Here is a 144,179-nt window from a genome sequence, read left to right as displayed (position 1 = left end):
GCTTACATGTTTTTTATTTAGGAAACTTTGCTACATAATACACGTTCTGTATCAATGCATTTAGGCCTATTTATTTGTTTGTTTTGCACATGTTTAGTAATGATAAAAGCCACCGTAGATCTATTTTCTGTTGAATTTTTATTTGTCTTTCGTGTACAAACTGCATTTTGTTTCATCTGGTGGTATTTTGGCACGCTTGAATATTTACTTATATCGATCAGTAGGCCTATCCGATAATTAAATATTATAATGTTAGCATGGTTATAGGGACACTCCATTTGATTTCCAGGGGGCTGGAAGTTGAGGTCGAGGCTTTTTTCCGTATCGAAGGCGGCGAAGTTTTGTTGTGGTTTCTTTTTTGTTTGTTTGTTTTTTCCTGCTGAAATTCAGGGACAGTATGTATTATTAATAGGACCAACCAAATAAAACGAATTCTTCCTCTGTTTACACATTTAAAATGGACATATGCCTACCTTTGTTCGGCTAAATGTAGAATCATGTTTTAGGTCCTTTTCCCTTTTCGAAAGACATCTTCAAAACAAATCCCATGAATCAGCAATATATCATTTGAATGATTCCATCGAAAAATTGCAATTATCCAAATTACTATGAATACGGGATGCATTTCAACGAAGATAACAAATAATTTCCATAATTGCATGGTTGTTCCTAAACCGAACACTCGATTTACGGAAGAAGAGTTTCATTGCTTTGTATCCTTTCTTCTGAGTATTTTCGATAATTTCCATGGCAAATAACTGCAAATCATCATGAAGATAGGACATCCTTCATCTTCAATAAAATCGTGTGTAGTAATATACAGAACACAGCACAGGTCTAGCTATCTTCAGGTGTAACACTGCAATGATTTTGTTATTGGCCATTTGATATGAACCCGTGACTATTATGGCAATTTTCCTTGTTATGCAAAATAGAGACCTATAAACGCATCTACAGTACTATACATCAGAAGTGCATGGTATAAACAACTATTGATTGTCTAATTATGTACGAATCTACAGATATAGAAATTACAGGTGTGAGATACTTTGTAAATGTAATACATCAATAATACAAATCAGCAGATAAAGAAATTACAATGGAACAATGTAATGTTTGCTTTTTCCATTTATTATTACTAGTAACTTACGAATCCACAGTTTTAGAAAATATTAAGTTGTTAGTATAAAGCAATGGTTTAAGTCAGAGAATACACTCAAAACTATTCTTGAAAATAATCCACTCGGCTAACGCCTCGTGGATTATTATTCAAGAATCAACAGTTCTTCGTGTATTCTCCTTAACATAAACAACGATGTTCATTTGATGCACACCAGGCATCACCCCTTACCCTAAAGGGATTTTCCATACTTTCAGTATGGTGTAAATATGCGGTGGTTGAGTAGCCAGGTTTTCGGAACTTGTGAATGTACCGACGTAAGTGTTTTTGCCGACTGAAATTGTGAATTGTTTACCCAATTATTTAGCAGAGCGCTTGAAAGAGTGGGATGTGTTGAGGTGGTGGTGGTTGGTTGAATTCCTATTTTTTTAAACATATTTCATTAGTAACTACTTAAGACCGGATTACTCCTGCGTTTATACAACATCACATGCCACTAGCAACACACATTTCATATTTATATCACAATATTAAATTTGGTTAATTTTGACCGGAAACAATTTAAAGGGAAGAAACACATTGTAGATTTTGGTAACATAAATATGGTAGAGCGAGTTGGCGCAGCGGTAGTTCTCTCGCCTTGCACCACTGAGGTCCCGGGTTCAAGCCCCGGTCGTGCCCAAAGTCTGTATGTGCATTTGGTTTATTCCGATTCCATACTCGCTCTCGCAGGTTTTCTCCGGGATCTCCGGTTTCCTCCTGCTTTCAAAAAATCGGTGATTAGTTGTTTGGTTATCATAAAACTTCCTTCACTCAATGGAATTTGGGGAGCTGCACAAAAAATTGGTGGATGTTACAATCTAAGTGCGGATAGGTCTGCGCCAGGTTCGGCTGCAACTGGCCTAGTTGATGCGATCTGATTGTGATGATTCACCATGGCAGCGAAATTACAGCGCTTTGAATCTTTCAAGATCTGGAAAAAGGCGCTATATAAATCCGAAATTTATTTTGTTTTTATTTATTATGGTAACCACCCTGAACTGCCGGTACACATGAATTTGGGAATTGTAGACCTTATTTTCTTCATCAGGAATCGTCGTATACTGATGATCTGGGACATACCGACGATCTATATGATTTCGGGGGTCCCGGCCCCACTGGCTACGCCATATATTGTTGGACCGTCATAAAAAGCATTGTAGTAATAAATTTGGTTCCAAGTAAAATCTTGGATTGCTTTGACTATTTTAGAAATTTGCGGGCCTTCATATCATATGGGTCAACAAATAGTCTTGAGCTCGAAAAGTTGAGCTTTTTCTGGTGACCCTTAAAAAGAAACATGCGAGCGAATATCAGAACAATATAAAGCGCCCCTATATAGCCTTTAAAGTGTTGTCGCTGAGGGCGGGTAGTGACCGGAAAATAATTATTCTAGCATCATATTAGGTATATAGTTAAAGTATGCACAATAAAATAAGGTATCCGATTTTGAATATGACATTACAGCCAAAGTGAGTGAAGATTTCAAAAACCATAATGTGCGCAAGGGTGTCTTATTTAATCTGAGCACTCGTCCGGTGAAAATGGTGATACACGGACAGAAGCAAAACGTGCAATTATTGAATCGAAGTTTACATATATTTTAATTTCATAACTTCGTGGTTTAAGTATCAATCACCATTACTGATATCTCAAATTAAACATCCTTGAGTATTATCGTCACCTAGATTTAAAAAATCTACCCTCACTTTGGAAATTCATATTAAGAAGTGGCATCTCATTTATTTTGCATGCGGGATGCGGTTCGTCAATATGCGAAATCACAATTACCTCATCTGTCTTTCCTTTTCAGATCTGACCGTGTTCATTCAAGCGTATAAGTGTGAACTCGGGCGGGAACAGGACGAGAAAAACGATTGGCGCTGGGTTTTAGCGTATGAAGATCCATGTCAGTGCACCAGTGTCGCAATAGGAGGAGCGAACATAAACAGACCTACGCGATCTTTTAAACCAGTTTATGGCAATAAACCTATGGTTACCAAAAATGTCAGCAGGATCATTAAACATTATGATTTGGACTGCATGAGTAAGCGTTTTTACTTTTTATCGTAACTGTATATTGTGAATATTAACTTTCAAGTTTCATAGTTGTAGTTAGCGTTTATCGGGTATAATCACAGAGGTCGGTATACACAAGAGTCGCATTAGTGTACATGTTCACGTAACCTCCTTCAACTAATTTGCATAGAATTGGATACCAGGATCGTATTCTGATTCGTCGTGCCTTCTAACCTGTTCTAATTAGCATACTTTTGGATACCTCCATATTTGGTATTACCTATTAATTAGTAATACCTCTATGTTGTTTACATCCGATCAAACATCAGACGAACGAAAGTTTGCAGTTTTCTTTTTATTACTGTTATATCGTGAAATACCATATAGCTGACGTGTTAGTCCAATATGATAGGAAAATATCATAACCGATGACCCCATGTTCACATTGGCTAAATAAGCTGCATTTTTGCTGGAAAGGGGCCCGGACTTGTCGGCCATTTTGTTTGCAAAAGGCATGTTCTTCTCCCGCGTTACCCGGTAGTGGCAACACCAGAACAAATGACGTCATTTCTGGATTTCAGCCGGGACGGTTACGTTCGAAACCACGCAGCGGTATACAGATAAGCTCATCTAGGTTTTACTAAAGTAAAACATCTTTGGATATAATCGATATCTTGATCCGTCTCCAACAAATAGATGTTCCACTCAGCCTACTATACTGCTCCAAAAAGTATCCTTACACTTGGAAGACAAATCCTAATGCTAAAACTTAACCATAATTTTTTTATTTGGATAATCCGGCACATTATGACACCCCAACAATACGAATAATATACCGTAGGATTCCGTCTAGAAGCATATATGCCTCTAAACGAGGCGGTTTTTTTAACGAAAGATATGAAAGGCCAATACCCTTCTCAAAAACATTGCAATAGATTGGTCTTACAAATATACATGTTTGTACAGCCGCCTTTATCAGTAATATAGTTGTTCAAACTCCAAATAACGTTTTTGTTGAGAGTGTCTGCCTCTTGTCTCTTGTGTCAAAAAAACCTCGTTTAGAGGCATATATATGGTCGAATCCAACCAAAAGTGTCCACGGGCCAAAAATAAAAGTCCGAAATAAAAATGTCTCCACAATTTTTTCCTTTTGCCCATTGATTGATGACATATTGGCCTTATAGGAACCAAAATTGCCATTACTAATCTTGAAAAATAAATCCAGGACGTGTGATAGTAAATGTGATATCAAAACCCAATGTTACCTACGAATACCACTAGGATGCTTTCACTATCGCAATACTAATCAACCTAAAACAAATGGAATATTCCCATTAACGTTTTTTTCGTGTAATGTAGACCACAGGGTGTCAGGAAAATATTTGTTTTTATTTTTATAACGCGATCAATATGATCTTAGTCAATTTATGCTAGTTTATTTTTGAAAATGAAGTTTAGGTCAGTTTCTGTATTTTATTTATCAAATGAGTATGAATCAATTTACACATTGTATTAGAACGAGTAGGATATGTTTTCAAGAATAGTAGGAATTATACGCATACACCTAACGCTTTATACAATGAAAAGGTGAAGAAACCCGGGTATTCGTAGGTAATATGAGCGATTTAACAATATCTATATTGAGTTTAGAGGTTTAAATTTTGCTATTATGGTAATGAATTAATAAAATGGTAGTTTTAGATCTCTTTCAGATGGTACGTCCAAATGAATAAATGCTATTAAATAAAAACAAAAAATTTTGATGCTTTTAGCAAGATTTTGACCACTTCATTTTGATATACAAGTAGTTAATCAGCAATTTTACATAATAAATAATTGTTGAATGAATCCGTATATGGGTAATAATAGTGTCCTGGGGTACCGCTTAAAGTGTTTGACAATTAATTTCCATTGGTAGAGACACTTCATTACACATGTCATGTATTATGCTGTATTCGTAAGTAACATTTCAGTATTTGTAGGTAAGAATTAGACTTTTGGTGGATATCGCAATCAAAACTTCATTTTGTAAAGCACTTTGAATGTATTATTTTCCTTATGTGCGTTTATTGATATATTAGACCCTATCATGTATTAATAATGTCGGTTCACAGCGGTTGAAAGAGGATTGAAGTAAGAAACAAAGGCACTAAAGTGACTTTAATTTGCTTAATTGCATACAAATCGCTTAAAACCGTTATTGCAACCTTGTGAAGTCCATCTCGGAGTCAGTTACGTCTTGTGGCCTTTCGTTTGAGGGCAACTACAATTAGCTTTATACCAGGGTCCATCAATGTGTTGTCTAGATCATGAGACAATGAGAACAGTCGTTTTTTCCATGGTAACCTTAGCGAAAACGTCAAAAGTTACCTTCGAATAAATCAATTTGGACACAAATTACTCAGAAACCAGAAGGTCGGTAAACATTTAAAATGAAGCACATGACAGTTAACAAATCCAAGTATTTATCGCCTTCTAATCTTCTTTGAATCTGATTTTTCTTTCAAATGACCAGACCGTCGTCTATTTCAGTACATATTTTTCACCAATTAAGCCGTATGCAGTTTTGCATGGTGGGCATGTATGTGAATTCGCAACTTTCATTGACATATGATTTGATAGCAAACATACAGGCCTTTGTTATGTACCAATATGGGCATTGGCATGAATGGCAGTGTTTCACAATACTGTCATGATGTCAAATTGTATTCGTAGGTAACATTCGGTTACCGAAATTTACCTACGAATACTTGCTTTTATTGTTGATATCTCAGAAATATTTAAACGCATGCTATTGAAACTTGGTAGAAATAAAGAATGTATTACCCTGCACCTATTGCTTAACTATTGTTTACTATTCTCTCACTTTGTGGAAATGGCACAGCTTTTAACATGTATTCGGAGGTAATGCATATTTTTTACCAAACCTACCTTTGTGCCATTTAGAATTTCTGGCAGCTAAACACAATAATAAAGATGTCCGAATGCAATGCATTTCAGTATTGGACATATCAAAGCTTGTATCAATTGCGCATTTATTAGTGATTTCCATTTTCAAAGATATATCTAGTGCTATGAAAAATTGTATTCGTAGGTAATGTAAAAAATACCACTCAAAAAATTATCACAAAAAATTCATAATTATGTACAAATATGTGAAAAATTTAACAGGCAATCTTTGAATACACACCTTTCAGGAAATCAATTTAGATTCAATCCAATGACTTCTTTTCATAACTGATTTATATGTTTTAAAAATACTTTAAGAAATATTTTGAAAAAATGGGTAAAAATAGCATGTTTTGGGGTCTCTGTGTCTAAGTTTTTCACAGAAGGGGTCTTATTATATATGGCACGAAGCGTATGATCAAGGCGACTAAACACAATACAAAAACGAATGCCAATTGATTAATACTTTTAAGTTATGGCCCTGAACATGCCGTGTACACTTTTCGTTGGATTCGACCATATGCTTGTAGACGGAATTTTACGGTATACTGCGCCAAAAAAAGTATCCTTACACTTAGAAAAATAATCACAATTTCAAAACTGAACAATATTGGGGTAATTTTTTTAATAGATGCACTTATCTAATCCTGCACATTATGACACCACATTGAATCCAATGTGACCTCAAGAAGTAAAAGTTACAAGCAATTGAATAGTTTTAAAAGTGACAAACTGGCCTATACAAGGCGTAAAAAGATTCTAACAACAAGTACAACAAAGAGACAACACAGTTTCTTCGATGAATCTTTATTTAAAGCAGTTTTTATTTCAGTTTTTACTTCTCTGTACTTTTCATAACTTTCATTTATTTGTCAGTTCTTTTGTTTCAGTTTTCTTTTGTTCCTTTCATTTTAAATTAAAGGCACGCATAAATTAGCCATTCACCACTCTCAAATAAGATACCTAGTCCGTGGAGTTTTGAATAGACCAGTTTGTCACTTTTAAAACGTCTAATCAAATGCTTGTAACTTTGCTTCTTAAAGTCACATTGGATTCAATGTGCTGTCATAATGTGCAGGATTAGATAGTGCATGTATTTAAAAATTACCCCAATATTGTTCAGTTTTGAAATTGTGATTATTTTTCTTTAAGATATATATTATTCGTATTGTTATTATGGTAAAATTGCTGTATTATAGTCAACCAATGATTGTGAATACAGCATTCGGCCCTCTTGCAGGTGAATGTTTAAAATCAAAATCGGGTATACTCTAGAGGGCGTTAACATGTTTTTAACGGTGCCACATGTAATAACGAAAGGTTGGCTTCACTTGATTTTAGAACGGGCTTAAGGTTACGCTAAATTTGGATGGTTCCAGGCTCAAATGGGCTGTTACGTAGCCACCTAAACTATTTTTTTTTGCAGAAAGTAAACATCGTAGGCCTAAAAATCATAGGTCATCTCGAAGCTAACATTCTAAGCATTATTATTAATTATTATTTATCAATCTAGCTCATGCACAAATGTACTTTGAAAGTGTTTCAATTTTGTTCACGTATAATGAGCATGAAGATTTTTGTGACAGAGGCCATAATTTATTTATACAAGTCCCGATTTCTCTCTCGATTTGGCTGCAGACTATAAACAGGTCAACATAATAATGTTGCTATCAATTGAAAACACAGCTTGTGTGGATTTTATTTTATAAGCTTATGCATTGACAAAATTTGAGTGAAATCTGGTACCACTTTATTGTCATTTTGCATCAATAATATTGTTTTTGTGTATGACATAATCGCCAGAATTCTCAGCCACATTATTTCTATGATACCTTCTTAAACAACACGTGGTATGCTAATTTTACTAGGATTCGCCAAAAATGAAATATCTGTGCGTTTTGTCACATTGATGCTGTCATTTTCACGGATTTCAATATCTCGAGTTATGGGCCATGACAGAAATACGATGAACAAAATGAATTGTTTTAGCTTTATCTTTCAATCTGTTCACAGCACAACGGACATGGTTATTAATGATTAGCATGACATTCTAATCAAAATTAAATACTTACTTTTTCATCAAAACTGTTCAAATACGGACCATTTTATATTATTTCCTCGAGAATTCAAGCCAGCACAACACACACGTTGTATCGGATGATACAGACAACTCGCATGCCAATGACGTAGCGCGCTCACTCACCAGGCGGCATAGGTCACGCGACACGTGACGTTCGAGGCTGGCGAAAATACAAGGCTGACAGCCCCATTCAAAATACACGGTTAGCATTTATTGAAAAATAACATACGTACAGTGTGGTACATTGTCGTACCCCAACGATTTTAGAGTAAGATAATTTTGCTTTGACACCACATAACAAATTTAGAATTGTATGTGAAGATTTCATGATTATGTGTTCCAATGGCGACGTCAAAATTGTGATATCGCTTCCACCACCGCCTGCTCATGTCCGCATGGCCAAGAACCAGTTCGGCCCAATTTCAATTTGCCCTGCTATATGACAAACAACTGTGTCCAATTTCTGTGCCGTTTTCTGCCTCCACTTCTTTCTCCTGCCTCTCTCTCTCTCTCTCTCTCTTTCTCTCTCTCTCTCTCTCTCCTAAATATAGGCCTAGGATATATGAAATAAATAAAACAAAATAATAAAAATGAATAAATGAAAATTATAGAATTACAAAAAGTCCTCAAATAATAGGCCTACCGTTCACAAACACTTGTTAGTGGGGGCCTGATGCAAAAAAAATTTATCACGAAAATTGTTTGCCCCCCCTTTTCAGGTCTCAAAAATTTCAGGGCCCACCCCCTTTTCGTTTTTGACATGAAAATTATGGGTCAACCCCATCATCAGAAAAGCCTATAAACTCAATTTTCCCGGCAAAATGTGTGGTCAATTTTTTCAGGGCCCCCCTTAGTAGGAGGGTCAAAACTTTTAAGGCCTCCCATTTTGCATCAGGCTCCCTATGTAAAAATTTGAAAATGGCCTGACAAAATACTGCTTCCCCGGCATGTCCATAACCCGGGCCCATAAAAATCCCTTCCCCAGTCCCCGCCCTCTCTGCTTGCCAACAAATCCTGCCCTGCACATGACAAATATTTGGTAACCCAATTCACAAACCTAACATGGTCGGGGTGTGCAATATAAATTATGAGCCCTGGGTGAGGGTAAAATTGGGGAGGAAAGACATTTTTGGCGAGCCAAAAGGGGGGGGGCAATTTTTGGCAAGCCGAGATGGGGGGCAAGCGATGTTTGGCAGACATTCACGGGGCGCCTTTTAAATAAAACGCTCAAAGGCGGCTTAGGAAAGGAGGAAAACAGTATGTAAATACAATAGATGCAAGTTTTCCTGTTCGCTGCGCTCGCAACACACCTCGACAGACTATTATAATACTGAGATAATCAAATTTTCAGTCACCCTGAAAGTAATACGGTAGATCACTACTGCTATGGTTTGTTGAAATACTTCTTATCTGAAGGGTCAAGAGTGTCAAGGAAAACAAGTTCAAAGGTCACTTGATTCAGAACATTTGCAACATTTTAATTATTTAAGAAAATAGCTGTGATTGGGCAAACACTTGCTGGAAATAAATGTGAAATTGTGCAAACCAGAGGTCCTCTCTCAAAGGTCATCTGGGGTCAAATGGGAAGTTACTCGAATTTAAATGAAACCCTGTGGCAAATGTGCTTGACACTCGCACATTGGCCTAGTTGATTTTGGGCATTATTTAACTCTGACTAAAATAAAAGATTAAAAATCAAAATTTAGCTTTTCAGGCCACCTACGGGAAAGTACAAACAAGTGTTTAGGCATAAATATTAAACATGTTAAACCATAGACAACTAGACATCTCTCTCAAGTAATATAAAATTCAAAAGTAAAAAGAAAAACACACGGAAAGTATTATGATATGTAAGTACAGAAAAATAACCAAAAATAAATAAATAAATAAATAAATATATATATATAAAAAAATAAATAAATAAATAAATAAACAAAATAATAATAATAAATAAATAAATAAATAAATAAATAAATAAATAAATAAATAAATAAATAAATATTACTATGCTGATCAGTGTACATCGTATAAACAACTCCTCGATGATGCTAAAACATCTTATCATCGCAAAGAACTTGCTGATGCTGATCAACGTGATTTGTTTCGGGTTGTTGACAAGCTCGTGAAGCCGAAGGTTGATACCGTGTTGCCAACTCATGATTCCTCGAATGATCTTTGATCAGTTCGCTGATTACTTCCACACTAAGATCAGCACTCTTCGCCATCGTCTGAATTGCTCGCATACGACTTCGTCTGCTCCTAAACCAGATGCCAGCGAATGATTGACAACTTTAGTCACCATCAAGGAAAGCATCCCTGAACTTCTTCCGATGGTGACTAAAGTCAATCATTCGCTGCATCTGGTTAAGCTACCCTTAAGCACGCTGTTGTGTCTGCTCTTCTTAAGAAGGCTAAATTGGATCGTGATGATCTTAGCAACTATCGTCGATCTCTCCATTTCATCGGCCTATGGCACGGAAACTGCATTGGTGCGGGTACAAATGACATGCACTGAAGGAAGCATTCTTGGTGTTAAGATATGGCATCAAACAGTCTTATCTTGAGTGTAGAACCCAATCTGTTGCAGTGAATGGCTGCATCTCAAAGAAAGTTACCTTAGATTTTTAAATAAATAAATATATAAATGTAAAATAAATATAAATTTAATAATAAATAAAACAAATCACCACCGTCAACATGCCTTCATAGGTTTCTCCGTCACAAACCTCGACTCCAATCAAAAGGTCTGCTATGGCGGCCATACGGAAAATAGGGCAAAAAACGGGTGCCAAATGACACCTTTTGTGCACCTCTAAGGCTGGACTCCTGCAAAGTCTTGGTCTTTGATTCCTCATCACAAAAAGCTGATCCAGAACAAGCTGCCCGGTTAAATGGCTCTCAATCAACTCGCCCCTCAATACAGATATCGTGGAGTTCGCAATCTTCGTTCATCAAACAAGTTATCTCTGTCCTTTAATGTGAGCGTGCATTTTTATAACTCTGGAACAATCTACCGCTTCAAGTTCGCTCTTCTATTACATTGTTTCGTGAAGCACATCATTATTTGTTTTCAACCCTGCCTGTGATATCGCTGAAGTGATTCTGGTAACCTCTCCTCTCAGGGTTATATTTCTGCGTGTTAATGTGCAATTGCTTTATAATGTTTTTCACCAGGTCCCATGCCGGTCGGGTTTTTATTTTCGCGATTTTGATTCTTCTTTTAAATCAAATGTTTCAATATATATAATCATTTGTAATGATATTTAATTTGTATATTGTGAAATTGCTCAATTGATGGATCACTGCAGGTCTGAGTCTATGGCGTGTTTTGTCGGGGGACAAATTTTTTGGCTCATGGACGACTGTATTAGTACGCTTTTGTCTACCTCTCGGCTGGTCTGTCAGGGGTGATTTCTGTGGTCTTCAAATTTCCTGCATAGTGATTTGGATTTTAGCTGTTGTCCATAATGCATGCTTTTGTTCATTATATGATATGCTATTCTGTTTCTCTTATCAAATTGCTTTACCCCATGTGTACAATCGCTATTTATTTATTTAAATCTTTTATTTATTTATTTATTTATTTAAGTTAAATAAATAATGTAATAAGTTTAGTTCTCTCAGCGCAAACAATGCGCGCCCTCAATACATCTCCGATAAACTTAAATAAAAAACCCGAATCAAACAAATAAACAAAAATCAAGATAAGCAAATAAATAAATCAAGATGAGTGTATAGGTAGGGCCAGTTTGGTTTGGGACGAGTATTGGCATGATTGAATCGAGCTCAACATGGCACGCCGTGCTGCTTTGTTTATGCGCATGGATAAATAGAGCTTGTAGTACGAGTGCAGCGGCGTAGAATTTTGCAATCGGCTTGACTGCTAACAAAATACGTGATCTTTTAGACGTCTGTGTTTTAGACAATCGAAATAATTGTCCACGTGACAGAATTGCCTGTCAATCAATTTTACTTAGCGACTGTTGTGGAGGACGAGTAAACAAAGTCACATACGGGCCATTGACAGCATTACAAAATAGACCAAAAAACACATTTTCTCACATTTTTTTCTTGATTTCTTTATTCAGCATGTTAGGTACAGATGTTTTCTTACGTGTAAAGTCACAATATATTTTTCCAGTAGGGAAAGCAATATTTGATCTAGGGCCAGCATGGATAAATTTGAGTGCATGGCGTAGTGCTAACAAAATACGTGATCTTTTTAGACGTCTGTGTTTTAGACAATCGAAATAATTGTCCACGATGCCTGTATAAACAAGGAAGTCACTTGGGCCATTACAAAATAGACCAAGTCACAATACATTTTCCACGGATCTCATTTTTAACCTTAAGGGAACTGGAATGAGCGTTTTGAGCGTTTCGACAGTATTTTTTTGTGGGACATGAGAGCACATCAGACATATCGAATTGCATTCTAAATACGAAGAATGTCTTTCTGATATCAAATAATTTTCATTTTATGACAAATTATTAAAATTTGATATTTTTCACAATTTTGATATATAACAGTCCTCGAAGTAAATTTTATAAATCTAATGATATATTCTTAAAGTGTATGTAGCTGGGAGGAAAAGCCGACGATCAATTGAAAATTTTGACCTTTCATATTGAAGATATGGATTTTTTCCGAAAAAGACCTAATTTTTTTGGTGTTTTGGGAAAAAATCCATATCTTCAATACGAAAGGTCAAAATTTTCAATTGATCGTCGGCTTTTCATCCCACCTACATACACTTTAAGTATAAATCATCAGATTTATAAAGTTTACTTCGAGTACTGTTAAATATCAAAATATCAATTTTCAATCATTTGCCATAAAATGTGTATTACATTGCGAATTTCAAAAATCAAAATTATTTGATATCAGAAGGACATTCTTCGTATTCAGAATGCAATTCGATATGTCTGATGTGCTCTAATGTCCCACAATAAATACTGTCCAAACGTTCATACATTATCCCTTAACTTAATTGCCCCTGAAACATTTTAAATTTGTTGTTTTTCAAAGTTTCCCGAATATCATTATTACAAAAAAAACCTAATATTTCTGTAGATTAGGGACCACTACATGCATTTATCATGACTTTACTTTCAAAATGAGATTTTTTCGTGGTGAAAATTAGGCGCGTTGCATGAACCTCAATATGGTGTAAAAATTGGAATATTTCAACGCCATCCGTGCGACGTTGGTGTAATGTGCAATTGCAATGTCCTTTTTAGACGGAAACTATCAACCACATTTCAATGGACAATCTCTGCATATGAATATCGCGTGTAAATGAATTTTAACACATCGCTGTAGCATTATTATAATGATTTTGTTACAAACAAAAGGACCATGATAATAATTAGACTTTCCTTCGTATGTTCATTATCCTTCACTGTCATTAACATAATGTGAAATGGCCTTCTGTTTTTCATGAGAGATATTAACAAATTTGATTCAGAGCCTTATCAGAATAACGGGATATGTGTAGATGGTATTTTTAAGTAAATCTGTAAATGTAGTGCGGGTTATGAAGGTGTATATATTTAAAGTGATTACTTGATATTCAGCATAGGATTTGGGTGAAATGTCAATAAGGGGCCTGAGAATATATACCCTCAAAATGCTCTTCTGCCACAAATAACGCCAGTTACACACATGGGTTGACATTAGCCAGTTTATATGAGGTTTCATTTAGGGGTCACTTCCGGCCTGAGACGAAATATCTTCAAAGTGCCTCTTCTGGCATAAATAACATAGCACATTGACACATATTAATGGACAATAGCCAGTGTCTATGGGGTGTTCAAAGATTTGGGACCAATCATTTCCGTTTCAATAAGCCCAATCAGCACTGGAAGTTTGCAATGCATTGTAGGACAGTTTTTACAGTTTTGGGACACTTTGTCCTTTGACCTTTCAGAAAATTCAGAAATATTGGGCTTTTGTACGTACAAAATATAATCTAAAATGTTTTACAATATTTAAAACAAATTTAAAAAATATTAGTATTTTATAAATTAGTTATTTGGTATTTTTAATGATCAAAATTGTGACAATAATAAGAAAATTAATAATAATTACGTCAATTTTCCCGATATGTCAGAGGTCAAAGTGTCCCAAAATTGCTCTCAAAAACCGGAAGTTAGAATGGCGATTGGGCTTATTCCTCTGTTGTCATAATAACATAACAGAATGTGTCATTAGAAGGGAAATCATATGTCGTCTAGATTTTTCCACATTTCAACTTTCTCGACCGGAGTTCCATTGGGTGCAGAGGGTACCGATTTAACATTTGAATGAAATGACCCAATAGAGGCTGCCTTGCCTACATAATTCAACTTCGATGTATTATCTCTATATGTACAAGTTCACAGTTGTTTGATGGCATACAAAAAGTTGTACAAAAGTATTGCTCACTTACTATTTACGTTGTAGGTATTTGTTCTAATGAATGGAGCGGGAATTGTTACTATTATGTTGCCATTTCTAAATCATGGTATGATGCTGAAATGTACTGCATCAGTCAATATGGAGCTAATCTTGTGAGCATTTATTCCGATGATGAAAACGACAGAGTGAAAATGCTAAGTGCATCGACTGAGGTAAGTGAAGTTCTTCAAATTGAAGGGACAAAGACGGGGTGTACGTAGAATTTTATTAAAACCTGACATCATAATATATTATGCAATAACAACTTCGGATTTTGATGACATATCAATTAACAATTTAATTGGTATTTTATACCATAGAATAAGACGGAGTGTAGTACTAGTTATCAATCACAAAAGCAGAAAATCGCGAAAGCAGGCCAGGTTTTGACATTAAGGAAGGGGGTACGGTTAGGGTTAGTGTCCTAGGAGCACTGTGTGCTGACAATAATTAAACGAGGAATGTCCTTCATAAAATTAAAATTAGTTGATATCAGAAGGACATTCTTCGTATTCAGAATGCAATTCGATTATGTCTGATCTACTCTCATGTCCCACAAATATACTGTCCAAACGTTCATACCCCAGCGCTTAATGGGTTGTTAATGTTTGAAATTACCCCGAAGTCCACCCGATGCTGTATCTGTTGAATGGGTAGACGGATTGACTTCAGATAGGTAGGATAAGTCTGTAGGCCACTACAGTTAAAAACTCTATTTCGGGGTCGTCGTCGTCGTCCTCTGCGAAATACCGGGTGAAATGAAACGAGAATGTTTATTCAACATTTGTGTCACTTTATTTATATATGAGTATTGAAAGTATATGTTTTAGATTATTTTATGCGTAGCAAAAATTATATCATGGAGCGAAAAGAAGTACATAAATAATTTAATGTTAGTTGTAAACCTGGTCTGGCAGAGCTGTGTCTTTTGTCCCGGGCTTTTATTAATCTTCTTCTTTATCAGGCGTATTTTCGTTTTGTGTTGTGTTGTGTTGTGACAATTAACTTCATGAAGTGTTTATTGGTAATTAGATCTATTCTTGGACTTTATTGTTTACAGATATGGATCGGATTGAGTGACCATGCCATTGAAGGTACGTTCATGTGGATAGATGGCACTCAAATGAGCTACAATAACTGGCAATTTCTCGAACCAAACAATTATTTTGATGAAGATTGCGTTCATTTAAACGTGGATGGCAGGTGGAATGACGCAGGATGTTCTTCAACATATGAATTTGTTTGCAAAGCTTAACTTTAGTTTGCAATGTAAAACATTACTAAATTTACCATACCACGTTATAACTAGAATGTTTTACTTTAAGGCTACATGCTCTTTTTGGTTGAAATTTTTGGCGGGAAATAATCCCGCCAAAACATTAAAGTAATCTTTTCCCACAACTAAATATCATGGTCAGGAAATTAATGATGCATCTGGTAGCTTAGATCATAACTTTCATTATAGTTAGTTGCAATTATCCCAGAAAATTCTTGATTTGTTTGTACAGAGTCTTGAATTGTCGATGTTTTTGATCAAAAAACATCACTCGGTGTATTTTGAAACTCGAGGCATTAACTCTTCTCAAATTAGCCCCAAATCATAATTTATTATATGCACGTGTAGCAAACACGAATGGGAATAATTGGACGTTGTTTGCGGAGCCTAAATTTGGTTTGATTTTATTTCACAATAATTCTAAGGTGAGAATTTTGACCTGACATTTCCTTTTTGGATTTCAAATTCATTGATATGTGATATTTTGAATAAATAAAGAGTACGCTTACCTTTCTGCAACACTTCCCGGTATCATTAAGCATCTGCTGATAACCAACATTTTAGCTGAAAACAGTCCTTCCTATCATTTTTGAACAAAATATGGTTCAAAAGTGCGTACACTACGCGTATAAACTAGCACAGCGAGGTAATGAACAGAGCTATTTACGGTGGGGTATCTATTGTAAGCTATTAGGGTAGGCCTATAGTATCTTCCCGCAAGTGACAAGATGTGTCAAGCAGGGCGGTATATTCAAACGCTATTGTCTGGATCATTGAGTATCGATTGCGCACGTATACACGCAGCACGGATGTGTGTGGTCCTCCCAGGTTTTGACATAAATTACAAATGACGTCGTGAATGACCCAGCGTTTTCATTTTATTATTACTAAATTAATCGTCGTTTATCACGAATGCTAAGAGTCGTACCAGTTCAATTCATCAAAATTAATTTGTATTAAATGAAAAACAAACAGACAAGTAGAGTCATATGTCTTTCTATGACCGTATTCCAACCAAAATCTGATTTAAATACACTAGAAACGTGTTGATATGTATATCTTTGAAAATCGCCGAATGTTAACCACAGTCACCGTGGCACAGTATAGGCATCTTTAGCATTCATAGTGCAATTGGCAGTGGTTCGAACCCCGGTGAAAATTTTAGTATTTTTTATTCTTTTTACTAATGCGCTGTGCCGTTTTTCAAACACGCCCCTGAATGAAACTCATGGGCAAGTACCCTTAAGTTTATCTGGATCAGCTAGCATTTAAGTTGGCGACAAGACTTATCACGCACATTTCAATAAAGAGGTAAAGGCATAAAGAGTAGATCTCGGTGGTTTTGGCTTTTGAATACGCCTTTTTGCAGGTATAATAACAGGGTCGTTCGTGTATGGATGTTCAATAAAACAAAAATGCACACATTTTCTCATAACCACTTATATGTATAGGATATTTTTTTGTTTTGTTTTAGCTATCGCCTTTGTCCAGAAGTATTTAATTAAATAATTTAATTAATTTATTACCTGGGGTAGACAGTGTGCCTCGTAGATACGCGTTGCTATGAGCATAAACTAGATTATGCGTTTTTCAAAAATTCTTACTTTTTAATTTTTTGTTTATTTTGTATGGTTTTGTTGACTTGTTTCATTAATTTAGTTCAGTTCCTTTGTAGTTTGTTTAATTTAGGATTAACAAAAACCAGAAGTGTCTCATCAGTACCAAAATGAAATGTTTCCCGCTAATTCAAGAACTACACACGGAAACTTGGAGTTTTAGAAAGGTTTTCTACTTCAACTCAGATCGACTCGAGAAAATCGAGATTTTCGTACAGTGCGCCACCAATCGACTGGAATAACTTCCTAGTCCAATGTTTCTAACCCGGGGGAAGTAGAGTCTAAATTGATTTAAAACAGACGCTTAATTTTTGTAGTAGAAAACAAAATAAGCAATTAAAGGTCACCGAGGCAAACTAACGGTCAATTCAAATATGAAAAACAGTTAAAATTATGTATTTTGTTTAAAATAGTAGCTACTGATGTAATAAGTAGTAGAAATAATACGCAACGCGTGTTGGTACGTGGAGAGTGAGCTTCTTTCGATCTCGAGTCGGACTTTTTTGTACTGTCAGTATCAAAAGTCCAGAATCATGCAAATGCTTTATTTTGTCTAAAATACACGGCTTTCGACCGAACCACTAGCAGGCTATGTTAGCACATCTATGCCAATTACAAAGGTACCAACATCTGAATTTTGATGATTTTTACGATCGTCCGGATGAGCAAATCACTGAATGGGCCTTTAAGGAAGAAAAATTTGATCTTTGTGGGGGAGGGTATAACAATGTTTATTATGTTTGTAGGGGTTTCCTTGAGTTAACACCAATACATGCACGTCGGAACTGTTATGCACTTGGAAATGAATCAGATTTGAAAATGGGAGGAGCTTTAAGATATGGCTGTTTAAAGTGACGTATACTCAGAAAGTTTGAATGCCCCCCTGGGGTTAAGTGTTACATGAATTTACAAGTACACAAAGAGTGAATTTTTTGGACAACCCGAAATTCACACAATTGTTTTAGTAATGTAAGTTTATAACAATTGACATGTACTCCTCTCAAACAAAGGAAATAATTTCTTCTCTTTCCTATTGTTTTGGAAACCCGTCAACTGCTCATATCTTTGGAACAATTATTTGTCCAATTTCAATGGCATTTTCTACAAAATCTATCTTTGTAAATGCTTTATACATCAAAAATAAAAATTGAATATACCCGGATTCAGATACCACATAATGTATTTTAATGTTGGTCATGTGGTGGTACCTGCATGGGAGAACAGTTTCAGCGCAAGGTTCACCCAGGTTAAATTATGAAATAAAATAAAATTAAAACGTCTTTGAATTTGAATAGTTGCCTCCGTATTATGTGGTTCACAACAGCCTACTTTTGAAAGAAGAAAGAAAATAGAGCTCATTAATCATGCTGCTCCATTTAAATAAAACTATACGACAGTACCATTTGTTTTTTAAAGAAATTCAAGATATCACACCATTATCTTTGACGAAATTCCGTCATGCATCCATTATGATGTTCATTATGATTGTTTGATTATTTCGTATTATTTCGTGTTATACATCCATCATAACGATTAAGGTGACGCTGGGCTCTTCAAATGATTACTTCCATGTAATATTATATGTGGCCGTACCCTACGAATGAACCGTTAAGTCGGCAAATTGTATTCTGAGTTAGAGTTTAAATTGTGCGTGAAGGTCGTATTCATAGGTATCTCAATTAGGTGCGACATGTATCTCATTTGATAACGCCAGACAAACACCGATTAAACCAATCAGTAATCCTATTACTGAAGAGGATAATACATTTCTATAGAATCCTTAAATAGCTCTAGTCTTTGTTTGCTTTGGCTAAATCCTGTTCAAGTGGTGGGTTACAAATCATTGTATTTTGTCTAGATATGTATAACCAACAATTAACAATGAAAGGACATTCCTGAACCTCGTTGACTTGAGGATGATTTGAAATGACCGCCAATTATGACTGTTTGATATTTATTACCAGCAATGTGGAAAAAGAGACACATGTAGAACCGAGAAAGGTACCATTCTATTGAAGAAGTAGAGTTCAACAAACCATAACCCCGCTTCTGGATATCGTTTGGAGTCAAATGATATTCCATTGTAAACCTCATGATATATATTTTCTAAACACGAACTAAAACAAAATTGACCGGGCCGACTGTACGGCTAATTCGTGGTGTACGGTCACATATTATGAAAATGTTTGCAACTCCTGATTGTTTGTGACCGTCCCTTCTAGTTTCTTCTGCATCCAAGAGTGTAGGGTCGGACACAAAACCGCAAACCTACAAGGCACTGGGCGTTAATTTTTTCGGAAAGGAGTCATTTGTATGACCCCCATGGTTTGAAATTATTTTATGACCCCCTATCTCGGGTTAAAAATATTTATGATCCCTTCACCATTTCCGCCCAGAAAGACTCGAAGAAAATTATTCCCATAATGCTATATATTGGTTTCTCTAGTGTGTTAGGTAAGAATGGCTATTGTTAAGAATTTTGGCTAATATTTAAATGACAATAATCTGAAGCTCGTAATAATTATTGGTGTAAAACAATTATGCCGGCCCCCTATATTTGGTGAAAATTATCTCTGACGTCCCTAATATATTACTGGTAATGACGGAGCTAAAATAGATGATGTTATGGAATATACTTTTGAATTTGAAATTTAAAATATCAGCAGGACATTTTGTCATTTCTCATGAATATATATGTGCTATGTGTGGCTGTTGAAACACAAAACGATTTTGTATAATTATCGTATGTACGTAGTTGACACACGTGCACAATGTTCTTATTAACTAATGCATTGCAAGATATAATTCACTGATGATTTTACAAAATACACTGATTTATACATACAATAAAAAGATATACATTACGGTCAAAGTCAAGTGGTTACCATGGATATGTCTGATATTTTTGATTAATGACCTTCAAATTAAAAATAACTTGAAAATACAATTCACATGTATGTATATTGAGATTGGAAAAATATCAAAATAAAGAATAGTTTAAAGTCTAGACTATATGTGACGTGTCATGTCAAAAGGAGACACTTTTGGGCAGGTTATCAATTTTGAGGTTTTTACATATCTTAAATAAAGAGATATTTTGCTCCACAACGCCATTTTTTCCAATGAAATTGGACATTCCTAAGCGAAGATATTGAGTTCGTAAGTTATGGTGTTATAAAATTGGAAATTGAGATATCGGCCTTTAAAAATAATATTGACAATGTTGAGAGTAGGAATTACCTTGAAAAATGTCTCAAAAAATACAAAATGCCAGTTATATTCCGGTCTGAAACTATCAGACAATATTTTAAACAATAATAACATCACCAATTCGCAACAAACCCAAATTGTGAAAAAAATCACCCGGGCAGATTTTTGGCTATATCTCCATTTATGATCCTGCCCAAAAGTGTCTCCTTTTGACATGACACGTCACATATGTAGTTACTTGAAATATGGGCTTCGTCTTATTTTTTATTTTTCTTCTTCTTTTTGTTTGGTTGATTTTGTAAGATTTTTGTTTTATCTTTGCTTTTTTTTTTAATTTTGGAATTCCCTTGTACACTACAATATTCCTATTATGGCCGCCTGCATGTGTACAAAGTCGCCTCAAGGTACCTGACTGGTACACACAGAGTACCTACACAGTACCAATGCTGCTACTGCGCAACACCCACCAGCAGTGGTACTGCACTGGTACTACACTGGTATTCCCTGATACTGCACGGGACATGCTACGTACATGTGCAGGCGGCCCCAAAGACGGCCCAATATAAATCTTGTAATGCAGTTTATTTATTTTATGATTTACAAAAACTGAAAGATGCCTCACCAGCACCAAAATGTTCAAACGCAAAGACTTTCTGAAAATCCGGGGGAAATTCATTGCCTTATCAAATTTATTTTCTATTGGGAATTGCAATTGTATATATATATATATATATATATATATATACATATAAATAAATTATATATATATAATTTATTGTTGATCTCAGATGGTTTGATCGCCAAAACATTCACATGTTTAACTTTTAATGAGACGTTGAAATGTGTTTGCATTAAAGTTGAAGCTGTAAATCCCCATCTGCAACAGTTTGGTACAGAGAGGAAAAACTATATAGGTATACTTACAATAAAGATAATCTATATATTTCTGAGGAAAGGATCGGTGTTCCAATTCCATACAAAGGAACTAATGTATTTATGTGATTCCTTATCCGCGGATGACGTCACAACATACTCACTTTCATGATGGTCTCATTGGCAATGCCACGGTTCATTACACTCCATTTTACTACATAGATCAAACTATGACTTTAAACTTGTGGAGTACGACTTTTTTTTTTTTTAACATTTCAAGGTCATTATAGTATTGTACTTACACTTGTGGTTAAAGATTGGGTAAAGAACTGTGCCGTGTATATGAGTTTGTTTGAGATCCAAGTGTCTATGAATCACGAATAACTGATTTCCAAATCCGATGAGATCTTAAGTGCTTTTAATTAAATAAAAAAATACACAAGAGTACGTCTATATACAAAATCCAATAAATCGCTATCTACGTAAAAGCACCTTATTCTAGAATACCGTAAATACGGTCTTCGGTAAGCTTATACTAAGACGAATAAGAAACTGAATATGAAAGAAAAATAAGCCATAAGTACTCCTTCCTATTCATGCTAGTACAAGTTTAAAGCAGTATAAAGCTTGCTTTTCTGACACGGAGATTCTATACGTAAACAAAACGGCAACTATATATCATTGTCACGTGATCAGGTGCATGTGCCATATGCTACTGCTTTTAAACGCAATGTCAACGCAAGATACAGACGATTTGCAATCAACTGGACGGGTCGCAAAGTAGATACATAAAGACACTTTTTGCAGTAAGTAGAGATATACTCCAATTTACGTAAGAGACGGAATAACACCTTGATGCAATATATTTTAGAGCGTGCCGACTTCGGATGAATATTATAGCAGCATACTGAGCAACATCTGCATTGCAAAATACAATGTGTAAAATCTTGAAGTGAATTGAATTCGATTTTTCAATACAAACGTATCTTTAGTTTAACGACAGTTATAACTCAAGAGGGAAAGTAGTAAATTGGACTCGTCCGTGTATTATTTGCAATTAGTGCAGCTTGGCGTCGTATACATCAAACATTGCATCCTTGTGATTACGGGATACCCTTGATGAGTTGAGAGACCGGATGACAGACTTGCAGTGTCTTTAAAGAGCTCATCATTTCGACGACGACACTCGGTTAAAATGCAACCATTGTAGAAATATCTTCTTTCTCTCGCTATCCATTATAGAAAAGCGTCTCTTTGACATATTACCTTTCTTGGATAGCATATATATCTGGCAGCCTATTGTCGTGTGCTGTTATCAGCAAAGGACAAGGTGTTGTGAGACAATCAGAAAGGTGAGACATTTTATGTTACTTCTAAACCATTATTTTTAAGCTTTCCTACTTTTCTATGTACGAAATATTATTACTCTAAACATTTTGCATTGTTCAAAACATCCAGTCAAAGCAAATAATTTTCAAAACATAACCTTGTTTAATATATTTAAACTGTTAGCATATAATATTCTTGATTCCATATTCTTGATTTTTATATTCTTGATTTTCCTTTTAAAGATTTGTCAGAATCGACCACGTTCTAGTTGTTTCAGGTCGATATGCAATTTGTATCTATTGTGTGCGTGAGTTGACATTTTACGGATTTGAAATTGTGCATGTATTTCATAAAAAAATATTTGCTTTATAGAGAGAAATGATGATCTGCATGTCAAGGCAAACTGGATATCTAGCGTGCTCAAAATATGGTTGCTGCTTATAAAATATTATCCAGCAAGATACGCATCAAAATGCTTTTAGAATTTACAAGTCCGGTTAAACAAAGGTCATGAAAACTTTTTATTTGTAAAAAAACACCACAATAACATTTTTTAAATGTTGTCAAAATGTTATTGTAAAATAATTTTGGCAAACGTTAGAATGATAGAATGTTTTGCGTCAGGTATAAATTGTTTCAAATTCAATGTGAAGACCTGAGCGCAAGAAGACCGTAAGTCCACTTGGCCCCTCAACATGTATACACTAAAGTTACGTATAGTTTCTTAGGGTTTTATAATGTTTAATACATGTTCCAGGGTAAAAACATCATGAAAGGTTGTGAAAGATTTCTTTTGGCCCCTGAACATGTATAAAACATTACCAAACTATACGAAACTATACGCAACTTTAGTGTATACATGTTGAGGGGCAAAGTGGACTTACGGTCTTCTTGCGCTCAGGTCTTCATGTATAATAGAATTTCCCGAAATTAATATCATTCGTATACGCAATACGCATAATCCCAGCAAAACACATATAACTATTTATACCTGCCTGATGTACCTGTGTCAAAAGATGTAATAATATTGATACAATGGTCATTGGATACAAGCCGGTTTGAAAAAGGGGTAACAAGCGGTATTTTAATCCTGCTTTAAAATTAAAATCAGGTTGAATTTAACGTGTTACTTGTATACAGCTTAGAAAACTGTATAGACGCCCTCCTTCGACCAAATTTATAATTTTGGGCATCCGGAGTCACAATAAAGCCGAACGCCGTATGCAAAATCGTTGGTTGAGTTAGTACACTCTCATGCGATACACGCGTACGTTATAAACGCACGTATGAACGCACGTACCGCGTATGGAACATCGCAATCTTTCTAAAGTCTCGGTTATCTGTACGAAACCTAAGGGATTTGATCCTGAGTGACTGCGATGGTTTATTGTGGTTCATATGAAAATGTTTGACTACAAATACGAATCTCTTATAAATGCATCTACGCACAGTATCCACCTCGACACACCCGAGTACACACAAATATCCAGCACAGCGAGAATGAGCGAGTCTAATCTCCACGCAGTGTGTGTTACACTACATAGCATAGCATTTTAAGAGCTGTGTGAGATAGTGGAAATAGACATCTGAAGTTGGTTTTGCCAAAACCCCAATTGTGCCCTTCATCCAATCAGAATTTGTTTATATCGAACAAAGGCTAACACTTCCACTTAAAACACTCTTTTTCATTAGTCAACAGATGACGCAATTTTTATAGCAACGCGAATGTGAAAAATATGTTGAAAAGCCTCAAGTGTTCCTTACAATATTTTTTCAAATTTTGTGACATTAAATGAAAGAGCACACTTATATTATCCATATACTAGCGTCATTAGAATGAGCAATGGCCAGTTGTCTTTAAATTGCAAATCTTGTGCAAAAAGTTACTGATTTCGCCTGTTTTGTCATACGGTTGTAAATTCAATGAACTATGACTTTGCTAAAGAGCGCTTACAAATTGATACGTGTATGGAGTGTGCGCTTCTGAACTGTAAGTCCTTGTTTTTTGCTATAGTGGGTTATATAATAATTATGATGTGTCTTCGATCACAGTGCTCAGCGAAGATTAGTGGAAAGTGATTTGAGGCTTATGGGTTTTATGCGTAGCGCACTATTAATCACTGCGATTTCTTTTGAAATGTTGAATGGCAACCAATTCCAATATGTCAGCTTTCAAATTGGTACAGTCCCTGCCAATAGACGAATGGTTTGGTTTATTTGACTCCACTGGTCAGTGCCATCTTAAAAACAAACAATTATGCAACAACCATTAACTCACTGCGACCCTCTTTATCGGAAATACAAGTCATTAACCCTGGTCATTATCGTCATTTATTTCTCATTAGCATTTTTTTATCAACGGCCATCATATGTGATGCGATCAAGCAAAATCAGTCGGAACTCGCAAATATTAAATTTTCAATTTCTTATAGGATAGTAAATAACATTTACAAAGCTGCATTTTGCAGAAAACCCCATTGAAATTGAACAACTAGTTCCAAAAATATGAGCAATTTAAGAGTTTCCAAAACAAAAGGAAACAAAGGGAAATATTTTCTTTGTTTGGCTATATCTCAAAATCAATATTTCCGAGTTCCGACTGATTGGCTTGATCGCATCACATATTATCTCATACAATAACGTTATAGTCGGGGAGTTTATTAACTTTTCGTAAATTTACGGAAAGTAATGCACTTTGTATTAAACGAGATGTCATCCTATTTCTTAACTCTAACGCGTGACTGAACCGCATATGATAATTACGTCATTGTGGCCCAAAAACTCTGTCACCACAGTTGCCACAAAGAATGAAACCAAGGATCCCTCTATCTTCTATGAGGAAAATTAATGTTATACAACAAGAATAATCCATGGATATAAATCAATTTACTTTTGTCGTTTCTACAACAACAAGACAACTATGTTCTTCGTTCGATGAAATTGTCAAGTTTTAAGGTCAGCAACTATTTTAAACTGTTGCGATTTGGTAGCTCACAGCATCTTGCAAATGGTAGTGAGCTTTGGCAAAAATTGCATTGGTCATTTGTGTGTAGAAGAATTCGAATCACAGACCTACATTTGTAGGTCCTGTGGTTCTCGAGTTATGTTATAAAGAGGGCTGAAACAACAACACTTTTGTAAAACGTACATAACTCGAACCAAATCAAGCAAGTTTTCAAAGTATATGATTTGAAGAATGAACTTTTGCAAAACATCAGTCTTATTTTTCAATAATATATTGATTTAGATAATGAAAATCGATTTTTTTTTGTGGCTGCTTCGACCAACAATACTTCGTCTACCCTTAAGGGGATATGCATACCCTAATTTGTCTAATTTAGTTCAGATTCATGTGTTGTGTAATCAGTGATATTGAGTAGGATTTAATGGTTCCCGAGAGAAATCATTTTCAGGTCCTTTTCCTCCTGGGTAAATATTACATCCTACTCATGTTTACCGACCTAGAGTACCAAGTAACTACGAATAAAATCAATGATATTATAGGTCTTTTCATTCTAGCAGAATTGGCATTTAAGACAGGCACACATAACACATGTGATTTTCGATTGTTTTCATTGATTTGACTATAAGAATTGACTATAATAAATCTAAGGGCGAAAATCATTCGACACAGATCTTGATTATATCGTCGTTTTGTCTTTTCCTGGAACGAGTAAAGTCGCGTTATTCAGTGATGCACCACGCACCTTACCGCGGAATCATGTCATGTTGCCTATGGGGATCGACGATAAGTCAGGTACCACGTGAGCAAACTCAAAAATAGCACAAATAGCGCGAGCGTACACAAAAGAAACTTCACGCGTAAGATAAGCGATGTCGCCAGGTCTGAACGCTGTACCAGCGTCAGTTGAATTCGAGTACGCTTAGAGGGCACAGGCTTGGAATTCCAATCTGTTTGTTTATTAATCTAAGCCATGCACATACACCCCGTACACCCCATACTCGCACTGGGGACCGTAATGTGCAATTTAAGCCAACCGGGCACGTCCTAGCAATCGGAGAATGTACCCGGTTGTGGATCTAGCGGTGTTTGCATTCCAAATATTGAGACAAATAAAGCAGACTGCAGTTTTGGAAGATCCCAAGGTGTTATTTCCACCAATGTCCATGATTTTTCCGGGAAGTGGAAACGCTCAAAACTTTAGTTTGCACTTCAGACATTAATCGCATTTATATATTTATGGAAGGAATCATAATTTCCAGGTTTAGCCACTTCACCCAAAACTTGCTGTGCACTTAATATTAAGACTTTGAAGAGGTAATGAGTCAAGAAAGCAATCATTAATCGCATTTATATATTTATAGGTCTTGTGGCTCTTGAGTTAAGGGATCGGATAGCAACGTTTGCACAGTATTTTTTGTGGAACATGAGAGCACATCAGATACATAAAATTGCATTCTGAATACAAGAAATGTCATTCTGATGTCAAATAATTTTGATCGTTTGAAGTTCGCGAAAAAGTGCAAATTTTATGGCAAATAATTAAAAATTAATTTTGATATTTAACAGTCCTCGAAGTAAACTTTATATAATCTAATGATATGTACTTAAAGTGTACATAGCTGGGAGGAAACACCGTCCATCATTTGAAAATTTTAACCATCTGTATTAAAGATATGTCTATTATTTTTCCCAAAAAGATGTTTTGACCTTTTTGTAAAAATATCTTCAATCAGAAAATCAAATTTAAATGAAATGAGAATGACATTTCCTGTATCTATGTTCATGTCCCACAAAAAGTTCTGTGCAAACGTTGCTATCCGATCCCTTAACTCAAGAGCCACAAGACCTATAGAAATATAAATGCAATAATGATTGCTTTCTTGACTCATTTCCTCGTCAAAGTCTTAATATTTAGAAGTGCACCGCAAGTTTTGGGTGAAGTGGCTAAACCTGGAAATTATGATTCCTTCCATTCCACTCACCTTGGTGGAATATTGAGTGGGCGAGCATGTTACGAAGTTGGCAGAAAGCAGCTGATCTGCGTTATTTAAGCTGAATACTGAAGTCCGCATACATATTGACCAATTGCTTTGAGACTGTGCAATAATAATCTTTCCCAGGGGTTGGCGCATTTAAAAACACAGGCCTGTCAAATTTTGCTTGCCTCCAATACCCTCTCGGCATGCCGAATAAAGTCTTGCGCCTCCCCTCCTTGGCACTCATATATAAAAGTCCGCGTGAATTGACTTTCAAAAATGACCCTAAGCTAGGATGTCGAAAATTTGTCAAACTAACCCTAAACAAGGATTTTACTCAAATAAAAACAACCTAAGCGAGGAATTGGTTTGAAATTTGCCCCTATCCATTGCGTGTGTCGGTAGAGTGCCATTCAGTGACAGTGATGTCGGTAAGCTTAAAATTGGTGCTGTTGAAGTCGGCTCCGATTATTTTTAAATCTGGTTCGTAAAATTGCTCAGAAACCACTCTTTTGTGCCAATTAACTTGATAAATATGTCACCACTAATGTCAGTTAATTGGGTAATTAAAAAACACTACCCTAAGCGAGGATTGTCCTTTAAAAACACCCCTTCTTTTAGTAAAATGAGTGTTTTGAGACTCTAATCACGGATCCGCGCGGATCCTCGTTTTGCTTTTCAAAACCACCCTAAATCCGCGTTTTCTTTCACGCGGATGCTTACAACATTCATATATGAGTGATCCCCCGGGCCTTGGCCTGCCAAAAGTTGCTTCTACCCTTGCATGAGCGCGTATAATGATTAAACTAATGTTGATGTTTTATACATAATAAACGATATAAATTAGGTCAAAGTTAAGTGGTTGCCATGGATATATCTAATTTCTTTGCTTAATGACCTGCAAATGAGGTATAATTTAACAATAAGGTCCACATGTTTGAGACATTCTTATTTACCCTATCGGATGCTGAATATAGCATTAGAATTATGAATGTTAACAAAATTATTTAACATACTTAAACTTTTGAAGATCGTTGCTATGAGCATAAACATGTCTAGACTAGTTTCTTAAAGTATACTTCTTTCTTTAGTTTTTCTTTCCAGTTCTGTTTTATTCCTTTTTGGTTGATATTGTTTGATGTTTTTAAAGAAAACTGTCTAACCAGTCCTGCTAATATGTGTCCAAACTCAAACGTGAAATAATGCTATCTTATAGATGTACAGTACGCGTTGTATCGAATCATGATTTACTAATACAAGTAAGAAACAGAATATGAAAGAAAAATAAGCCACACGTACTATTTCCTATTCATGCTAGCAGTAGAAAGCTTGCTATTCTGTCATGGAAATTCTATATGTAAACAAAACGGCAACTATATAGCAATGTCACGTGATCAGGTGCATGTGCCATATGCTACTGCTTTAAATTCAGTGTAAACACAAGATACAGACGATTTACAATCACGGACGGGACGCAAAGTAGACAGATAAAGACAAGTGGTATTCTTCAATTTACGCAACAAACGTAATAACAACTGAATGTAAATTTGACATTATATATTTTTAGAGTGTGCAGACTTTGGATGAATATAATAGCAGCATACAGAGCTGCATTAGCAGTGCAAAATTCAGTGTTTGAAATTTTGAATTTGATTATTATATTAAGTTTAACGACAGGTATATATATAATCCAAGAGGGAAAGTAGTAAATTGGACTCATCCCTGTATTATTTGCGATTAGTGCAGCGTGGCGTCGATATACATCAATTATTACATCCTTGTGATTACGGGATATTAACTTGATGAGTTGAGAGACCGGATGAGAGACTTGCAGTGTCATTGAAGAGCCCATCATTTCACCGATGACTCTCGGATAAAATGCACCGATTTTAAACATCTCTCCTTTCTCCGAGGCTGTTACCCTGGGATGCATTATAGAAAGGCATTTACGTGATATATTACCCTTCTTGGATAGCATAATTGCAGTGTGTTGTTGTCAATAAAGGGAAGCGTTCTTTGATACAAAATCTCGGCGTACAGAAAGGTGAGACATGCTTTTTTAAATACGAGCCTAATTATTTCTTAGCTTTTCTATATGTATGGGCTGTATATTAGAGTTATATACTGTGTGTTCATTGTGCGCGAGATTCTTCTAAATGAAGTGTTACGTTTTGAACAAATTATTTGCAGAAAGGTGAGACATTGTATGCTATTTTTAAATACGAGCCTAATTATTTCTAAGCTTTTCTATATGTATGGGCTTTATATTAGAGTTATACTGTGTGTTCATTTTGCGCGAGATTCTTCTAAACAATGTGTTACATTTTGAACAAATTATTTGCATTGATTTGAATGCTTTGAGTAACGTTTGCCAAATTTCCCATTTTCTCTTTAAAATTTAACTGAATCGACCATTTTCTAGTAGATTCAGGTCGATATGCAATTTGTATATATCTAATGCTTGCGCGATTTGACATTTTACGAATATGAGAGATTGTGCAAGTGCATTACAAAAAAGCACATTTGCTTTATAAAGTATATACTGTACATAAAGTATAGAGAAAATGGTGATTTGCATGTCAAACAAAAATGGATATCTAGCTTGTTTATCAAAATATATACGGTACTATACCTGCTCATAAAATGTATGCATTATTATTAAAGCTAAGCTGCATGTTTGCATTTGAGTTGGAATAAGTTAGTACATAATATCTTAAAAGATACAATAATGGTAGCATTATGAATAATGTGCCAGAATTGACTTTTAAAAGAAAACGACAAGGCATGAAATTCATATCTAAAGCGGCTTTTGAATGTCATATTTTACATGTATTAACATAGACGAAGAAAATACCTTTACTTCATAACAGAATATGAGAGGAATACTTTTGTAGCCTTTATATATATACAATATATACAATACAGTCCTGCATCAAGTATCAATGATAATACCATATACATTACAATTGTTTGATTATTTTGTGTTATACATCAATCATAAGAATTAAGGTGACGCTGCTCTTTTCAAATGATTACTTACCCGATAATCTTATGAAGGGTACAACTCCTAACTGCTTGTGAACGACACAAATCTTTCATTCTTTCTTGGAGGGTCGGACACACAACAGAAAAACGTCAATGCACGTTTTGGTACTTCAATTAAATAAACTGAATTGGCAACAAATTCAAACATATCAGCTTTCAAATTTCCACAGACCTAAACAATACGATTATACAACAACCATTAACTCACTGAAGACCCACGTATCGGAAAACGACTTGTCTAAACAAGTCATTAACCCGGTTATTCCTCATTAGCGTTTTCATCCATCTACGGCTATCATATTATCTCATTATATAATTCCTACGTTGGGGAGTTTTGTTCTTTTGGTGTTTGTTTTGGTTTTTGTTGTTGTTGTTGTTGTTGTTGTTGTTGTTGTAACTTGATGTCATCCTGCTTCTTAACTCTAACTCTTGATTGAATAGCAAAGGATTATGACGTCACTGTGGACCAAAACATAGTTGCCAGAATAACCAAATCAAAATCAAATTTTTTAATGTTATACTCGTAAATAAAGCTTTACGTGGATAGTGCCTTTAAGGTTATTAATTATTTTAAACTGTTGTGATTTGGTAGTTCACAGCATCTTACGAATGGTAGTGAGCTTTGGCAAAAACTGCATTGCTCAATTCATAGCGAGCGTGTAGAAGAAATAAAATATCACAGACATACTTTTATAGGTGCTGCGGTTCTTGAGTTACGTTGTAAAGAGGTCTGAAACAACAACACTTTTGTAAAACGTACATACCTCATTAACAACAATAAATTAAGCAAGTTTGCAAAGTATACGATTTGTAGAATGAACCTTTGCAAAGCATCAAGGTGTTAATTTTCAATAATATATTGATCTAGATAATGAAAATCGATTTTTAGGTTGCTTCGACCAACAATACCTCGTCTACCCTTAAATCTTAGTGGAAAGACCCGTAAAAAACTAAAATCACAGGTCATATATATCCGTCATCCTTAATAGCTATGTTTAGGCCAGTCAATATCACAATAGCCTTTTAAGGCTATTAAGCCCTATTGTGCTATTAACTGATTAAATTAGGTTAAAGATTTGGATGACAATATGACCTGTAATTTTTTTCACGCGTCTTTCTGCTTCTATATAAACATCTCAAAAAAGTAACTACCCCCCTTAAATAATGGCCATTATTCAAAAACGGGCGATTGTATTACAAATCTGTAAAATGCGTTGGAAGCAGATTTATTTCTGCACATTTTGACACCTCATTTGTAGCAATTGACTAAATATTGCCGTCACGGCGTACATTTAAATCAATGTAATCCAAGATTTGAAAGTTGCCGTAAATTCTATTGATTTGTATTCAGTATAATGGAAGGAAATCTGTGTAATGATATCTGAGTGTTTTAAAGCAACATGGTAAGTGCAACTTTAAAATCTGTACTATTATATTTAGTTTTAATATTGTTCAGCGCTTTGTGATCTCTTTTGCTGTAAATGCGCTATATAAAAATAAAGTATTATTATTATTATTACATTAAATTGACCGGTGTTTTATTGGGCTTTTTTTCTAGGCTATCGTATCAAATGAGGTGTCAAAATGCGCAGGACTAAATTCTGCTTCCAACGCATTTTACAGATTTGTTATACAATAGCCCGTTTTTGATAAATGGCCAATATTTAAGGGGTTAGTTACTTTTTTTGAGATGTTTATTTGATAGGCACAATCCACGTAATGATTTACCTTTACCATTTGTACAACAACAGGAATCTATGTTGTTCGATTTATAACGAACATTGAAGTGTGTTATCTCATTGTTAAACATTTTCACGATTTTAATCAATGTTAATGAAGTTTTAACAGAACATGCATACCCAGATTTGTCTATTTAGTTCAGACTCACATGTTGTTTAATCAATAATTTTATATGTTGTTTCTTTTTAATGCAATCTGTGGTTGATATAGACAGGCACCAAATTCTTAAAGGGCCAAAATCATTCCACACAAATCTTGAAATATTGTAGATTTATCTTTTGTTAGTTTTCTCTTTCGTTGTATTATCATTACCATTATCATATATCCTGGAACATGTAAATTTACGTTACGTGCGTGCATTGGGTAATTCCAGTCCATACACCCCCTTAATCTCCCATACATGGAGTGTAGATTAGAGTGTAGAGTCATCCATTCAGATAACCCCAATTTGAATTCACACTCGCTGTGTGGAAGATTAAGGTCATGTCTTCCATTGGGGTGTGTGAATTTTAACTGGAATAACTTATTTCAATATGCTTCAAATAGCTTACCCAACCCCAACCCCACCCAACCCTCCCACACACACCCCCCAACCCCCCAACCCCACCCCACCCCACCCCACCCCACCATCACCCTCGACGTTTATTTAATGTGTGTAACAAACATTTTAAATGGATCCTAGTAACATTCGCAGATTGCATATTAGAATCCATAGTTTTAGCAAGAATACACTCGAAACTTTAAATTCTTGAAATTAATCAACTCGGCTAGCACCTCGTGGATTAATGTTCAAAATTCAATAGTTTCTTGTGTATTTTCCATAACAGAAACAGTGATTGAGTTCCAGAAGCGTCTAGAATATGATATTTGTAGAACGTTTTACCCAAATATTCTGAATTGATGCATGAGGTTACAAAATATGCAGCCAAGCCATATTATTCAATATTTTAGATTCTTACAGAATTCTCCCTGGTCAAGTATAAGCTTGAATTAACATTGTGCGTGGGCGAGCATGTTATGAAGTGCCGGCTGAAGGCAGATGATTCTGTTTTTTTAACTGAATAAGTATTCAGTACCGAAAGCCACATACATAATATTTACCAATTACTTAGATTCATCATAGGTTTACTCGGGGGCTTTTTGTCATTTCTTAAAGGGAATTAAACAATATAAGGATAACGTGCTACTAATTACCTTAATTGAGTAGTTCCATATTGGGGAAGGGGGTGTATATAGTGTAATATAGGTTAACCCATTGTTAGTTACAATTTAGCTTGCAAAATGAAAAGAGATTATTTCTTCCCTCCTCTGTCGACATTATGGTATGCCCTTCATGAACAATGTCCAACCAGGAATAGTAGAGCTACAAGCGAAAAATATCCGGCTGCAGAACGTACGGTTAGCAAGTATTTTAAACTGTTGCGATTTGGTAGTTCACAGCATCTTGCAAATGGTAGTAAGCTTTGGCAAAATCTGCGTTGATCATTTCATAGCGGGCGTGTAGAAGAATTCAAATATCACAGATATACTTTTGTAGGTCCTGCGGTTCTTGAATTATGCTGTAAAGAAGGCTGAAACAACGACACTTTTGTAAAAAGTACATAACTCATTAACAACAATAAATCAATCAAGTTTTCAAAGCATATGATTTGTAGAATGAAATTTTGCAAAACATCAAAGTCTTATTTTTCAATAATATATTGATTTAGATAATGAAAATCGAGTTTGTTAGCTACTTCGACCAACGTTACTTCCGAGAGAAATGAGCGCGAAAATATGCAATTTGAATGCTAATAGATCAACTTTGACCCGCTATTTCGAGCCAGTGGAAACTTTTAACCGCAATAATAGATAACTGTGTTAGTTCCTTGATTAGTCTTGCAATAAAAACAAACAAATCAATTTTACCCGTAATATTTCACTGAATCAATAACACGTTATTATGTGAGGATGAGGTTGTTAATCGTACGGTCTTCCTCTAACAGTTCTCACTCATATTTATTTGTGTACATTCTCCACGCTACTGCATGCGAAATATTATATACCCAGCAAACACAAAACGTTTTCGACATCATTCGCAAAAGGTTATAAAAGGTTGTCAGAAAACGTTTAAATGTCGGGTTATATAAAGGAAAACGTTTTCATAATATTAAAATATAAAATCATTTTTTGATAATCTACTACTCAGCAAACAAACAAAAGTTTTAGGGAAAACGTTTAAATGTCGGGTTATATAATGGGTATAAAACGTTTTAATAACATTCCAAAAACATTTTTGAAAACTTGATACAAAACATTCTAAACAGAATGTTATTTTGGGGTTAAAAAATATTTTGCGAAAAATGTTTGCCCAAAATATTTGCAATAACGTTTTAAAAACGTTTTATGACCTTTATATAACCCGACATTAAAATGTTATTAAAACGTTTTGAAAAAACATTTTAAGAACATTTCTGTGTAATTTCAAATATTTTAACACAATGTTATTTAAGTGTTGACAAAATATTTTGCAAAAAATGTTTGCAAAAATAGTTTACAATAACATTTTTGAAAACATTTAAAAAATATTGTTAGTGTGTTTTCATACAAAACGTTTTAAAACGTTTTCATGACCTTTATATAACCCGACATTTTCATGTTATTAAAATGTTTTTATGTAAACCAAAAGCCAAAATATAACTTATTAAAAACGTTTTTAAAACGTTTTTGTGTTTGCTAGGTAGACCCTATAGATATATGAGAAACCATAACTTGATGTTATCAATATATTTAGGATGTAATCAAAAGAATGACATTCATAATAACTGTATACAATGAAAACAATATTGTTGTTTGCAAAGTAAGAAACCGATAACCAAGGCTATTACCAACGGTTATTAAGTCCAAACGGTAATTTCATAGACTAATATAATCGAATTGCCCACGACGCACCTGAGGTTATTGGAAAGCTGAATTGATAATTAAATCGCAAGCAACTTGCGATTGATATTTAACCAATAAAATGCATTGTATCTCTTATAGCGTAATAACAAGCTAGTTCATTGGTTAGTGTTTTATTTTAAAAAAGATAGTATTTAGCATTTAGTGTTTCATTGCGACATTACAAGGGTTTTTTCCGCATGTCCGTTTTTATTCTTATTCATGTCCATACATGTTTTACAATACAGAATGTGTAATATTAGAAATTTAAGAGAAATAATGGTTTTGGACCAAACACTGCATAAAAAGAAAGGCCCATACTTGTTTGAAGGCTCATACTTCTTAAAACATAATTGATTAAGAATTGATATAAACGTATTAGCTTGAGATTAACACCTGGTGTTAAAAGAATTCTAATTCGTCCAGATTTAAACGATTTTGTGAAAATTGGTGCAATTTGAAAATCAGATCGTACGGTGTAAAATTACTTGGCCTGAGATGTTTCAAGCGCTCATGCCTAACGAAATCCAAAAAATTAGTTTTCATTCTAAATCAATATAATATTGAAAAAAAGAACATATTCATATTTTGCAAAAGTTCATTCTACAAAGCATATACTTTGAAAACTTGCTTGATTTGTTGTTGTTATAATGAGTTAGGTATACGTTTTACAAACTTGTTGTTACAACGTAACTCAAGAACCACATAACCTACACAAGTATATGGTCGAATCCATCCAAAAGTGTCCACGGGCCAAAAATAAAAGTCCGAAATAAAAATGTCTCCACAATTTTTTCCTTTTGCCTATTGATTGATGACATATTGGCCTTATAGGAACCAAAGGTGCCATTACTAATCTTGAAAATAAATCCAGGACGTGTGATAGTAAATGTGATATCAAACCCAATGTTACCTACGAATACCACTAGGATGCTTTCACTATCGCAATACTAATCAACCTAAAACAAATGGAATATTCCCATTAACGCTTTTTTCGTGTAATGTAGACCACAGGGTGTCAGGAAAATGCTAACTCAACCAGAAAATATTTGTTTTTATTTTTATAACGCGATCAATATGATCTTAGTCAATTTATGCTAGTTTATTTTGAAAATGAAGTTTAGGTCAGTTTCTGTATTTTATTTATCAAATGAGTATGAATCAATTTACACATTGTATAAGAACGAGTATGATATATGTTTTCAAGAATATTAGGAATTATACGCATACACCTAACGCTTTATACAATGAAAAGGTGAAGAAACCCGGGTATTCGTAGGTAACATGAGCGATTTAACAATATCCATATTGAGTTTATAGGTTTAAATTTTGCTATTATGGTAATGAATTAATAAAATGGTAGTTTTTTTTTTTTTTTCAGATGGTACGTCCAAATGAATAAATGCTATTAACTTAGATCAAAAATTTTTTTGATGCTTTTATCAAGATTTTGACCACTTCATTTTGATATACAAGTAGTTAATCAGCAATTTTACATAATAAATAATTGTTGAATGAATCCGTATATGGGTAATAATAGTGTCCTGGGGTACCGCTTAAAGTTTTTGACAATTAATTTCCATTGGTAGGGACACTTCATTACACATGTCTTGTATTATGCTGTATTCGTAAGTAACATTTCAGTATTTGTAGGTAAATTTTTTCTTTTTTTTGGTGGATATCGCAATCAAAACTTCATTTTATAAAGCACTTTGAATGTATTATTTTCTTTATGTGCGTTTATTGATACTTTAGACCCTATCATGTTAATAATGTAAGTTCACAGCGGTTGAAAGAGGATTGAAGTAAGAAACAAAGGCACTAAAGTGACTTTAATTTGGTTAAACACAAATCGCTTAAAACCGTTATTGCAGACTTGTGAAGTCCATCTTGGAGTCAGTTACGTCTTGTGGCCTTTCGTTTGAGGGCAACTACAATTAGCTTTATACCAGGGTCCATCAATGTGTTGTCTAGATCATGAGACAATGAGAACAGTCGTTTTTTCCATGATGGTATTCGTAGGTAACCTTAGCGAAAACGTCAAAAGTTACCTTCGAATAAATCAATTTGGACACAAATTACTCAGAAACCAGAAGGTCGGTAAACACTTAAAATGAAGCACACCTGACAGTTGACAAATCTAAGTATTTATCCCCTTCTAATCTTCTTTGAATCTGATTTTTCTTTCAAATGAGCAGACCGTCGTCTATTTCAGTACATATTTTTCACCAATTAAGCCGTATTCAGTTTTGCATGGTGAGCATGTATGTGAATTCGCAACTTTCATTGACATATGATTTGATAGCAAACATACAGGCCTTCGTTATGTACCAATATGGGCATTGGCATGAATGGCGGTGTTTCACAATACTGTCATAATGTCAAAGTGTATTCGTAGGTAACATTCGGTTACCGAAATTTACCTACGAATACTTGCTTTTATTGTTGACATCTTAGAAATATTTAAACGCAGGTTATTGAAACTTGGTAGAAATAAAGAGTGTATTACCCTGCACCTATTGCTTAACTATTGTTTACTATTCTCTCACTTTGTGGAAATGGCACAGCTTTTAACATGTATTCGGAGGTAAACATATTTTTTACCAAACCTACCTTTGTGCCATTTAGAATTTCTGGCAGCTAAACACAATAATAAAGATGTCCGAATGCAATGCATTTCAGTATTGGACATATCAAAGCTTGTATCAATTGCGAATTTATTAGTGATTTGAAAGATATATCTAGTGCTATGAAAAATTGTATTCGTAGGTAATGTAAAAAAAAATACCAAAAAATTATCAGGAAAAATTCATAATTATGTACAAATATGTGAAAAATTGAACAGGCAATCTTTGAATCAACACACCTTCAGGAAATCAATTTAGATTCAATCAATGACTTCTTTTCATAACTGATTTAGATGTTTTTAAAATACTTTAAGAAATATTTTGAAAAAATGGGAAAAAATAGCATGTTTTGGGGTCTCTGTGTCTACGATTTTTTTTCACACAGAAGGGGTCTTATTATATATGGCCCGAAAGCGTATGATCAAGGGAATAAACACAATACAAAAACGAATCCCAATTGATTAATACTTTTAAGTTATGGCCCTGAACATGCCGTGTACACTTTTCGTTGGATTCGACCATATATGTGATATTTGAGTTCTTCTATAGGCTCACTATGAACTGATCAATGCAATTTTTGCCCAAGCTCATTACCACCTTAACAACGGATGACAACAAAAGGTATACGAAGATTTGCTGAGTGCTAGATATTGAACAGAAGGATCATATCTCAAACAATCGTTATATCACATGACCAACACTAAACCTCTTATCAACACTATAGACGAATCCAATTTCACGCATTCCTACACCTCAATGGCAGACATAGCCGCGACGGGGACCCAGCTATCTCACCTAAAATTTGAAATGATGCGGCCTTGAAGGGTATTTTAAGCTGCATTCTATCACCGGTGTTACACGTAGACAAAAGAATGATGACAGTTTACAACACAAAAGAATCTAACATCGAATTTTAAGCTGGTTTAATCCACCTAATTGGGCACTCACAACACCTGTTTGGTGCATGCGGGGACCCAATAATGGCCGACCAAATCCAGACCATGACTTGGCTCGTTGGATTCGTCTATACTGTATAAGCAATCCCCAGGCTATAGCTAAGATTCCTAGGGCACATCCTTCGTTTGCCAGCGGAATTTAGAGAAACGCGACATTTTCCTGATCAAGAAATGTCCAAAGATGTGGAACTTTAATGGTATATAATATTTTTCTCTCTTTCTTTTTTTATAGTCGAAAGAAATTATTTAAAAAGTATTTTATTTTTTTTAGATACACGTTATAGTAAGATGCTACTAAGTGATTACCCACCCACTATTTTTATCTCTGGATTAAAACGGTCATGCTTAAAATGCCAAAAAGGCAAAATCCTTAAGGACGGACTGAATACACAAGATAGATTTCTATCTTAAATGCGTTGCCTGTCATAATAAAGGCCAAAAGGCCACACTTGCCGTTGCTCACTTATATATGCAGATTAAGAGATGATGTAGTGTGACAAAATAGGTTGCCTTGGATACTGTAAATTTACACATATCTGTTTGTTTGTCAATCAAAAGGAATATGTATGATCGTTTATAGAGCAAACCAACAAGAAAGGAGACAGGGGCAGAAAGGAAAGTGATCGGTTGTCTGAGGCAAATCCCTTGTACATGAAAAGTACCCCCAAGTTATTATTCACAGTCATGAACTAAACAATGTCATGACAAAAATGAGGATAGACCTTTGGCACCCTGGCATTAACTTTGCAGAGGTCATTAATGTTTTTACAGGGTTAAGTTAGGAGAGCAAAACAGTAATGAATGTGGAGGATAAACAAATAATGATGAGAAGAAAAATTAAGAGAAACGAGAGAGTGAGAGAGTGGTGGGAGAGAGAGGATAGGGGGAAGGGGAAATGGAGATGGAGGAAAAGGTAGGGTAAGAGAGAGGAAGATCTAAAGGGAGAGAAGTCAACCAACTAAGTAAAAATCATGAGCGTGTTTTAAAAAAATGTCAAATTTGGAAAATAATGAAAATAATTAACTAGTAATTCGCTCTCGATTTGTTCTCACCCACGCATTGATTTGATATTTGAAAGGGGCTTAGGGAAAACCGTGGGAAAACCGTTTGTCATTCAGCAAGTAATAATTAACGTTCTTACCGTAATTAATTGATTTGGATGTTAAGTTCAGTGGGGTTTATTGTCGGTTTTAGATTGTAATAATATGAATACCTTATTTGTGATTTGTGAGCGTTTTAAAGTTTCAAAATCATTCCATTCGATTACACGGCCGACAAAGGAAAATCCTAAATCATTTAGTCAATTCGAGCTGTTTCAACTATACCTGTTATCTTGAAGTAAAATAGACAACGATTGCAAAAGAAAGCTGATAGTACTTATCATGGTTTTCCTAGATTCGTGTATTTCGAGTCGATACTCATTGATACAGTTCATTAAAGTAGTCAAAATATCCATGAACGAGGTTGCACTGGCCGTAAAATTATGCAGCATGTGCGTACTAGTATGAAATCTGATTCATTCAATACTTATATGTTGTAAAAAAAGTATGCCACCTTTGACTTGTAGCAGTGGTCATTCATTCCCTTAGTTTTGAAATAGTAACAACTTTTAAGGTAATTATTTACGGGATGAAGGCTATCCTCGTATTCTACGAAAATCTTAATATTTCAATACACAATGAATACTAGCTAGTGTACTGTATACAGTGCTGTAAACATTATTATTATTAAATATCTTAGGGCAGATTTACACACACCACTCATGCCACACGTGGTCGCAAGCGTGATAAGACTTGACTAAAATGTCACCGTTCTGATATTTCTCCATATTTGTGAGTGGACACTACGAATGAGCCGTAAACTCGGCAAATTGTATTCTGAGTTACAGTGTAAAATGTGCGTGAAGGTCGTATTCATAGCTATCTCAACTCGGTGCGACAAGTATCTCATCAAACACTGTTTAAACCAATCAATAATCATATTCATTGCTGAAGAGGATAATAAGCTTCTACCTATTTCTATTGAATAGTTCTTGTCTTTGTTTGCTTTGGCTAAATCCTTTTTTCAAGTGGTGGATAACAAAGCATTGTATTTTGTCTAGGTATGTATAATCAACAATTAACAATGATAGGACATTCCTGAACCTCGTTAACTTGGAGATGATTTAAAATTACCGCCAATTATGAATGTTTGATATTTATTACCAAAAATGTGGAAAAAGAGACACATGTAAAACCGATAAAAGGTACAATTTTGTTGAAGGAACATAGTTCAATAAACCATAACCCCGCTTCTGGATATCGTTTGAAGTCAAATGATATACCGTTTTAATGCTTATGATATATGATATATATTTTCTAAACACGAAATAAAACAAAATTGACCGGGGCCGACTTTACGGCTGATTCGTGGTGTCCAGTCACATTTGTTAACATTGTATTGAGAGAATGTTAGTTATTATGTCTTGGCTAGTTAAAATGTTTAATGATGAAATCTATAGATTTTCTTGAACCAAATTAAGATGCTATATTGCAAGTAGTGTTTTCGTTAATAAAGCTATGTTGTAACGTTTGCTGAGGGGAATGCCCTCGAACTTTTTACACATTTGTAGTGTACTCGAATAAACTAACATACCCTACAAAAATTCGGGACTTTATGTGTTGTATTTTTGATATAATCTAAGATTTTTAAAACGACACGTCAGGTCGTTTATTTACACAATCGAAATACTAGTCGAACGCATACGCAATGTTCATAACACTGTATGCACGTAGCGTATGGGATGGTCATAACACATCAACAGGACCGACCACCGTCACGATAGACAGAGTGCACGTATTGGCGACAAACGCGCTGGAATTAGATACCGATTTGCACTGTTTTGTCTCATTTGTTTGGCTCAAAATTAAAAGTGGACGGTTCTGTCCAGTTTCCTTACGAAAAAAGGAATAAAACTAGAACTACAAATCCCCCAATTATCCTGTTGATCCCCTATTAATAGACATGTCAACATTTTTCTATCAGTTAATTTATCCACTGTGGTGTCATTGGGGTGGGCTTGGCCAGCTGGAATGATATTGGCCAAAGAGGATAGCAGTAATCGTGCTTGGTTTTATATTCATTTTCATTGAAACATTCAACTATACCATTTTGTGGAAAAGAAATACATAATCTATTTTAATGGAAATGTTACAATATGGCTTTAGCGAGACATGCGGTTATTATTATATTCAAGAAGAAAGGCAATTTAATTTGAATAAACGAGCTATCCACTTTGTCTCGGATGTCTTCTGCTTTAGTTTTCTTATAATTATGTAGATTGATTTGGAAAAGGATGTCTGTCGATCGGAGGCGTTTTATGCTAACGTTAGGTCTCAAGTTCTATTGAAAACTGTACAAACTCTTGAAGATGTAATTGACGAGTTGAAGCAATAAAAGCTATCTTACAGAAACATGAGTCGTTGTTGGGAAAAAGTAAGATCAAGTGTTTCAAACACAGCGAGCGGTTTGCGTACGGATTTGTGTCACTGAGATGTTGATATTGTCTAACTATGCAAAGTAAAATCTTTGGGCTGAAAAAAATAAGAATAGGTAACCATGGTAACGATCATTAATTGCATGCTCCTTATTCATTATGATAGATATGGTGTGCAAATCAAAACCTTGGTACAGTAATAAAGAAGAAAAACGTAAATTTAAGGGCTCTAGTATGAGCGTTTGGACAGTATTTTTTGTGGTACATGAGAGCACATCAGACATACCGAATTGCATTCTGAATACGACAAATGTCCTTCTGATATCAAATATTGTTGATTTTTTTTAATTCGCGATGTAATACACATTTTATGGCAAATTATTTAAAAATTGATATTTTTGATATTTAACAGTCATCGAAGTAAACTTTATCAATCTAATGATAGGCCTATGTACTTAACATTTTGACATTTTTATTAAAGATATGGATGTGCTCTTATGTCCCACAAAAAATACTGTCCAAACGCTCATAGAGCCCTTAAAGCAAGATTTGATTTAGTTTTTACCTGTCGAGCCTATAATCGCACTTAAGGGGCTACGAAAATAGGCTGTATTGGCTGCTTCTTTTGATTCATCATTGAATATTTTATGCGACATTAAAGTTCACATGCACAATGTATGTAACTAGGGTATTCATTTTTATTCTGTGTCTTCTTTTCCTTTTTTTTTCCTCTGCTTTCCATTTTTCTCAAATTACATGTAATATCAACGTTACATTTTCTTCGTAATATGTAAATACGGAACTAGAGCATTTATGTAAATTCGTAACTAGAGCATTCAGCATTCAGTGAAGCATTGCTGCTTCATTTTTTTCTCTCTTTCTCTCTTATTGATTATAATAGATTTTCTTCTTTAGATTTTCTCCTTAATTCCTTTTGTTTTTACAATAAATTACCATAATTAGGCATGGCTTTACCTTTACTTATTACATAGTACACGGTGTGCAGATTTAGTTTATTAAAAATTGACTATAAGAACATTTAAAATGTGTTTTTGTCGACATTTCAATCTATAAGCTTTTATCGCACAAGAAGGGTTACGGAAATATACTGAAGTCAGTGGATAATTGTACGTGGATATTGTATGTGACAACGCTAATATTGAATATATCTTCTTGTCTTACTTGTCATTTTGTTTCTTCTTCTTCTTTTACTTCAACTTCTCCTCCTCCTCCTCCTCCTCCTCCTCCTCCTCCTCCTCCTCCTCCTCCTCCTCCTCCTCCTCCTCCTCCTCCTCCTCCTCCTCCTCCTCCTCCCCTCTTTATCGAAATTGAAATTTTCTCTTTCATGCAATTAAGAGATCAAAGTTAATGCAGTATACTTTGCACCCGAATAATATGTCTCAGGCAGCGCCTTACCCATTATTTAAACGTTTTTACTGGCGAGGACACATTTCTAAGTAAATGCTGAAAATTTTATTCTATTCTATTACCAAAAAATTGTGCGATTCAAAAAGATATATCTCTTTTTAGCCTAAATATTTTATGTTGTTTGCTTCAATGTGGAACGCATAGGCCTACGCACGCGGCGTATCTACAGCGGAAGTGACAGCGGATATCGCGGAATTATTGTACGTGTAACCAAGCGTAATGCTATGCGTAGGTTGTATTACCCCAGCCGTTACTCTTGACACATTATTGCAGAATAATGTGCATTCACGTGACGTGTGTTGACAAATCAAAGTGCGTGAATTTCAATAATAGGTTGTGGTGGTAGTAGAATATTGCTTAAATCCCCAAAATATGCATAATATATATCTTCAAATAGTCACCGATGTGATGCTGTATAGCCTAAGGGATACTCGTGAACAACAAACATATCGGGTTTAAGCGTTGTCAAAAGCGTGACTTAATTTATCGCTTAAATATAATACAACCCAGTGTGATTGACACATAAGAGATGATCATAAGTGACACTTCTGGGAATATAGCGTACATGATGATAATATGGAATATTGGCGCTCTTTGTAGATAAGTTGAAAGAAATCGCTTTATCATTTGAGTATTACTTCAAGTGGGGATGGGGTAAAATCTACTATTAAGCCCTACTGTGCTATTAACCTGTGTTAACCTATGACCTGTGTGGATTTTTTTTCACGCATCTTTCTGCTTCGATTTCATAGGCACTATCCACGTAATGATTAACCTTTAAAATTTGTACAACTACAAGAATCTTTGTTGTTCGATTTATAACGAACATTGAAGTGTGTTATCTTATTGTTAAACATTTTCACGATTTTAATCAATGTTAATGAAGTTTTAACAGAACATGCAAACCCAGATCTGTCTATTTAGTTCAGACTCGAATGTGGTGTAATGAATAATTTTATAGGTCGTTTCTTTTTAATGCAATCTGTGTTTGATATAGACAGGCACAAGGTATCCCGTGTAATTTTAAGGATACGATACATGATTTACCGACAAGTGACTCATTTCGGAATGCGATCATGAATTTTGAAGAAAAAAAAGTTTCCACAGGCTTCGTTGGGACTCGAACCAGCGATTCTAAACTTCCTTCGATTACGCGTCTAGCACTTTACCACTCGGCCACCGTGGCAGTTGAGCGGATGAGTGTAATGATAAAAGATAAATCTCATAATGCCATCTTTAGCCAAAAGAAAAAAAAAAAAGACGCGTTTTGTAAAGATAGATTAGCCGTTTTATGCATAAATAGCACGAACGTTTGGGAAAGGTTTCAAACAAGCAAACTTAACCCTGTAAAAACATTAATGACCTCTGCAAAGCTCGGGGGGTCACTCCCATTGTGGCCTGTACACCATCCGCGATAATGAAAACGCGTAAAATGGGTAGTTTTTCGTGGGTAAGCACGGTACGCGCGTAACGCGTTTAGGGTGTCAAAAACATGAATTATTGGAAAAAGGGTAGCAAAATTGAAATTGCTAATACGCGGGAATGAAATTTAGGGTATGAAATTTAATGCAAGGAATAAAATCCCTGTTTAGGGTGTGAAAACACCTGTTTAGGGTATTGTTTTAGCCAAGGGTTAAATCCTTGTTTAGGTGCTTTTCAAAAGTTGATTATCGCGGATGGTGTACAGGCCACAATGGGAGTGACCCCCCACCCCGGGCTTTGCAGAGGTCATTAATGTTTTTACAGGGTTAAGTTTGGAGAGCAATACAGTAATGGATGTGGAGGATAAACAAATAATGATGAGAAGAGAAAAGGTAAGAGAAGCGAGAGAGTGAGAGAGTGGTGGGAGAGAGAGAGGAGAGAGAGGATAGTGGGAAATGGAGATGGATGAAGAGTAAGGGTGAGAGAGAGGAAGAGCTAAAGGGAGAGAAGTCAACCAACTAAGTAAAAATCATGAGCATGTTTTAAAAAAAGACAAATTTAGAACAGAAGGAAAATAATTAACTATTAATTCGCTCTCAATTTGTTCTCACCCACGCATTGATTTGATATTTGAAAGGGCTGCTTAGTGAAAACCGTGGGAAAACCGTTATGCGTCATTCAGCAAGTAATAATTAACGTTCTTACCGTAATTAATTGATTTGGATGTTAAGTTCAGTGGGGTTTATTGTCGGTTTTAGATTATAATAATACTTGTTTATTTGTGATTTTGTGAGCGTTTTAAAGTTTCAAAATCATTCCATTCGATTACACGGCCGACAAAGGAAAATCCCTAAATCATTTAGTCAATTCGATATGCACACTGTATACCTGACACACGAAGTAAAACTGATGTCCTAGATTCGTGGATTTCGAGTCGATACTCAATGATACAGTTCATTAAAGTAGTCAAAATATCCATGAACGAGGTTGCACTGGCCGTAAAATTATGCAGCATGTGCGTACTACTAGTATGATATCTGATTCATTCAATGCTTATATGTTGTGAAAAAAGTATGCCACCTTTGACTTTTAGCAGTGGTCATTCATTCCCTTGGTTTTGATATAGTAACAACTTTTAAGGTAATTATTTACGGGATGAAGGCTATCCTCGTATTCTAGGAAAATCTTAATATTTCAATACACAATGAATACTAGCTAGTGTACTGTATACAGTGCTGTAAAAATTATTATTATTAAATATCTTAGGGCAGATTTACACACACCACTCATGCCACACGTGGTCGCAAGCGAGATAAGACTTGACTAAAATGTCACCGTTCTGACGGATTTTCTAAATTTACAACATGATTTATTCCATATTTGTGAGTGGACACTACGAATGAGCCGTAAACTCGGCAAATTGTATTCTGAGTTACAGTGTAAAATGTGCGTGAAGGTCGTATCTCAATTCGGTGCGACAAGTATCTCATTAAACACTGTTTAAACCAATCAATAATCATATTCATTGCTCAAGAGGATAATAAGCTTCTACATATTTCTATAGAATAGTTCTTGTCTTTGTTTGCTTTAACTAAATCCTGTTCAAGTGGTGGATAACAAAACATTGTATTTTAGGTATGTATAATCAACAATTAACAATGAGAGGACATTCCTGAACCTCGTTGACTTAGAGATGATTTGAAATGACCGCCAATTATGAATGTTTGATACTTATTACCAAAAATGTGGAAAAAGAGACACATGTAAAACCGATAAAGGTACAATTTTGTTGAAGGAACAGAGTTCAATAAACCATAACCCCGCTTCTGGATATCGTTTGAAGTCAAATGATATACCATTTTAATGCTTATGATATATATTTTCTAAACACGAAATAAAACAAAATTGACCGGGCCGACTTTACGGCTGATTGGTGGTGTCCAGTCACATTTGTCAACGTTGTATTGAGAGAATGTTAGTTATTATGTCTTGGCTAGTTAAAATGTTTAATGATGAAATCTATAGATTTTCTTGAACCAAAATAAGATGCTATATGCAAGTAGTGTTTACTTTAATAAAGCTATGTTGTAACGTTTGCTGAGGGGGATGCCATCGAACTTTTTACACATTTGTACATGTAGTGTACTCAAATAAACTTACATACCCTACAAAAATTCAGGACTTTATGTGTTGTATTTTGATATAATCTAAACACATTATTATATATTTTTGCAATTTACTTTTTAACAAAAACACGTTTGGGTTGACAATTGGCATTCCCTTTGAAAGTAATCTTTTGTTTTATTTTATTTTATTTTCAAAAGGGATGCCAATTGTCAGCCCAAATGTATTAATAGACATGTCAACATTTTTCTATCAGTTAATTTATTCACTGTGGTATCATTGGGGTGGGCTTGGCCAGCTGGGAGTGATATTGACCAAAGAGGATAGAAGTAATCGTGCTTGGTTTTATATTCATTTTCATTGAAACATTCAACTATACCATTTTGTGGAAAAGAAATACAAATCTATTTCTGATGGAAACGTTAAAATATGACTTTATACCGAGACATGCGGTTATTATTATATTCAAGAAGAAAGGCAATTTCATTTGAATAAACGAGCTATCCACTTTGTCTCGGATGTCTCCTGCTTTTAGTATTCTTATAATTATGCAGATTGATTAGGAAAAGGATGTCTGCCGATCGGAGGTCTCAAGTTCTATTGAAAATTGTACAAACTCTTGAAGATGTAATTGACGAGTTGAAGCAATAAGCTATTCCATTTAAAATTTACACTCCCCCTGTGGAAGATTTTGGAAATATCTACCACAGGGGGAGAGTGTGAATTTCAAATGGAATGAGCATATTAGGCAACTCCGTTTGTATTTCATACACCCTCTCGGCCCTGATTTGGTAAAACGATCTAACTTGAAATTGGGACATTTTGAGATAAATCCATATCATGGGTAATGTGAGGGCGCTCTTTCTATTGGTGACATCCTAAAATCACCACCATGCCACCAAATAATGAGATTTATATATTTTCTAAGACATTAGATCTGTTTAATAATTTATTTTATTCAAAAAGAAAAATGTCAAGTGTTCAAACTTTAAAGCTCTTTTTCTGGAATGAGCGATTTTAATTTCAAGTTAGATCATTTTACCAAATCAGGGCCGCTCTGAGAAATATTCAACCTGAATCTTCCACTGAGGGAGGTGAGTTACAAATGGAGCTGCTAATGTGTTCATTCCATTTGAGATTCATACTCCCTCTGTGGCAGATATTTCCAAAATCTTCAACAGGGAGAGTGTGGATTTTAAATGGAATAGCCCAATAAAAGCTATGTTACAGAAACATGAGTCGTTGTCGGGAAAAAGTAAGATCAAGTGTTTTGAACACAGCGAGCGGTTTGCGTATGGATTTGTGTCACAGAGATGTTGATATTGTCTTACTATACAAAGTAAAAGCTTTGGGCTGAAAAAAATAAGAATATGTAACCATGGTAACGATCATTAATTGCATGCTCCTTATTCATTATGATGGATATGGTGTGCATATTAAAACCTTGGTACAGTAATAATTGAGAAAAACGTAAATTTAAGGGCTCTGGTAAGAGCGTTTGGACAGGGTTTTTTGTTGGACATAAGAGCACATCAGACATATCAAATTGCATTCTGAATACGACGATTTTTTTTTTAAATTCGCGATGTAATACGCATTTTATGGCATATTTTGATATTTAACAGTCCTCGAAGTAAATTTTATCAATCTAATGATATGTACTTAAAGTGTATGTAGCTGACTAGCTGGGATGAAAAGCCGACGATCAATTGAAAATTTTGACATTTTTTGTTAAAGATATGGATGTGCTCTTATGTCCCACAAAAATACTGTCCAAACGCTCATAGAGCCCTTAAAGCAAGATTTGATTTTGTTTTATTTCTAATATCGCACTTAAGGGGCTACGAAAATAGGCTGTATTGGCTGCTTCTTTTGATTCATCATTGAATATTTTATGCGACATTAAAGTTCACATGCACAATGTATGTAACTAGGGTATTCATTTTTATTCTCTGCCTTCTTTTCCTTTTTTTTTCTTTTACTTTCCATTTTTCTCAAATTACATGTAATATCAGCGTTACATTTTCTTCGTAATATGTAAATACGTAACTAGAGCATTTATGTAAATTCGTAACTAGAGCATTCAGCATTCAGTGAAGCATTGTTGCTTCATTTTTTTTTATCTCTTTCTCTCTTATTGATTATGATAGATTTTCTTCTTTAGATTTTCTCCTTAATTCCTATTGTTTTTACAATAAATTACCATATTTAGGCATGGCTTTACTCATTACAGAGTACACGGGGTTCCGATTTAGTTTATTAAAAATTGACTATAAGAATATTTAAAATGTGTTTTTGTCGACATTTCAATCTATAAGCTTTTATCGCACAAGAAGGATTACGGAAATATACTGAAGTCAGTGGATAATTGTCCGGGATAATAGATCAGTGGATATTGTATGTGACAACGCTAATTATGAATGTCTCTTCTTGTCTTACTTGTCATTTTGTTTCTTCTTTTTTTTTTACTTCATCTTCTCCTCCTCCTCCTCCTCCTCCTCCTCCTCCTCCTCCTCCTCCTCCTCCTCCTCCTCCTCCTCCTCCTCCTCCTCCTCCTCCTCCTTCTTCTTCTTCTTCTTCTTCTTCTTCTCCTCCTCCTCCTCCTCCTCTTCCTCCTCCTCCTCCTCCTCCTCCTCGTCCTCCTCCTCCTGCTCCCCTCTTGATCGAAATTGAAATTTTCTCTTTCATGCGATTAAGAGATCAAAGTTAATGCAGTATACTTTGCACCCGAATAATATGTCTCAGGCAGCGCCTTAACCATTATTTAAACGTTTTTACTGGCGATGACACATTCCTAAGTAAATGCTGAAAATTTTATTCTATTCTATTACCACAAAATGGTGCGATTTAAAAAAGATATATCCCTTTTTAGCCTAAATATTTTATGTTGTTTGCTTCAATGTGGAACGCATAGGGCTACGCACGCGGCTTATCCACAGCGGAAGTGACAGCGGATATCGCGGAAATATTGTAACCAAGCCATTTCTCTTTGTACATTATTGCAGAATAATGTGCATTCACGTGACGTGTTTTGACAAATCACAGTGCGTGAATTTCAATAATAGGTCATGAGGGTAGAAGAATATTGCTTAAATTCCCAAAATATACATAATATATCGTCAGTGATATGATGCCAAATAGCCTAAGGGATACTCTTGAACAACAAACATATCGGGTTTAAGCGTTGTCAAAAGCGTGACTTAATTTATCGCTTAGATGTACAGTAAGCCAAAGAATTAAGGTACCAGTTATGTTCGGCCCTGTATCCTAAACAAAGACAAATATGTCAGTGGCTGCTTGTACTCTTTAGCTATGATTTAAGACCTTATTTGTTGAAATTGGTTGAGAATTAATTAGGAAGAAACGAAATCAAAAGTTGCAATTTTGTGTTCTAATCAATGAAAGCACAACGCTAGTTTTAATGTGCTAATCAATGACAGCACGGTGTTAGTTCTCTTATTCGAGAACGCTTTGTGTACAAATCAATAGGGCTGGCAATGAGCTGCAATGGAGCAAACTGCAACTTTTAAATTGGCCTCTTCCTTGGGTTTTTGGATGTCGTGTCTATATTTCTTGATAGATTTCAACGAACGAGGTCTTAAATTCGAGCTAAAAGACGCAGCTATTAACTGAGGGTTCCAATTATGACATATCTGTCTTTGTTTAGGATACACAGGGGTGAACATAACTGGTACCTTAATTTTTTGGCTTACTGTATACAACCCAGTGTGATTGACACATAAGAGATGATCATAAGTGACACTTCTGGGAATATAGCGTACGTGATGATAATATGGAACATTGACGCTTACCGTTGAAAGAAATCGCTTTATCATTTGAGTATTACTTCAAGTGGGGGATGGGGTAAAATCAAAGTGTATATCTTTTGTATGCTTTCGTGTAAGTTGGACTAATTTTGGGCGTGTGGGGGTGTACACGTGTGTGTTTTAGTTAGTTAAGCAGGATGTAGGCTAGCTCTTAATACCCCCGTTAAAAATTATGACATAAAAATACACGAGATAACAGTGAATAATTAACAACGTATGCGAATAACTGTTGCATTAGAAGTGTTCCAGTTTGAGTGACATAGTACGAGAGGCTTATAAGTGACACTTTTGGGAATATAACCATTTTAATCATTTTTGTAAGCAGCATAAGCAGTACTTTCAAGTGTCAAAAATCAACGTGGCGGAAGGATTTATTGGCTATTTCAGACTTCTTTAGCCCAAAATGAAGATGAACTTTGCCATTTCATGAAACAATGCGCCGGAAGCAGAATTTGACAATTGTATCTATTTTGGCCCCAAACACGCTGTTTTTCGAACTAAAAGGGAAGATGCACAAGGTATTTATAGATTTTCTTCTGTTAAGAATTTTACGGGGGCCAAATGTAAAAACAAGCATGCTAAAATAATGATGTTCCTCATTATTAAGATATTATTAGTTTAGGACGTTTATCGTGCTATATGTTTACTCACAATGGTTATATAGCCTCGTCGCTAATAGAAAACACATTTTCTTTATTATCTTCAGTTTTCTTTATTCACAACACGTAGTTGTTGTTTTGGGGGGATGTTATGTGTTGGCGGGGCTACGTTTGTGCGAGGGGGTGCGTTCGGGTAGGTGTGCAGGGATGAGGGCCTCTGGATGTTGTGGCAGTTGTAGTAAATACTTTGTAGAACTTGGCGTGGACGTCCAGGGTGTTAGTAAATATACCCGTCTCGTCTCGACATCCTCTTCAAGATCTTGCTGACCTCCCATTGTGTGGTGTTGTACTGCAGGGTAATGTCAGGCTGTTTCAAATTTCGAAAGTCACATTAGTTCGCAATGGCTGTAAGAAGACTGCTTTGAACAACCCTAATATAAAGAATGATATGCGCGGCAAAATGTTACAAACAAGCGTCTAGTGAATAATCACTGGTTATCCTGCTAGAAGATCAATATGGAAACACCTGGAGAGCCAAAACCATCCTCAGGGCGTGGACATCCAAGGTGTGGTCATGGAGTAGGTATACCCGTCTCGTCATGATCTTGCTGACCTCTCCCTATATGTGGTGTTGTACTGCAGGGCAATGGCAGGCTGTTTCATGACAGCGTTCCACAGTGCAACGACTCCATGACAAACATTTACATCCAATTGGTGAACCATCACCTCAGGAACCTTGGGTCATTATTTGTCAAACCGTTTTTGAGATATGAATGCCGATACACCATACATTCATTGACGTAGTAAACAGGAGCTTATCCTGTAAGGATCATGCCTATAGATAATTGGATTATAGAACTCCTCAAAGCAGAAAACACCATGGATAAAATATCCATATTTGCATGACTTACCACAGGTTATAAGACATTGTCTGAGGGCTCATGGAATTAGCGTCAAAAAAGACTTCTCCGGATGAAAACAAAATATGGAAAACATATTCTATATTAAATGTCAAGTCTGTATTTTGTGGCGAAAAGTGATTGTAAATGTGTGATTTCCAGTCCAATCAGTTCTAGAGCCATGGTTTCAACGTGCTGTGGATTAACGCAGCATAAATTAATAAAATCATTTGCGCTGTAGCCCTGGAGTATCAATTATTGGAACTGGGTGTTGGAGTGTATGCTTTGCTATTACTTCCGCGGACTTGGGGATGACAAAACACCGTTAGCTAGCGGGGTCCCAAATCCATTTAAACCTAACGTCGATCCTCTGTGCGTTGACATTGTGAGGACTTCTTTCGAAATACAAGTGTGGCATAACCATGATAACAACAAACTGACACTCAGAGGACTTTTGGACTTCAATAAATGCCATAATATTTCGAGTGCGGTGAAATATACGCAATGCAAGGGGTTGTGCTGGGCTGTCTTACTCGAGTGTCATTTAAACATCCATTTAATGAGCTTAACTGTTTTTGAGAAAATAAATAATATCAACGGTCAAGGTTAATATTTACTACATTTACGCGAATTTCGTGGTTATTTATAGCAATAATACAATTTGTAGATGGCTTATTGAAAATGAAGAAAAAACAACCCAAGATATTTTGCACTAGGTAATATTAAGATTGGCTTTGTCTGTGTTCTAGTGCCAGCTTTTTAGGCTAACAAATGAGATTTCAAAGCCCATGCCAGTTTCAAAAACGAATGCGTAATGCGGGTTTTTATCTTTATTTTTTAAAGATTTTTTTAAAGTTAATTTTGAATTAAAATATTATTTTTCGGTGTTCAAAAGTACACAGCATAAATTTGTGGTTGATTTACACAATTGAAGTACAATGTCAATACCTAAACAATAGGAGTATCGAGTCGAGTAAATTTTCTTCAAAATTTGTCTCAGAATTTCATGATTTTAATTTACGGCAAAAAACTATTTAAAAAAAGTGAAATAAGAAATGAATTTGTTGTTTTAGCTGACATGGACGTGCTAAGAAAAATAGATAATGCAAATAAACCTCAAGCCCGTGTATTAAAAGTGATACTTCGATAGTGAAGTGTTTGTGAGGAGTAAGCATTGAAGGGATTTTAGGAAAGAAATTGATAGAAAAAATGGATTTAGACAAAAACAGCAGCATAGGAAGTTGACAGCGCTGCTTCGTATTTCACTAGTTTCTTTATATCGTGGAAAACACGCAAAATACATGTCCCTAACATTACGCCACCTCGGTCGCCGTGTAATGCTTATGGCGTTATTTTACGTCGGCTTCGTGAAGCGAGGTGATACCCTGCCGAAGTTACGTAATTAATCGGATTAACTACCATAGCAATCATAGGTACAAACAATTTTGAATATACCGCGCTGCACTACAAGCAGGTTGCACTCATCACCTGTCGTCATCAATCATAATAGATTGAATACAATACCGCTCTTTTCAAAGAGACTAATCTTACAGGTGCAAGTGATTAGCATTTCTTCGACATCTATGGTTCAATGCAGAGGTACCGCATGAACGTAGTAGTGCAGCGCGATATAATCAAAAATTGTTTGTACCTATTGCTATGGTAGTTAATCCGATTATTACGTAACTTCGCCAGCGTATACGCCAGTATGACGTGCAATGTTTTTCATTTTGCCGATATTCCTGAGTTCGTTTACTTTGTCAAAATGTGTATACAGTTTTGATTACTGAGATAAAATAGAATATCATTTAAAACATATGTGCCCATTTTCAAAAAAATGACCAAAAATCATAAATGGCTTATTGAAATGAAAATGAAGAAAAAAAATCACAAGAGATTTTGCACTAAATTATAATGGTATCTTGCTCTGGTTTCAAATATTCTGTGAATATTCTACGGATAACTGTAGTCAGTAGCTCACCATTTTTATGGAACATTGATGGGTAGAGAAGAATATCACAATGTAACGTGACAATGATTCGAAAGCGCAGTTCAGTTATAATATGTGACCGTACACAAGGAATGAGCCGTAAACGTCCTAAATTACATTCTGAGTTACAGTGTAAAATGTGAATGAAGGTCGTATTCATAGGTACCTCAACTTGGTGCAACATGTATCTCATTTTGATAGCACCAGTGAAACACCTTTTAAACCAATCAATAATCCTATTGTTGAAGAGGATAATAAGTTTCCTCCTATGTCTATGAAATTTTTAAATAGCTCAGACTAGTCTTTGGTTGCTTTGGCTAAATCCTGTTCAAGTGGTGGGTTACAAAGCATTGTATTTTGTCTAGGTATGTATAACCAACAATTAACAATGAGAGGACATTCCTGAACATTGTTGACTTGGGGATGATTTGAAATGACCGCAAATTATGACTGTTTGATATTTATTACCAAAAAAGAAGAAAAAGAGACACATGTAGAACCGAAAAAGGTTACCATTTTGTTGAAGGAGCAAAGTTCAACAAACCATAACCTTGCTTCTGGATATCGTTATTTTATATCATTTTAAAGCTTATGTTTTCTAAACACGAAATAAAACAAAATTGACCAGGGCCGAATTTACTGCTCATTCGTGGTGTACGGTCACATATGCTCTGGTTTTTTGCTTTGGAATACTACGCGCTTACGACTCATGCTCTAAAGCGTCTAACCAATTTCATTATTGCATCTTTGAAGCCAGACTTTTTTAGGTCAAGGTGCGTATTGATACCAACTAATTAATCTGGTTAAATTGTATTTCAGACTTCAAAAGGACTGCTAGGATGTACGACCTTTCTCATAAAGAAATTAATGTAATTCAATTTTGAAAGTAGAGCGATCTTTTTATGTATTCCTAATCACTAATACTCCCATTGACGAAGTCGTGAGCGAGTGTAAGTAGTAACATTTGATGTAATTTACAATCAAAGTATTTCAGGCAATTTGATTGCAATTCTTGAGTTGTCCTTCGATCTTCAAATGGTTGATGTTGGAATTTAATCAGTCAGGTATACGTAATGTAGAAAAAAGAAAGCGTGTATTTGTCCTCACTTGGCTTGAAAAAGGTCGGTCTGTTGATAACCAAAAGAGCCAAGTAAATGTCAGTATATTATACACACAACTTTAAGCAGAGATATCATTTTGGCAAATGTTATAGCTTGAAACATTACACATGAATAGTCTGATGACTGGTGAATTCAGAAGACATGCTTTGAATAGTAAACCAGCCAAAGCTTGTCTTCCAAATTGTACCAGACAATGTCAGATAATTATGTACCAACCCCACCCCCTGAGATTTTTTATCCGTCATTAAAAAAAGGCACGCGTTTACGCCCAAATGACCTAAGCTAATCGCTTATCCATCCCTTGCGCTTATTTTAGTACGCAGTACAAAACTATAAATTGCAACGTTCTCCCTGCATTACGTCGTACCTGTGGAAGTTGCATGAAGACCTGAGCGCAAGAAGACCGTAAGTCCACTTGGCCCCTCAACATGTATACACTAATGTTGCATATAGTTTCGTATATTTTTGGTAATGTTTTATACATGTTCAGGGGCCAAAACAAATCTTTCATAACCTTTCATGATTTTTTCACCCTGGAACATGTATTAAACATAAAACCCTAAGAAACTATACGTAACTTTAATGTATACATGTTGAGGACCAAGTGGACTTACGGTCTTCTTGCGCTCAGGTCTTCATATATAGATGAAAAATCGCAATCTCTTTTTTAAACAGCCGATCTCGCACCCTTCCAATGGACAATCAATGAATGAAGTCAGATTCCAACACCTCACTGTTGCTTGATTTCTCTGTAAAATCCGTTCATTTTAGGTCATGTTTATGCGAAAGCGTAGCCATTCGTCAATTGAAAAGTCCATTAATGTTCAGTTGTTCAGTAAAATATCAATAATATGGGTCAGACAATTTTTGTACATATTTTATCATGCATTTGGTGACCCAATTTATTTTCTTTATAAAATTTGTATAGTGTATTGACTATAGAGCGTAGAGCGTGTATGGATTATGCACAATAAAAGAGAGAAGTCGTGTTTCTTTATTCAGAAATCAGGTTCACGGCCGAGAAACCATCTTTTTTATATCAAATTGTGCTTTTCAAAGAAACTAATAACCTTTTGCACAATATTTAAAAAGAATTGGTCATTGCTCATTTAATTTATCTTTCATTTAACATGTTTAATGACATAAAATCTGAAAAATATTGTAATGATCACTTGAGGTTTTGACTTTTAAAACCTACATTTTGGTCAAAAATTGTGCTTGAATAGATCGTTTTCAGCAGATTTACCACATTCGCCTTGCTGTAAACATCGAATTGCGTTATCTGTTGACGTAATTAAAAAAAAAGTGTTTTTGGGGAAGTGTTAGCTTTCGTTCGATATACAAAATTTTGGATTGTATGAAAGGAACACTTGAGATTTTGACAAAAACGAATCACAGATGCCTATTTTCCACTAGTCACCAGCTAAAAGCTCACACAGCTCTTATGATGCTATGCACTCAACCGTGTAGTGTAAACAAAGACCGTGTAGATATAATTCGCTGCTTGCTTGAAGGTTTCCAACTTGTACGAAATTTAGTGCTCAGGTGTATCGAGGTGGAAACTGTGCGTAGATGCGTTTATAAAAGAATCATTTATCATTTTATAGCCAAACATCCCCATGTGATATGGATTTCAAAAGGATTCGCCTGTCAATGTTTTACTTCATTGTTAAGTTGTAGTCTTAAGATAGATTCCCGCACATTTGTTTTTTAAATAATTGTAAACAAACATACCCACTGAAATTGTCCACATACAAATTCCCCATTAATAACTTTGAATTGGTATATGTATTGGATTTGAAATAACTAGCCAATTATAGAACAAAGACCTTGAATTATAATTATGTAAATTGTCTTGCTTTCCTTGTGTTGCAAACGTGACGAGGTAATTTTCAATTAATTTGAAAATGCTAGTTTTTGCAGCAATGAAATTTTGTCCCATATCTAACCAAAACGATCGACCTTGTAATTATTTCTATAGGGATATTTTTAAGTCCTTCAGCTTTCAAATCAGAGCCAACAAATTTAAACATATGTGATTTAATGAAAGGCATTGATGACTAAGAACATTGCATGTATCTGCTGTTTCAAACATAATGTCTACCAGCACTGGAGAACAACGCTTGCCAAAATACTATCGTAATCACTACTTTCTCGTCAATGACATATGCTATTAATTATTGGCAAATGTAGTAAGGGAACTTGGGCTGAAAATGTTAAGCAATTCATCAGACTAACAGTGCGGTATCAAATCATTTTTATAGACTCTTCAAACTTTTACTTTCGGATGAAGAGTTGCGTTTACAAAAAAAAAATGTGGTAGCGTAAAAATGTGCGAAAAAGATCTTTGCCTTGTTTAGTTTCCACTTCTATCCATTTTAAAAAGGCCTAGTCAAATTTACCTAGAAATCAAGTGAGATTTCATTTTGCTAGGTATCTAGTAAAATTTGACTAGACTTTTTAAGAGCCTATGCAATTATGGAGAATTGCACTAATTACCGGATAGATCTTGATTTCTTCATCTCTCTTCCTTACCATGCTTACTTCAATGACGTCAAACCTGGAGGATGATGGCGTGCCCGCTGCACCCCATCCCCACACGCACCCCCCCCCCCCCTCCACACACACACACACACCCACACACACCACACTCATTGGATAAATTAGTCACTTTTTGTGCTTTTCAGCCATTTTTTTGACAATTCAGGTTAAATTTCCCACACTGTTCAGCTTACTTGAATACCAAAAGCTCATGGCATTAGCGTATTATCTTATAATAGCACATACTTCGAAAGACGTATCAGCATCTATACCACTGATTTGAATAGATAATGACTCATTTCAAACTTAAATTATCCATGTAGACAACTGTAATATGGGCATCTATTTGATGAATTGTCAAGGTCTAGTTTAGTAGGTGTTTTTATTGATGTAATTCTGAAGATACATGTGATCTGCTGCCACGAAATGAGCGTTAAGTCGCAAGTTGGTAGTTTTGAGACATCCTGGCTGACTTAGTTGATGTTCTTTGTTTGCCGTGCACCTGTACAAGCCAGCAGTATGTCCTTCGTGAATGGGCCATTGTGCCCTTATTCACAAAGGACATGCATACATATTACAGGCTTGAACAGGTGCGTGTGAAACAAAGAATACCAACGTGTAAGCCAGGTATCAGGTACCAGGTACTACCAACTTGCGACTTTACGCTTAATTTGTGGTAGAAGGACACATATATTCAATTAATAACAATCGTCACTTGACTAATAATAAATTGACGTTTTGCTGTTGTTATTTTGGTCAGCAACATCACTAAACTATTAAAGACATTTATAAAGTGAGTGACCCGTTATTAAATTAGTATAAAAGTATCTATACGACACTGTTATCAAAATTACCTATAGTCAAACGGAAATGACGAGTTTTTGCCGTTTTAAAGGGATATTTCGTGATACACAGCCTCATCCCCCTCTTTTCTCAAGAGATTTGTATACTACTGGAAACCTCTGGCTATTAATGTTTATGTACAAAATATTTCTTGCAGCTTTTAATTTTAATTAAAATTACTGTTGCAAAAATATCGTCAAATTTGTATGAACTAAATTACAACACAGTAGCATATGGAGCAGTGTAATACACATAATCGTGCATAACTCGCAAACGTAAAATCTGAATCAACTGAAAATTTGGGAATAAGCTTTTTGCAGTTAATATAATTTATATTGGATTCTACACCAAGTAGCTGTTTTTAAGGCCGTTGGCTGACTGAATTTAATATTATTCATCTTTGAAGAAGCAGTTGACCGTCCTTAGAGCAAAATTAGTCTCTCTGTCAGGTTGTACAAGATTTACAATATAAATACAAATTTATTTTTGTGCAAACAATTTTTCAATCTTTAACATTATACTTTATCGTTTGCAAACAGCGCTTGTCTCCGGTTTTCAGTATTCAGTTGTCAGCGATTGTTTTCAATAAAAACACATTTTGAATAAGAAATTGTATGCTTATGCAATGATTGTAAACACAGTAGTCCCGATAAAAGGAATATTGCATTTGTATGACGTGAGCAATATTATTACTAACTGATTCTCAGATAGAACACTTACACATGTAACAATTACAGTGAAAATCTGTGGATGTTTATCTAATATGTAAGTGCCAGTAATTGTTTCTTATTGCCCGTGTTACATGTAACATCAGACGGAGAGAAATAACTTCAGGTGACTTTCAGTGATCCATCAAGGACCAGAGATATAGTCCTAAAAAGCAATATCAGTCATTCTTGCCCCGGAGGGTGGAGCGAGGCTGTATCGATCGAGGCTATACAGGGCCTGTACTGGAGTTTTCCCACACTTATACCACCATTGTATAGCGGTATTTTAATACGTTTTGCGGTATTGTTATATTTACCCTTGATTTCGTACCCTGTGGGGCTCTCTTATATCGGAACTACATTAGTTGCAAGTCTTAAATATGATAGGCAGCGGCCTCAGTCCTACCGGCCCTTAATGTTAGGGCGGAGCGAGGCTGTAACGGGGCTGCTTCGGGGCTGTACCGGAATTTTCCCACACATATACCACCATACAGAAAAATTTACATGCTTAAGAATGGTTGATAAATAGAAAAATTACCCTGAACCCATTTTTATAGTCACATCCCCTCTTGGATACCCAAATGTAAGGGAAGAATCTAGCTTAGGGATGAAATCAAAACTCGACCACCGGTTGACCGCCGGTTACCGGTGGTGAATAGCGTTCCATTGTTTAGAACGATAGAATCCGGCCGGTCAAGTTTTTATTTTATCCTTTATTCTTAAAGGGCAAAATAATGACGTGGTTGTTGAATAGTGTTGTCTGGGTCTGCGAGATCTCTGAATGTCCCTTTAAGGTGCTGCGATGCTCATACTGACAAAGATACCATCCGAATCAATGACAAATACACCTGTTTTCAACCCATAACAATTTCGTTATCTAAGTCACAATTTCAAATCTCAAAAAAATCACCGTTTTCATATGTAAATCTGGGTGAAAATTGTCATTGACAAGCTTAATTCAATTGTCGATATGATGGATGGCCGAAAAGGTCGACTTATTATTATCTCCCTATCTATCTCATGGGAAGGTAAATGTCATTTGGTTTGTTAGCTTTTAAAACAGTGACTAAGATTTGAACGTGTTTCAGGCTTATTTCACTTCAATATGGATTGAAGATGCTAACTATAGACAAGGTTATTGGCTCTAGAATTTACACGACATATACTGCTAATAAAACAAGACCCGGTAATACCAAGTTCAAGCTCCTGGTACGAGTATACGCTTGGATCCAAGCACTTCATGTAAGTGTAGTTGATGCTCTCCACGCATATGTTAAACTATCATTATTACTTGAAGCTACGTTCAAGAAGTTGCCAAACATTCATTAAAACATAAAAACCTTTACAACAACAGCTGTCTGCAGGCATTTAACGCGTGATCCCGTTGACATAGTCACATTACGTAACTTCAATACTGAATTGCCATTACAGAGCGCGGTTTAATCAATTGTTCATTTGGGAGGCATGGTTAACCCAGCAGAAGGGATAGATCGTCTTGGCTACATGTAGCACGGTCGATATTACTTAAGATTGAAACCAGTGATTGACATTTGGAGGATCTCAAAAGTTGCAAATCAAAACAATCCCGCAAAACTGCTAGGCGTGGCCAAGAGCCTTGCTACTAAATTTATATCCCAATTCAGTATCGAAATGGTTACACAATTTTCTTGGTTACCGGATCTTGCTATTTTTGTATGCCTTCAAGATTATACTTTGTGTGGTGATTGTTTCGATCGTGGTTCATTACTCAAGCGCGTGATCCCGTTGACATAGTAACAAAAAAAAATTGCCCGTAATGAATTTCCCGCGGTTTATTTTTGCCATATCTCAAGAACTCCGCAGAATCTGTTGAAATACGAATGCTATATGAGTTCCATGAAATATCCACAAGAAGAAACATATAGTACCGACGCACTACGATTATATTTTTAAAAACATTTAAAAACGTAAGTTTATCAGCGCATCCCTTAAAAAGGGTTATTTGAATCCGGAGTGTGCGTGGGATGAATCTGTCCTCTTCCAGCTAAGCACTGAATACTTGAAAAACCTGCATTACATTGTCATTTCATTTTGTATTATACACGCACTGGTCAAAATTATTGCAACATCACTGAAAAAATAAAAAAATCAGCAAGCCGAACTTTCATAGAATGTTCTTGCCGATTTTACATTACGTTATGGATTGCAAATTTGCAATGCTCTTTGTATGAAGTAAGTAAAATTAGGCTGATCAATGAGATGGAATATGTCCACTACGGTGACATCATGTGCGTACTCGAGTGCTTACAATGGCGGGATAATGGAAATCAGTTTGAACCCAGATACGAAGAAACTTTAGTCCACAAAATGTCCAGATGCCTTTAGAATGGTCGCCAAGTGGCATAATTGGTTTCTGCAATGTATCAGAAAAATGCTTGCGAAAGAAGGTTACAATAAAGATTGGACGAAAAGAACAGACAAAATGGCGGACTTGCAAGGGTTGGGGGACTCAGGAATTTCAATTGCAATAAAAAGGTCACACGGCAATGTTTTGGTGTGATTCAAGGTCATCCGAAGGTGTTTTATGGTGTAGCAACATTTCTTTCTTCTCAGTTCCTCAGACCTTGAATCCACCGACACATCCATGACTGATTCTCCCACACCCTTTTCATGATACCTTGAAGAAAACAATTAAACCATTTGGCATCTGGATATTTTGTGGACCATAGGCATAGATTCGTCGGTGGGGGATAAATCCCCCCAATATTTTGCCAGGGGGTGCTCCATACAATCATCCCCCAATGTTGACGCCTGTATGTGGGGTTCTGACCAAATTAACCTCATATTGGACCATTTTTGTCCCAAAAGTGCAAAATGCGCATATATTCCAACAGTTTAGCTTCACTATGGCATTTTTTCGCGCGCATGTGTACCATATGCTTATTCTGTCGCCAAAAGGTGCTGGATTCACCTGTACTTCAGGATTTATTTCCAACTCCACCCCCCCATGTCAAAAAAGAACTCTACGCCACTGTTGTGGACAGTTATTTGTCTCTACCCCGGGGTCTCTATATTCCAATGGATTATAAGTACCATCCCATTGATTAGTATTAGCTTACTTATTTCATGTAAAGAACATTATTGCGTTCTTGCAATCTAATGTAAAACCAACGGGATATTGGATGAGTGTTCGTGTGGGATGTTTAAACACCTGTTACACAATAACTGTTTCTATACGCATACACAAACGGTATCTGGGGAGGAAAAACAATTTGTTGCTCGTTAGTATGGTCCGTATGGGATTTGACAGATATAAATCACTTTGTAAGCCTAGCGGCAATGCCAAGTTGATGAAATGTATCTGGTCGTCTCTCCATCACACTTCAATGCAATAAGATAATTGAATCCGATATTACAAGAATCTTTTTACAGCTGTGATATTTTAACACACATATTCACACAATGAACAAAACAATGGGGTTTAATTTCATCCCTAATCTGCAGAAAGTCCAACTCAGGTGATGGCCGCATTGCATTCTCTAAATTCAGTAATTTTTTATCGTCAACCGTGTAATTGATAGGGATTATTTTGAAATTTTAAAACGCTTGAAATATCACAAACAAATAGGCCTATGTTGATAAATAATATAAATACAAGCTAAAACCGTTGGGGTTCGATAATGAACCCCACAAAACTAACCGGCTATAATTGGAAAATGCCATACGGCCGGGCGGTTTCACAAGTTGCCGGCTCGATCATGTCATCCGCCGGCTGGTCCAACTCTGATTTAGCCTTAATTGTAGACTAGGTATTGTTGGTCGAAGCAGCCAAAACACGGTCAAAAATCAATATATTATTGAAAAATAACACTTTCAAGTTCATTCTAGAAATCATGTGTTTTGAAAACTTGCTTGATTTATTGTTGTTAATGAGTTATGCACGTTTTACAAAAGTGCCAAAGTCACAAGATACTGTAAACTACCAAATCGCAACAGTTTAAAATAGTTGCTAACCTTAACGTTGTTAGAAATTGGAATCCTTTCTCATTACCCAAAAGGATAGTGTGGCGTCCAAACGTACAAGATTGTCAAGATACATGTCTTATAAAATGGCATTTCCTGCAATATGCTGAAGACGATTTGTAGAAATTGGCCTCTAACTTGTGCCAGTTTGACGTAGACCGGTGAGTAGTCTGAGTAACTCACTCCTATTTGGGTTGTTCAAAGCAGAACAAATACTACATTAGCCGTAGTTGCCGAAGGTCGCTGCCCGGTTTTTTTTTTTTTGTTTTTTTTTGTTTTTGTTTTTTTGTTTGTTGTTGTTGTCGCCTGCTCCACAGCCGAAGGATGATGATGATTAATGCCCAAAAAGGTTAAAATATAACTCGTGTGTATGACAAAAATGTTTTTGAAATAAACTTATAATAAGGTATGGTATATCATGGGATATTTCGTAGACGTCGTGCAAAATGTTGTAATATTGACCTAATGTTGACTATTCTGTCTTCAACATACAAATCTCGATCGGACCATTGCCTTTTTTTTTACTCCATCAAAAGATACTTTTCTGTTTCGCTAATGCTGTTAGGGGTGTTTGTGCAGACCAAGATTGTTTTCTAAAGGAAAGTGGTTATATTATGTAAAATCAGACATCGTTTTTGCATCGTCAATTACTAATTGAGTAATGAAGGTCACTATGCGTCTAAGCTAAATACCACAATTTTATTATGTTGTAGTCCTTCAGATATAAATGTGTTTTTTTTTAAATATAACCTTGGCCTTCTGTGTTTTCGCTCTACAGAATATCAGCAATTATAAAATATACAAGGACTCAGACTGACAGTATGTTTGTTCGAGTTATTGTGCCATTGTGGTTTTGGGCTATTCCATTAAAATCCACACTACCCCTGTGGAAGATTTAGCCAAAGTCTTCCACAGAGGGAGTTTACGTTTCAAATAGAATATATCAATTGGGTAACTTCCATGTAAAATACTCCAATTGTAGAAGATATAGGTAAAGCCATAATATAGGGGCAGTATGGGTTTCAAAAAGATTAACTCTGACCAATTATAATTGAAAAACATACTCCCCCTGTGGAAGTTATTTCCAAAATCTTCCACAGGGGTAGTGTGGATTTCAACTAGAATAGCCCATTGTGATTCTTTCAGAACTGCTTTATTACATCTTGATAAACATAATGAGTACCTTGCGAATTGATTTCAAGATTTCAAAGGTAGTGGAAATATTCATTCTTACATCAACAAAGTGTCAAAATGGATGTGTTATATTTGTTGACTTCAAATTTTACTTGGGCATTGCTTGTCGTCGTCAGTATAAGCCGAATTTTTCAAAATTATTGTAGCAAAAAATCCAACTCGAAGAAAATTACTAAAGTAAAATTGAACACCAATTCAGTAAATAGTTGCATGTATACAAATCAAATTCTTTACCCTTCGTTACTATAATGCGAATATGAATCTTATTTTTATCTAATGATTCGTTACGATTATCATTGTAGTTTACATTTTTATTGAAATTTATACAAAGTCGCTAGATTTCGCAAACATAGCTGCACCAACAACAGACAAATCATTTATATAGCCGTAGTTAGAAATGACGAAAAGGAAAGAAAGAAAAAGGAGCATTCAACAAATGCAAAGCTACTCGCACGAGTCGTAAACGTGACTTCCCTTATATAATCATTATGCTTAATTTATACTCCATCGCTGAATGACGAGCGATTGGTATTTGACCAATGAGGTAGCACGCATTTCCCAACTCAATAAAGATCGCGCTAGAGTATTAGCTAGAAACCAATCGTTCATCGCTTTTAGTGATTAGGCACGAGACAGGTTGGGATAAATTATCTCGCATTGCGTAAATTTGAATAGCTTCCTTACAGTTTGTCCACTCTGAAGTACAAAGTGACAACGCACGCGTTAACAGTGCGCAGTGCTGCGTCTCTGCTGCAGGTATACGTGCCTTCAAAGTCGGCACAATATGTGCGTCCGCGTCGATACTTTGTACTTCAGAGTAGACTGACTGTAATTACGGGCTTATAACAACAAACAGTCTCTCACAGCACATAATACTTGATTATATCTTTGTTGTGTTATAAAATTAACTTTTTGAAGGCTTTAATGTCAGTATCTAAAAAAGGAAACTTGACATTCTGTTTTCTGTTAAAAACTGTCCCGAAATCAGATTATTGCCCTCGGGCTGGCATATTTCAAGGTCATGTTAATAATACAAAGGCGTTGAGCTGCATACCGAACACAAGAACAAGATTTACAAATTACATTTGCATTACATCCTATTTGCATTACAGTTCCCTCTAAGTTTTAACCAAATCTTCTTTAACCATATAGCCAGGTCATAAGGGCTGCCTATAACCCGGTATGGAATTCAGTTTCAATAGCTGACATTGTCGAATCCAGTTGTCGTAGCTGCATGCAATTATCGTCAAATGTTGACAGTTGGAAACATGTGTCGCCCTGACCATAGTATGGTTGAGTGAGTTATTATTGCAAATTTTAGCTGCAACGTGTGTGGGTTTAAGGTATATTTTATCGACGTTCTTATAATAGTGAAAAACACTTATTCAATTTGGGGAAGAAAAACAAAGATACCGTACCTAAATATTATTGTAATATAACCTTTATCTCAAATTTATAAATCTTTATATTTGTGCTTTTTATAGTCAAAGTAAAGTCTATCAAGTGTTCATAAACATGAACAGTTGATAACGCGGTATGAATTCCTTTTGGTTGACTGAAATTCTGAGGTATTAGTGTTGAATACGGGTCAACGAACTGCAACAACTAGAGATGAGACCCCTTCGGTTTAAAATAGAAATCCATCAATTGAAGTTTCCTCTTAAGGGATCTGGAATGAGCGTTTTGAGCATTTCGACAGTATTTTTTGTGGGACATGAGAGCACATTCTGAATATCAAATAATTTTCATTTTTTGAAATTCACGATATAACACAAATTTTATGACAAATTATTAAAATTTGATATTTTTCACATTTTTGATATATAACAGTCCTCGAAGTAAATTTTATAAATCTAATGATATATTCTTAAAGTGTATGTAGCTGGGAGGAAAAGCCGACGATCAATTGAAAATGTTGACCTTTCATATTGAAGATATGGATTTTTTCCCCAAAAGACCTAATTTTTTTTTTTGGTGTTTTGGGAAAAAATCCATATCTTCAATAGAAAAGGTCAAAATTTACAATTAATCGTCGGCTTTTCATCCCACCTACATACACTTTAAGTATAAATCATCAGATTTATAAAGTTTACTTCGAGTACTGTTAAATATCAAAATATAAATTTTAATCATTTGCTTTCAAAAAATCAAACTTATTTGATATCAGAAGGACATTCTTCGTATTCAGAATGCAATTCGATATGTCTGATGTGCTTTAATGTCCCACAATAAATACGCTCATACCCCATCCCTTAAGGTTTGCAATATATGCAGATCTAAATATTAAGAACAGTTAAACCATGCAAAAACACTTCAAATTTCTACGGATTTGAGTGGTTGATAATATAAGAGTTTGAGCTGTGAACACGAGAAGCATAACATCTTTCGTGTTTTAAGCTGCAGCTGAATATTAGGTGGATAGATGGGAGTGATGGCAAGGATGGGAGGATAATTTGATTGAGACAACTATTATAACAAAATGAAGCTTGAAATGAACTTTCTTAATAATACCTTTTTATTTAAAAAAATTAAAAGCGCAGTGATTTATAGTGCGCTACGAACAGGCACAACGTCTAGACGTTGATCCACAAGCCTCAGCACACTTTACAGGTTGTCGTTGACCACTATGGCCCACATCATTCCATAAACTATTTAACAACAACAACAGCTTCAAGAGCACAACCAGGATCAGCTCCCCGAGTTTCGTACGGGTTACAACGAAACAATTAGCAGTAAGTTCCTTGTCCAGGGGGAGTTCAAGCTAAATCAATTCTTCCACGACAGCGTACTAGGCACTGCCAGGGTTCGAACCCGCAACCTCTCGCACCATATTCGAACGCCTTATCGATTGAGCTAACTTGAATGCCAAAATGAAGCTTGAAATGAACTTTCTTAATAATACCTAAAAGTTTTACTATTTTTAAGCACTTCTTGTTGGCACTTTTATTTCCCTCTCACTGAGTCTACCATTTAATCGTGCAGACAAGTGCAATATATAAGCCAGATGGGAATTCAGCTACAACAGATGACGTTGTTCAGTCCAGCTACGTTGTTCAGTCCAGCTTTCCAGAAAGTGACTTTCGTCGCCTGTAATTTGTTGTCAAATGTTGACAGTTGGTAACCGGTGTCACGCTGGAACCATTTTTCAATGGTATGGTTATATACGTGAGTTATTACTGCCGATTTCAGCCACAACACGCATGGGTAAAACATACTTAATTGCTTAAAGTAGTCTGCAGCGAACCTTTTAAAGCAATTCGCCGTTTTATCGACTTGATTCATATGACGCACACAAAAAACTCTTAATTGCAATATAAACTTTACATTAAACTTATAGCTCTTTCAGAAAATTACGCTTCAGTTAAGTAAAATCACATTTATACACGTATGTTTACTTCATATAATCAAAGCAAAGCCTATCAAGTATCCGTGAATATGAACGGTACATAACGCGGTATAGATTCATCTTGCTTGAATCATATTAAACATGTAAAAAGCAAAATCAAAGATGCTCATCCGTCAGGACATAGAGTTCTGGAACTCTCCTCGTGTTTCCACGTCTATGAAATGAACTTTGAATATATCGGGTACGACACCTCATACTTCCCAGGTCGATGTCAAACTCTGTGCTATCAGTGTTGAATACAGGTTAATGAACTGCAACAACTGGAGGTGAGACCATTTCAGTTTATGATGGAAATTCATCGATTTGAGTTTCCCCTTAAGGCTGACAATATATGCAGATCTAAATGTCAAGAACAGTTAAATCAACGTTAAGAAACCATGCAAAGCACTTCAAATTTCTACGGATTTGGGTGCTTGATAATATAAGAGTAAGAGCCGTGAATACGAGAAGCATGACATCATCTTCGTGTTTTAAACTGAAGCTGAATACTGAGTGGAGAGACTATGGCAAAGATGGGGGGAAGAATTTGTGACCCGTTCTGACAAAACCTAGAACAAGTCGCATTTTTGACATTTCATGATTTGAATCAAGCTTCAAAATGATACCAAAATTATAGACATAGCATCATACTTTTCAAGGTATGGATAATTTTGTAAATGATACCTTGATATTTTTGCTATTCTGAGAGATTAGCTAATTAGTTTCCTGCTTTACACAGGATTGAATAAGGATTATCATAGTTCAATTGTCAATTATTGATTAAATAAACCTCTTTTTAATAAGTACTTTCAAGGATTTGAAAGTCCCAAGGTCAAATACCATGAAATTAAGAATTCCAAAATTGTATTATTTTTTTCATGGGAATGTCATCTTTAATGGCCTATAACTCAAAAACATGCCTAGCGACTTGTTCCGGGTTTTGTTGGAGCTGGTCACATTTGATTAAGACTTATAACAAAATGAAGATTAGAATTAACTTTGTTAATATTTAATTTTTACTAGTAGAAGGTAGAATTAAAAAATACTAATCAATCAGTCGGCTCAAAACGAAAATATAATGTCAAAATCAACAATTTAACACACAAAAATTAACAACAATAAACCATCTCTCAACAAATAACAGAAACGATTCGGTCAGGTTTAATTGTAAAAGAATCCTCCACCGAATACATTGTTGCTAACTGTTGACATCCGCCAAGTGATTTTAGGACCTTGACGTTTTACATAGTTATGTGAGTTCTTTTAACGTTTTGCTACTTTTGGGACGCATATGTGATGCGATCAAGCAAAATCAGTCGTAACTCTGAAATATTGATTTTGAGATATAGCCAAACAACGGAAATATGTCCTTTTGTTTCCTCTTGTTTTGGAAACTCTTTAATTGCTCATATCTTTGGAATTAACTGTTCAATTTTAATGGGGTTTTCTGCATAAATGCAGCTTTGTAATTGCGTTTTACTATCCTATAAGAAACTGAAAATTCAATATTTCCAAGTTCCGACTGATTTTGCTTGATCGCGGCACATATATTGTAATCCTTGTAAATGTTGTTGTTGGAAATACAACCTTGGCCTTCTGTGTTTTCGCTCCGGAGAATATTAACAATAATTGTTACATATGCAAAGACACGTGATTGACAATACGACTGTTTTGATTGTGGTATCTTTTTTTTTTTTCTGTCAGATTTCCTTTCTTACATGTACACATGGAAGTACGAGACGGTGTACATAAACATGTGGAATTTATTTGAAAAATAGTGGCAATAAGCACGATTCCTTACATCAACAAAGTGTCAAATTATTGATGAATCACAAGAACAATGACAGAACATGAACAAATTTTAATCTTGTACAAATTTTAATCTTTCCCCAGTGGAGCCAGCGCATATAAACGTTGAAAAAAAAAAAAACATTGCAGCTGGCTGGATTCGAAACGGCTCTAACAAAATGAGACACAGAGACACGCTGGAGAAGAGCGTAAGATAAGGAATTTGGTTCGAATGATGTTCAACGCATTCAGGCCCGTACGCAGGGTGAGTGTGGGGGTGCGACGCAACCCCCCCCCCCCCACACACACACACACACACTTTTGGAAAAGTATACAAAAAGTCCCAAAATTTCAGAATTTGCGAGCGTAACGAGCAAAAAATCAGGTTCTTTACGCTTTTTTGGACAAAAAAGGTCCAAATTTTGGGAAGAAAGTCAACTTCTTCAGGACAAAGTACCTAAGAATGAGATATGTAGACCACCCCTTGCCTACTGATGACTCTGAAAAGAGCCGTTCACTGAAGACTGCCCCTTGTCAACAGAGAACAAGCAGATCTCACCTATCCCACAATTTATAATGTTTAACTGTTCTTGGTATGCAAATATGAATCTTTCTTAAGGTAATGATTTGTTGCAAAAAACCATTGTACTTAACATTTATTGTAATATAATTTATGTCCAAGTAGCTGAATTAGATCATGCAAACATAGGTGTGCCAGAAACGGACAACAAAAAATGCACTTAGCTTAAACACGATTCAAAGTAATAGGATCATTCAACAAATGACAAGCTATTTACACCTTTACACCGTAACGTGACTTCTTTTATAATTATGGTAATCCTTAGTTATGCAAGAAGACTGAGGCAGGTTTATATCGCGATCTCGGCACGTTGTATTGCACTTTTTAAGTTTCTATAATTAAGGGTTTTATATAACAGCGGACAGTAGTTTATCTCTCATGGTAACTGATTACAATCTGTGTTATGTAGCAAAAACACAGTTACGGAAGCCAACATTATGACCTTTTTGTAAGCTTTAATGTCAGTGTATAAGAATGTAGATTCTGCTTTATTGGAGTCATCAACTCTTTTGTTAATCTGTTTACACGAACGATACCGCTAATCGTGAGCATATGAAGGGAACCATTTTGAACGTATTATATTGTTCTCGGAGAGTTCAAGTTCGTAATAGTGTTTTTAAAAAAGGCGTTGAGCTGTATGTCTAACTTCAAGAACAAGATTTTTTGAGATTAATATACATTGCATTACCAATATGCTTCGATTATATTTATAAATACGTATTTATAAATACGCACGCATCCCATGGGCACGATATACCAAGACCAGCAAGCGTGACCAAATCATCATGCCATTTAAAAGGATAGAAACTCTTTAGATAAATATCATCAAATCTAAGTATAAGGTTTCCCAGAGTATTTCGCACTATTTATCGACGGAAACGTTTATAATATATTCACAAAGTTCAACAAAATAGACAATTTTATGCACATATCAAATGCAACCCCGGCCCCTGGGGACCCGGGGATGGCCGGGTCGTGGGCCGTGGATTTTTGGTTTAAAAGTTCAAGTCCCGGGTAAACACCTGGCCAGTCCCGGACCCACCCGGGCCAAACTCTCAGCCACTCCCCGGCCCTCCCGGGGCGAATAACCGATGCAAACCGATGCAAACCCCGGGTATTCCTCGGCCCAAGTTCCCGGCCCTGAGCATCGGATATAGGCCTGTTGATTTTAATATGGTTTTAATATCGCGGCAATCTTGTCATGCGGCAGGTATGTCTTCAATGGACTGCTGAGCTCTGGCCATGCTGGGTGAATTTGATACCCGGATTTGATATCCCAGGCCCGTGGCCAAGAGTGTGACGCGACATGGCGGGGATCTTCTTGGTTGAAGGTGTACGGGGACGTTCCACAGTTTAGGCCCCATGTCACATGGGGGAAAATGGGAAATCACATTAAAACAGCAAACTATTTTAACATGTCGGAACATTATGACAAAATTAGAAAAATTTTGTTAAGTATTGGTAAAAAGTCTTACAAATTATAAAATTCAGTGAAATCACTCAAAATCGCATAAAATATTGGCAAAAAAACTAAAATCACAAGAAAAAATATAAAATCACATGAAAAAATATTAAATCACAAGAAAAAATATGTAATCGCAGGAAATGATGTGAAATAACAGTAAAAATCATTACATTATTAAAAATTTTTGTAAATTATTGTAAAAATTAACCAATATTTCAAAAATCACTGAAAAATATATAAAATCGCATGAAATAATGTAAAATCGCATGAAATAATGTAAAATCGCGTCGAATAATGTAAAATCGCATTAAATAGCCCCTAGAGACAATTCACATTGATTGGTGGGGATGGGGGGGGCATGGAAGGAAATGGGAGGAAATGATTCAGACTTTAAAAAAAAAAAGCTCAATTTCAGTTGACCTATGTCAAGTATAATTATAATGGGCTATTCCAAAAATTTTATTTTTACCCCCTTAAAGATATGTGATTTTTTTTTTGGAATTCCCAAACCAAAATTTTGTCTAAAAAAATGTTGAATTCCCATTTTGAAAAAAAAAGAAGAAATGTTTAAAAAATTGGGAATTCCCAGTGACCCTTAAAAGAAGACATTTTTGGGAATTCCCAGACCAAAAATTGGGAATTCCAAGACCAAGATTGTATCCACAAGAATTGGGAATTCCCATTTAAAAAAACTGCTGAAAAAGATTGGGAATTCCCATTGTCCCCCGGGGGGGGGCACTCCCACTTTGGAGGTGACGCGTATGTAGGGCTGTTAAGACCCCCTTTTTCAGCGTCGCTGTCACCCAAAGACCCCATATTTGTTTACAAACACATGCTCTGTCACCCGAAGACCCCCTATTTTTTCATTTGTTCTGTCACCCAAAGACCCTTACAAGTTCAATTTGAACAGCAAAACTTGCATTTATCACTGATTTTGTTACTTATTTTGAAAAAACAAAGAAATTTGAAGCCATTTAGAACCAGAAATTTGATTTTCGAGGTTTTTGTGGCTCTCACCCAAAGATTCCATTTAAAAAAATGGTCATGTTCTCACCCAATGACCCCATATTTTTTACATTTTGCTCTCACCGAATGCCCAAAATCATGCTTTCACCCAATGACCCCATATTTTTTACATTTTGCTCTCACTGAATGCCCCTTAGTGCGGAAGTGCCAGCCCTACACCTATATCCATTTCATATTGAAGTGCCCCCCCGGATTGTCCCTAAAGAAGACAAGCACATATTCGGCCAAGCTTTAAAAAATGCAGTTTTTCGTGGAAATTCAATGTCTTCTCTAGGATTTCATTAATGTGCTGCCATTTTTTTTTTTTTTGGGGGGGGGGATACCGACTGCCAGAAAAAAATGCTTAATTGGGAATTCCCAGTGTTCCTAAAGAAGACAGGCAAATTTTCGCCTCAATTAAGTTATTTTAATAGCAGATCAGCAGGACAAATTGGAAAATTTCCCCCCTTGCGATGGCCCTGGTTTATGCCCCAGCTCTTTTGCAACAAACCATATGTGTTTTGCTATTGAATTTTAAAATACCATGTGACACAACATCAAATGGGGGAAGCTGGGGGAATAACACAAAAGGTATATGCAGCCTGTTTACAATATATTTGCATACCCCATTTTGCATGGGCATACCAGATGTCACACCTGGGAGTTTTTCATGGGCTGCTATGGGCCAAAATTCAACTTATTAGCCTACTACAATCCGCAAACCTGCCAAAATGAAATGAAAATGCCAAAAATGGCAATTTTATAGATGGATGCTTTTTTTTATAAACTTTTTTTGTGCATGTATTTTTGGCCACTTAATTTCCTACTCTGTTTTGTACTTGCTACATGTATCTATAGGCTTATTTCAAAATGATTTTTTTTTGCATGACAATGGTTATCTGATCATTAAAATGTAAGGCCAAGTAAAATAAAACACATGTTTCACGTCCGGGTTTTTGAAAAAAAATGAGGAGGAGGGGGCTTTTTATTTTTTATTTTTTATCGGAAAATCGGTGTAAATACCCATAATTAGCCCTGTTTGAGCGTACACAATAATGCCTGGAAAAAGGAGGAGGCCTCTTTTTATTTGTTGTTTTGAGAGGTAGGCCCCCTCTAATTATCTCAAAACCATCCAAACGTGTTTCTTGTATATAAGCAAGGCTATAGAAAGCATCTCTACTTTCCTAGACATATTTTTTGAAAAGTTATAACTGAATTTCAAAAAAAAATTTAAAAAAATTGAAGAAACCTCAAAAAGGAAGCGGGAGGGAACGTGAAACATGTTTATTTTTTTATTTGGCCTAAATAGCCTATATATTTCCATAGGCCTACAAAGATTTCAGTTTTTCCTACAATTGCAAATTCTGATTTTGAAGTGGGAATTTAAATTTCACAATCCCATCATAGACCCTAGAAATTAAGGTCTATGATCCCATGCAGCCGCATCCAAAATCAAGAACTTCCCAACCCATTCTGTATATGCCCATAATTTCCTATGAGTTTGAACTCGGGCTACTATTTATTATTTTATAATGCTAAAATTTGATAGGTTTGTTTTATCAAATCTGTAGATCAATTTTGTGAATGAATTGTGGAATTTTTTATTTTTTTTGATCAAGACAATTTTCACCAAATATGTAAAAATATGTTGCAGTTCTTCTCCATGCAGGATTGTTACTTTCTATTTTGTAGCTGATGTACTACATGGAAAAAACTTTAAAAGTTTAAAAGATCTGTTTAAGAATGATCTTGGTTGCAACTGGTGTACGTATGGGTGATGGCATGAACATTTAATTACATGAATAAAATGTTAAAAATCACAGCAAGTTAAAATATTACATTATGGCCTTGACCTATAAGCTCTGTTATATCACAGATCCAGGATCTGTGTATTTGCTGCATGCTGCTGTATGTGTGTACATTTCTTAATAATATACATTCACTGACATTGGTCTCTGTGATCTGAGAAGCTTTTGAATATACTTTGTTATTCAATATTATCATGCTGTAAACAGTAAACTTAATCATTTTTCACTGGTGGTTAATGCAAGAAAACTGGTTAAAATCTACATGTAGGTCATGTCTGGATACTGGATATTAATATACTCTGCTACTTAATATTATTTAAATATGCTGTAGGCCTACTGAATAATTTGGTGGTTAAATCCAAGAAACCCATGAAAACTGGTTAAAATCTGACATTTCCTGAAAAGGGTTATCTTAAAAGGTGCTTTAACCAAGAAGTTGTTTAATAGGTAAAGTATGATTAAAAGAAAAGGCGAAATAAAGTGATACAACTCCAAAAAGACATGAAGGAGAGTTCATGACTTTCCGGGTTCGGGCTCCGCTCACAAAACCAAATTATATTTTGAAAATTGTGATGTACTGTAGCATAGCAAATTTTGCAACCAGGAAAAATAAGTCGATAACAGGTCTTCATACGTTTTTTGGTCAAATATCAGATAGGTCTATACATGTAGATAATCAAACAATAAACATAAATTGCCAGCCCATTCACAGTGTATGTGTATGGGTCATTCATAAAAGACACCATTTAAAAAGTGGAACTTGGGTATTAATTCCAAAAGAAATCTCACAAAAAAGAAAACACTGTGGCTGTGAAACTTACAATACCTCCTTTGTCCCATTTATTTATCAAATCACAGATAGTTTTGTTTAAAAAAATATTTAATATTATAAATAATGCCGCATGTTTGTACCTAATGTATGCCTATAGGGACACACCATTAGACTTCAAGGGAGGGGGAGGAAGTTTTTTAAAAAAAAAAAACTTTCCCCACTACATGAGCAAAAAAAAAAAAACTTTCCCTAACAACCAACACTAAAAAAAAAAAACCTTCCCCACCTAACTGTATAAATGCATGAAAAAAAAAAAAAAAAAAAAAACTTGCTGCCTTTGGCAAAGAAAAAAAAAAATTCGCCCCGACCCCAACTTCCTCCATCCCCCTTGAAGTCTAATGGTGCGTCCCTAATTATAGCCTACTAGCAATTGGCGCAAAGTAATATCATCAGTCAACGTTTTATAAACCTATGGGAGTGTTCATATATTAGTACTTTGGTAGGGGTGGGTGATTGGAAAAGTTGGCGCCTTGGATACAAAAAAATTCTTGACCACCCTTTTTAGGGTCTAAAAATTTGTTGACCCCCTTTTGTAGGGTCCAAATTTTTTTGATCCCCCCTTATGTTTATAATAAGTACGAGTATAAGAAAAAAAATAACAAACGCTATCAAATAAATTTAATTTAAACTTACTTTTATTCCAAAGTATTCATATGACAGGTATTTCCTTTAATTTTGTTGATACCCTACTGACTGAATTTTGAATTGTGTTGATTTGAAGCTTGAGAGTACACAATTGAATACTTTTATGCGCAAAAAATCGGAATGTGCATGCCTTCTCGTACATGTTACTTCGGACTTTTACCTTCAAATATTTTTGAACCCCCCCTATTAAGGACTGAATTGTTTTTGAACCCCCTTTTTAGGACCCAAAATTTTGTTTGATATATTTTCCACCCCCACCAAAGTACTCCCTAAGTCATCGGGTAGAAAATTTTGAAAAAAATGGAGCAAAAATCTTTTTCTTGTTCCAAATTTACAATACAAATTTGCGGAAAAAAGAGAATTTGAAATTTTCCGCATTATTTTGTGGCATTTTGATGACACAACTCTAGAAAAAAAAGGGGTCATTGGGTAGCCGCACCTATATAAAAAGGGGGGGTCATCGGGTATGGGGTCATCGGTAATATTCGACTTCAAAAAGGGGGCCTATTGACAGGCACATACTGTCACTTCTGAAGTTGAATACCTCGGTCTTATGGTAGCAAAGAAAGTCTTTTCCCCATTTTTCAGTAAAGAAGTTTTATAGACTAGCACTTTTTATATTTTCTTCATTGAAAGTTCACTAAATTTTCAATGGTTTCCAAATTTAGAGGAATAAGGTTTGCAATTGTTCACCATTCAACCCTAAATTCCACAAAATAAGGGAAGTAAAATTGAGAACCATTAAATACAATGTAGGAATGGGGTGGTAATTTGTTTTCTTCAATATATATGAAAACATGAAATGACCAATAAATGATATTTTTGTCTTTTTAATGTTTTTTTCCACATTTTGGGTAAATATTTCCTGCTTTATTGAAGACACAAACACATGGCTGTAATGATAGTGTTAAAACATTTTGTTATCAACTAACACAAAATGCATACTTTTAAAGCATGGGCCTACGTGTCTGGGCAGGCTATACCCAGCATGCAGGGGGCACTTTTAAGTTCCAATTTGGTGGTGACGCATATATGTCAGGGCACAAAGCCCCCCCTTTCAGCATCACTGTCACATAAAAACCCCATTTTTGTTCAAACAAATCCTCTGTCACCGGGGCTGTCACCCAAAGACCCCTTATTTTCGATCTGTCACCCAAAGGCCCTTATTAGCTCTTATTTTTCAATGTGAACACCAAAAACGTTCATTTATCACTGATTTTACTACTTATTTTCAAATAACAAAGCCATTTGAACATGTTGTTCGACCTAGAAAGTAAATGTTCAAAGCTTCTGTGAGACTGTTTTGGCTCTCACAAAAGGTGCAAAAAAAAAAAATCATGTTATCACCCAATCCGCCTCTTGCCCAATGACCCATATGTTTTACATTTTGCTCTCACAAAATGACTGCGAAAGTGCCCCACCAGCCCTACACCTTAAACCATTTCATAATGCCACCATAACAAAAATGGGCTATATTGTTTCGCAAAAACAATTTGAACAAAGAACATCCCAGCAAACACAAAACGTTTTCGACATCATTCGCAAAAGGTTATAAAAGGTTGTCAGAAAACGTTTAAATGTCGGGTTATATAAAGGTTATAAAGGTATAAAACGTTTTCATCAGATTAAAAAACATTTTTTGATAATCTACTGCCCAGCAAACTCAAAATGTATTACAGAAAACGTTTAAATGTCGGGTTATATAAAGGGCATAAAAACGTTTTAATAACATTCCAAAAACATTTTTGAAAACTTGATACAAAACATTCTAAACATAATGTTATTTGGGGTTGAAAAAATATTTTGCGAAAAATGTTTGCCCAAAATATTTGCAATAACGTTATAAAAACGTTTTCATGACCTTTATATAACCCGACATTTAAATGTTATTAAAACATTTTGAAAAAAACATTTTAAGAACATTTCTGTGTTTGCTGGGTGCAAATATTTTAACATAATGTTATTTTTAACATTTTGTCTACACTTAAAAGTGTTGACAACATGTTTGTCAGAAAGTGTTTGCAATAATAGTTTACAATAGCATTTTGAAAACATTGTTAAAATATTGTTGTAGTGTGTTTTTATACAAAACGTTTTAAAACGTTATCATGACCTTTATATAACCCGATATTTTAATGTTATAAAAATGTTTTGACCTAAGCCAAAAGCCAAAATATAACTTATTTAAAACGTTTTTAAAACGTTCGTGTGTTTGCTGGGATATTACACCATAGCCTGAGATGTAATTTTAAGCTGTGATTGACTAGCAGATAACACCAACACACATGCAAAAACAGCAGAGCAACACTTAATAAACGCTTTGTACAGTGGTTTGTACAGTGAAGGTATAGGGGTGTTAATCTATAAACACTAAAACACATAAAAATATGTTTATGTTTATGCAAACTTTTAACACTATCTTGTGTTAAAAAACATAAACATCTTCATATTTTTGTACATGTTTTGACAAACAAGCAGGACATGTTCCTTGCAAAACAATGCTGATGATGAACATTCATGAAGTATTTGATTCAATCCAGACCAAAGCCATGTTTATTGTGATTTAGGATAATCAATTGTCTTGATAATTCTTGATAATTCAGTCCATTGGAAAACATTCCACAGACTTTGGATGCTAACTCTAATGATAATGCAAAAGATATTTTTAGAGTTATCTTGTCATTGAAATTGTGCAGTGTTGTCACAAGTCAACGTTCTAGTACAATAATGTCACAATCATGCATAAAACATCCTTTTTTTAATGCTTTTAAATGGTAAGAATTCCATGCTTACAAAAACGGTATCGTATCTGGTGCATGGTCCTAATTTGCATTGTATTGCACCAATTGAATTGAGAATGTATGATTTTAGTGCACCAAAATTATTGCAAAATAATGCCAAAATGTCAGAATGCCATGATTTAACTGTACTTTGAATATTATACACTGATCTTATAAATTAGTGAAGGAAGCCAACAATCGTATTTATATTTCCATAGGTCTGGATGATACTAATTAAGTTCAGCCCAAAAAATACCAAAAACAAAGGTTTTGTGTGTTTCCTCTGCTCGAGAAAAATCACAGATATTGGAAAGAAATGACACTTCTTGTATCAAATCAAGCCTTGGGATCTCCTTTATTGAACCAACAACATACTCTCTATTGAGTGTCCTCTTTAGTTGTCTTAGTTTATGAATGCAAACACTGCCAGGTCATGTTTCCCACCAACAATAGTGTTGATAATGTCAGCAAGGATATTATGGTCATGTTAATTTCTAGTATATCTATTTAACATTTGACTCGTAAAAAATCACATCAGCAGCTTTTAATAAACTGGGCATTCCATGTGTAGCAATTCGGGTTTCGGGATTGGAAAGAAAAAGTGCAAGGTAAACCAACATGGTCATGATGGTGTGCACATGATGTGACACCAAGCTGAACCAAACAACAAATGTAGGCTCAAAATAGGTAAAGTTTAATGAGCAAATATGACCAATTCCAGAGCCCACAGACAGCAGTGTCAGATAAACAATACAAAATTAATGTACACTAGAACAAGTGAAGAAAATCACTACATGTGTGCACATAAACGGACAAACCAATCAGAAATGAATGTCGCTATCTTCAGTAGATAGCAGATGCCTATCCCAATGCTGCGGATGCTAGAGCTTAAACAATTTCTCACAAAATGTCTAGAGTGCCCCACAGATCATGGAAAATTAGTTTTCCAAGTTCCCGAGATTTTTCTTCGGCATTTAGAGTTCATTTAGAGAAAACATTTTTTGCAATTTTGGAATGATCATGATGATGCAAGCCCAGCAAACACAAAACGTTTTCGACATCATTCGCAAAAGGTTATAAAAGGTTGTCAGAAAACGTTTAAATGTCGGGTTATATAAAGGGTACATTAATGGTATAAACCGTTTTCATAACATTAAATAACATTTGTTGATAATTTACTGCACAGCAAACACAAATGTTTTACAGAAAACATTTAAATGTCGGGTTATATAAAGGGTATAAAAACGTTTTAATAACATTCCAAAAACATTTTTGAAAACTTAGTACAAATCATTCTAAACAGAATGTTATTTTGGGGTTGAAAAAAAATATTTTGCAAAAAATGTTTGCCCAAAATATTTACAATAACGTTTTGAAAATATTTTCACGACCTTTATATAACCCGACATTTAAATGTTATTAAAATGTTTTGTTAAAAACATTTTAAGAACATTTCTGTGTTTGCTGGGTGCAAATATTTTAACATAGTGTTATTTAAGTGTTGACAAAATATTTGGTCAAAAATGTTTGCAAAAATAGTTTACAATGACATTTCGAAAACATATAAAAAATATTGTTGTAGTGTGTTTTCATACAAAACGTTTTAAAACCTTTAAGACCTTTATATAACCCGACATTTTAATGTTATTAAAACGTTTTCATCTAAACCAAAACCCAAAATATAACTTATTTAAAACGTTTTAAAAACATTTTTGTGTTTGCTGTGGAGCGTTGCAGAATGACGCTGTGTGTAAAATCCCATAGAAAATGAGAAGCAGTCCATGTTTGAAAATAAAAATATCAACATCAATACATTTGAGTAAATTGTGTTAATGTTAGCTGACATGACAAATATTAATATTTATCCAAAAATATTTATTTCCTATTTTTTTTATCCGATAATTTGTGTTGCAAGGTCACATTCTGAAATTAACATTACATCAACATTCTGCTATAGTCTAAAATTCTTGGAAGTGAAATTGAGGACTGGATGTTAGCCACAGCACAGATATCTGTGGCCACAGGATGTAACATAACAAGTATCAATAACAACTACCGTAGAAACCCGTCTATAAGGAATAGAAGCGACTGTGATGATAGCATATTTCACGCTAGCGCCCTCCACAATATTATATCATTATGGAATTTGAGCAAATCATTTACCGACACAAGCAGGTATACAATGTATTATTTTATCTTTATTTCGCATCTCACGAGCATAGCTCACTTGGCAAGGCATAAGACTTTGGTTCTTTAGATCGGAAGATGGTGAGTTCGAGCCTCATCACGGTCACACAAACTTTTATAAACAAAATATTGTTCAAACTTTTCATTTATATTTTCTTGCATTTTCTAAAGACTCCTTTCGTGATCATTTTTTTTTCATATTTAGTTTAATTTATTCTATTGTTTTTCTTTTATTGTTTCTTTTCTTTGTCTTTTTTCTTGTTTAATTTTATTTTTTCTTTATTTTTCTTTGATTCATATAATATTGGCAGGATAAGGAGAGGAGGGAACTAAAGACCCATTCAGTGATTTGCTTCTCCGGACGATCGTAAAAATCATCAAAATTCACCTTTGTCATTGTCATAGATGTGGTAACATAGCCTGCTAGTGGTTCAGCAGAAAACCGTGTGACACATAATATACATTTGGCTACATTTTATTATTATACGATAAATACGAATTTATTAAACATGGTAACAAATATTCTCTAGCAGATCGGTTATACGATGGAACTGGTAGGCATAGGCCTATTATAAATTCGGGATATTAAATATCTTCCTGACGAGACAGATCTGCGCATGTGGTCAAAGACGATTCCTTACTATCCACAGACCGTCCGCTGGAATTAGTTGAATCGCTATGGCTGTTGGTCGGACCTCTCATCTCTCCACATCGATTGTGACCTATCCCCGACATTGCCCTTATGAACTCACATCCTCCTGTTTTATTCCAATACGCTGGCGAAGTTACGTAATAATCGGATTAACTACCATAGCAATAGGTGAAAACAATTTTTGAATATACCGCGTTATACATAGTCTCCTCCGCAGCCAGTTTGGTTACGCTCCCTCCACACAAACAGTCTGCCAATGGCCACTTATAACGCCGTTTCTGATTGGCTACACGTAAGTAGCCGTAGAGCTGTACATACGGGAACTTGATTGACCTCAGTCTAGCTGGCGAGATGGCGGGTCAAACTTGCTCATGAATAATAAAGTAGCCGTCTAGCCGAACGACCAATTGAAAGCTTTGTTTGACGTCAAGCTGGATGACGTCGGCAGAAAACCGTAGCGAATCAAAAAGGACCAGTTCGTGACCATTGGCAGACTGTTTGTGTGGAGGGAGCGGAACCAAACTGGCTGCTGTGGAGACTACGTTATACACTGATACGTTCAGGCGGTACCTCTTCATTGAACCATATCATGCTGCACCTGTAAGATCTTTGAAAAGACCAGTATTGTATTCAATCTATGATTGCAGACATACACAGTACAGGTGATGAGTGTAACCTGCTTGTAGCGCAGCGCGATATGTTCAAAATTGTTTTCACCTATTGCTATGGTAATTAATCCGATTAATTACGCAACTTCACCAGCGTATAATGGCCGAATAAATTCTGACCATCACTTGGCTTGTTGGATTCGTCTATACTACAATTCGTGTCGAAGTGACGTAATAATCGCAATAACTACCATCAAGCAGATTGCACTAATCACCCGCGTATGTCACCAAACATAGATTGAATACCACTCTTTTCATAAATACTAATCTTACATGGCGAGTGATTAGCATTTCTTTGACAACTATGGTTTAATGCATAGGTGCCACGTGAACGATGAAGTGCAGGGCTATATATTCGAAATTGTATTCATCAATTGCTATGGTAGTTAATCCGATTAATTACGTCACATCGACAGCGAATAGCCTATAGTATGGGTTCAAGTGGAACAAAAAATAGTGTATGTCCATTGCTAGCTATGGTAATTAATCATGTTAGTGTTTACATCACTACTTCGGTGAAGACAAGAGAAGTGTGCCTTCTCTACCAACGCCTGTGATATAACAGGTGCAAGCGAAACAAAATTGAATGACCAGAATAGTTTCCTTTGTCAGATGAATTGATTGAAGTTTTGAAGACACTCTATTCTTGATGGGACAATAGATTCAAATATGGAATAATTATTATTCCTCATCTATTTATTTTTTTTTAAAAAACTGCAATTGTGGCAACAGAACAATATTTATTTTGATTTCATTTCAAGTAGAAACAAAATCGTGCTTAAGCCAAAAACGCACCCTACCTCAAGAATTGGGATGGCACAAAGGTGCAACATAGGTTTTTATTGCAAAGACGAGGACAGACAAGTAGTTACAACACATCTGTCTAACCGTGGGTTTCGCTATTATTTAGAATAAATGCTTTTACTAGTTTCTATAAAACCACAAAATTACTAAAAAAAACTATAAAAAAACTAAAAAAAAAAAAAAACAAAAACAAAAAAACGCACCTAAAATTAAAAGTAGAAAGGTAGATTTGAAGAAAATAAAAAGAACATGTCAAAAGTTAAAATTAAACGACAATGAAAAAACGGAACCGGTGCCCGGACCATGCTCTCTTCAGCATGTCTTCAGTTCCAAAGTCTGACGCTCTATCAATTGAGCTATACGATCCTGATATACGAAACAGTCGTTATTATGTCAATACAATTGATTGGTGTTACAACATACTTAGATGGAATTCATAGCCACCCAGTGCCAGTATATATTTGCTCAAACTCCAAATACAACAAGCAACCAATTTTATTGAGGGCGTTTCTTAGGTATATCCTTGTAGACGGGGTTTTACGGTATCACATCTATCAAGAAATAATCACCACCGTTTTTATTTGATCGTAAATTTAAAAAATCCTTGCAATCCATGCATCCTTATCGCGTTGCGGAATGATGTAAGGAGTTTTGCAGGGATACTGTAAAGATAGTTCTGTTTTTAAACCCAAAATTGTGTTTAATTTTTTCAAACTGGTACATTATGAATTATTCATCATTCCGCAACGTTGCGGAATGATACAACTTTAATCGGTCGTTACCTCCGCAAATTAGACTTTTTTAGATAAAGGATAAATAAATTTGCTTTGCATTCTAGTTTTAATGAAAATAAACCTTAAAGCCATATTATAACATTTCTTTAAAAATAGATTAGTATTCATTTTCAATAAAATGTTAGCATTTACTGTGAGATATATCCCCTTTTAATTTTGAGCCAAACAAGTGAGGTAAAGCAAAGAAAATTGGAATTTACAACTAGCGTCAATGCATGTTACTCCGGCGGTTGTAATATGGTACGATCCTGTGGCGTGTCTGTGTGTTTCCCGCACGCCGTGTACGTAGTACTGTGTTGACATCGCATACGCGTTCGAGTAACATTTCTATCGTAATAATAAAATCAGGCGGTTTATTGAAAATCTCGGATTTTGACAAAACTACAGCACCTAAAGTCTTGATTTTTGCAGAGAATCTTTGTTTACTAAAGTTCATTACAATCGTGTAAAAACCTGAATTTAAAATTTTTTTGAGGGCGTTCTTTTCAGCAAATGTTATAATATGGCTTTAATTTAAAATTGCAGTGCTAATAAATGATACTTTTGCGTTGCGGAATGATGCTTTTAATCGTAAAATTGGTACTCAAACAATGCTGACGGAGAAGCACGTTATAAAATATGAAAATTTCTGGTGTTTATATTTTGAGTTACTTATATACTTTATAAGTATATAAATTTTACAGTACAGAGCAGCTGCTGTGTTTTTAGTTTTGCTACTCAAGAATATACAAATTTATGCAAGTTAGGATGTTTTTCTAACAATGAACTCAGAAAAAAGTATGTTTTCAGAAAATATACCCTTTTAGCTACAATATGCTCTCTAAATGTACATCGATCGAGTGGAAAGCGAGTGGAAAAAAAGAGTGAAAGAGGGAAATGGAGGACAACACCTTTTTGAGTGGAAAATTTTCACTCTAAAAGAATTGAAAAAAGTAGTCTGTACACTCTCAAATAGAGTGAATATTGTCTAAAGAATAATTATGTATATACTTTCTCTCATTTCAGAGTGTTTTCCAATCAAAAACCGGGCTGTCTTTCGTTTAACTCCTTGAAAGAGTGGAATCTCAATCTTTTACATTTAGAGAGTGATTATGAGACCAAAATCACATACTTGACATGATTTTTAAATTTTGACAACCCCCCACCTGTATGTCATCACTAAATCGAACAGACAATGTCACTTATAGTTTTGCTGGTCACTGCATTCGCAAGGCCATTTCAATACCCTGACACATCAAGAGCGACATTGGCCTACAACCATTAGAGATTCAACAATTAACTGATGAAAGACAAGAGTTTGGGCGATGATGATGATGCTGTTGATGATGATGATGATGATGGTGGTGATGATGATGATGATGATGGTGGTGATGATGATGATGATGATGATGATGATGCAAAAACACTACTAACATGATGATGATGATGATGATGCAAAAACACTACTAACATTTCAAAATGTTATTGTAAAATAGTGTTTGGCAAACATGTTTGCAAAATATTTTGTCAACATTATGTTAGAATATTTTGAAACAAGTTCAAAAATGTTGTTATTCAAATGTTTTATCATATACCCTTTATATAACCAGACATTTAAACATTTTCTGTAAAAACCTTCTGCGTTTCCTGAGTTCCTGCACTTATTCTTCCTTTTGCTACCAATGGAGCTGAATATGTCTGTGGTCGAACATCCTGATCCTGAAAGCTCCTGAAACAATTACATGTAGGTTGCTTTTCCATAACTATCAAACTAGGGACCCTGATCAAACTTATTCATTGCAGGACAGGCAAGGTCAAGAGCGACGGCGGCTTCAAACCCTTAACCCCTACATCATTAGGTGTAATTTTTTACCACATTTTACAGGTTATTTTCGCCAGCTAAGAGCTGGCTATTTAATTCGGAGATCGTCTTTGTTTGCTAAAGAGATTACAGGGTAGCGGTCTTACTAGCATTGGTTTGAATTACTTTGCGGACCTTTTTATGGTGAAAATATAATGTAAGGCCTACTATTTGATTTGTAAGAAATAGAAAGTATGTTTTGCCGTTTCAACGAATGAAAACGAGTGAGAATTTCAAAAGTTATGGTTTGAAGGAAATATGACATTAAAAGTTATATGCCAGGCATATAATAGTTACCACAGCATATCAACGAAAGAAAATTATAGTATCCTTGTTATCAGGCGTTCTTAGATTTACATTTGCAGACCTCCTGTAGACCAACACAGCATGATATGTGAGTGTATTGATAACAGAATTAAAACCTTGACGGATATAAAAGTCAAAGTAAAAAAATCCTATCCTGTATCGTTTTATGGATAAAAATGATTTTAAAATGTCATGAATGAAATAATTGATATCTTAAACATCAGTTTTGTCTTTTCAATGGGAAAAATGCGATGCTATTTCAGGGCCTATCTATGATATGGGCATAATTTATAGCCTACATGTAGGCCTATTGAACAATATACTCCCATTTGACATGTATTGTAAATAGGTAGGTAAACAAATGAATTAGGCCTAATGTATTATTTTATCAATAAATAAAATGACACATAACTAAAGTGAATCCAACTTTTTTTTTTATATTATCATGTTGATTATTAAATAATTATTATGGTATTCAACAAAGTGATTGAAGAGAAAACACACAGTGCAGACTATAGAATGGAGTAGGTAAGATGCCATTTTCATAGCTTCGCCGGAGTATCGGACTAACAATCAACACATTTAAAAAGTTAAAAAGATAAGATTGGAGTGAGTAATTAGTCTTTATACATTTTATAATGTGCTATAGTAAACTATACATTGCGAATTAATGTAAAATTAACCAAAAAACTAAATTATATGAGCTAAGAGAAAGGCAGAAAAGACAAAAAGTTTGCTGTTTCTGTGTGCATGTTCTCATCATTGATGGTTTGGTGGACTGTCATGAAACATGATGGATCCTAAAAAAGCGTGATCCTAAAAATGCCTTCCACCCAAACTAATTACAAGACCTCTTCTACATTGAAGCTGGCTTTCCTTTTAAAGGGAATTTTTATTTACTCCATTTCTAGATCCATAGGAATGATAGAATGACTCACGCTACGCCATTGTGGTGCAATAAGTTCAACCATGAAAAAAATAAAATAAAATAAAAAGTAATAAGAATAAGTATCAAAACAAAGATGTGCTTGTGTTCATTACAAGAAGGATGAATAAACAATATCTGAAAAAAATGAGTGTTTTGTTGTACCATCGCAAAATCCGGTTCATCTTCTACATGTAACCTTTTTATGGGACATCTTGTATTTTGCCCCACTTGAAAATTGCCATCCCCTCCCATTTATCCACCCCGAAAATTCCTGGCTATGTTACTGTTATATGGGCATGCTAATGGATTTTTATGTTTTTATTTAGTATAGCCTATTTTTAGCATTAGGTTTATGGTTTATGGTTAGGGGGTTAGGCCAGGTGGTGGTCGCATTGCATTCTCTAAATTCAGTAAATTTTCATCGTCAACCGTGTAATTGAATGGGATTATTTTGAAATTTTAAAACGCTTGAAATATCTCAAACAAATAGGCCTATGTTAACAAATAATATAAATACATGCTAAAACCGTTGGGGTTCGATAATGAACCCCACAAAACTAACCGAGTATATGGAAAATGCCATGCGGCCGGGCGGTTTCACAAGTTGCCGGCCCGATCATGCCATTCGCCGCCTGGGGTTAGGCATCAGAGTTAGGGTTAGGGTTAGGATTAGGTTTAGGGTTAGGGCAGTGGTTAGGGTTATATAGAATTTGGGTGATGTTATTAAAAAAGGACAGTCACTACAGAATTGGTTGGTGCTGACATACTGGCTATCAAAAAACCTACACTGCAAAAAAAACCCACTTTTCTAAACACAATTTTGCCTTCACTGTGTAAACACGTTTAGAAGCTAAACATCATGTATCAAATTTTTGAACATTGGTCAGTGATGGTGTTCAATTTCTAAATTCTTAACACATTCTTGCTTTCACTTTCTAAACACTGTTTTTGCAGTTCCTCACTATCTATTAAAAACTCATTCGTAACAAAATGAGGTTTAATTGTAAGATTTCACCAGCAATTTGATATGAGCCACATTTGTTGAAAATGGTTGGATCCGAATTTAATATGAGTCAAGAGAAATTAGACTGTTTTGGATAACATGGATTCGTCCTGAGATGACCTACACATTTCTGTTTTTGCTGCATTATATATAGGCCCATAATAGTACATGCAGTATGAGGTAATTTTACATTTACATAGGCTCCCGGGCATAGGCTAACCATGTCTACAGCAGCAATTATGATATCAAGGTGGATATTTGTCCAGTTATATCATTGGAAATGGCTGTTACATTTGTTGAAAATGGTTGGATCTGACATTGCTTTAACTGTTGAATTTGGTTGGAATTACAAAATCTTCCACACTTTTCTACCATTTTGAATAAATATTTTAGATCTGGATTGGTTCAAACCATGTACCTGTTCAAAAATCTTCCACAAGCATGACAAGGGTGTGTGGATTTCAAATGGAGGAATCCAAACCATTCCTCCAGTCAACAATCCCTATTTACATTTACAAAATTCAGCAACACTGCTCAAACAGGCAAATCAATATTGAGTCCAAAAAAAGGGTAGGCCTACAATAAATGGCAACAAAACCATCAAGGAAAAACATGCCTTTGGGAAGGGCATTTTTGCCAAAATAGAGTGAAACTGATTGAGCGGTTTTACCGCGCCATAGCTGAACCATGGGGGGGGGGGGGTCAAACCTTCTTGAGATTTTGAAATATAGACCCAAAATAGGAATTTTGACCAGAGTCTTGTGAGGAGTGTCACCCCTGGTGGGGAAATTATTTTTTATTATATTCTGTACTTTTTCTCTTTCATTTGACACCACTCTTGGGGTTGTATCTTCTTAGGATTTCGAGATATGAAAAGGACCCAAATGCGAATATTTCATTTGACTCCACTTGGGGGTCATATCCTTGTGGCATTTCAGACCAAACGGTTAGTCAGTAAGTTAGTAAGCAAGTAACATAAATACGCTGATACCATTTTATGGTTCAGCAAAAATATAGTGATAGTGGTCCCCTATATAACCAGGGTTATGACCCTTTTATTGGAATTCCCACTCCTAAAAAAGGGACTTTTTCTTGGGAATTCACATGTCTTCTTTAGTGTTTTGTGAATACTGAAATAGGCCTAATGATATTTTTTGTGAATTCCACACTCCTAAAAAAGACATTTTCTTGTAAATTCCCATGTTTTCTTTTGGGAATTTGAAAATAATAAAACAATTACCTTTTAAGGAAATTCCCCACTCCTAAAAAAGGGTTATTTTCTTGGGAATTCCCATGTGTTCTTTAGGGTTTTGAGAATAATGACTCCCTTTTTTGAGAGGGGGAATTGGCACTCCTAAAAAGGGGAAAAGGGGACTAAAGAAGACATGCATGCATTTTTGGAAAAATGGGGGAAAATTGCTTAAAACATTTTGGAATTCCCAGTGTCCCAAATATTTGCCAACATTTTTAGGAAAGCCAATAAATGGGTCTTTTTCTTCGGAATTCCCATGCCTTCTTTAGGGTTGAGAGAATAAAGACCATCTATTTTGGGGATTCTCAGTGTCCCTAAAGAAGAAAAGAAGACAGGCAAATTTTTGCTCAACTTTTTGGGAATTCCCAAGTTAAAAAAAGAGGTATTTTGACCATTTTTTGATGGAATTCCCAGAGCAAAAAAAATGATGAAAATTTTTGAGAATCCCATGTCTTCGTTAAGGGGAGTGCTTTTAATTTCTGGAATAGCCAAATTAAAATATGACTTAAAACAATCCTATTTTTACACAAGTGTTCAAACTACTTATTACCGGGATTGCAGCTGCTCCCAGCATAATTTTAATGTATCACAAAAATACAGTGATGGGTATTAACTTTAAATAGGTCTGATCCTTCGTGAATAAATATTTAGATAATATTGCACAATTATTATTATCGAAATTGCCAACAATATTTCAAAATCAACAAAGGTTGTAACATTGAGGTACATTTTAAAACACACCAAAAATATGGTAAATTTGCAAAAAGACCTAACATGTTTAGGTGATTTGGAAAAAAATGATATCTTCAATACGAAAGGTCAACATTTTCAAATGATGGACAGCTTTTCCTCCCAGCTACACACACTTTAAGTATGTATCATTAGATTGATACAATTTAGTTCGAGGACTGTTAAATGTCAAAAATATAAATTTTTAATATAAATACTTTGCCATAAAATTTGTATTATACCGCGAATTTAAAAAAATCCCAAAATTATTTGATATCAGAAGGACATTCCTTGTATTCAAAATGCAATTTGGTATGTCTGATGTGCTCTCAGGTCCCACAAAAATTACGTGAAACGTTGCTCTCTGAGCCCTTAATTCGAGTGAAATATTCATAAAAAAATGGTAAAATGCCAAGAAATATTTTGAAACTTCAAAAATAATTACACAATTGTAAGAAATTTACAAAAAATGCCAAAAAAATTGTTAAATCGCAGGAAATATTCTTAAAAAGTGCAAAAAATTGTAAAATCACAGGAAATAATCTAAAAACACCCTCAAATTTGTAGCATTCCGGGATATATTTTTAAAATGTGCCAAAAATTGTGAAATCACAGTAAATATTTCAAAATTTGCAAAAAATTAGTAAAATCGCAGAAAATCTTCAAAAATCGCTTCAACAATTACAAAAAGAGAGTGAAATCACAGGAAATATTCAAAAATCGCTTTAAAAATATTTTAAAAAAAGTAAAATCACCAGAAAAAATTTAAAACCACAACACATTTAGAAAAATAAAAGTGGAAATATGTCAAATATGTTAACAAAATGAAAAATATTTTCAAATAATTAAAAAGAAGAATAGCTTTAGTGTGATTTCCCATTTTCCCCCATGTGACATGGGGCCTCAGTTTTGGGGTGATTTTGGCACACCGTCGAAGGAATTTTACGTTGCATATATCAATGTCGGACCCCAGTCACCCGACTTTCCCAGTTAGTCACTTCGCGTATTTTTCATGCTTTATAGTGGCAGGGGGAACGGGACAAGAGGAAGATACCTGACCCAGTGTGTGCCATCACTATATTTAATATTATGCATGCTTGTTTTAAATATTACGAGGCATGAATGGCGGGTCGGAAAATACCGGGAATAAACCAGGAATATCGTATTGATATAGGGCCTACGTGTAGGTCTATATAATTAAAACATCAAAGATATGAAAGAAACAGATTACTACATTTACATCTGTCCAGGATACGGGAGTGGCGAATGTTCGATCTTTGCATAAACATTTTAAGCACATAATATTATAGGCCTATACGATTTTTTTTTATGTCAATCCAAAATGCAACTTCAATTATAATGAGGCTATTCTGTATAAGGCCCATACCCCATCCAAATATGCCTACCTTGAATCTTGTTTAAAATCAAATGACCATCTATGAAACTTTTAGCGCACAACTTATTAAGATTTTGTTTCACGAGGTTGCCATTTTAGATATTATTTAAAACATCCTTTCAACGATTTGTGATCAAAAAAATCTCGGCGGTGGTTAAATAAGCGTATAGCAGGTCTTCGTGTGCACATGCATAGGAAGCCAGTGTGGTCTGGTTAAACATGCTAACTTTAGAGCCCCGTTAAATAGCAGATACATGGCCTACTGCAAAATGTTGAAACAATAGCAAAGATTTTGTTTTTGGAATGGATTATGAACAGTATTAACATTAATGTGGATTATTAATATACATCCACGGCTCAAGTACGGTCAAGTGATAGGATCCCCGGCCCATAAATGCGGGCATCCTTACTAGTAAACCACGGCCATGTTCACGACCCATTTTACTGGTTGGAAAACCCCGGGTAAGTTACGACATAATCCCGGGTCTCGCCCGGGTAAAGTCCCAGCCCAATTTCCCGGGGGTTTGGCCGACGTCAATTCTTATACCAGTCCGGCTAACACCCGGCTCCCCGGGACACATTTTGAGTCAAATCCCGGGTCACATGATGTCAAGTCCCGGACCATCCCCGGGTCCCCAGGGGCCGGGGATGCATTTGATATGTGCATTACTGCACAGTAGAGCCATGCTGTTTACCGTCTTTGCATTCATATAATACAGAAAGACCACCTGCTATGTAGAAGGTCACTTTGAGACTTACTGTCTACAAGCTTTATGGCAGCGCGGAGGTGGTCACGTGCGTATTTATAAATACGTATTTATAAATATAGTCGAAGCATACTGATTACGTAACGTTACAAGTTCCTGTTGCCAATGTTTTTCCATGTTACAAGTTCCTTTTAGTTTTAACCAATTCTTGTTGGCAGTTTTAGTTCTCTTATTATTTCCCTGTCCTGTGATGGTCCATTTACATTTTGAACATACAACTAATGGTAATATATAGCCCAGATGGAAAGTCATTTATAACAGGTGACTTTCTTCAGTCCAGCTATCCAGAAAGTTATTACTGCCTACTTCAGCTGCAACGGGCATGAGTAAAACATGCCCGATTTGTTTCATACTCATTTACTGTTTTATCGACGTGATTGTTATAGCGCACACAAAATCCTCTTAATTTACTCATTTATGGAAGAAAAACGAAGATACACGTACATTATTGCAATGTAAAATTTACATTTACTTTCAGCACATTGCGCTTCGGTTAAGTAAAAACATACTACACTTATTTTTACTTTCTATAATCAAAGTAATATATCTCAAGTGTTTATAATCATGAACGGTAAATAACGCAGTATGGAAAAACATTATGCACAAAGCAAGTCGTAGATTTTACCGAAAATGGGATCTCTAAAATGTTTAACTGTCAGGACATAAAGTTCTGTAACTCTCGTGTTTTTACATTCGTAAAATGAACTTTGAATATATCGGGTACAACAACTCATATTCCTCAACTCGAGATCAAGCGCTGTGCTATCAGTGATAAATACAGGTTAATGAACTGCGCCAACTGGAGATGGGATCATTTTGGTTTATAATGGAAATTCATCGATTTGAGTTTCCCCTTAAGGGATCTAAAATGAGCGTTTATTGCGTTTCGACAGCATTTTTTGTGGGACATGAGAGCACCTCAGACCTATCGAATCGCATTCTGAATACGAAGCATGTCTTTCTGATATCAAATAATTTTCATTTTTGAAAATCACAATATAATACAAATTTTATGACAAATTATAAAAATTTGATATTTTTCAAATTTTTGATATATAACAGTCCTCGAAGTAAATTATATAAATCTAATGATATATTCTTAAAGTGTATGTAGCAGGGAGGAAAAGCCGACGGTCAATTGAAAATTTTGACCTTTCATATTGAAGATATGGATTTTTTCCCAAAAAGACCTAATTTTTTTTTTTGGTGTTTTGGGAAAAAATCCATATCTTCAATACGAAAGGTCAACATTTTCAATTGATCGTCGGCTTTTCATCCCACCTACATACACTTTAAGTATAAATCATCAGATTTATAAAGTTTACTTCAAGTACTGTTAAATATCAAAATATCAATTTTAATGATTTGCCATAAAATGTGTATTAAATTGCGAATTTCAAAAATCAAAATTATTTGATATAAGAATGACATTCTTCGTATTCAGAATGCAATTCGATATGTCTGATGTACTCTAATGTCCCAAAATAAATACTGTCCAAACGTTCATACCCCAGCCCTTAAGGCTGGCAATATATGCAGATCTAAATGTCAAGAACAGTTAAACCAACGGTAAGAAACCATGCAAAACACTTCAATTTTCTACGGATTTGGGTACTTGATAATATAAGAGTAAGAGCCGTAAACACGAGAAGCATATAACATCTTTCGTGTTTTAAGCTGAATATGCGAACAAGCATTATCTGACTGCTTAGGTGTACCCAACCAAATTTACATTTTTCCTATTTTAGAATCTTTCGTAAAATAATAAGTTTGTTTAAATAGAATTTTTATCATATTGCTGCATAAATGAAATTGAGCATTTGACTGATACTATTTTGCTTGGATACTAAATCCTAATTTTAAGGATAAAACCAATCGGTTTGTTAGGTTTACTTGTTCATGCCATACGGAGTATATTAAGTAAGGGAGGAAAATTCACGGCGGTGGCGGCCTAACGATGAGAGTGTTCGACTCAAGATCACAATGTTATGGGTTCGGATACCGTAATGACAAACGTGTTGCAACCTTACACAACTCTCTAAATTTCAAAGATTAGGAATGGACGATAAATCTGAATTAAGATTTAATTATTCAATCTAATAGATTAGAATTCTATCTAATACTGATTTAAATGTTTTAATCCAATTTTGGATTTGTCCCTAATCGCAATCGCTTAGATTGATTACAGGTGTAAAACGGGGAGCTGTTAGTACCTACCTAGCAGGGCAGGATTAGTCATATACTAACGCCGTTATTGTTGGCTGATAAATGGTGTGGTACATCTTAGTGGTACTATAATTTGTTTCACCTCAAGTTCGGAGGTGTAGCGACGTACGTGCGTATAGTCCCTCATTTCAAATATTTAGTTTTGGTTTCTCTTTTGTTTAGAAACCAAAAATCAAGGGATTAAAAAGTAGAGCTGATCTGGTTTGCAATCATAACACTATTATGCTGGAAGGACACAGTATAGGGTATATAACCAGAAGTATACAATAGCCTATTGTGCTAACATAATTATTATCATGATTGATATCGGAAATCTATCCCGCGGACGACAGTTGATGCTCTCTGTCGAAGCATGGAAATAGTAGATGAGAAGGAATCACAACGAAATCGATCGCCTGTGACTAATCCCGCTTATCTATTCTTCACTACAAAGGAAGAGGACTCAACCAATTCCCTTTTGAGGACACTCATATTGCCGCCATCAGCGTGATTTGGTAGCATAACTGGAAATTCATAGCGATAAATCTTTGTGCACAAACAAATTTTGAACCGGTTGTTGTGACCTTAGTTGATGAAGCGCACTTTTAATGTTCATTTAGACTGGATTTTATAAACATTTGCAACAGATTTCTGCATTTTCAGATGCAGAGAAGTCAAAACAATACAAATATTGGGAAATTTAATTAAAATACGTTGTATTTTCGACTAAAGACACTTTTAAAAAAGTTTGACATTTTGTAAGGATAATCGTATTTTCGCTGACCCCAAATTTAATTAAAATGTAAAGGTATAAAACAAGTTGTTCCGATTGTTTCCGAAAAATGGGAACAGATTCTATCATAAGACAAACGGAAAATCAATTCTATCAAATTGCCTTCACATGTGCCCCAGACCGCCCACATAGGTAAATTTGCCCCTAAATTTTTCAAAATATGACTTTCTACTTCCGATTTTGGTAATACATCCTTCCCACAAGACATTATTTTTGGCTACGTTATCCCATCTGTCCCATAATGCATTCATATTTCCTGCTCACAAGGCCGCATTTAGTCCATAAGCATTGGTCGCTTGACTGCAGCTTTAGAATTTAAAATGTCATGTCATAGAAATGTTACGTCACCGATGACCATCGTGTTGGGATATAATCCTGAGGATTATGATATAACAATAGTGGTTGACGTGTATAGAAACGTCAATGTACATGTCGGCAATGTGTTTGGAACTTTGATGATGGTTAGTTGTGATTCCTTCTCATCTACTATTTCCATGGTCGAAGGTAGGTGGCATATTACACTCACGAGTTCTAGGCCTAGAAATCATATACATGCGCGTATATTAGGGTGATTCACAAAAAATGAAATTGGTATTTTTCAACGGGACACCCCCTCATTTTGTTCATTTTGATAATAAAATCATACCTGCAAAATATGAAAAAAATTCAAAAAAGTTTAGGAGGTGCTACCGGTCAATGAACTTTTGTACACAAAGTCAATGGGATTTATGAGCCATTTTCTTTACAACACAAAAAAGCCATGTTAATTTTCCCTGATTGTGCCAAAAATATTTGATCATAGTGTGAGTAATGTCCTTAAAATAAATGCTAAAGAAAATTGTAAAAATGTTAACCCGCTTTCCAGAAAATTGCATTTTTGTGAAAACTGTTACATTTGGGGCAAGGCAGTTGCTGGAACAGCCAAAATATTATTAGCCACTCTAGCTCTTGTCACAAGTACGTTGCACAAGGTGTAGTTTTGAACTGGCCACTATCCAATGTTGTGACCCCAATTTATATACATTTCTTTTCAACCACGGTGAATCTAATCCTTTCTGTGGTCATTCAATTCAAACAATACAAATCTTCATCAGGTATGGCCATAATGACCACCCCTGATACAGATGTATGGATTTTGATAGTTACTATTACATAAGATTTCAAAAGCTGGTATCACCATTGGGGTAAACTAATATATGTGAAGAATTTGAATCTTTTTTTTTATCAACAGTTCAGTTCAATAAGGTATAAATTTGGGGTGCCTGGTGGGATTCCAGGGGATATCCCAGGGTATTCTTTTCTTGAGCTACACTCCCTCTGTCACTTTTGAAACATTTTTTATTATTACAGTCAACTATGAACTTTAATTTGGTAAAAACCCATGTTTTCACAAATTTAGGTATATCATTGAACATTTACTTCAGTTTTGCAAGCCTGGTAGACTTTTTAGGCCCTGAAATAAGCGTTTGAAATTTTTGACAAAAAATCCCATTGACTTTGTGTACAAAAGTTCATTGACCGGTAGCACCCACTAAACTTTTTGAAAATATTTTGCAGGTATAATTTTATTACCAAAATGAACAAAATGAGGGGGTGTCCCGTTGAAAAATACCAATTTCATTTTTTGTGAATCACCCTAGCGTATATTGAAGGATGGGGCGGGGTGGGGGATTTGTTTGTTTGTGTGAAACATAAACGATGCATGGAGATGATTTGATTATGAATTAGTTTATGAGCCCCGGGAAGCACAACCCATACCTCTTTAAGAGGGCTCCCTCCCTATATAACCACCTCTTCCCTAAATTACCCCTTTCCCCCTCCTCCTCCCCTACATTCGATATCTTCATCTCGAGCTCTCCTCCCCTTCTCTTTCACTTCCAATGCTCTCTCTCATCTGTTTCTCTCTCTCCCGGCCCATATCCCCCTTGCCCTCCAACCACCCCCCCCCACCCACACACACACACACACCCCACACAATCTCTTTCCCCCTCTATCTTCTACTTTTTGCAGTAAAAATTGCTTCAGTAAAAGTCATTAGGTTATATTAGAGGTCATATAATGGCCTTCCATCGATTCTGGTACATGGGATTAAGGACATGAATCGATTTTGTTTATAGCACCTATACAATTACAATAGTGACCCCTTTTGTAATGTCGAATGCAAATATTTCGATGGTCTATATTTTTTCACAGGTGAATTAGCCTAGACTTATTCGGTTTTGTAAACCACGTCTTTCAATGTACATTACCATGCTCGATTTCTCTCCTCGTGAATATTGCACTGCGACATTTAAACATTTCTTTTGTATACTTAGAGTAGGTAACTTCAAATCAAATAATTTTACGATCCACACCACTTATAAGAAACTGAAACCAAAACCGAAACTGACTGACACAAATGTTCGGTTTTAAACAAAAGGTAGAAACAATGAGTTCGATATCTTATGATTCAAGTGGTTAGGCAGGACAATAGGAAACCACGTGACCAAAACCAAAACTAAAACTAAAACTATATATTTGAAATGAGGCAGTGTACACGCACACGTAGGCTACAGACCTAAGGTGAACCAAATTATAGCGAAATAAACTGTTGAAACTGATATAAAACAAGTAACGTCTCTTTATTTAAGTTCCGCATCTTTTGTTTAGAATATCATTCTATGTTTAACATGTTATAGAAAGAAGACAGTATTATTTTTCTTTGCAAATGTAACTTTTCCGTGAGTCAATTTTCAAACCCCAAACCCATCAGGGGTTATACTTCGCGAATCATTCCACAAAGTTAATAGTACATCGTAAGTGGCAAAATCCATCAAACCGTACAGTTATAACCTATCAACCTATCTCGAAGACCATTTTACAATAAAGGCCGGCATTATTGATATGGAGCCTAAGTGAAAAGGATTTATATACAGCAGGAACCCATCGTAAATCACAAAGAGTAAATTAAATCCTGAAACTGTATCGTTACAAAAGGCTATAACTCAAGGTGAAATTAAAAAGCAGCGGGGAAGTACTGGATTTGTCCAAATGGAGGAAGAAAAGGATAGAAAGATGGTGACAAGACAAACTATTCATTTTTTGTTTTGTTTTGTTGACAAGAACCTATTCTTTTTTTTTTAATAACAAGGTAATCTGATCAAATTAGATGAGTTTCTTTTTGATGAGAATATCCGATTCATTTTGAAGAGAAATCTGTTATTTCATTTTTCTAAATAGTTGTCAAATTTGAGAATTTTCTATTCCAAAATGAGTCGATTGTTTAGAGTCTATTGTTCAATCGGTCTATATGTAGCTGCCATGTATACATGAGTATATACTGTGTGTAAATTGTCAAATGTTCACAGGGCAGTTATTGCGCTTGCCCACTTCTGGCACTGAGTAGTCGATATGTTAACTAGCACATTGACAAGGCTGATACTATATAATTACATCGAGGCTGATTTAAACAACATATCGTATTATTCCTGGGCACAAAACAAGAAGATAAACTCACAAAATCTGCATAAATAAAACACGATATTCTAAGATATTTAAATCATGAATCAGATTTTGTAAGTCATTGGGAAGATACTGTGTGTAGCTAAAGAACGATTCAGAGAAGTTATAGCTATATTCTAGGTCATATTCTATTAATGGCGCTTACGTATACAACGTACTTACTTTTGTAGGAATTGGGTTATGAATGTTCAATATGGTGGGTACAGTTGTAAATAAGTAATGTTGTATCAGAATATAGATTGTTTTGTTAAAATACTCTGTGATGGTCATGAAATAAAGACATGTTTTAGTAAAACATCAATGAAACCATTAACAAGTGTTCATATTGTGTTTGGGCTTATGAAAATAGAAACGCGGGCAATGAAAGACAAGAAAATCGAGACCAAATATCGGTGTACCTTGATGTAAATTATTTATAAGATCGACTAGTGTAAAGACTCCATTGAGGAATAAAAGCAGCTTGCCGAATATAGCTGTATAATCCTTAAATAGAAAGTTTCTGTGCCAGGCTGATTCCGTGAGGATTTGCACGACGGATAAACCGCTGTCACCGCAATGCAATACTATTACCGCATGGTTTAGGGTGTATTTACGTATTTATAAATACGTATTTATAAATATAGTCGAAGCATACTGATTACGTAACGTTACAAGTTCCTGTTGCCAATGTTTTTCCATGTTACAAGTTTCTTTTAGTTTTAACCAATTCTTGTTGGCAGTTTTAGTTCTGAAAAGGAATTATTTCCGTGCCCTGTGATGGTCCATTTACATTTTGATCATACAGCTATGGGTAACATATAACCCAGATGGGAAATTATTTATAACAGGTGACTGTGTTCAGTCCAGCTATCCAGAAAGTAACCTTCGGCGCATGCAATTAGTTGTTAATGTTGACAGTTTGTAACAAGTGTTAACAGTGGTAAACGGTTTTATATATATATAGAAAGAGAGAATGGTTGAGTGAGTTATTTCTGCCTACTTCAGCTGCAACGGGCATGAGTAAAACATGCCCGATTTGTTTCATACTCATTTACCGTTTTGTCGACGTGCTTGTTATGGCGCACACAAAATCCTCTTAATTTACTCATTTATGGAAGAAAAACGAAGATACACGTACATTATTGCAATGTAAAATTTACATTTAACGTACAAATCTTTCAGCAAATTGCGCTTCGGTTAAGTAAAAACATACTACACTTATTTTTACTTTCTATAATATAAGTAATATCTCTCAAGTGTTCATAAACATGAACGGTAAATAACGCGGTATGGAAAAACATTATGCACAAAGCAAGTCGTAGATTTGACCGTAATGGGATCTGCAATGCTTAACTGTCAGGACATAAAGTTCTGTAACTCTCGTGTTTTTACATTCGTAATATGAACTTTGAATATATCGGGTACAACAACTCATATTCCTCAACTCGAGGTCAAGCGCTGAGCTATCAGTGATAAATACAGGTTAATGAACTGCGCCAACTGGAGATGGGATCATTCTGGTTTATAATGGAAATTCATCGATTTGGGTTTCCCCTTAAGGCTGCCAATATATGCAGATCTAAATGTCAAGAACAGTTAAACCAACGGTAAGAAACCATGCAAAACACTTCAATTTTCTACGGATTTGGGTACTTGATAATATAAGAGTAAGAGCCGTAAACACGAGAAGCATATAACATCTTTCGTGTTTTAAGCTGAATATGCGAACAAGCATTATCTGACTGCTTAGGTGTACCCAACCAAATTTACATTTTCCCATTTTAGAATCTTTCGCATAATAATAAGTTTGTTTAAATAGAATATTTATTATGTTGCTGCAATTATTAAATGAAATACAGAAGAAATTGAGCATTTGACTGATACAATTTTGCTTGGATACTAAATCCTAATTTTAAGGATAAAGCCAATCGGTTTGTTAGGTTTACTTGTTCATGCCATACGGAGTATATTGAGTAAGGGAGGAAAATTCACGGCGGTGGCGCCTAACGATGAGAGTGTTCGACTCAAGATCACAATGTTCTGGGTTCGGATACCGTAATGACAAACGTGTTGCAAACTTACACAACTCTCTAAATTTCAAAGATTAAGAATGGAGGACAAATCTGAATTAAGATTTAATTATTAAATCTAATAGATTAGAATTCAATCTAATACCGATTTAAATGTTTTAATCCAATTATTTTGGATTTGTCTCTACTCGCAATCGCTTAGATTGATTACAGGTGTAAAATGGGGAGCTGTTAGTACCTACCTAGCTGGGCAGGAGTAGTCATATACTGACGCCGTTATTGTTGGCTGATAAATGGTGTGATACATCTTAGTGGTACTATCATTTGTTTCACCTCAAGTTCGGAGGTGTAGTGACGTACGTGCGTATTTCGCTCACCGCAGTATCGAATCGCGCGCGTAAAGAGAAATGCGTTTAATGTACACGCACACGTACAGACCTGAGGTGAACCAAATAATAGCGGAATAAACTGTTGAAACTGATATAAAACAAGTTACGTCTCTTTATTTAAGTTCCGCATCTTTTGTTTAGAATATCATTGTTTGTTTAACATATTATAGAAAGAAGACCATACTGCAGTTACTGTCCGTTTTCCTATACACAATACACAGTGCTCTCACCATTGACGCGTGACCTCTACAAATAGTGTATGTTAGAAGTATAGGATATTGCCTAGTTAACGTCACTGCGCCAATATTTAAAGTATTCTCTGAAATTCTAGAAAATATTGTTTTGTAACATGTCCTAAATTTTTAGCTGATTTAGGTGTTTGGAAATATTCGCACTTTGGTGTTTTAGTGTATATTATAGGTAATAGGACATTGCCTAGTTAACGTCACTGTGTGAAAAATAACCGGCCAATATTTAAAGTATTCTCTGAAATTCTAGAACATATTGTTTTGTAACATGTCCTAAATTTTTAGCTAATTTAGGTGTTTGGAAATATTCGCACTTTTGTGTTTTAGGAAGGATTATGTAAACGACAGATATAACACCAAAAAATATGAAGAAATTATTTCCAAACCGTGTTAAGTCAACAACCATTATGTTTCTCATTTTCAAGAATGCTGGTTAACAATAAGCAGACTATTGTCTCATTTCGTGAAGGTCCAACATAGTATTGTTACCTTGCGTTTGCTTTATAATCGGTTACCCAACTGAAACTATAATACCAGCTCATTGCAATACCGCATAGGTAAAACAGAAACATGTGTAGTGTGGATTTAACCAGAGAAGATCTGATTTAATCAGTTGAGCTGTTTTCAATGAGTGTTATCTTGGTTTAATAGCTTTTAATGGGGTTTAAGTCCTGCAAAGGTCGTGGTGAATTCTACTGTAGACATGACTGCATCATACAGTATTGTTTTCAGTGAGTCAATTTTCAAACCCAAACCAATCAGGGGTATACTTCCACAAAAGTTAATGGTACATCGTAAGTGGCAAAATCCATCAACCCGTAAAGTTAAAACCTATCGCGAATGCCATTTTACAATAAAGGCCGGCATTATTGATATGGAGCCTAAGTGAAAAGGATTTATATACAGCAGGACCCATCGTAAATCACAAAGAGTAAATTAAATTCTGAAACTGTATCGTTACAAAAAAGCTATAACTCAAAGGTGAAATTAAAAAGCAGCGGGGAAGGTACTGGATTTGTTCAAATGGAGGAAGCAAAGGAAGAGAACGATGGTGGCAAAGATGGGAGGAAGAATAAGATTATAACAAAATGAAGCTTGGAATTAACGTTATTGACCAGTTTTATTTGATGCGGACCAAAATGTGTACCTTTTTCCAATGAAAAATGCACGTGTGCAGATTTTGTTGTTGTAAAATTTGGACCTAAGCTACTCCCCTAAAAATTACCCTTTTAAAATTTTATAAGCACAAAGTCACAAAAATGCAGACTTTTAGTACCCGTACCCGTATTATTGAGTCGGTCTGGTCTGCACCAAAGTAAAACGCCTATGGTATATCGACTGCTCAGTGCCAGGTGCCAGAAGGGGGTAAGTGCAATTGCTGCCAAATGTAGCTGCCATGTGTAGATGAGTATAATATACTGTGTGTAAATTGCCAAATGATCACTGGGCAGCTATTGCACTTACCCACTTCTGGCACTGAGCAGTTGATATGTTAACTAGCAAACTAACAAGGCTGATCACATCGAGGCTGATGAAAACAACATATCGTATTATTCCTGGGCACACAAAAGAAAGAAAATAAACTCACAAAATCTGCATAAATAAAACACGATATTCAAAGATATTTAAATTATGAATCAGATTGTGTGCGTCACTGGGAAGATACTGTTTTTGTGCAGCTAAAAACGACCCACAGAATTATATAGCTATATTCTAGGTCATATTCTATTAATGGCGCTTACGTATACAACGTACTTACTTTTGAGTAGGAATTGGGTTATGTATGTTCAATATGGTGGGTACAGTTGTAAATAAATAAGTGATGTTGTAACAGAATATAGATTGTTTTGTCAAAATACTCTGTGATGTTCATGAAATAAAGACATGTTTTAGTAAAACATCAATGAAACCATTAAAAGGGCATTTCGTGATCCACAGCCTCATCCCCCCACTTTTCTCAAAAAAAGTTGAGATTTTTATATCACTGGAAACCTATGGCTACATAATGTTTATGTACAAAATATTTCTTGCAGATTAATTCGTTTAGCAAAGATATCGTGAAATTTGAATTTCGTTCTGGTGAACCAGAACGAAATTACAACGCATTTTCTATGGAGCAGTGTAATACACATAATCATGCATAACTCGCGAACGCAAAATCGGAATCAACTGAAATTTTGGGAATAGGTTTTTTTCGTGGATATCTAATGAAAATAGAGACGCGGACAATGAAAGACAAGAAAATCGAGATCAAACATCGGTGTATCCGTGATGTAAGTTATTCATAAGATCTACTAGTGTAAAGACTCCATTGACGAATAAAAGCAACTTACGGAAGCAGTAAGCAGTATAATCCTTCAATAGAACATTTCTCTACCAGGCTGATTCTGTGCAGGTTTACACGACGGATAACCCGATATATCTGTCACCGTAATGCAATACCATTACCGCATGATTTAGGATGTGTGGTATGTTTTAAAAACACGTGTCTATGTCTCTGATTGGGGATTTCTCTAACATGACTAGCCTCATACACAAAGGTACTGCAGGTAGTGGTAAAACTACATCGCAATTAACAAAGATATGGGTCTGGGCAAGGGTTGTGACTTGTATTTACAAATTATCTTCAATACTGTTTTTATAGCGGATATGTTAAACGGTATCTTGTCTTGTTGAATGGCAATTTCCTCGATGACAATAACGTATCGATCTGGCAACACTAGTGACTGCTGAGGACTGCTTATTAGGGCTGACTTCACGAAGCACAGGAGACTGCTAATTGCTGTGTAATGAGTGTTTACAAGGAAGACAAAGTGTCTCGTGGGTAATGATAGAAAGCAAAACAAAATCACACCTGTGATTGTACTGATTGGTTGATTAAATGAAAGAAAGTGCAGAGAACCTTAGAGGCAGGAGTTGTAACTTTTTGGAATGCCAACACGGATTAAATGTTTGAGTCAAGTGATCTGTGACCTTGAGACATTCATTCTTCTTTTACATATTTTTACTCCAACTAAATACCTCTACATAAAGATATTCAGACTGCACAATTTACATTAAAATTCTGCTTTTTTTTCGAAATCTTGATATTGTAATTCAAGGTTACTTAGATTCCGTTTGATTCCTCTTGTGTATAATTATTTGATTCTGCCGTTTGTTCCGTTACATTGACATTGCAATAATAACATTATGCAATTAATATTGTCCTTGAATATGTATTTGCAGAAATTTCAATGTTAATGAAAAATCTTGATAGGTACTTTATATAAATACAATGCATGAGTCGTGATGAGCAGATATATAATTTTATTACATAACTGCAATACGTGAACAGGATCTTGTCTTCTTGAATAGCCATTTTCACAAATGGCATCAATGCATCGAAATGGCTAAACTAGTGGCTGGCGAAGAATAACTGCTTATTATCGTCGACTTCACAAAACGCAAGAGACTGCTAATTGCTGTGTAATGAGTGTTTGCATTGAAGGCAAGTGTCTCGTGGGTAATGATGGAAAGCAAAACAAAATCACACCTGTGATTGCACTGATTGGTTGATTAAAAGAAAGAAAGTACAGAAACCCTCAGAGACAGGATTTTTTGGAACAGTATGTTGGAGTCAATGATCTGTAACCTTGAGAGATACAGATGTTACATCTTTATTTTACATAATTTTAGTAGAAGGAAATAACGTAAAGATATTGAAACTGAACAATTTATCTTGATTTTGTGTAATTCAATGTTATTTAGATTCTGTATGTTTGTGTCTAATATTCTTTAAATCTGTCGTCTCTTTCGTAACACTGATTTTGTGATACTAGCATTATGCAACTAATGTTGTCCTTGAATCTATATTTGCAAGTTTAAATGTTGATGAAAAAATCTGATAATAGGTATATTGTAAACGTTATAAACATGCAATGAATGAATGTCAATTTTTAAATAAAAAAACAGTAATACTTGAACGGGATCTTGTCTTCTTAGCTACCGTATATCCAGAATGGCATAAATGTATCGAAATGGCTAGAAAGGTGGGTGGAGGGAAAATGACTGCTTATTATCGTTGACTTCACAAAACACAAGAGACCTCTAATTGCCGTAGAATGAGTGTTTAAGAGAAGTGTAATGATAGGAAGCAGAACAAAATCACACTGATTGATTGGTTGATTAAGAGGAGGGGAGTGCAGAGACCTTCAGAGACAGGAGCTAAACATTATCTTGGAACAAAAAATGAGAGAACTATTATGTGAAACAAATTTAGGTTTTAAAAGACATTCGAGAAGTCAAATCTGCGCCTTGAGTGTTTTGAAATTTGAATTAAAATTCAGGTTTCATAATTAAATCTTGGCATGTTGTTGATATTTTGATTCTGTTGATTTTTCTTTTAATTCTGTTTTGTTACATTGACAATGCAACATGAAGTCAATCCTTTCAAGTCTTTCGCAATTAATGTTGTCCTTCAATCTGTATTTGAAGGAATTTACATGCTAATGAAAATCTGATAATAGGTACGTTACATAAATGCAATACATGAAATCTTAATGAACAAGTACATCATCTTTATTAGATAACGGTAATATGTACTATGGCTCTCTGAATCCTATTGATGACCAATCGGATGTGACCGATGTCACAAACTCCATGAAAGTTAATTCTTCTTATTATGACAGTAGTACCATCATCAATCATACTCCTAGCATTGATAATTGTAATCTTTCTTTGTTTCATTTGAATACCAGTAGCCTTGTAAAACATTCCAATGATCTCACCAACTACCTGGCTACATTAAACCAGCATTTTGACATCTATGGTTTTTCTGAAACTTGGTTTACTGCTCATGGATATTGGTGATTATTCTATTGAAAATAGTATCAGGCAAGGGCGGCGTGGTGGAGGGGGCTCCTTATTCATCAATTCCGACCTCAGCTACTCCAATAGACCTGACCTTTGTATCGACTGTGCTGATTGTGATTCTTTGTTTATAGAAGTTACCCATAACTGTAACACCTTTATCATCGGCATAATTTACAAGCCCGAGTATGTCATTTTCAAAGACTTTTTTTCCCAGCTAAGTAACACGCTTGACACTATATCTGGTGAGAAAAAACATGCTACATGATGGGTGATTTCAATCTAGATCTTCTCGTTCACGAAAGCAACTCTCGAGTTTCTGATTTTCTTAACTTGTTTTATTCACATGATTTCATTCCCTGTATCGATCGCCCCACGCGTATCAAGACTAACATCCATGGTATTACCACGGCCACGCTGATTGATCACATTTTCACCAATGACCTCGATAACATTATAAACTCCGGTATCATCATCACCGATTTGTCTGATCACTTCCCAGTTTTCACCACACAACAGACCCATAGAACTGAATCAATTAAAAAACAATACACTTATAAGAGACGCCAGTTCCATCCTAATAACATCAATGGATTGAAGAATGCCCTCTCAATTGTCGACTGGAACTTTGTTGAATGGTCACCCAACCCTGATGTCGCGTATAATAAATTCATTAATAAGTTTACTGAACTTCTCAACTTACACTGCCCTGTTAAAGCTAAAACTATCTCTAAACGTAATACGCCTAAAAAACCTTGGGTAACCAAAGGACTTATTAAATCAATTAAAACAAAAGATAAACTATATAAAATGTATACTCAAAAACCAACTCCTGATAATAAAAATAAATACACTAAATATAGGAACTATCTAAATTTACTTCTAAGAACAAGTAAAAAGAACTTCATTACAAATAAAATTGAAAATAATAAAAGTGATACTAAAAATTGTGGCAAACATTGAATAATCTACTTGGACGTAATAAAAATCTAAATCACCTGACTTTTTCATGACTGATGATGGCTCTAAAATTACTGATAATAAACAAATCGCTGAAAGTTTCAATTCATTTTTTGCTAACATTGGTAGTACTCTTGCTGAAAAATCCCAGATCCCCTCCGGATTTCAAACACTCCTTTTCATCTAACGACTTTCCTCACAGTTTTTCCTTGGACCAACTTCACCAGAAGAAATCACCAAATTAGCTTCCGATCTGAAAAATAGCCATAGTAGTGGTAATGATGACATCAGTAACATTCTCCTGAAACAAATTATTCCTCAATCAACCATATTCTTTCATTCATATTCAACTTCTCCTTCTCAACGGGCACTATTCCTGTCTCTTTGAAATGTGCCAATGTTACTCCCATCTTCAAAGCTGGTGATAAACATGATTTCACAAACTATAGGCCTATTTCCATCCTTCCCGCCATTTCCAAACTCTTGGAAAGAACAGTGTATACCCGGATCCAGGATTTCTAACTAAAAACAATATCCTTTCGAATCATCAATTTGGATTTAGACCAAACAGATCAACTAATATGGCAGTTAATGACCTCTACTGTAAAATTGTTCAACATCTTGACAACAAGCTGCACACCATTGGTATCTTCTTAGATCTGAGTAAGGCCTTTGATACCATAAACCACAACATTCTTCTTCAAAAACTTCACCACTATGGTATCCGAGGCCTTGCTAACGATTGGATCAAAGCATATCTTTCTGGTAGAAATCAACGTGTCATCTTCAATAACTGCCTTTCTAAATCCATTAATGTAACCTGTGGTGTGCCCCAGGGATCTATCTTGGGTCCTCTACTCTTCTTACTTTATATCAACGACCTCCCTTGCACTACTTCCACTCCTCACTTCATTTTATTTGCAGATGACACAAACATTTTATTTTCTCACTCTGACCCTCAGATACTCCAACAAAACATTAATAGGGATCTAAAAATAATATCAAACTGGTTTAAACTGAATAAATTATCACTAAACATAAAGAAAACTAATTATATTATATTTAAAAATAAACATAGTAATAAGCCTGATATTAAATATGATATTAAAATAGATGATACCCCAATTGAAAATGTTAATACAACTAAATTCCTAGGCCTATTAATAGATCATAATCTCTCATGGCACTCACATACACAACATGTCTCTAAGATTGTTTCTAAATACAACGGTGTGATTCGAAAGGTCCGCCATTTTCTTCCTTCTAGTTCACTTACCACTCTATACAACTCTCTGGTTCTTCCCTATCTATCCTATGGGGCCCTCGTGTGGGCTGATCCTAACAATGCCAACTTAGACTCTGCATTTCTTCTTCAAAAGAGAGTGATCAGAAGCTGTACCAATTCACTCTGGCTTGCCCATACAGACCCGCTCTTCTCTTCACTACGCACTTTGAAAGTTCGTGATCTCTATAGACTCCAACTGGCTTCATTCATGTATCAATTTCATAATGACCTTCTTCCTACGGATCTAGTCCCTGACAACTTTTTCAACACTCTCACTCTGTCTCACTCTTACAACACTAGGAAAGTTCACGAACATGTTATCTTTCCTTCTAACACTGCCCTTGCAAACAATTCTTCCAAAACGCAAGGTCCCATACTATGGAAAGAACTCCCTTCTTCTCTCAAATTGACTCGGACTCTTGCTACCTTCAAATCCAACTTTAAGAAATATATCATTTGTGGTTACACAGAGGACATCTAATACCTTCACGATACATTTCGTTCTTCTTTTGTACTTTAGTTCAATCCATTTTTTTAGTAAGTACTTGCTCACACCCTCTCATCCTTAGTCTTCAGGAGCCATAGTTTTACTTCAACTTCATTCCTTCTATCTTAACTATCATCCTCGTGTTAAATCGGATCATCTGTTTTGTGTTTGTATGTCTGTCTGTTTGGTAACTATTTAAGAGGGCCCTGCACCCCCACGCTCCGCGTTTAGCAGGGTCCTCGTCAATCACCCGATTTAACCCTATATTTTCAGGTTGATTCAATATTACTATTGTTATTATATTAGTTATTTATTACCATGATTTTATTATCATTATCACTATTATTGCTTCTGCTTATCATTATTGAATTACATTTGTACATTGTATTATTGATTGGTGATTGGCAAAATAAAATATGAATGAAAATGAATGAACTTCTTCTGTTTCGTTACACTGATTTTTTCAATTACGCCACTAATGTTGTCCTTGAATAGGTATTTGCAAATTTAAATGTTGATGAAAAAATCTGATACTTTATATAAATGCAATGACTGAATGTCAGTTTTGTTTAATTAGATAACAGTAATACTTCGACGGGATCTTGTCTTCTTGAACAGTCATTTTCCAAAACATGGCATTACTGCATCGAAATGGCTGGAATAGTAGCTGGAGGAAGAATGACTGCTTATTAGCATTGAACAAGTCCAGCGAAATGCCGCTCGATTCGTTGTTGGCGACTACCAACGCACCAGCAGCGTTTCTGATATGATCAGCGCCCTCTACTGGCCTTCTCTCCAAGAAAGACGCCTTCAAAGCCGCTTGGTGATGTTCTATAAGATCCATCATGACCTGGTTGAGATCAAGTGCAAAGACTACCTCACTACATTCAAATCATCCACCAAAGGTCACAACTCCCGGTACTTCATTTTTTGTCTCATATCCCAGATTCCATCAACTACCTCTTCAGTCTATACCAGCTCGTTCTTTCCTCAAACCATCGGGGACTGGAATAATAATATGTCTGCAGATCCAGCTGAGTATACATCCCTCGATGCCTTCAAGGCCGCACTGAGGGACCTGCTGCTGAAGTAGCTCCATCATCTCACCTCTGGTTTTTACTTGCACTTTGTTTATACGCACCGTAATTCATTTTCTGTCGCCTATGAGACGACGCATGTGCACACCGCAGTGCGAGTTATCTTCGCTTATTTGAAGTCAGCACTACAAAGGGAGAAAGAAAGAAAAAAAGAAAGACTTCACAAAGCACAAAAGACTACTAATTGCTGTGTAATGAGTATTTACGAAGAAGAGAAGTGTCTCGTGGGTTATAATAGGAAATAAAACAAAATCACACCTGTGAATGCACTGATTGGTTGATTAAATGGGAGTGCAGGGACCTTCAGAGACAGGAGCTAAACATTATCTTGTAACGCCAAATGCGATGACGATGACCATTTATATGTGAAAAAACACTAGGGCAACTTACAAACTTTAACTAAAAGTTTTTTATTTACACAATATTTTCTTTAAAAAATAAGCTGTTGAAAACACTTAATGATGTTAAAAACAGTGTTATATGTGCAACATCACAAATTTATGTCAAAAAAGATAATAAAAATGCATGGTAGTTAATCTGTTTCCTTTAGCGTTTAACATATGAAGACCTGAGCGCAAGAAGACCGTAAGTCCACTTGGCCCTTTAACATGTCTACACTAAAGTTGCGTATAGTTTCCTATAGTTTGGTAATGTTTTATACATGTTCAGGGGCCAAAACAAATCTTTTACAACCTTTCATGATGTTTTCACCCTGAAACATGTATTAAACATTATAAAACCTAAGAAACTATACGTTACTTTAGTGTATACATGTTGAGGGGCCAAGTGGACTTACGGTCTTCTTGCGCTCAGGTCTTCATATTACATTAAGAAGTTACAATTTTACATAAATCTGATGTGCTTGAAACTGGTCAATTTAAAATGCAGGTTTTCTTAATTGAATCTTGATATTGTTTTATTTCAACTGTATTAACAAATCTTATTGATATTTTGATTCTGTTGGTTCTTCTTTTAATTATTTGATTGTGCGTCTGTTCTGTTACATTGACACTGCAATAACAACGTCTAGTAAACCCTTTCAGGTCTTACGCAATTAATGTTCTCCTTCAATCTGTATTTGAGGGAATTTAAATGCTAATGAAAAATCTGATAATAGGTACATTACATAAATACAATGCATGAAGTCGTAATGAACAAGTATATCATCTTTATTAGATAATGGTATAAATATAAGTTCATGACGATCCGGTAGTTGTTCGATGAAACTACACAGTTATACTGTAGCTAACAACGAGTGTGTCTATACGGGCACTCTGGTAGGTAATCCGGTTACATCATCACGTCTAAGGCGAATACGCTGGCGAAGTGACGTAGTAAATCGGATTAACTACCATAGCAATAGGTGAAAACAATTTTGAATATATCACGCTGCATTTCAAGCAGGTTGCACTCATCACCTCTGTATGTCTGCAATCATAGATTGAATGCAATACCGGTCTTTTCAAAGATACTAATCTTAAGTCGTGTTCACACAGTCGGATATAAGTGAGTTATTAGCGGTAATAAGCGACTTATAACCGGTATTAGAGACTTATTACCGGTATTAAGTGATTTAAATCCGACTGTGTGAACACGACTTTAAAGGTGCGAGTGATCAGTATGATATGGTTCAATGCAGAGGTACCGCGTGAACGTACCAGTGCATAGCGGTATATTCAAAAATTGTTTTCACCTATTGCTATGGTAGTTAATCTGATTATTACATAACTTCACCAGCGTATAAAGACACAAAGGAAATTCAATTCACCATTGACTGGCATATGATGAGGTGATTCGCCATGAAGGCCGTCGACTATATTATTGTTTTACCATTGTTAATGCAGCCACTCTTTGTGGTAACACAGTGTAAATTAAACATGAAAACATCAAGGTCGAGGAATAGCTACTTGCGAATTCACCAATAAATAAATTCCATTATTAAGCGTCTATTGTCTGCTATCTTATTTGACATGCAATTCGTTTGATGTGGAACTAAATTGAATCATATGGGCTGAAGACACGTTCAGTAAAAATAATGACAATATTATTGATTGTCTGCAGTTGTTAACATGACAACTTTATCCATATAAATGTTTGTAGATGATATTGTTATTATTTTTGTGTCTAATTTCATACAATTTTGAGGATTATTCTTTAGACTTCTGCATACAAGGTCCTGGTTCCATACTCTTGATGATGTGAAGAAAACTGAGTATCTTTAACATTAAACGATCTACTTTCAAATAGTATTATCACTTTCTTGTTTTCCATTTTATCTTTTTTCCAGATTCTACAAGCAAGACTAGAATGAAACCCAGAAGAAGCGAAGTTGCACCATCTTCCGGTACTACAAAATCCAAATGGTTCGATGAAAAACAAGCTACGAAAGAAACTCAATCAAAGTACCTAATTACAGAACGAAAATCGTCACAAGAAGATAGTAAACAGATTTCAGAAATGACCGACAGATTACGCAACACAAAAGTTAGGGATGTATCCACACGAGCACAAGCTAGCGGGAAACGATCTGGGAGACGAAACACGCCTGTACCGATGCCTGTGGGAAAGACTAATTACAGACATGGGAGTGTGACTGCTTCAAGAAACAAAGCACCTCGTCCCCCTGATTTGATCGAAGGCAAAAGTCTACTTGATAAATCAAGCACTACTAAGCGTGACTCTAGACCAGCGCGGACGAGAGCGTTTTCGGACAGCACGTGGCGTGATGTCGATATGATTCGTGCAGCGAATAGAGATCATGGATTGATGCTGAAAAAGACCGGTATCAAGTCAGTGTTACCCCCGATGGCTAGTGGACCATTGTATGGTAGAAGAGCACTACCACCTGGCGAAAGACTGCGTCCATTGGCTATGCCAACAGCAGAAATAGGTGGCCCTAGCAAAGTGTTTGCATCTCGCCAATCTAGTGATAAAGATCCGAAATCGCGCATGCCGAAAAGTAAAGGAGTGGTTCGTCGCAGCAGAACAATGGGTGATCTCAACAGTAAAATAGCACCTGTTCAGGGAGTGAAACCTAAAATGACACATAAAAGCTCTAAAACTAAACTAATAGAAGTGTCTGCCGCTGACTTCACTCCAAAGGTACCGCATAGCTCTCCTACGGACACAACGATGACGTCATCTGATTCAAGCACGTCGACGTCAAGCATGCACAGTGACCGCCAAGATGAGTTGACCTTTGACACAAACAAATGTCCAACGGAACACATCGTGACAAGTATCAGCCTGGATTCATTGTCTAAAATAGCAAAAATAAGCGAGGAAACCAATCCTTTTCCAATTTTTGTGACCGAATCTTTAATTGCTCCAATTGGAGCGAAACAACCGCTTGGTCAAATTCCAACTGTAACTGAAGATCCTAATTCTCTTCCCGCGCTACCGGTGATACGATTTCGACCGGCAACGCCGCTTCCCAGGGATACTGCTGATACGGATGAATCGATGAGTGCCGCGCTTGGGAATCTTCTAAGGAAGACGGTGTGCCAAGCTGCAATTAGACAGAAAGAATTGGAACAGTTAATGGGAGATATCGATGAGATAAATACGAATCTACAGACCCAAGTGATTCCTAGTGTGGTTGAAAGCTAAATAAACAAATAATTACCATGATTACAGAGAATATGAAAATTGAAATGATATCAAAACACTATAATAAGCCAAATAACAACATCTAGACCATTAAAATACATCGTTGAATAAGTTCATCAGGTTTGTTGGTTAAATAAAATAACTGACATTATGCTTGACAAAACCAAGTGAAATTTTAACTCACTACAATATTTCGTCCTACGCATCGGAGGACTTCATCAGGTATGACTGATCTGGTCATCTGATCCACTTGAGACTGGTTTCCGGTGTTGTTTAACCTCTCTTCCAGTCTTCAAAAGTGGGTCGTAAACGTGGCTTAGGAAGTATGTGCCCTCCTCTCTGTTCAAGGTCTTACTCCCCCTTCTTCTTATCGCCATGGCTTCTCGAACCTCTCTAGACCTCCTGTCGTGCTCCCGCCCAAGGATCTTTGATTCATCCCAATTTATTACATGGTTGGCCCGTGCAACATGATCAGATATTGCTGATTTAGTCTGTTCCTTTTCTGATAACTTGCGTTCTGAGCGGGTGTATTTTTGGTTGGTGGCCTTATTGACTTCAGCTTTGTGTTCTGCCATTCCGATGCGTAGGACGAAATATTGTAGTGAGTTAAAATTTCACTTGGTTTTGTCAAGCATAATGACAGTTATTTCATTAAAATACAATCTTGTTTTGTCGATTTATCAGGGCACGATTGTTACGAATTGAACCGAGTCATGTATCTAGTTTGTGAAACTTTTAATGCTTATGTACGCCTCATCAAACATAATCCTCGTATTTCTGATTGAAATGAATGCGTTAAAAGTATTCCGACGCTGCTCTGTAAGTATCAAGTTGATACCATGTCAGATCATCGAGTCGGAGGTTAGCGGGACTGGTAAGGAATCTCTTTCATGGACTGCACCTGCAAGACTTTCAAACGTTGCTGTATGTCTTAAAACCATCCGCAAAATAACAACATTGATTGCATTTTAGTGTATAATTGAATGGCTGCGATTCCATACACCTTGTGGTGCTTTCGCCCGTATATACAAGTTTGGTAGTAATGTCATTGGTTTTTCGAGGTTGCGCTACAAACGTGCCGGCAATCCGCCCTTGTTTAATCGCGCGATTAACATTACGACGAGCGAAATACGCACCTACATCACTACCGAACTTGAAGCGAATCAATATATAACTGTATATTCAAAATCACATTACATTGAAAGAACATTCCGTGAATGTCCTGAATGTACAAACAGGGATGAGATATATTGGGATATGACAGACAGTCAAATAATATATACAAGTATGTAAGCCGTCATTTTCCTGCCATGCGTATCCTGGAACAGTACCGCGATTTCTACCGGCTATATCGCGTCCGTGCTCCGCGTTCAAGTAATGAAAATTACCCGTTAAATCTCGGCTGCTGCATCCACGGTTAGACTTTTTCAAACCTGCTACAGTGCTTTTTTTTTCAAATGTTGAACAGCTTTTTTAATACTTTTAATAATAGTTGTAGTGCATCCATGAACTAAATTTATCAAATACATCAAATAGACCAACAATCTCGCTATCCAGGCCAAGATTTATACAAGAAAAATACTGTTTCAATCACGAAAATTAACCTAAATTTCGCACCTACACGTAAGATATCGGATATCGTTGTCAAGCTTGAGGTGATTGACCCCGATGATTGACAGTTGGGAACGCGTACTGTTAAGCGTAGTTATGGTGCTGGGTGCGTTCGGGGTGCTGGCGACCGTCGATCCCCGGAACCCAAAATGGCGACCTCCATGCGTGTACCGGGGTTGCGGGCATGGAACCAAAACAACAGCGGGAATCGCTTGTTAAATCGAGCTAAAAAGGAAGAGGAGGGATCAGCGAAATTTACTGTCAGGGGCCTGGTACAAACATACTATAGTTCAGATCTTTATACTCCTTATCCTGTTATGTTTTGTTCTTTGACGAATTACCTTATACGTTATACGTTTGTGATGTCCAACATTATACTTTACAATAATGAACAATGCAACCTTGACCACGACGTCGTGGCTATTTACGTCGCTCCCATGTGGCTATTAAATTAGATAATTGCGTTAGATAATTTAAAACGGTAAAAAATTCACGAGACATAAGTTATTATTAAAAATGCGAGAAAAAAATTAAATTCAAGAGTAGGAAACATGCAAATCTGGTCTCGCAGAGTAGGTTTGAAAACGACATTAATATAGAAAAATATCTAATCGGAGATACTCTTTGGGGCTATTTCCACTCTCAGTTTGAAACAAGAATGGCACCAAAATAATTAAGGTACCAGTTACGTTCACCCTTGCATATCCTAAACAAAAACAAACATGTCATAATTAGCTCGGATTTAAGACCTCATTCATTGAAATTGGACACGACATGTAGACAAGCTGATCCAAAATACCAAGTAAGATGCAAATTCAAAAGATGCAGATTGCTCCATTGGATACCCTATTGCTTTGTACAAAGCGTTCTCGAACAAGATACAAACACTGCACTTTCCATTGATTAGAACGTAAAAATACAACTTAATATACCAATATCAACAAAGGCAAGGGACTGGTATATCGATATATTTGAGTGAACCCCGTGCAACCACTTCACTGGTCAAAAGCCTTATTGTGATGTGGCGGGAGTTTTAAAAGCATGGGCCTTGAACAAGATATGATGCGCGCGCATACTGCCAGGCAAAAACCAATTGAAATTGTAATGATGCATGCGCATACTGCCAGGCATTGACGTCAGAAGTCAATTCATCTATAAATTGACCGATTGAAATGTTTTAATCTTTTAATGGTTGCACTGAGAAAAATTTTCAATCTAAATAGATTGAAAAATCGATTCAAATAGACTTTTTTTAGATTAATGTCATCATCTAATCTAGTGCTTATACTTCTATTTTACTACCAAATAGCATGCCTTGCATTTGGTTGAAATGAGATTTTAAACTTTTTAGAGTGAATATTTTCAATTGTTTAATATTTTTGTTTTCAAATGGAAAGGATTTGTCACTAATTTCAGTCTGTAAAAAGAATGAAAAACAATGAAAATTAATATTTTAGACTGAATATTCAACCAGAAAAGTTTTCTCCAAAATTTCAATCCCTAAAAGATTGAAAATCATTCCTTTTGATTGATTCAAAAGATTGAAAATTCAAATCATTTGACTGAGTATTCAGTTGCAAACGATTTGTCTCTAACTGCAATCAGCAAAAGATTAAAAATCGGACAATTTAAAAGAGATATACTGCTCCTCTCGATGATAAAACATGTAAAATGAGATCATAAACAGTTCTCTCAACAACTATTTGACTCAGTTGATATGTTGTTGCTCCTTGTTTCGTTGTAATTCAAGCGGTTATATCCAGACACTAATTATACCTATATCTGTGGAATATTATAATTTCGAAACGGGTAAAATCCATCAGCTTTGATGTGTTGACGTGACATTTATATACAAACGTGTTGAATTAATTAACTTTTCTTGTAACCATGGCAACATTTGTACAATTCATGAATATTCGGTAACAAATTTATATCTCGGTATCCTATCTGTCACTTTGTGTGTATATTAAACATGTTAAATATATAACTATGACGATTTATTCTATTTTTATAATGCTTTGCATTCAATGTTTATTATAAATGTGTGATATTATAAAGAGTTATTCTTGTATTGATAGTGATCACAAACGCACCTTGCATATTTAACACGATAAATATATCTCATTGTATAATTATAATATTTATTTTTTGTCAAGAACTGATGTTATTTTAAGACTTAAATCAATACAGGGAAAAGGCGTTTACTGTTTCAAGATGACGACTCTTCTGTGACGTCATAACATCCGTGTCACAGGTCAATAGTTCAGTGCCTGATCAATCAGCCTGATGATGCGTCTTGGTTGAGACGTGATACCATAGTTATCAAACCAATAGTAAATCCAGATGAACAGATTTAAAATTCATTAATTATTATGTTTATTTACTTGGATGATTGAGAATATTAAATATGTCACTAAAACAATATTGTTTTTGTCTTTAGTAAAAAAAACTTCACGTCTTGAAACTTACCAAGAGAAAGTGAAAAGTTGCAAAAACAATAAAATAATATTAAGTGATGCGATCAAGCAAAATCAGTCGGAACTCGGAAATAATAAATTTTCAGTTTCTTATAGGATAGTAAAAATCATTTACAAAGCTGCATTTTGCAGAAAATTTCATTGAAATTGGACAAACAGTTTCAAATATATGAGCGATTAAAGAGTTTCCAAAGAACAGGAAACAAAAAGAAATATTTCCTTTGTTTGGCTCTTTCTCAAAATCAATATTTCCGAGTTCCGACTGATTTTACTTGATTGCATCACATATTCACGCAAGGATATGATATGTTTAACTTGTACAAAATCTTGGAAGCTATTAAATAGCTGGATAAACAACTTAACCAAGGAGGTTGTTAGACTTAAAAAGATAATGAATTATCAATGAATTATTATTTATGTAGAATTTTAAAAGCTTTGAAGTGTTACGTAAAATTCTGTGGAACTGTCTGTGCCATTGCGGTTTTGAATTACAAGTTACACACTTAACATGACAGGACAGTTACTTGATGGATTCTACTTAATAATGTCAAAGCTTTTTAGGTCAATATCTATAACGGAAGTTCTTATTCCAAATATTGCAAATATCATTAAGATGTCAATTACTTCGTGTAAACTTCGGGGAATCAAAAAGTAACTATTATTTGATGTGAATATTATACTATTATAACTCCTTTTTTGTGATATACCTTATTACAGTTTGAGGCCGCTACGCACATCAAATTGGCAACCTTGTTGGTGGCGCTAAAAGTTGGTCAAAATATTTGTTATGATAATAGTTGCCATCATCTCTGTTCATTTTTACATCTAAATATTACCTTATATTAAGGGATCTAAAATGAGCGTTTATTGCGTTTCGACAGTATTTTTTGTGGGACATGAGAGCACCTCAGACCTATCGAATTGCATTATGAATACGAAGCATGTCTTTCTGATGTTCATTTTTGAAAATCACAATATAATAAAATTTTATGACAAATTATAAAATTTGATATTTTTCAAATTTTGATATATAATAGTCCTCGAAGTAAATTTTATAAGTCTAATGATATATTCTTAAAGAGTATGTAGCAGGAGGAAAAGCCGACGGTCAATTGAAAATTTTGACCTTTCATATTGAAGATATGGATTTTTTCCCAAAAGACCAAATTTTTTGGGTGTTTTGGGAAAAAAAATCCACATCTTCAATACGAAAGGTCAAAATTTTCAATTGATCGTCGGCTTTTCATCCCACCTACATACACTTTAAGTATAAATCGTTAGATTTATAAAGTTTACTTCAAGTACTGTTAAATATCAAAAATATCAATTTTTAATGATTTGCCATAAAATGTGTATTAAACTGCGAATTTCAAAAATCAAAATTATTTGATATCAGAATGACATTCTTCGTATTCAGAATGCAATTCGATATGTCTGCTGTGCTCTAATGTCCCACAATAAATACTGTCCAAACGTTCATACCCCAGCCCTTAAGAGATTACCTTGTTAAATTTGAATTTGTCAAAATCTGTTTGCCGAAAAATGACACACATTTCATTATCTTTCCTTACCTTGTAATCGGAGGGCTGCGAGTTCGAGCCCCGGCGGTGCCATCGTGTTGTGTACTTGGGCAAAGCGCTTTACCTCACTTGCCTCTCTGTACCTAAGATTGAAATGGGGAGTTGTTAAGAATATTGTTTTTGAGAGTCGCCCAAGGGTATGAGCATGCCTTGGGCATTGTATGGCAGTTGGTACATTCTAACGACAATGGAATAAATCGAGGGTTGAGAGCCAGAAATCCTCGACTCACAATCACCTGCTCCCACAAAATGAGCATAAAGTCGGCACAGTAGAAGATGCAGTCCATTAATTATGACAAAATTCAAAAGAAAACAAAAGACATTGTGGAGGATTATTGATTTATGAAGACCAAGGCAAGGAGCCAACTTTATGTTCATTTTTTGAGAGCTGGTCATAGTGATTTACAGCTTTCTGGTTCTGAACCCTCGAAATGTAACGCTCCTTGATACATGTGAAAGGCGCTATATAAATGGTAACATTTATGTTATTGATATTGGCTAAAATAAGCTGTATTTTTGCCCATAAACGTTGAAAATTAGTGATATATCTTGGCCGCCATTTATGTCTAATGTATATAAACAGGATTAAAACAAGGATGCATTAAGGCATATTGATAAATGTAGAATTAGATAAGTAATCGACGTCAGCCTCATTTACTCATGATAGTCATGCATTTACAGCTAAAAGCTTTTATCGGCAAAATTATAATGTAAGAGATGATTTATGGTGGTTGGCGTATCAAAAGATGATGATGGTGAGAACCAGCATTTGAAGACGTGAGCGCAAGAAGACCGTAAGTCCACTTGGCCCCTCTTAGGGTTTTATAATGTTTAATACATGTTCCAGGGTGAAAACATGAAAGGTTGTGAAAGATTTGTTTTGGCACCTGGACATGGATAAAACATCACCAAACTATACGAAACTATACGCAACGTGAGTGTATACATGTTGAGAGGCCAAGTGGACTTACGGTCTTCTTGCACTCATGTCTTCATTTCCTAGTATTCTTTATTGAATACAACTTCAAATATGAATACGTATGTCAATACGTATGGTATTCATTATTACTTAAGATTATTTTTATACGTATGATATTTGTATAAGTATGATATTTATGTTACTGTAGTCTCAAGCACAATATTAAAAGTCAGACTTTACCATGTAAGATACAAAAACAGTACATAAACCATAGTACTTGAATATTTTGCTATTCATGCGATTTTACCAGAGAAATTAATACATGTACGTTAAAGCATGAAAAACATGTCATACAATGGGTTTTAATTTCAACATGATTATAATCAATCTCTAGCCAATCGGCTTATTATTAATAAATATTTATGTTACAAAGTACAAACAAAAAGTATCTTTGCACTTGAATAAGTGGCCTTTATTCTGCATCTGTTGCGGACTCTACAGCAAAGTTATCAACATGGAATGGGCGAAGGTTGAATTTAACAAATGGCAAACTGATCTATAAAACATGTAGTACAAAGAACAAACCGTCCAGCATTAGAACAAAAGGTATAATCTGTTTGTGTTCAGGTACGCAGTTACTGCTCAGGTTTATTGCATCAAGGTTGTCTCCTATGCTGATGCCATTATTTCTAAGTAAGCGCTGTACAGCCTGTCTCAAAAAAAGTTGTGCAAGTGAAAAGCGCCATCTATGGCAATTAGACAATACCTTTGTGACATGATGCTTATATCAACGTCAAGGGCATTGTCTTAGCTCTCAGATGCCGTTTCTTCTGTTCAATTTGCTTGTTTTAATCTCGAGATATGTTTAGTTAACCACGATAGGGTAAAATCACAATTGTGCCACTTTTACGAGGGAAGAGTGCTACACAAGTAGGCCCTAGATCAATGATGATAGCGGATGTTTATGTGTCTAATTCACTCCCCCTTCGGGGCTCGTGCATAAGACGCATCAACCTCAGCGCGCATGCATTATTTTGTCTAATTTCTCTCCCAACAAATAATACGCGTTCATTAACTTAAAAATTTGCAATATTTGTTTGTCTTTTAAAATGTCTTGATCGTGTGGCAAAGAGAACAGTATTTACCATGATAAAATCATTGACATGCACGTGTATTTACTTTTACAGCAGAATGTGAAATATCTAGTTCTCTTTCAACCTGTTTTAAGAGGAAAAAGAGAATCATATAATACATGTATCATGATAAAACAGTAAAATCAGTAAAAACTATTTTAATTGTTGTATAATAATGCGTTCTTTTGATTTCACAAAGGAACTCTTGATAAACTTGATGCTATCATTGATTTACATGTACAGTCCTCTTGATCTTCCCTAGTAAATGTGGCACAATTGTGATTTTACCCTTTCGTGGTTAACTAAACATATCTCGAGATTAAAACAATTAAATTGAACAGAACAAACGACATTTGAGAGCATAGACAATGCCCTTGACATTGATATAAGCGTCATGTCACAACGGTATTTTCTAATTGCCATAGAGGGCGCTTTTCACTTGCACAATTTTTTTTGAGACAGGCTGTATTTCAGCTATCGGATCAAGAATGATTCCCTATAAACCCTAACCTAAATATTCATTCTGGATCCGATGGTTAGAAGACATCGCTTATCTTATTTCTAATTCACCTTTTTGGTAAATCCCATAAGCCTTTGCGAGTACACCTGAGAAATCGTCATTTTACGTCACACAATTCTGTGCCGATGCGCACATCGTTTATCGAACATCGTTACTGCGCATTGCAAGTTGACGTGACGTAAAATGACGAGTTCTCAGGTGTACTCGCAAAGGCTTATGGGATTTACCGAAAAGGTCAATGGATAAGATAAGACACACCACACCGAGCAGCCATCCTAATAACTTCCGGCTTCAAGCGGGCACAGGGAGGCTCGATTGATTTCCAGCTCTCAACCCTTTGGAGAACTTATGGAACATCCTATAGAGGAAGGCCAGATGGAGGATAAAAACCGTTAGCACCGCATTCGTCTCAGGCAATGGGCTATTCCAGTTGAAATCCACACTACCCATGTGGAAGATTTTGGAAACATCTTCCACAGGGGAGTATGTTTTTCAAATATAATTGGTCAGAGGCAGAGGTAATAATTTTGAAACCCATAATCCATCTGTATTGTGGCTTTACCTATATCTTTTACAACTGGAGTGAGTATTACAAATGAAAGATACCCAATATTGTCTATTCTATTCAAAATTGATATTCCCTCTGTGACAGACTTTAACTAAATCTTCCATAGGGGTAGTGTGGATTTTAAATGGAATAGCCCAATAAGCCTTTTCGAAATATGGCGGACACAATATGATGGCGCTGCACGAAGTGGGTAAAGTCTTTTGAATTTGCCGGGTTTTACCCAGATTGAAGACTGCCCTCCTTTTGTGTACGCCATACTTCCGAAAGGGCTATTGTAACCAGATTAGCAGCGTAGTCAGGAGCATGCGACGTTGCTGTGCAGTATTTGTGAACAATAAAGGTGACCACACACAACAATGAAGGAAACAAAAGAACTGAAGAAACCTGAACGAAAAATAAGATGTGAAAAGTACCGAGACAAAAAATGTTTACAAAAACATACTTTTCACTGTGTATGCTCATACGTGTTGGTAGATAAAAAGCAGAGTATATTTAAACTGTCATTCAACACAAACATATATGATGCGATCAGGCAAAATCAGTCGGAACTTACTAGTATTGATTTTGAGATAATGCCAAACAAAGGAAATGTTTCCTTTGTTTCCTCTTGTTTTGGAAACTCTTTAATTGCTCATATCTTTGGAACTTGTTTTCAATTTCAATGAGGTTTTCTGCAAAATGCAGCTTTGTAAAATAATACTTGTTACTATCCTATAAGAAACTGAAAATATGATATTTCCGAGTTCCGACTGATTTTGCTTGATCGCATCACATAATTATATTACCTCAATATTTCGACGTGTACAACACACATCCTCATCAGGAGGGCTCCAATGATGAACTGATGGAGTTGAATGTTGTGCATGTTGAATGCTCAACCGTGATCAAGGACTTGAGCGCCCTTCATATGTTCATTATATAATGCTCTAATCCGATCAATAGAAAGGACATCAAAGGTCGAGAGCAGGACATTCAACTCCATCAGTTCATCATTGGAGCCCTCCTGATGAGGATGTGTGTTGTACACATCTAAATATTGAGGTAACTATCTCAATATATGTTTGTATTGAATGACAGTTTAAATCTACTTTGCAAACACATACTGCTAATATTGACTGGACAACACGCGTTGCGTTCTTGTTCCACTTGGAATCTTTTCGCTTTGTATTGCCATGTGTTAAATTCGAAATACCTGTAATTTTCTGTAGAGAGGCTGCATCAGATCCAACGGGGTTTCAAAGTGTGTAGAATAATATATTCCAAGGGTTCTTGTTATTTAATAGCATTAGATTTCCATGTCATTTATAAAACAACTGACTGTAAACAACTTTGTTTTTCAAGTGTTTGTCATGTACAACTTTTTTCTTAATGAAAATGTTTAATACAGAATATATATTGCTGTATCGCGAATTCTACTATAAAATAATGAATTATTGACATATTTTGATGCTTTGTCATGTCAAATGTTGCATTAAATTTGGCTGAAGAAAGCCACCACAAATTAATGTATAATACTAGTAAGAGCTGGACTCTATGCAAATGTTACTGTACACTTGTGTGTTGGCTTGTTGATTTATTTTCATAAATTTATTTCAAAAAGTGCTTATAAAAATGTAGGTGTTTTATAAGATATTATTATTATATTATATACTATAAATACCAAATGAATATTTTGAATCTTTCATGCAGTTGTATTTAAATTATAGGAAAATGGCGCTGGGCGCTGCGAAATGTTGCACTTGCATTAGAAAATCTCGTTAGGGGGTATTACGTGTAAAAGTTTTTTTGCTTTCCGGATAGTGACAGTGATGCCATTTATTGCTTTACATTTTGGTTACCTTCAACATCTCAGAAATTCTTGAGTATGTTACAGCAGCTTACAGCAGGTAGTTCATGCTGGACTAAAGATGCATGTGTTTAGATTAAATAAATTTCGTTTGCACAAAACCAGAAATTTACTCACGATTGACGGTTTCGTCTATCATGGGCGATAGACATCTTCAGAATGATGATGGTAGATCCTCACCACTTCCGGTTTGCCGGATCCCGACCGTAGATGGTGTATCAGCCAGGAGAGGATCATATACGTGACTTAAGAAGTGGGCGCCCTCGTCTCTATTCATGACGCTGGCTCCCTTTTCCTGATCCAGATGGATTCCTTTATGTATCTTGAATTGGGATCACACTCTTTGCAAAGGATTTTCGCATTGTCCCAATTAATGATGTGGTTTTGTTGCACGGCATGATCTGTTATGGCCGATTTTGACTGTTCACTACTTGACTGATACACCATCTACGGTCGGGATCCGGCAAACCGGAAGTGGTGAGGATCTACCATCATCATTCTGAAGATGTCTATCGCCCATGATAGACGAAACCGTCAATCGTGAGTAAATTTCTGGTTTTGTGCAAACGAAATTTATTTAATCTGTATATCTACAAACCTGATGAATCTATTCAGTGAAGATGCATGTGTGTTCGTCAATTATAGCTTTAGCTTTTTCCGTTTCACAATAGTCAATACGCTATTACGCTCAGTATATATGGAGTGACTGTAATTCTATCAACCATATAACACCTCCACAATTACCGTCATATCCCTTCGATTTATTATGTATGCTCAAGTTATAATTTAAAATTGTAAGCCTGTTATCTAATGTATTTTCGTACCAAAGTATTACACGTGGATAACATCATGTAGGAAGTCAAATGTAAGTTCATACGTGCTGGTAATATAAAACAATTTCCAAAAGTTTAAACTGACTTTCAGCACAAAAATTCACTAACCTTGAATTTTCGATGTGTGATACACATCTTCATCAGAAGAAGTCCTAAGGCCCTGGTCCTAAGATGTTGTGATGGACTTGCCCTTTTGTTGATCATTGGCAACTTTTGGTCGAATGAGGGCGTTATATAAGGTTGGCAATTCCAGTCCTTGATCGCGATTTAGCTCTGGCGATTTCTTCTTGATCTGGATGGCCTCCCGCACTAAACGGGGGTACTCTCTATCATCCTTGGTTAACACCTTCGTTGATTCCCAGTCAATGTTGTGGTGAGACTCTGTTTTGTGCTCTGCAACAGCAGAGGGTTTGCATCTGGGGGCAGTTGACTTGTGCTGCTTCTTTTGGAAATCATGTAGGATTACCATAGCAAATGTAGATGATACAATTTTCGAATAGATCGCCCTTCACAACAACGTTCACGCGGGACCTATGCATTGAACCATAGACATCAAAGAAATGCTGATCACTTGCACCTGTAAGGTTAGTGTCTTTGAAAAGGGCGGTATTGTATCCAATCGATGATTACAGACATACACAGGTGATGAATGCAACTTGCTATGTCTATTGCTATTGATATGTCTATTGCTATGGTAGTTAATCCGATTATTACGTCACTTCAACAGCGAATTGTCTTGACCTAGAATACATATTCTACGAATCGTGACGTAATTTCACTCACCCTTCCCATAATGCATTCAACTTCCTGATGTTATCCATTAATTAAAAAAGAACAATTTCTTTGTAAAAAGAAATGTAAAAATTAGCCGACACATTCCAGAAATGAAGCAGATTTAATGTAGTTTTTATTCGAAGACAATGATTAACTGGAACATGGTATCATGGAACAAAATGTTGAATGTAAATATAGTCTCGCGGAGCCCTGTAACATCTTTTTAGTCTTCTTTATCAGGCGTTCAATTACTTTAACAAACGTCAGTTCCAAAATATAGGGCCGCTCAAATACGAGCTGGCCAAAAAAGGTGAAACTAAGCACCCTAATGCAATATGACAATTTATTTTTTATTCCTAGCAATTTCAGGAACATTTTGAAGTATATTACAACATTACATAAATGTTGGATCCAATTATGACCTTCGACCCCTCGTGGAAAGCATAAAACCCATATTTAATATTTTTACAAAACCAAAAATATAACCTGTTTGCAATGTTTTTAAAACTTTTTGTGTTTGCTGGGATACTAGAGATTCACATTATTCACATGAGGACTTTAGTGTAAACCCAGTAGCGTAGCCAATAAGTTTCAAAAGGGGGTGAGGGAAATGAGGCAAGACGACTTTCAAGGGGGCAACACTTAACAAAAATGGGCAAAATATATGATTATATCTCATATAATTACAGTTGCCAGCATCCTGGGGGACCAAGGACCACTTACCCCCAGCAGTATACTCCGACTAATACGTTTTTATAAATACGCACGTGACCTACTCCGCGCTGCCATAACACCATGTAGGCAATAAGTCACAAAGTGACTTTCTGCACAGCGGGTGGTCTTCCTGTACATTTGAATGCAAAGGCGGTAAACAAAAATCCCTATTTTGTTCAACTTTGTGATTATATTATTAATATTTTTTCCGTCGGCAAACACATTAAAAATTTGTTTGCGATAACATATTACAAATTCGGAATCCCCACATGTGTTATAATTTTGCCGCTCAATTAATACTTAAATGTAGTACCCATGTGTCACGTGCGTATTTATAAGTACGTATTTATAAATATAGTCGAAGGTAGCGGCTTAGTGGCTACCTATTTTGTGCGATACACCTTCCTTAATGTATAAAATTGCCTTCAATGTGTCTTTATTGTAATTTGTGCAGATAATGCCTACCAATAAAATGCCTCATTTATGAGAAACCAACAATAATATTATCGTTTCTTATTTGGAATTATTAATAGTTCCCGCTCTTTTTTTCACCGTAGCTTATTTACTTTCTGCGAGTCAGTAACGTCAGTAGGGATTTCATTGGGGACAGCTTCAAACTAGACTTAGCTGTGGTCTAAGACCACGAACACAGCCGTGTGGTGACCCCTTAATCACCTTTGACCCCAAAATATATGAAAACCCCATACACATTGGCTGGGGACTGCTCTATAATCCGAAGGTTCTATAATCCGAAGGTTCGCTAGTCCGAAGGTTCGCTAGTCCGAACATGTGTTCATAGCATTCGCTAATCCGAATTTTAAAAAAGGTTCTCTAGTCCGAAAATTTTTTGAAAAGAGGTTCTTTATTCCGACGGTTCTTTATTTCGAAGGTTCTATAGTCCGATTTTTAAAAACGGTTCTCTAGTCCGAATATGAAAATAGGCTCTTTAGTCCGAATTTAAAAAAGGTTCTATAGTCCGAATATAGAAATAGGCTCTATAGTCCGAATTTTAGAAAGGTTTCTATAGTCCGAATATAGAAACAGGCTCTATAATCCGAATTCAAAAAAGGGTTCTCTAGTCCGAAATTGCAAAACGGTTCTATAGTCCGAAACGGATACCGTGTTCTTTAGTGCGAATCAGTAAAAAGGTTCTATAGTCCGATTTTTTAAAACATTAACATTTACTTCGCCCTCTAGCTAGATAATACTAAAGCAGAGTTTATGGTAAACTTGAACTATTCTGTAAACTAATTTGTTTAAATGACTTAATTTGTTTAAATGTTTAAAAAAAGCCGCAGCATTTACATGACGGGATGGCGCTATGAAAATTTGAACTCGACAATACTCGAATACATCGTAGAGTATTAGTAGTATATAGTATTATAATGGAATAATAAACAGATAAAAATTAAGAAAATATCACCAGAATAAAAATGAACGTCAATGTACGCTACGGAAAATATCAAGAGAAAACCAACCATGTTGAACTTTAGCGGATTTGTATTTAACAATATTGATGATTTGATACTGAAACAAATGATAAAAATAAAATTCGGACTACAGAACCCGCTTACCAATTCGGACTAAAGAACACGGTATCCGTTTCGGACTATAGAACCGTTTTGCAATTTCGGACTAGAGAACCTTTTTTAAATTCGAATTATAGAACCTATTTCTATATTCGGACTAGAGAACCTTTTTTAAAATTCGGACTATAGAGCCTATTTTCATATTCGGACTAGAGAACCGTTTTTAAAATTCGGATTAAAGACCCTCTTTTAATATTCGGATTAGGGAACCTTTTTTAAAATTCGGACTATAGAATCTTCGAAATAAAGAACCGTCGGAATAAAGAACCTTCGTAATAAAGAACCGTCGGATTAAAGAACCTTCGGACTAAAGAACCGTCGGACTAAAGAACCGTCGGACTATAGAGCTTCCACCCATTGGCTAATGTCAATGCACGTGTCCACGTGGCATCACTTTGCTATTCTTTTTGTGGCAGAAGGGCCATTTTGAAGGTATATCGTTTTATACCGGAAGTGACTCCTTACTGACCATTGACCCCAAATGTGTGTACACCATATAGACACTGTGTTATAACAATGCATGTGTGCAAGTGGCGTCATTGTCCTACGTAATTTGTGGAAGAAGAAGCATTTTGAAGGTTTTTCGTTTTATACCGGAAGTGACCCCTTAATGACCTTTGACCCCAAATCTGTGTACACCCCATAGACACTGGGTAATAACAATGCATGTGTGCAAGTGGCGTCTCTGTCCTACAGAATCTGTGGAAGAAGATGCATTTTAAAGGTATTTCGTTTTATACCGGAAGTGACCCCTTAATGAGATTTGACCCCAAATAAAAAAATACCACATATACATTGGGTGACTGCAGATCAGGTGTGAACATACCGTTACTGTCCCATGTTTTACTTAGCTAATAAAAATTTTTGAAGGTATTTCGTTTTATACCGGAAGTGACCCCTTAATAACCTTTGACATCCAAATCTGTGTACACCCCATAGACACTGGGTAATAACAATGCATGTGTGCAAGTGGCGTCTCTGTCCCACATATTTGTGGAAGAAGATGCATTTTAAAGGTATTTCTTTTTATACCGGAAGTGACCCCTTAATGAGCTTTGACCCCAAATAAAAAAAAATACCACATATACATTGGGTAACTGCAGATCATATGTGAACATACCGTTACTGTGCTATGTTTTATTTAGCTAATAAAAATTTTTGAAGGTTTTTCGTTTTATACCGGAAGTGACCCCTTAATGACCTTTGACCCCAAATCTGTGTACACCACATAGACACTGGGTAATAGCAATACATGTGTGCAAGTGGGGTTGCTGTCCTACGTAAGTTGTGGGAGAAGATGCATTTTTAGTTGAAATCACGTTTTTAACCCCTGTGCCCCCTGCGTGACCTTTGACCCCGCGAGTTTCATGTGACATGTAGGGGCATGGTCAATGATCATTGTGACCAAGTTAGGTTAAAATCGATGTAAGCATGTGAGTGCTAGAGCAAATGTAATGGTTGACAGAAGAAAGAAAGAAGAACTAGACTTAGCTGTGGTCTAAGACCACGAACACAGCCGTGTTGTGACCCTTTAATGACCTTTGACCCCAAAATATATGAAGACCCCATAGACATTGGCTAATGTCAATGCATGTGTGCACGTGGCATAATTTTGACATGTTATTTGTGGCAGAAAGGGCATTTTGAAGGTTTTTCGTCTCAGACCGGAAGTGACCCTTTCATAACCTTTGACCCCAAATAAAAATACCACATTATACACTGGCTAACCACAATTCATGTGTGAACATACCGTTACTGTGATATGTTTTCCTTAGCTAATAAAATTGTTTGAAGGTATTTCAATTTTTACCGGAAGTGACCCCTTAATGACCTTTGACCCCAAATCTGTGTACACCCCATAGACACTGGGTAACGACAATGCATGTGTGCAAGTGGCGCCACTGTCCTACGTAATTTGTGGGAGAAGATGCATTTTAAAGGTATTTCGTTTTATACCGGAAGTAACCCTTTAATGACCTTTGAGCCAAAATAAAAAAATACCACATATACACTGGGTAAACACAATTTATGTGTGAACATACCGTTACAGTCCTTTGTTTTGTTTAGCTAATAAAAATGTTTGAAGGTATTTCGTATTATACCGGAAGTGACCCCTTAATGACCTTTGACCCCAAATCTGTGCACACCACATAGACACTGGGTAATGAAAATGCATGTGTGCAAGTGGGGTCACTGTCCTACGTAATTTGTGGGAGAAGATGCATTTTAAAGGTATTTCGTTTTTATACCGGAAGTGACCCCTTAATGACCTTTGACCCAAAATAAAATAAATACCACATATACACTGGGTAACCACAATTCATGTGTGAACATACAGTTACTCTACTATGTTTTGTTTACCTAATAAAAAATTTTGAATGTATTTCGTTTTATACCGGAAGTGACCCCTTAATGAGATTTGACCCCAATTAAAAAATACCACATATACATTGGGCAGATCATGTGTGAACATACCATTACTGTCCCATGATTTTCTTAGCTAATAAAATTTTTTGAAGATATTTCGTTTTATACCGGAAATGACCCCTTAATGACCTTTGACCCCAAATCTATGTACACCCCATATACACTGGGTAATAACAATGCATGTGTGCAAGTGGCGTCTCTGTCCCACATAATTTGTGGAAGAAGATGCATTTTAAAGGTATTTCTTTTTATACCGGAAGTGTCCCATAAATGAGCTTTGACCACACATAAAAAAAAATACCACATATACATTAGGTGACTGCAGATCATATGTGAACATATCGTTACTGTGCTATGTTTTATTTAGCTAATTAAAATTTTTGAAGGTTTTTCGTTTTATACCGGAAGTGAGCCCTTAATGACATTTGACCCCAAATCTGTGTACACCAAATAGACACTGGGTAATAAAAATGCATGTGTGCAAGTGGGGTTGCTGTCCTACGTAAGTTTTGGGAGAAGATGCATTTTAGTTGAAATCACGTTTTTGACCCCCTGTGACCCCTGCGTGACCTTTGACCCCACAAGTTTCATGTGACATGTAGGGGCATGGTCAATGATCATTGTGACCAAGTTAGGTCAAAATCGATGTAAGCATGTTAGTGCTAGAGCAAATGTAATGGTTGACAGAATAAAGAAGAAAGAAGAAAGAAAGAACCTGTAAGAAAAAAGACACAGCAGTGACTAACGTCACGGCTGTGTAAAGAACCTGTAAGAAAAAAGACAGCCGTGACTAACGTCACGGCTGTGTAATGCGAGCGTTCGCTTAAAGATGCCGCATAATGCAACCACGTAGTACATATGTGACCGTTCACGGCGAATGAGCCGTAAATTCCTCCCCCGGTCAATATTGTTTTATTTCGTGTTTAAAAATAGACATCATAAACTTAAAAATGGTATATCATTTGACTTCAAACGATATCCAGAAGCGGGGTTATGGTTTGTTAAACTTTGCTCCTTCAACAAAATTATAGCTTTTTACGTTTTTACATGTGTCTCTTTTTCCACATTGCTGGCAATAAATATCAAACAGTCATAATGGGCGGTCATTTCAAATCATCCCCAAGTCAACGAGGTTTAAGAAAGTTCTCTCATTGTTAATTGTTGGCTATGCATACCTGTACAAAATACAATGCCTGGCAACCCACCACTTGAACAGGATTTAGCAAAAGCAAACAAATACCAGAGCTATCTAAGGTAGAAGCTTATTATCGACTTCAACAATAGGAATAGTTTTTGACTATCACAATGAGACAGATGTCGGGCCAGCTTAAATTACCGATGAATACGATCTTCGTACACATTTTACACCGTAACTCAGAATAGCGTTGTTGCGGCTCCCGTATGCATATGCACGGTAGATTTTGATGAATAGACTTACGGTTAAAAGTCAATCAGCTGTATAATTTGAAGTACTCAACATGCGTGACACACCACGAAGAGCGTGCTGATAACAATCAATAAATCGAATCCAAAGTATAATACACATAACAATGAGAGGGTTTGTGCATCGATGTATAGTAGTCCGTAGATGCGGTGGTTTTCGATTCACAAGCTTCATGGTCATCGCGGAGCAGAAGCTCTGAACGATTTTGAATATAGGGAAGGGGGGCAATCATTTTGGCCAGGATTTTTTTCGGGGGCATGGGAGTGGGCTAAATCTACCAATTTTCTCCCATGCCCCCCCCCCCGCGGCGCCTCCTGTATGTTTTTGTTTGAATGAGGTATTTTTTATCTCAATTAATATTGTACATGTACTAAATAAAAACCGAAGGGGTGATATAGGGCTGAATATACTGGCCTTTGAAGTGGTCAGGCGCCCTCTCTATCTCTCTCATCATAATGCTCTCTCTCCCTTTCTTCTCTCTCCCACATATGGCCCCAACCCACCCACCCCGTCTCTCTCATTCGCTCTCCTCTCCCGGAAGTGACCTTTAAGTAGGCCTAGCCTACGTCTCGTGTGGACACACTCGCAAGTTACTTTCGAAATTAAACGAACATGTAAACACACCAACTTCTCTAGGATTAGGTGAATGACCGCTAAGGTACCTCCTTTGTTAGTATGCTAATGCTTAGATACCGTACGTTTGATCGTTCTGGATAAAGGATATGACCGTAGCCATGACTACTATGTTCCTTCATTGTTAGTTACCGTAAGGGATTAGAGAGTGCATAAGGCCGCTTGTTATACTAATTCTCTTCATTGTTTGTTACGGAACAGGTTACTCACCTTAGGTAAAGGTTTAAACTCAGTCGCTACGCTATCGCGACGATTGATTGACTTTTATTGAATAAAACCGCTGTTCCAAAGGCGACTGGGAATAAACCTTTACCTAATGTGTCTAATACGGTAAAACAATGAAGACAATTACCATAACACTTAGCGGGCTTGCGCAGCTGAGCAGTCGCTCTAATCCCTTACGGAAACTAACCATATGAGCGGTGGGGTGGTGGAGGTGGGGATGGGGGCGGCGGGGGGCAGTGGCGGCTGCAGGCATTTTTCGAGGGTACAAGGGTGGGGAGGGGAAAAGTGAATTTCAGGGGGAGAATCAACCCCTTTGCGCAAAATTGGAGCAAAAAGTCTTTTCTATCTCAATTTCTGTTTGTGTATTGTACCTAAAGAAAACCGAAGAGGTTATGTGAGTTGATTTATAATTGGGCTTCTTTAACAAAGATTTGCTCATCAATTTATCTTTTTAAATACAATTAAGCATGCTGCCAAATACTGATAGATATCGGGCTGATTATACTGTCATTGGAAGTGGTCAGTGCCCCCCCCCTCTCTCTCTCTCTCATCATCATAATAATTATTATTATTACTATTTGAACCAACTCGATATTATGAGTTCAGTTAATAATACTTCAAGGGTCTTTTGGTGAAAGTGGTGCCGCAATTGGGAACTTGATCCAAATATGTATCTCCTCTTCGCCTGTCCCTCATCTCCCGGTCCCTTTCTCGCCCCACCCTCCCTTTCTTCTCTCTCCACACAGTGACAACTTCGTGAAATACACACACTGGGGGGCTGACCACCGTTAGTCCGAATTTTTAGGGTTCGGATTCGGGTTTGGTTTAGGTTTAGGGTTAGCGTTAGGGTTAGGGTTAGGAACCTTAAGAACCCTAAGCCTAACACTAAAAATTTGAACTGACAGTGGTTCGAACTGACGGTGTGTAGGCCTACCCAACAAATAAAACTTTGTGGAACCTTTGAGAAAAATGCGGACATCTGTGGAGATGAGAAAAGAGGAGAGGAAAGGCGAAGAAAAGAGATCGAGGACAGGATAGGAAAAAATAGGCCTATATTTTAACGCATGTGGTAAAATCAGTTGATTTTTCAGGATTTTTTTATTTTTTCAGGCGGAGCTTTGCTTTATTCCGTGTTTGATTATAAAAAACGGAACAAATTTGCAAATATGATGAACGAAAAAAATAATCACGAGCGGGGGAGGAAAGGCCCCGGCCGGGGAGAAAGTGGAAGGAAAGGGAGGAATTAGATTTAGATGATGTTCCCAATTTCATCACTATCACCAAAAGATCCTATTTTATAAACAAAAAAATAACTCGCCCCGATTCCAACAATAAAAAATTATTATGAGCGATGAGGACGCTAGACCAATTCAAACACCGGTGTCTATCAAACCACAGACAAACCTTGAAACCTGGCAGATAAAGTGGACAGCACCCACCCAGCTCTATTATTGATGTATGAGGCACAACTTTTAGGGTCACATTTATAAAGACTTAACTGCTTTATGCGCCTGTCACACTACACCGAATAGGTCTTCCGTATAAGAAACGGGTGGTATTTTAGTAAATCCGTTGTTGTTCGTCAATGATCGTTTTATGTTCTTTTTATGTCCTGCTATCATCCGCCAAATGCGTTTCGTGTTAGGTGATGTTCGTTAAGTCCGTCGGCAAGTTTTCGGTATTTATCCGATGTGTGTTCGTATGGTGCTGCATATTGCCGGAGTTTGTTCGCTCTCCTTTCGTTCATGTTCGTTCTTTGTTCGTTGCACTCGGCCCGTGTTCGTTGCAAATACGTTCCTGTGAGGCCTTCACCACCGGATAGCATATTTGCATTCGGTGATGTACGTTGACCCAGACCGTGTTAGTGTCACACTACACCGGATCGGTCTTCCGTATAAGTAACGGATGATATTTTAGCAAATCCGTTAGTGTTCGTCAATGTTCGTTTTATGTTCTTCATATGTCCTGCTATTATCCGCCGAATGCGTTTCGTGTTAGGTGATGTTTGTTTAGTCCGTCGACAATACGTTTCAAGTTTTGTGCATGCACAAAACTTGAAACGGAGTGTGCCGAATACACATGTTCGGAAGTTGTCCGATGTGTGTTCGTACTGTTCTGTATATATATACCCTGGGTTTGTTCGTTATTCTTTCGTTTATATACCGCAGGTGTTTCCAAGGTTTTGCAGGCGCTTGTGCCGGATGTAGGCCTATGGCGAACATGTGCATCGATCATGGGGGACTTTCTGAAGGTGTGTGACGCAATATCATATTTCCCCAGTACTTTAGTGACTGACAAGTAGAAAAAGGGGAAAGGAGAGAAAAATTGAAGAGAGAAGAGACGAGAAAAAGTTAAATTGCACGTAATTTAGTAGGCCTATGCATGTAAGTAGTATTGAGGGAGGGGCACTTTCTGAAGGGTAGAGGACGCAATATCAAATTCCTACCAGTTTTAGTGATTGACAAGAAAGAAAAAGAAGAGAAAACATGGAAAAGGTTAAATTGTACGTTATTGAGTAGGCCCAGGATAGTATATAGTAAGCCTAAGTATAGGCCTGTGATTATTATAGGCAGTGCTTAAATGTGGTTCCTTGGCCCAAAAGCCTGTGAAAATTACTGCCGGCCCGTCGATATGTAGGGCCCGTGACATTTTGTCACCAAAGTCGGTATTTAAGACGGACTTAGGTCTATTACTGACTTTAACATATTAATCCATGCATGCTTTACCTGAAATTACGAGTCTGAAGTCTTATATCTAAGTGTCAGTGGATCAGTGTAACATTTTAAATTTTGCAAATTCAGTTCGGGCCTTCTTTGTTTTTTGTTTAAGGCAATAATAGTGTAAAAATGATGCACCAAAATCAATTTTCCAAATTTTCCATTTTTAAAACTAAATTTTTTTACACAATAGGCCTAGGCCAAATAATGTAAATAGGCCCAATTTTTCTCAACTCTATTCCCCCCGGACGCTGGTTGGCCTGATATATCAGATTTGTAGCCCTTTTGTACTTATTAGCCAATATTTGACCATTTTCGTCAAAGTTTTCCCCCTTAAAAGTTGTCTTTCCCCACTTTGTTCACCCTCTGAAAAAGTGCTTGCTACGTCACTGCCTCTAAGGGGTCAAAACCCCTCTCAAACACCCTCTCCTCCCCCACTTTTCTGATAGGGTGGCCATCCCTGTTGGTGCCACATGCCACGGATTCGCCGATCATTTGTCGGACCTTGAACGATTGAATATAAAACGCCTGCAGGATTATTAGCGGCCACAACGCATAGAGATACGAACGGGAATCGGACCCCAAATCCGGACATTTGTCGGACGTTGACCCCCAAATCCGGTCATTTGTCGGACGTTGAACGATCGAATTTAAGACGCCTGCAGGATTATTAGCGGCCACAACGCATAGAGAAACGAACGGGAATCGGACCCCCAAATTTTTTTTTTTGTCGGACGTTGAACGATCGGATATAAGACGCCTGCCGGATTATTAGCGGCCACAACGCATAGAGAGACGAACGGGAATCGGACCCAAAATCCCACCGAATCTTCTGCCGGACTGGTGATTTTTCCACCGAATAAAATATTGTTGCATTCGGTGATGTACGTTGATCCAGTCCGTCGTAGTGTGACAGACCTATTACGGTGGGATTTATGAAGTAGATAAAGGGTGAGAAACAGACCATTATCAGAAATAATGGGCGTGTTGTTCATGACTGGTGAGATGTTAGTTGGTTTGAGGTTGAGACCCCGATAGGGGTCGAAACCTCAAACCAACTAACATTGAGCCAGTCATGAACAACACGCCCATTATTTCTGGTAATGGTCTGTTTTGAACCGTTTATCTTACATATACGGCGAGCAAAATTAAATTGTTTGTATCAAAATATGTAAATATAATACATTAAAAAGAAATTTAATGCCAAAATTTAGTTTCTTGAATTAAAAACACTAACACCTCAGACGCCAGCATTATCAAATCAATACAGAATTGATCTGTATTTGAAGTGTACTTGCATACTTAATCCGCTGGAGTGTATTCACCCCGTTACCATTATTATTCAAATGATTAATGAATAATGCAAATGACAAAAAAGTTATCAACGTTTTAACTACGATCGGTTTCAACACCATGAAATTTATATCTTAGAAAAATGTGATTAAGCACATATTTGAAAACCCATTAACGCAGTCCGGCAAGGTCCGTAGAGCTGGCAAAGTAATTGCTCGCGGGCAACTCAACCCAAACCTCCACGTGGTGTCGGATGGATAACGCTAACTTGGGCTCTGGGGAACAGGCTTGGATGCGAGGAAGTCAAGCTAGCGTAGGATCATGCAAAGTAATTTGACCACGTTTTAGCCCTTCCTCGGCTGACTCAGCCTGGTGTGGCTCTGAAGAGACACCGTTTGGTTTTTACCACGCAGACAGAGGAACAATCTGGATTTTAGTGTACGAGCAGATACTCAGGAGATATCAACGAGCTAGGCATGAAGAGGATAGAAAGAAATAAGATGCAGTGAAGCAGAAAATTACGTATTGTGACTGAATGGAGTTATACAGGTGCAACTTGACAAAGGAGTGAGTACTGGCGCAAATAACCTCAGTAGTTGAAAGCGCCATACAAATCAACCAAAAACAAAAAACAAAACCCATTAACGCAGTGTTCATTGGTACTCCCCTTTTATGGGTAGGTCACAGTAAGGCTTTGCACCCCCAGCCTCTTGACTTGTAATGAGTACCGCGGAGTAGTTGCGAAGCTCCCCTGGTCGGGTAGTATCCCGGGGGTTCTTGCCTAGTAGCTAATTTGCATGGACCGTTGAGCGTTTTTGGGTTGGGTAAGGATAAAGACAGATTCCCTTCTAAAAACCTAATGGAAAGTTTATAGACATGTACTGAGTATACATTCAACGAAACATTTACTTTTTATTTATGAATAATTATTACTTCGTTATGGTAATTAAGTTTTAATTTGCATGGTTATTAATTGAGCACCAGTGGTGTTATATAAAATATTAATGTTATACGGACTGCAGTAGCCCTCTATAATTTACTCTTGCCATGTAACATTTGCATATAAATCGAGCTGTAAATCCATTTGTTTCGTAAGTCTACCAAACTAACTCAGATTCTACATGTATGTTGTGATCCTTTCCATAGTGTTTCTAGGATGTCCTAGTATTCCTTTTGTTCAGCTCGCTGCCCGAGACCGTTATCTTGAGCTATTGTGTTGATAATGGTCTCTGGGCAACTAGCCACCTCCATTACTCTAGGTAATGGTCGGGGCAACGAACCTTGAACAAAAGAAATACAATGGATAATCAGTGAATAGAAAAGGGCTAGACGTATATTGATTGATATAAGCCTGTATTCGTGGTGCGTCACGCACGTGAAGCTACTTCAAATTTTACAGCTGATTGACTTTTAACCGTAAGTGTATTCATCAAAATCTACGGTACATATGCATACGGAGCCCCAACATCGCTATTATGTACATTTTACAATTTGAGTTCGGGTCGATGACAATTGACCAGGGCCGGTAAATGTCCAACTCAAATGTGGTGGTGTGGCTGTTTTACCATGGAAATAGTAGATGAGAAGGAATCACAACTAACCATCATCAAAGTTCCAAACACATTGCCGACATGTACATTGACGTTTCTATACACGTCAACCACTATTGTTATATCATAATCCTCAGGATTATATCCCAACACGATGGTCATCGGTGACGTAACATTTCTATGACATGACATTTTAAATTCTAAAGCTGCAGTCAAGCGACCAATGCTTATGGACTAAATGCGGCCTTGTGAGCAGGAAATATGAATGCATTATGGGACAGATGGGATAACGTAGCCAAAAATAATGTCTTGTGGGAAGGATGTATTACCAAAATCGGAAGTAGAAAGTCATATTTTTGAAAAATTTAGGGGCAAATTTACCTATGTGGGCGGTCTGGGGCACATGTGAAGGCAATTTGATAGAATTGATTTTCCGTTTGTCTTATGATAGAATCTGTTCCCATTTTTCGGAAACAATCGGAACAACTTGTTTTATACCTTTACATTTTAATTAAATTTGGGGTCAGCGAAAATACGATTATCCTTACAAAATGTCAAACTTTTTTAAAAGTGTCTTTAGTCGAAAATACAACGTATTTTAATTAAATTTCCCAATATTTGTATTGTTTTGACTTCTCTGCATCTGAAAATGCAGAAATCTGTTGCAAATGTTTATAAAATCCAGTCTAAATGAACATTAAAAGTGCGCTTCATCAACTAAGGTCACAACAACCGGTTCAAAATTTGTTTGTGCACAAAGATTTATCGCTATGAATTTCCAGTTATGCTACCAAATCACGCTGATGGCGGCAATATGAGTGTCCTCAAAAGGGAATTGGTTGAGTCCTCTTCCTTTGTAGTGAAGAATAGATAAGCGGGATTAGTCACAGGCGATCGATTTCGTTGTGATTCCTTCTCATCTACTATTTCCATGGTTTTACAGAAGATCTAAAGTCTGCACAAAAAGTAACTCAGCTGTTATAAAAACGCCTATAGCTTCAGAACTAATAATTGTTTCCACAATATTTCTACATAGAAAGAAGGACGATTTATTTACTCGCATTTTGATACCCCATTTGTCAAATATCGTTCAATATTAACAACACAGTAGTGCTCTTAAAGAAAAATACCCGAATTTAAAAGTTGCAGTTTACAGCGATCAATGGTTATTACGCAAGCATTGTGGCACCTAAAACCCTCCATTCATCTTCCCGCTGACTTCAAATCAATACAAATAGCTGCAACTTTTTAATTCGGGTTATGTTCTTTAAAAGCACTGCTGTGTTGTTAATATTGAACAAAATTGGACAAATGGGGTATCAAAATGCGCGTAAATAAATCGTCCTTCTTTCTATGTAGAAATATTGTGGAAACAATTGAATACATGAATACAAAAGCCACCCAAGTCCATGGGAAGTGATTTTGAGAGAAAAACCTGTGTATCATTTTAATTCATTCAGTTAGATTTACCTGTTCAATATGGTAAGTTTTACGTGCAAATGAGTGGATTAACCTGTATTAGGTATGACGATTAGCATTTCAGGGACTTCGTGGGGTTCATTTTAAATTTTGGACTTGGGTGGTTTTTTTAATCATATTCAAAGACAACAATGTTAGAATGAGATTACCACTAGTAAGATAATACAAAATAAAGCACACAGGTATGTATAATGTTGATAAGCATTCTGCCATGTAATATAAACCACACACTTCCCTTTATTAAACACCATTAAAGGGGACTGCTCTATAATCCGACGCTTCTATAATCCGAAGGTTCTTTAGTCCGAAGGTTCACTAGTCCGAACATGTGTTCATAGCATTCGCTAGTCCGAATTTTAAAAGAGGTTCTCTAGTCCGAAAAAAAATTAAAAGAGGTTCTTTATTCCGACGGTTCTTTATCTCGAAAGTTCTATAGTCCGAATTTTAAAAAAGGTTCCCTAATCCGAATATTAAAAGAGGTTCTTTAATCCGAATTTTAAAAACGGTTCTCTAGTCCGAATATGAAAATAGGCTCTATAGTCCGAATTTAAAAAAGGTTCTATAGTCAGAAATTGCAAAAGGGTTCTATAGTCCGAAACGGATACCGTGTTCTTTAGTCCGAATCAGTAAAAAGGCTCTATAGTCCGATTTTTTAAATTTTTTATTACATTAACATTTACTGCGCCCTCTAGCTAGATAATAGTAGAGTTTATGGTAAACGGGATGACGTTACTTTTGCCCCCCCCGTCATCAAAAAACAAATCCTGCGTTCGCGCCTGATATCCCCAACTTACTGTAAACAAAGGTCCTAAAAATACGATATTTGCTCCAAAAATGTTGACATAATTTTTACACCATCAGAAACGAAAAGGAAAATAATGAATGGAACGAAAATATAAAGAAACGTGAAAAAGTACAAAAAACAAGAAACACACACACACAAAAACAGAACAAAACAAGGAAAGACACAATGAAAGAAAATAAATGAAAGAACAAATGAGACAACTGAATAAAGACTAAAAGGAAGTCCAAATGAAAGAACAATAAATACAAAGATGATGAACAAAACAATGAACATTAAGAAAGAACAAGGAGAAGAAAGAAAGAATATAATAAAGATAGAACGAAAGAAATATAGAACAAACAAAAATGAGAAAGGGATTTTAAGAAAGAGCTAATGAAAAAAATATCGAACAAAATCAAAAATGAATAAATGATGAAAATAAAATTCGGACTATAGAACCTGTTTACCAATTCGGACTAAAGAACACGGTATCCGTTTCGGACTATAGAACCCTTTTGCAATTTCGGACTATAGAACCTTTTTAAATTCGGACTATAGAGCCTAGTTCCATATTCGGACTATAGAACCCTTTTTTAAATTCGGACTATAGAGCCTATTTTCATATTCGGACTAAAGAACCGTTTTCAAAATTCGGACTATAGAACCTTCGAAATAAAGAACCATCGAAATAAAGAACCTTCGTAATAAAGAACCGTCGGATTAAAGAACCTTCGGACTAAAGAACCGTCGGAATAAAGAACCGTCGGACTATAGAGCTTCCACCTTATTAGTCCATTTTTTTTTTTTAAAAGTCACTCTCCAGCAATGAATGTGTTACAAGTGGACTTTTATACATACTGGATTTCAATCAATGTGTTACAAGACTCAAATCATGGAATTGGGTGATTCTTTCATACATGCTATTTTTCACATGCTCAATAGACACAGAGGATGAATTTGAGTTGTTCTTTCATACATATGACAGGCCTATGTATAGCAACAATTTCCCATGCTTAACTCAATTTGGCCAAAGTATGGACTTGGGTGGCTTTTGTATTCATATATTCAATTATTAGTTCTGAAGCTATAGGCGTATTTATAACAGCTGAGTTACTTTTTGTGCAGACTTTATATACTTACCCAGTAGAATACACATACTATATAGCATCAGTACTATGTTGTACTTGTTCAGCACTTGGAATACCCACATCATTCTACGGGCTGAAATATAAAATGTCATTTATTTATGTTAGTAAATTATTATTGAAATGGAATAAAATGTCAATTACATTAAGAAAGTCATAAAATTATTGCTAATAACAATTCAGAACAAGGTATTCAACAACAGCAAAAAGCATCAAAAACCACATTAATAATATTGTAACAGCAAGAAGAAGAACAAAATAGTAGTAGTAATATGCCAATAACGGATACAAACAAGTAGCAGCAACAACAATTATGACAGACAGCAAATACGCGAAAGAATTGTGTTTACTGCTGTTCATGTTTCTTTTTGAAAGAAACATAAAACGCCGGAATGCCCTTGTTTACTGTTTGAGGTTTGTGGTATTCGTTGTTTAAAAATAAAGCTTGGAATTAGCTTAAAAGAATATGTTTGTGATTTAGGCTAAGGTTTTGATTTAGGTTATTGTTACGTAACAGCAATGATCACGATGATGAACGCAACTACACGAGGATATGAAAACAACAGGGACAAAAATTGAATATGAACTGAATCATAAAGTTAAAAGTAAGGAACTCCGTAATGATATACTTTCAACATCGACACCTACATTATGCTTAGTGTATCCAGTAAGTAGTACAATAATGGCTTACATAAGTATATTAATGATTTATTTTTTCGGTGTTAAATATGAAATATAAGCCTTCTTATAAATAAATAAGTAAATAAATTTCGGAATTTATATAGCGCATTTTTCCAGAGGATTCAAAGCGCTGTAATTTCGCTGAGTGGTGAATCATCACAATCAGATCGCATCAACTAGGCTGGTTGCAGCCTAACCTGGCGCAAACCTATCCGTACTTAGATTGTAACATCCACCCATTTTCTGCAGCTCCCCAAATTCCATTGGGTGAAGGAAGTTTTTGATTACCAAACAACTAATCACCGATGTTTTTTTATTTAGGTTATTGTTACGTTATTGTTACCGCAATGATCACGATGATGAACCTTACCAAGACTGCTTCTTTTCTGCCATGATAATTCAACCTAAGGAGCTAACTCACACGACTACTATGTTATTTAATGCTATTTTTGTCTTAGCCCCAAACTTCACACCCTTTGACATCATATACCTGTAATCCCGGTCGAAAATAACCAACCTTGGACATATTGTGGCTTACCAAAAAAAAAAAAACCTCAACTCTAATATTTCACAGAATCGGTGAAAAACATAACTATGGGCTTCATAACATTCAACACTCGTGTCATTACAGCATTTTTTTTCGTAACCAGCAATGTAATCCACCAAAAAAATTACAAATCTATTAAACAAGTACTGTAACTCTTTTCGTATATACTATCATAAATACACTTGACATTGCGACTAACAGCATACTTACAATTTCTTTAATTCCGTATTCGGTTGAAATCCGTCTTCCAAATATCAGACATAAAAGAGGTTTTCAGTTGTGAATTGTTACTAAG

General features: G+C 35.8%; 1 protein-coding gene across 1 annotated transcript; it reads left to right on the top strand.

Moving 5' to 3' along the window:
• The first annotated feature begins 29,583 nt into the window (after positions 1 to 29,583).
• LOC140167269 (uncharacterized) lies at positions 29,584 to 114,395 on the top strand. Its single transcript, XM_072190604.1, has 2 exons — positions 29,584 to 29,935; positions 113,074 to 114,395. Exon 2 carries the CDS (start codon positions 113,094 to 113,096, stop codon positions 114,393 to 114,395), a length of 1,302 nt encoding a protein of 433 aa, XP_072046705.1. The 5' UTR covers positions 29,584 to 29,935; positions 113,074 to 113,093.
• Positions 114,396 to 144,179: the final 29,784 nt, after the last annotated feature.

The sequence above is a fragment of the Amphiura filiformis genome, chromosome 13 (genome assembly GCF_039555335.1).
Source record: "Amphiura filiformis chromosome 13, Afil_fr2py, whole genome shotgun sequence".
NCBI lineage: Eukaryota > Metazoa > Echinodermata > Ophiuroidea > Amphilepidida > Amphiuridae > Amphiura > Amphiura filiformis.
This window is presented reverse-complemented; position numbering and strand designations above follow the sequence as displayed.

What these genes read in the sequence shown, in the direction of transcription:
- LOC140167269 (XM_072190604.1), top strand. Translation starts at nt 113,094, where the DNA reads ATGAAACCCAGAAGAAGCGAAGTTGCACCATCTTCCGGTACTACAAAA.